The 136,558-nt window shown below is 44.7% G+C and overlaps 1 protein-coding gene across 1 annotated transcript; it reads right to left on the reverse strand.

The window, feature by feature from the left end:
* Window positions 1-51,580: 51,580 nt before the first annotated feature.
* LRRC28 (leucine rich repeat containing 28) lies at window positions 51,581-120,550 on the reverse strand. Its single transcript, XM_044279432.1, has 10 exons — window positions 120,427-120,550; window positions 84,576-84,797; window positions 79,897-79,937; window positions 73,262-73,299; window positions 66,043-66,180; window positions 63,786-63,992; window positions 58,983-59,085; window positions 56,781-56,956; window positions 52,794-52,953; window positions 51,581-51,826 (listed from the first exon to the last, which is right to left on the reverse strand). Exons 2-10 carry the CDS (start codon window positions 84,777-84,779, stop codon window positions 51,754-51,756), a joined length of 1,140 nt encoding a protein of 379 aa, XP_044135367.1. The 5' UTR covers window positions 84,780-84,797; window positions 120,427-120,550; the 3' UTR covers window positions 51,581-51,753.
* Between the last annotated feature and the right edge of the window lie 16,008 nt (window positions 120,551-136,558).

The following is a 136,558-nucleotide window of genomic DNA, read 5'->3' on the forward strand; positions in this document are numbered from 1 at the left end:
AGGCAACAACCCAATAAAACACACAGGTAGACTTATGGCATAATTCTGTTTCAAGACAGTTCTGTAGAGATACATGAAATATCACAATGATAGACTACGTTGCACATTGGTGGAGTAGGCCGAGGTAATCCAAGGCTCCCACAACTTCTCAAAAGCTTCGAAAGAATCCGCCCTAATTGCTGAGAGTCTTTCATAGAGTAAAATCCTATTGACTCTGTCTAAGACTGCCTGGTAGCTTAACGTACTCGACTTCCATTTAAACGCTACATGAATTCTGGCAGCCATTAGGATGTATTGCGATAGTTTAAATTTAGCGAAGGGGAGTTCAGAAGGTTTGTCTCCCAGGAGGCATGAGGTGGGCGTAATTTGGTAAGGGCATCCCAAAATTGTAGTGAGTAGTCTACCAATTTTAGACCAGAACTGCTGAACAAGTGGACATGTCCACCAAATGTGGTATACTGTACCATCCTCGGTACACCCTCTAAAGCAGAGTGGCGACACATCCGGATATATACGGTGTAATCGATAAGGAACTAGATGGGTTCTATGGAGAATCTTCACAGAGGTCTCCGCTAATGTGGTCTGCCAAGAAGTCTTTGTCAGCGTCTGGGAGCGAGAGAACCATCTGGATAATGAACAGTCTAACTGTGTATCTCTATCCCATTCTGACATATATGGGAGTCGAACCCCTTCAGGTGAAAGGTCCAGCATGCTGTATAGTCTAGACAATAATCCCTGCCTATATAGAGAGAAGTTCACAAATCGCTCAAAGGGGGTAAAATCTAAAACCTGGTCAGCAGTCTGTAGTGAATGAAGAAATGAAAAGACCTGATTAGCCCTGAACGATTCACTACCAGGGAGGTCAAATTTGTCTCTAAAATCATTCATGGCAATCAGTCTTCCCCTGACCAAGAATCTGTGTAGACTTGTGCATTTATTATCAATCCACCACTTAAAATTAGAGGACTTCAGTCCTGGGGGGGAGGCAGGATTACCAATCAGGTGTAAAAGAGTTTAGATTGCAATGAATACTTAAATCTGACTGATCTCCATAATAGGAGGGCTTGATACGATAATGGCGAGTCAGAGCGAACCTTCTTCGGAATGGGAAGTGTAGACCAGAGTAGGGCTCTCTACGACCAAGGAGAGAAGAGCGACTGTTCCATCGAGACCCATATTGGGTGAGTCTCAGGTTTTGCATGTGTCAGAAAAAGCTGGGCTAATCTAGCGGCTTTGTAGTATTTTAAAAAATCAGGAACTGAAAGGCCTCCCTGTGTTTTGTGTCGACACATTGTAGCCCGAGCTATACGAGCACGCTTGTTACCCCATATGAATTTCAGCACATCTCTCTGTAAGCCGTGGAGATCCCCACCCGGGACCGGTAACGGTATTGTCCGGAATAAATATAAAAGCCTGGGTAAAACCACCATCCGAACTATATGTATCCTGCCTATCCAGGATATCGGCAATGTGCTCCAGGTCTTAAGGTCCGCTCTAATAGCCCGGTACATAGGGATATAGTTCATTTTATACATCAGGTGCGGAAGAGTGGGGACAATTGTGCCTAAATATGGTATATGGCTCGGTTGGTAGTGGAATTGAAAGTTTTTTAAGAGAGTTGATTTTAGGGGGTACGGAGTATTGCATAACATAAGTTCGGATTTTTGATGATTTATCCGGAGTCCGGAGGCCCTAGAGAAGTTGTCTAAAATTCGTAGTAGGTTTGGTAGGGAGACAAGGGGGTTAGTTATAGAAAGGAGGAGGTCATCGGCGAATAGGCTCAGTTTGTATTCCTTATCTCCAACCTTAACACCCGTCACATTTTGGTCCTCTCTAATAGAGATGGCTAGGGGTTCCATAGCCAAGGCAAAAAGTGCTGGAGACAAGGGACACCCCTGGCGTGTACCTCTAAGAATCTGGATAGGGGCAGGATTTAGGGACGGGAGTTTAAGATATGCTACTGGATTCGAATATAGAGCCCTAACCGCTTGTACAAATGGGCCCATAATACCCATAGACTGGAGAACTGAGTGCAAGTAATCCCACGTGACGGAATCAAAGGCCTTCTCTATATCAAGGGCCAGAACAGCCAATGGTGTATTACCTTTGTTTGCTACTTGAATCAGGTTGAGGATTTTACGAATATTATCGGGGGCTTCCCTACCTGGGATAAACCCTACCTGGTCTATACCAATAAGATTCGGAAGTAAACAATTGAGCCTACGTGCAAGTATAGACGTGAGAATTTTAGTATCTAAGTTCAGCAAGGAAATTGGTCTATAGTTGGAGGGAGATAAGTGATCTTTTTTGGGTTTTGGGATTACCGTTATGTTAGCAGCCAAAAAGTCAGGGTGCGGAGTATTACCTTGCATTATATGGTTGCAATATTTGGTGATATGCGGCGTTAGGATGGGAGTGAATTTTTTATAATAAAGGGCAGATAGCCCATCCGGTCCTGGGGCTTTGCCTAGTTTCAAAAATTTGATGGAGAACTCTACCTCCTCATTTACTACCCTCTGTTTAGGTTACCCACCGCCTCTGGAGAGACCCGTGGTAAACCAACAGAGGCTAAGAAGTCACTAAGGTTCTGGTTCTGGGTACCGCTAGGTTTAGCATACAATTTTTGGTAAAATGCATGAAAGGTCTGATAGATGTTCTTGGGGTTGGAGGATATTTGGCCTGCCTTTGACCGAATCTGAAATACCTGATTAATGGTTTGCTTAGCTTTAAGTTGGCAGGCCAGCATTTTGTCAGGTTTGTTGGCGAACCTATAGTAGTAGGATTCAGTCCATCTTAGTGCCTTCTCCGTTCGATCCGTGAGGATCATGTTTATTTGGAGCTTGGTACTTTTAATTTCTCTAAGTAAATATAACGAGGGCACTCTCTGGTGTGCTCTTACCAATCTGCTAAGCTTGGATTCAAGCTTCAACAACGTCGCTTGCCTCTCTTTTTTCAAACGCGAAGCCTCCTTGATGAATTGGCCCCTTATAAAGGCCTTGTGGGAGAGCCATGTTATTACAGGGTCCATGTCGGGGTCAGAATTGTCTAAAAAGAATTGTCTCAACTCATCTTGGATCCTATCCCTTATAGCAGGTCTGGTCAATAGCGACTCATTAAGCCTCCACATAAACAATCTGCTGGTAGGGGTAGATGGGGTGACATCTGCTACAACCATATCATGGTCTGACCATGACATCACCTGATGCCTGCAGTAGGCTAATTGCGGCAAGAGGGAGGAGGAAATCAGAATCATGTCAATGCGTGTATAAAGATGATGGGCGGGAGAATAGTAAGTATATCCTCTCTGAGTACCATTATACTCCCTCCAGGAATCTGCTAATGTAAGAGACATCATGACATTCGTAATCTGGCGTCCCAACGCAGCTGATCGTGGGGTGTTAAGCTGGGAGGATCGGTCAATTGAAGGGTTCATTACAAAATTGAAATCCCCCGCCCAGATTATCTCATCATACCGTAGTGCTTCTATTAGCTGATGCATATGGCCAAAGAAGGCAATTGGATCCTCAGTTGGAGCATATACATTAATTAAACATATAGCTTTCCCTTTGTATTCTCCTAACAGAATAACATATCGTCCCTCCTGGTCTATAAACTGGTCAGTAACCTGGAGCAGAAATGAATTATGCAGCAAGGTAATCACTCCCCTACTTTTGGTACAGAAAGTGGAGGAGAAAAATCTTGAGTATTGAGGGTGAAAGTATTTGGGATGCGAAGAAGGGGTAAAATGTGTCTCTTGTATACATATGACATCAGGTTTATGTCTATGGTATATTGAGAGAGCCATTTTACGTTTACCTGGGGAGTTCAAGCCTCGAACATTATGTGACAATAGTTTACACATTATCCCAACAATATATAGAGTAGCTCAACATAGCTGGCCGCCTGTGCTGTAGTAGGCCATCAGATATATGATATAGAATCTCCAAGTGTACTTTAAAACTGAACAACAAAAACATATATAACAGTATTGTAAAGCAACAAAAATGGCTAGGCCTAATGTGGCCTGCAATAACTCGTGAGCCTACTGCGAATGTCAGGGGAACAATATCCATCCCTGACTCCACACGATAAGGCTCAATGTCGGAGGTCAGCATGAACTTCCAAATCGCTGGGACCCAAGCAGATGTCCTGAGTCTTATTCAAGCAATGGGCCATGAGCGATACATCTCAGTATCGAGACATACATAGAATGCAGCAAGTGGCCCTGCCGACATAAGAGACATAACTACACCTTCAATGGGCCGGCGACTTGGCACTGGTGGGCACCTGAGTCCAGACTCTGGCTGGGCGCTGCGGTTTCGGGGGCACCGTTGATCTCTCCAGAGTGTCCACCTTTAATCCAGCTTGACGTAGCTTCTCAATCCCCTCGTCAGGGGTATGAATCGTGTGCATACGCGAGTTAAGCTGAAAAGATAGGGCAAACGGGAACCCCCACCTGTAGCGTATTTGCGCCTGTTGTAGTGCCTGTGTAACCGGCTTCATCTCTCTGCGCTTCCGGAGCGTTGTGGGGGCTAGGTCCGCGTAGATGTGGACCTCTGGCGGGAGGTCAGGTAAAGCCGCCATATTGCGCGTTGCAGCCAAGATCATGTCCCTCACCTCTGGATAGTGCAATTTTAAAACAACGTCCCGAGGTGTATCGGGAGTGCGCGGCTTCCCCAGGGCTCTATGGATCCTATCCATACGCAGTTGGTTTGGCTGGGACTGAGCGAGTAGGGACGAGAATAGCGCTCCTACCGTGCTCGATAGGTCCTGGAAGGACTCCGGTAAGCCCCTGATGCGCAAGTTCCCTCTCCTAGACCTGTTTTCTAGATCTTCTATCTTCGCTTCAAGAGCTTGCAGCTGGAGCGAGTGTGCATCAATGTCTTTTCTGTCGGAGCCCATGGCGTCTGACAGCTCGTCTGTTCTGGACTCTAGGTCCGAGACCCTATTGCCCAGGTCACCAATCTAGCGGGAAAATTCGGCAACCGCCTGAGACAGTTCAGTCTTAAATAGCGCAGCAATGTTAGCATAGAGCTCCGCCTGACCTACTTGTGAGGAGTCCGCATCCACAGGTGCTTCGTTTTCAATTGACTCGCCGGGGAGGCTGCGCCGTCGGCCATGATGGATTGCCTCGTGGTCCTGAAAATTTCCGGTATGGTTTGTGATGCAGCCGGAGTTCCCGGTATTTTCGGTCCCCTCTTGCCTCGGCAGGTCTTCTGCGACCCTTGCATGTTCACTCAGGGCTTGTGGAGACGAATGAACGTCGCTAATGGCGGGTAAATGCCAGCGATCGGAGCGGAGCTCACAGAGACATGTCTGCTCCGTAAGCCTCGCGCATGCGCCTCTCCCACAAGAGTGTAATTATAACCACATAACAACATAAACAGTGGCAAACTAGTGGTCTGCAGACACTGGCCAGTCACTTCCATAGTAACTGGGAGACAGGACATTAGGATCTAGCTGGAGGTGCACTAGAACTTTTTAATAACATTTTATGGTTTTATTATCTCAATAAAAGTATGAATACGAAAACCAAAGGATAGGAATTTAGGGTAAATGTATTTCAGCCTTATGGTGTTTGGTAATTTATTTACCCTTAACCTGCTATAGGTCTTGTTTTCTTTTGATACTGGATTGCACAATTCAGTTTGTTTTTTCTGTGACTTTTTCATACTGCTGACCCCACGTGACATTGGTGTAATATGGCTATGGTTTCTAGGATTAGAAAAATGTCTGGTTTTCACAAAACAGTGCCATGTCTGTCCATGGGTTATGTCTGATATTGCAGTTCCATATCAACATACACATGGATACCAGATACAATGGGCCACCTCTTTAAAAAAGGACCTTTCATGGTTTTATATTAATTGTGATAAATACTGCGACCCTGCCTGATTTTTTTAAATATGTATTTTTCCCGCTCAGTATGCTAATACTGAGCATCGATACAGGGAGGAGGTGACGTAAGGGTTTCTCAATGGGCATCTCTCTCTTCAATCGCAGTGCAGAGCGTCACAGCCAGGGAGAAAAAAAAACTCACCTTCTCCCAGGCGGTGACGCTCTCCGCTGTGATTGGACAGCACTACAGCCAGGGAGAAGGAGACGCCCATTGAGAAACCCTGGCATCTCCTCCTCCCTGTACCGATGCTCAGTATTAGCATACTAAGCGCGAAAACTACAAGGGGGCACAGCGGGGCACAGGAGCGATGTTTTAAAAAATCAGGCAGGGTGGCAGCATCAGCAGGGGGTACCCCGCAAGGAATGGTATTTGACTCAATTAATACAAAACCATGAAAGGTCCTCTTTAATTCTCGTGGTAAAGAAACTGAACTAATGGACTCAAGGTGGCAATGAAAAATTTGTAGCTATCTACCCAGGGTGTTAACAATCAAAGTGATCAGTAATGGAGTACCAAGGGGTCACACAAGAAAAGATGGTCAGGCCATTCCAAGTTAGAATCCTTAGAGAAGTTGTCCAGGTTCAGAGCTGATCCCGGACATATCCCCTTTTTCACTCAGGCAGCCCCTCTGAGATTAGCATTTCATGCTCCGATGGTCTCCCTTGACCTGTGCTAAATCGCGCATGGCAAGGTCTTTTTCATTAGATCCGGTGACATACCAGGTCTCTGCTAGGCGGAGGCTTCCGCCTAGCAGTGTTCCAAGTGACGTCACCGACACTAATAGGTGGGCTTTAGCACTGCCCTAGCCTGTAAGACAGCTAGGGCAGCACTAAAGCCCACCCATTAGTGCTGGTGAAGTCACTGGCAAGACTGCTAGGCGGAAGCAGTGTAAAAAAAATAAAAGTTAACAAAGAAGCGCTTGCCCTGCACGATACATTTCATGCTCCGATGCTCATCTCAGAGGGCTGAGTGGCGGAAGAAGGGGTTATGTCCGGGTTCAGCTCTGGACCCGGACCACCTCTTTAAACTTACAAGGTAGTTAGCAGACAAATGCCAGTAACAACTTTAATTAGTATGGGCTATTTTTGGATCTTTGCATTGATATTGCCTGGCATTCTGGTCGTCTTAATCCTTGGTATAAAAAACTGTGGCAGTCAGGCTTGTAGCATAGCACAGAAGAGGGGCCAGGTACAGTATGCTATATTTAGTATGCCATATGGCATAGTACTGAACAATCATGTGGTTAGGGGTTTATGGTATGAACATTATGGCTCATTTTTAGACGTTTGAAGAACAGAATAAAATAAGCTACAATCCAGTCTAATAACAGCCACATAAAGACACTAAAACCGGCCAATGTATATTATAATAAATGCAACATTTTAAAGATATTGAGGTCTATTTTTTTCCAGTGCAGATTGTAAGATTTAAACCGGAATATAGGGGCCAATAGGTTGCACTTTAATGCATGCCACAGAACAGTGCACTGTATGTGTTTTTCAGAAACTTTTTCTTTTAAAGACTAAACTGGTGTGAAAAGGGGGTTTACAGATCAGTTTCCTGTTTTGTTGAGTTCAGCCACTTCCATATTTCACCGCCACACTGCAGCTGGGTGAATGCTGGTTGCTTATTCATTGTGCCGGAAGCTGTAGTGGACATGCTGTGGTCTGTACTTCCTCTGTAGGATTTAGATCACTGTGAAGGGAGTGAGGTCTGCGGGCACAGTGAACGCAGTGCAGAAAGTAGAGTATCTCTTCATCTGCTTCACTTACTGTTGCCTGACTGCATTGATCCACATTTTAGTATTAATCAGGGTATAGAGCACAATAATTTTTTTTTGCACCGTGTGTAAGGTCTGGGCTTGGATCTAGTATTTTTTCTATGCAGAAAGCTCATCTGTGTAAAAAAAAAATATGTTGCCATAAGTACTTGCTTGACCTATGTGCTCGGGTGCCAGATGTTGCTAAGAGCCAGTAAATGTGTGTGCCATGGGACATGCGCCACACTTTATCCTCTCTCCCAACGCCCACCTTTTATCTCATTGTGCATGTATAGTCATAGCACTTGTGAATATGAAGCATTCATGTACACACATCTGTATTGCATTAAGACGCTCACACCGCACTATTCGCATTGAAAGCTGGGCACTGGGAAACAGTTTCCTACAGTAGTAGGACTAGAATAAGGCAGGAGGTGCCGCCATGAGGCAGGTGTTGATTCTTCTGAGGAAGCTGGCCAATTCCTCTCTCATGTGTTCCACACCCATCTCTTACCACAGGGAACACGCCAACTTTGTAGATTCTGGAGTCAAGCCCTCAATAACAGCTGAAGAAGCACATTTTGCACTGGAATTGAACAAGAGTTAAAATATAGGACCAAGGCTTCTAAATTTAAGCATTAAAGGGTTATTTCCATCACAGAAAGTAAAGGCATAACACTAGGAAGTGCCATCACTTTACTGATCGGTGGAGGTGCTACTGGACCCCCAGGTTCTTAAGTTTAAAGGGGCTGTACAGGGAACTATAGCACAGACCCATTTACTATGCTTACCTAGGAAAAAGCTGGGTCTCCTTTCTTCTGTAAAGTGGGCAGACACTGGTCGGTCAGCATACTGCCCTTCCACTGCACAGAGGAGGCTATTTCAATAATTAATATTATTCTTTATTAATATCCAATTATAAAATCATTATACAAAATATGTATGTCAACACAAAAAAGCACTTTCCATCCGCTCCATCCTAACCCAGCCCATAGGTTCCAGTACTCTAAAACTTTCCGCTTTTTCATAGCGCATGATGTTATCTACAGCCAATGACCACTCCCTGACTGTAGGTGTCTCCTTGGCTGCCCATTTGCTTGCTATTATTAATCTGTCTGGGAACAGTATTATATATATCACTGGATCAAATGGTCCTTTAGCCATGCAGATGGCCTTATATTGCACTCAAAAACCTCTCCTTTCTATCCCAACCATACACTATATTGATGCGCGAGCCCTCCAGTACCCATATGTGAATTTTTCGACAACCCCACCAAATAAGCTCCAGGTCTGCTCCTATTGCCTCACATCTATTACATTTGGCATTATCCAGTAAACCCATTGGAATTTATCAAGCCAAAACTTTGGATTAAAAAGAGTCACAAAGTAGGGCTTTTGTGACTTTTTGGCTTATCTGCACAAACTTTTGCAACTTTTTGCATTTTTTACACCACTCACTCGAGTTTTGAAAAGTGGGTGGGAAATTGGGTGTGGTTAGCTATGTTAATTAGGGATGAGCGAACCCAAACTTCAGCGGGTTCAGTGTTTGGGTGGGTTGGCAGAACAAAATATAACGGAATTCGTAGACGGAATGCAAAACCAAAGGCTTTAAGAGGCATTCCACTTTGATTCGTCATAATAGAAGTCTATGGGCAAGGACTTTGAATACAAAGTCCTGCATAACAGAAACCAGACGGATCCATTATGCTTGCCCATAGACTTCTATTATGACGGATCAAAACGGAATGCCTCTTAAAGCCCTCGGTTTTGCATTCCGTCTACAAATTCCGTTATATTTTGTTCTGCCAACCCACCCAAACACCGAACCTGGTGAAGTTTGGGTTCGCTCATCCCTAATTAACATAGCTTGCCACACCCAATTTCCCACCCAATTTTCAAAACTCGAGTGTAAAAAATGCTAAAAGTTGCAAAATTTTGTGCAAATAAGCCAAAAAGTCACAAAAGCCCTAATGTTAATTAGTTTCACTCCAGATTTATCACTGAATCTATTTTAAAAAGTTGCAAAAAAATTTAAACTCACTCCAGTATGTTATGTTATGTTATGTTACTAAGTCCTTGTATAGCGCTCTAGAGGAACTCAATCCGATCAGTAGGAGGTGGAGTATCATTCCTAGATAAAAGTGTTCAGTTTAAGAGTCCATTCACACGTCCGCAATTTCGTTCCGCATTTTGCGGAACGGAATTGCGGACCCATTCATTTCTATGGGGAAGCACGATGTGCTGCCCGGACACAGAATTGCGGACCCGCACTTCCGGGTCCGCAATTCCGTTCCAGAAAAAAATAGAACATGTCCTATTCTTGTCCGCATTTGCAGACAAGAATAGGCATATTCTATTAGTGCCGGCAATGTGGGGTCCGCAAAATGCGAAACGCACATTGCCGGTGTCTGTGTTTTGCAGATCCGTAGATCCGCAAAACACGTTGCGGACGTGTGAATGGACCCTAAAGATGAATCAATTTAACAAACATTGAGGGATATTTATTCTGGAGTTCCCATACACCAGTCTTGATCCCTTTGCTATAACTTATTCCAGTTTCTGGAACATGTTATAGAAAACCCAGCAGACCGTGCTAAGCCTTGCCTCCTTTGCTAAGTCCTGCCCCTTTTCGTGCTACTTTGGAAAACGGGTGAGACTCTTAAATAGTCGCAAATCATTACACACACATGACATGAGCCATAATTAGTGACTTTTTACACCACTGTTGTGCTCTAAAAGCATTAGTAAATAGTCCCTCAATGTTCGACATTTCAAATATTTGGTGCAAAGTATGCCGACGCAGACTCAAGCAAAACTGACTTCAGTAAATTCTCCCCATTCTACTTAACCTATTAGATGTATTATATAATTAGGGTTGAGCAAATCGAGCTTCGGATCATAGATCCAAAGTCGAATAGTTAAGAAACTTAATTTGTAATTCCGTCTACAGCATTAAAATGTATGGGCTCCATGTAGTAAAACTTCGTCTCAGCCAAAGTTGCGTGAGACTTCGGTAAATGACTTCGGTATACCTATCAGCGTATTTAAAAACATTTGGGTGACCCTGAAAACCACCATATTCGAAACATACAATGTATCTATTGTCGATTCTTTTTTCAGGACTAACATTAAAAGAGTTTTCGGAGATTTTTTTTACTGATGACCTATCCTCAAGATTGGTCGTTAGTATCTGATTAGACCCCCGTCAATCAGCCGTTTTGAGAAGGCAGCAGTGCTCACAGCTAGCGAGTGCTCCGTACAGTATTAGAATGTATTGGCTCCAATGAACCGAAGTTATTACTTTGCGAAGTCTCTGATGATGTTTCATCCGAAGTCGATTTGCATATCCCTACTCAAAGTTCACCAAGCACAGTGCTGTACATTGTATAGTGGTTGTGCTTGGTATCGCAGCTCAGCCCTATTCATTTGAATGGGGCTAAGCTGCGTCTAGGTCATGTGACACAGGAATATGTCGTCACATGGCCTAGGAAAAGCTGTGAGAAGGCTGTGGTGCTCACAGAAGCGCCGCTGCCTTCTCAAATAGCTGATCGGCGGGGCTCCTGGGTGTTGGACCCCCACTGATCAGATACTGATGACCTATCTAGAGGATAGGTCATCAGTTGTAAATTCTCAGAAAACCCCTTTAAAGGAGTTATCCACTCTTCTACATTTCCATGTCAGTCTTATCCAGTGTTCTATTGATTAATATGTAATTATGACATTTTTCATCTTGTTCTAAGTGATCAACTTTAGGGCTCATGCACACGACCGTATTTTCTTTCCATGTCCGTTCCGTTTTCAATGGGTCCGCAAAAAAAACAGAAGTTACTCCATGTGCATTCCGTTTTCGTATGTCCGTATTTTCGTTCCACAAAAAAAAAAAAATAGAACATGCCCTATTATTGTCCGCATGACGGACAAGGATAGTACTGTTCTATTAGGGGCCAGCTGTTCCGTTCCGCAAAATGTGGAATGCACACAGACGTCATCCGTATTTTTTGCGGACCGCAAAATACATACAGTCGTGTGCATGAGCCCTTACACTTATCTACTTTAAACTTTAAGGGGTTTTCCAGGCTACAGATACCGAAGACTTATCCTACACTGCATTGTTTCCGGCTCAAAACAGCTGATTTCTAGTACTGATATTGATTCTGAGGACAACCCCTTTAATCTGCAATTTCTTTCACTGACTTCACAAAATCTCTCTGTAATATACCATCCTGTGTGTTATTGCAAAACAGAGCCTGCTATCAGCAAAAACTGTTCTGCGAGCCTCCCCCAAGGTCATTACTATGAAATAACAGAGCCCAATACTTACCCTTGTGGTACCCCATTAGTTATGCCTCATTAATAATCACCTTATGTTTTCTATTCATCAGCCAGATATTAACCCAGTTACACCTTGTTCCCCCGGGTTCCATCATTCTTATTTTACGTGGAACAGTATGAGATGATTTTAACAATTAACTCGAAATACACTTCAAAGAGGACCTTTCATGGATGTATGTGTTACAAACTGCCATGCTTACCAGATAGTGCGGCCCCTACAAATGCAAGCTTTTTAAAAAAAAAAAACAATTTGAAATACCCCCCCTTTCCGCCCACAGTGGTGTTTTTGGCGCCTGATATATTAATTTAGACCATCGGTACAAGGAGGAGGAGACTGGTGGTTTTATAAATGGGCGTCTCCATCTTCCTGGTTGTGATGCTGTCAAATTGCAGCAGAGAGCGTGACAGCTCACCTTCTCCGTGGCTGTGACGCAGTCCGCTGCGATTTGACAGTATCACAACCAGGGAGAAGGAGACACCTATTAAGAAAGCCAAGTGTCTCCTCCTCCCTGTACCGATGGTCTAAATGAACATATCATGTGCTAAAAACAGCGCACAGCGGCAAAACGGAGGGGTATTTTTGAAAGGAAAAGTCCTTGCATTTGTAGGGGCCGCATCTGGTAAGCATAGCAGTTTGTAACACATCCCCATGAAAGGTCCTCTTTAAAGGGGTATTCCAATCAACCAATGTTATGCATATTATAAAATACGCCATACCGTTCTCTCAGTCAAGGTTTCCACTAACTATATACTATTTTCATTGGCAAGAAGCCTTAAAAAAGCATCTCCAAAATAAAAAAAATAAAAAGTAGAATGTTTTTTGGGTGTAGTGCAGTGAGTATAAGAATGAAGTATTAGTCATTTCCTAAATCCTGATTCTCTGTGATAATGGCTTTTTTGTTGAGTGACTTTAAAAGGAGAGCAACAATTAAATAGAGAAACACAATAACGGTTTGGACAATATTAACCAGCTTATAAACGGAATATAGCACCATAGCCACAATATGACAACATGGGAAATGTCCGACAACATGTGAAAAATGAAAGGTTGAATCTTATTGGTTGCTATGGGCAACTCAGCCAGTTCTACTTTACACCAGTTTTGATAAGTCTACCTCTAAGTGTTTCCTATACAGTGAACAAACTGGTATACTAATGCTATAGGGCACTAATTTGGCATACTACATGTGAATGGTGGCAGTGTTTTACTGGCACAGACGTTGGAAATAAAGCCCAAATTACTATGGTTCCTATTATTTGTTGCAGACAGAGGCAATTAAAGAGGACCTGTCATCTCTCCTGATGTGTCTGTTTGAGTATCTACTTGCATTTCCCATATAATAGGTTGTGCAGTTCCTTTATTATTACTGTGGGAATGTATTATTGAATTGCTAGCAGTTTGCAATAAAGGTCCAGATGGGGTCCCTGCATAGTCTGAATGTGGCAGGACTGATTGGATAGCGACAGACTGTGCAGTGCTTTTTCTGGACAACTTATCCCAAAATCACGAACAGCCAACACTTTTTTAAAGACAAATTAGAGAACCATAATGAATGATAAAAAATTATATGTAATATATGTCTATAGCTCAATGTACTGACAATAACTCATCACCAGCATTTACTGAGAGCTGTAAAATGATGAAAATTACCAGCAAAATAATCCAGTCAAGTACCAACAACCTTAAAAAAAACTCACCTATTTTTACAGACTGTCCAGAAATTTCTGGACGGTTGGCAACCCTGGGCCTACAGCAATGGACACGAGAACCAGATTATAGCAGGGGCATGCACAACAATGAAAATTATAGAATAGCTCACAAAACCACTGGACACTGCCTGAAAAAATAGCATACGGGTGAGGATTTGCTCGGGAGTCATGCAGATTTAGACAATGACCACCTACAAACAAGGGGCCCACATATTTGTACCCACCGGGGCCCTCTGCTATATAAATATTAGACTATACAGAAATGGAGTGATTGAAAGTCTTGTTGCATAGTTCTATATTACTGCAGTGATTAATTAAGATTATTTTTTTTTTTTTGCATTGTGGCACTTTTAGTGGCTGTATTAGGTAGATGTGTCTAAGCATCCCAGAATCTACAGGGGGTCAAAGGGCTTCTGACCCCACACATGGTCAGTGATGGAAGGTCATGGGACAAGTATAGGGTAAGAGGGCATTGCACTTCTTGAAGGATGTTAGAGCCTTGACTCATGTTAACCCCATAAGCTTCTTAGGATTCTCTCAATCACAAAATAGTATTACACTACAAAGAGCTTACATAGGCGGTACTTGTACTTACTGCAGGTTACATGGATGGATCACTGGATATGATTACAGATGCACCATTGTTACCCATCCCCCAGAGGCATGGCGATGTAAAGGTCAAACACTGGAGGCTCTATCAGGCACAGTGTGCAACTGGGCCTAACGCCACCTCTGCTCATCTTGCCTTTCTTCGATGACCTATCGGACCTATCTCTCTTTGCAGTGGCAGATATACAGACGTGGACAAAATTGTTGGTACCCTTTGGTCAATGAAAGAAAAAGTCACAATGGTCACAGAAATAACTTTAATCTGACAAAAGTAATAATAAATTAAAATTCTATAAATGTTAACCAATGAAAGTCAGACATTGTTTTTCAACCATGCTTCAACAGAATTATGTAAAAAAATAAACTCATGAAACAGGCATGGACAAAAATGATGGTACCCCTAGAAAACACAGAACATAATGTGACCAAAGGGACATGTTAATTCAAGGTGTGTCCACTAATTAGCATCACAGGTGTCTACAACCTTGTAATCAGCCATTGGGCCTATATATATGGCTCCAGGTAATCACTGTGTTGTTTGGTGATATGGTGTGTACCACACTCGACATGGACCAGAGGAAGCAAAGGAAAGAGCTGTCTCAAGAGATCAGAAAGAAAATTATAGACAAGCATGTTAAAGGTAAAGGCTATAAGACCATCTCCAAGCAACTAGATGTTCCTGTGAGTACAGTTGCACATATTATTCATAAGTTTAAGATCCATGGGACTGTAGCCAACCTCCCTGGACGTGGCCGCAGGAGGAAAATTGATGACAAATCTAAGAGACGGATAATCCGAATGGTAACAAAAGAGCCTAGAAAGACTTCTAAAGAGATTCAAGGTGAACTTCATGCTCAAGGAACATCAGTGTCAGATCGCACCATCCGTCGTTGTTTGAGCCAAAGTGGACTACATGGGAGACGACCAAGGAGGACACCATTGTTGAAAACGAATCATAAAAAAGCAAGACTGGAATATGCCAAACTACATGTTGACAAGCCACAAAGCTTCTGGGAGAATGTCCTGTGGACAGATGAGACAAAAATCGAAGTTTTTGCCAAGGCACATCAGCTGTATGTTCACAGACGAAAAAATGAAGCATATCAAGAAAAGAACACTGTCCCTACTGTGAAACATGGAGGAGGCTCTGTTATGTTCTGGGGCTGCTTTGCTGCGTCTGGCACAGGGTGTCTTGAATCTGTGCAGGGTACAATGAAATCTCAAGACTATCAAGGAATTCTAGAGAGAAATGTACTAGCCAGTGTCAGAAAGCTTGGTCTCAGTCGCAGGTCATGGGTCTTGCAACAGGACAATGACCCAAAACACACCGCTAAAAACACCCAAGAATGGCTAAGAGGAAAAAATTGGACTATTCTAAAGTGGCCTTCTATGAGCCCTGACCTCAATCCTATTGAGCATCTTTGGAAGGAGCTGAAACATGCAGTCTGGAAAAGGCACCCTTCAAACCGGACACAACTGGAGCAGTTTGCTCATGAGGAGTGGGCCAAAATACCTGCTGAGAGGTGCAGATGTCTCATTGACAGTTACAGGAAGCGTTTGATTGCAGTGATTGCCTCAAAAGGTTGCGCAACAAAATATTAAGTTAGGGGTACCATCATTTTTGTCCATGCCTGTTTCATGAGTTTATTTTTTTACATAATTCTGTTGAAGCATGGTTGAAAAACAATGTCTGACTTTCATTGGTTAACATTTATAGAATTTTAATTTATTATTACTTTTGTCAGATTAAAGTTATTTCTGTGACCATTGTGACTTTTTCTTTCATTGACCAAAGGGTACCAACAATTTTGTCCACGTCTGTATTAGAAACACAACGGTGCCTATAGGCATAGACATTTTTTGCCATCTGGCAGAGAACCATGCAGTTGACACGGTTTTACAATGCTGTCTTCTGAATTTACCTTGAGGTCCCTGTAGAGAACTAGCTGAGGATTTGTAATACAATCACATTAGTGAGTGGCGTCACTTTAAAAATACTATACAGTCGTATATATGCACGCCGCATCGCAGTGCGGACCCATTGACTTCAATAGGTGTGGCCAAAGATAGCACACCTCCTATCTTTTGCCATGTGGCTGCATGGAACCTGGATGCCCTTCTGTGCACTTCCAGTTCCGTGCAATCATGCCGCAAAAGATAGGTCATGTCCTAACTTTGGCCGCAAAATGCAGATTGCAGACTTATTGAAGTCAAAGGGTCCACACCGCCATGTGGCATGTACACGGCCAAGGAGAGCTGTTGACCTTTAAAAAGCTGATTGGTAGGGGTGCCAGGAGTCCGACCCCCACCGATCTGATATTGGTGACCTATTCTGAAGGTAGGTCATCAGTACCATGAAACCAGACAACCCATTTAATTTGACCAACTACACTACTATGAAACTGTTTAAATTAACTGCACATGACCATAATGACCAGGCATACTTACCAAAATTTCTGTTGGTAAGTTAAAAACATTTTTAGTTTTTCCCATCCGTTTAACGTATACAAAAACCATATATGTTAAACGGATGCCTCAGATTGATGCCATACAGCGGCATCTGTTCACCATAGAGTTCCATGAAAAATAAATAAAAAAAGATACCTCTTTTTACTGGACTTGCAGGATACAAGGACGTTTACGTCAAACAGAGGCATAAAACGTGATGTGAACCCACCCTAAGTCCTGCCCATCCACATTCATCTGTGAATGCCTACCTATGGGTAGCGTTTAAACAAGCCCCAGCCACTGTTGTATCGAGACAAGCAAAATTTGCTGGTATTGTCTCTAAAATTCGGTACAATCCTGGCAAATGTGGGACTATTGGCACCTATGCAAAGCTCACTGGCCTGATCTGTAACATAGTAACATAGCACATAAGGCTGAAAAAAGACATCTGTCCATCCAGTTCGGCCTGTTATCCTGCAAGTTGATCCAGAGGAAGGCAAAAAAACTAACAAAAAAAAACTGTGAGGTAGAAGACAATTTTCCTCACTTTAGGGGAATAAAAAATTCCTTCCCGACTCCAATCAGGCAATCAGACTAACTCCCTGGATCAACGACCCCTCTCTAGTAGCTATAGCCTGTAATATTACACTCCAGAAATACATCCAGGCCCCTCTTGAACTCTTTTAGTGAACTCACCATCACCACCTCCTCAGGCAGAGAGTTCCATAGTCTCACTGCTCTTACCGTAAAGAATCCTTTTCTATGTTTGTGTACAAACCTTCTTTCCTCCAGACGCAGAGGATGTCCCCTCGTCACAGTCACAGTCCTGGGGATAAATAGATGATGGGAGAGATCTCTGTACTGACCCCTGATATATTTATACATATTAATTAGATCTCCCCTCAGTTGTCTTTTTTCTAAAGTGAATAACCCTAATTTTGATAATCTTTCAGGGTACTGTAGTTGCCCCATTCCAGTTATTACTTTAGTTGCTCTCCTCTGGACCCTCTCCAGCTCTGCTATGTCTGCCCTGTTTACAGGAGCCCAGAACTGTACACAGTACTCCATGTGTGGTCTGACTAGCGATTTGTAAAGTGGTAGGACTATGTTCTCATCACGGGCATCTATGCCCCTTTTGATGCAACCCATTATCTTATTAGCCTTGGCAGCAGCTGCCTGACACTGGTTTTTGCAGCTTAGTTTGCTGTTTATTAAAATTCCTAGATCCTTTTCCATGTCAGTGTTACCGAGTGTTTTACCATTTAGTATATACGGGTGACTTGCATTATTCCTTCCCATGTGCATAACTTTACATTTGTCAGTGTTAAACCTCATCTGCCACTTATCTGCCCAAGCCTCCAATCTGTCCAGATCCCTCTGTAGTAGTATACTGTCCTCTTCAGTGTTAATTACGTTACATAGTTTAGTGTCATCTGCGAAAATTGATACTTTACTATGCAAGCCTTCTACAAGATCATTATGTCACGGATGGTGTAACAGAAAACAAGAAGTTACAAATAAGGATCCGACTGGCTTGATCCAAAACAAAGGAACAAAAGCCCTGAAGCTCTCCCTGACTTCTCAGCCCATGCAAAGATCTCTATGATAGATAATTGCATGCCCTCATGCCTCGACTGTATGACACCTGAACACCCTATAATAGTGAGGGGACACGACCACCGGCTCCCTACACTTATTACGGAGGGAGTCAGGGTCACCTAGGATCAAGCCAACAGGAAAACACAAATAAAGGAACAGACTTATCTGTAGACGCAGCAGTTGCAAACTCTAGCATGAGCACAATCTAGGAAGTTGTATAAACCGCAAAGTGAGGCAGTATGGGAGGAGATATATAGGGAGGCAATCACTGCTAATAGATGACCGCTGGGAGAGGGAGGAGAGATGTCAAAGCGAAAGCAAAACAAAAGAAGATCATGCAGGAGGTACTAAAGAACGTCTTTCAGAACTTCTCAGAGATCTGGCGGTGACACATTAATAAATATATTGAAGAGAATAGGGCCCAATACTGACCCCTGAGGTACCCCACTAGTGACAGTGACCCAATCTGAGTGTGTACCGTTAATAACCACCCTCTGTTTTCTATCACTGAGCCAGTTACTTACCCACATACAGACATTTTCTCCCAATCCGAGCATTCTCATTTTATATACTAACCTTTTATGTAGTGTCAAATGCTTTGGAGAAGTCCAGATATACGACATCCATTGATTCGCCGCTGTCAAGTCTAGAACTTACCTCCTCATAGAAACTGATTAAATTAGTTTGGCATGACCGATCCCTCATGAAGCCATGCTGATATGGCGTTATTTGCTTATTTCCGTTGAGATGCTCTAAGATAGCATCTCTCAGAAAACCTTCAAACAGTTTACCCACAACAGATGTTAAACTTACCGGCCTATAGTTTCCAGGCTCTGTTTTTGGACCCTTTTTTGAATATTGGCACCACATTTGCCATGTGCAAATCCTTTGGGACATTCCCTGTCAGTATAAAGTCTGCAAATTTCAGAAATAAGGGTCTGGCTATGACATTACTTTATTCCCTTGGTCCTGGCGATTTGTCTATTTTAATCTGTTTAAGTCTCTGATGTACTTCTTCCTGGCTCAGACAGGACACTTTTAATGGGGAATTTATTTTACATTCTGCATGTCATCTGTAATATTGAAGGACTGGTCTTGTTGCCCATAGCAACCAGTCTTTTTCACAGTAATAGCTAAAGAAATGCTGAGCCGAGCTCTGATTGTTTGCTACCAGCAACAAGACCTTTCTTTTTTGTTGAACGATTTGGATAACTTAGGTTCCTCACAATTTGGTTGCTTTCTTTTTATTAGCAAGCCAGTAGGTTTTATCTTAACAACCTGTACAGTCCTAGTTTGGTAGATTTGGGGTCTTTGTGCTGGTTGAGTAGGCTGTATTTCTAATATGAGACATATAACAAGTACAGCCAGAAGGGGGCACTAGCATAAAGTCTCCTCTCAATTGCCGAATTTGCCTCCTGTTCAGACAGCCATCACTCTATAGGAAAAGGAGGCGAATAACCCTGGTGCATAAATCCCAACTTTTGAAAATTGCAAAGAGGGACAATATGTGCGGAGCACATTTTTACATACCAGGCAACGCCTCTAACTCCCCCTAAAGCATAATTACTGACTCTGTCAGAACTGCAGTAGCTGGGGATTGGTTAGATTAGTGTCAGTTCCTTTATTTTTTTACAGTTTGTGGAGCCCGTAGGACAATTTTCTTCTTGAGCTTCATAACCATTTAAATATTAGCACATAAATCATCAGATTGTAGATATCTAAGGTCCAAATTGCACCAAATAATGGAGTTCTAGTCTGATATACAGGTAGAAACCATACAGATAGTAAAAAAGGGACAGAGGGACTTGGGTCAAAAAGAGGGACTGTCCCTCCAAAAGAAGGACACTTGGGAGGCATGCTGGTATAGTAGATGCCATTATATCTGGATGGAATATGACTGTTAATATTTGAGGGATAATATCACTTTGGCTATTACTGTACTGTATTTGCAGGTAGTGTGGCTGTCACTATAACTGGGTGCACTCTCTAGGCAAAAAAACATCTATCCTCAACCCCTTCACAGTAGTAATGCCCACATTGTTCCCCTCACTGTGATTATGCCAAGATATGTGCCCTCTCACAATAATTATTCCAGATCTGTGCCCTCTTACAGTAATTATGCCCAGATATGTGCCTCATCACAGTGGTTATGCCAGATATGTGCCGCCCACAGTAATTATTCCAGATATGTGCACTCTTACAATAATTATGCCCAGATACTGTATGTGCCCCCTCAAAGTGGTTACATCACATATGTGCCCCCTTCAGAGGAAGTAAAAAAAAAAAAAAATGCAAATACTTACCTAGTTCCTCCGATGCTCACAGCTCACTCCCCAGGAGGAAACTTTCAGACATCGCACTGCTGGTTTGTGTAGGAGGAGTCTATAGGCTGATTCCTGGCTCCTCCTACATAGACCAGCAGCGCGAAGTGTACATTTTCCTGCTGCTGTGGAGCGCCGGCAGCTGAATGGGGAAGCGGAAGGCTCTCTGCTTCACCATTACAATCAACTGTTTCTGTGTCCTATGGATGCAGAGACAGCTGAGAGCGGGACATACCTCAGCCCTTCCAGGAACGAAGGACAATCACTGAAATCCGGGACTATCCCGCTGGATCTAAAACAGTTGGGAGGTATGTATCCTGCATAATGTACTAAAATCAAGCCTTGGGACTATATAGGGTGTCCACATCCAAGTACCCTAATGAGCACAAAAATAAATGTGAAGCGGTCCTGTAAGGCATGGGATTCAGCCAGTTCCCTCCAGGTCTCCAGATCCGGTTGTTAAATTTACCACTGGATCGGAGAACCGTGTTGACGGCTGAGTCCCAATCTGGTGATCTGGCGGCAGCAGGGCAGCTGGAGATGTTCACTTCCATTGGTTTGTGCGCCACTGATAGTTTAGCTCCTTAGTTGGGTGGTATGTGTGTGTGGTGTATATATGGTGTATTTATGTATGTGTACCATGTATATGGTGTATTTGTGTTGCATATATATGGTGTATGTACAGTGAGAAACAGAAATATTTGAACACCCTGTGATTTTGCAAGTTCTCCCACTTAGAAACCATGGAGGGGTCTGAAATTCACATTGTAGGTGCATTCCCACCAGTGGCGGATGCAGGGGGGGGGGCAACGGGGCAATTGCCCCCCGCCGAGCTGGTGGCGGGCGGCGGCGGCGGGGCAAAGGGAGATGAGCGCTTCCATTGTGGAAGCGCTCATCTCCAGTCATCTGTATCGCCGTCCTCAGGACAGCGATACAGATGCCTGCCTGTGCTGCGGTAGGGGAGGGAGAGGCGTGTCCCTTTCCCTTTCCCTTCCTCTGATAGGCTGCCGGCACTAGGCCGGCAGCCTATCAGAGGCCGGCGCAGGGGCGCGATGACGTCATCGCGCCGCCTGAGCCATACAGCGTGGGACACAGGCCAGAAGAGGCCTGCATCGCATCGCTGACATGGAGGTAAGTATGTGTTTTTTTTTATTTTATTATATACAATACTTTTACTGGCGGTGGGCTGTTATTACTGGCACCTGGGGGCTGTTATTACTGGCAAAGGGGGGCTATTACTGGCAAAGGGGGGCTATTACTGGCAAAGGGGGATGTTATTACTTGCGGGGGACTGTTATTACCGGCAAAGGGGGGGCTGTTATTACTGGCGGGGGGCTGTTATTACTGGCGGCAGGGGGCTGTTATTACTGGCAGCGGGGGGCTGTTATTACTGGCAGCGGGGGGCTGTTATTACTGGCGGGGGCTGTTATTACTGGCAAAGGGGGGCTTTTATTACTGGGGCTGTTATTACTGGCGGCGGGGGGCTGTTATTACTGGCGGGGGGCTGTTATTACTGGCGGGTGCTGTTATTACTGGCAAAGGGGGGCTTTTATTACTGGGGCTGTTATTACTGGCAAAGGTGGGCTTTTATTACTGGGGCTGTTATTACTGGCAAAGGGAGGCTGTTATTACTGGGGGCTGCTATTACTGGCATAGGGGGCTATTATTACTGGCAGGGGGGGCTGTTAATACTGGCACATGATTGGGGGCACTATAGGGGGCATCTACTGAGGCAACAAAGAAGGTATTTTATATGGGCTCTCTGTACAGTACCATTTTATACTGGGACACATTATGGTGGGTACTATGGGGAAGGGGGAGAGGAGTACTATGGGGTCATCTACAGGGGGAACTAAGAAGGGGTATTTTAAAGTTGCAAATTATGGGGGACACTGAGGGCATATACTGGAGCATTTTATACTGGTACATTATGGGGGGCACTAGGAGGAAGGAGGGTGTGGAGTACTATGGGGTCATTTACTATGGGCACTATATAGGGGTATTTTATACTGGCACATTATGGGGGCACTATGGGGACATTAGCTCAACTGGGGGCATTACAAGGGGGTATTTTTTGCACTGTCCCATTAGAAGGAGAATTATTACTACTGGGGGGGCATTATGGTGGGCTTTATTACTCCCCCATGGTATGACCCCCTAGTAGCGGCACCAGCCTCTCCCTGCTCTGCTATCCCTCTGCCCCTTCTCCAAATCCTTATTATGAAATCTTTCTCATTAGGATAAAACAGAACATCAGCTCCGCCGAGCCCCCGGCCAAAGTGTGGAAGTGGCGTCCGAGATCCCCAAGGGCCAAGCCAAGTAGCTGTAAGTTTTCATGGGAAATATGTTTGTTATACACATATAGCCTACACTGTGGAGTCTGTTCTATAAGCACCATTGTTTTGTGGCGGCGGACAGAAAATAATCTGAAAGTGCCCCTCCCGAGACCAGGCTCTGGATCCGCCATTGATTCCCACTCTGAGAGACAGAATAAAAAAAATAAAAAATCAGGAAATCACATTGTATGATTTTTAAAGAGTTTATTTGTCTTGCACTGCTGAACATAAGTATTTGAACACCTGAAAAACAGCAAGAATTCTGGCTCTCAAAGACCTGTTACTGTGCCTTTAAAAAGTCCACCTCTACTCCACTCATTAATATACCGTAACTTAGTAGCACCTGTCTGAGCTCTTTAAAGACCCCTGTCCACCCCACAGTCAGTCAGATGCCAACTACAACCATGGGCAAGACCAAAGAGCTGTCAAAAGACACCAGAGACAAAATTGTGGACCTCCACAAGGCTGGAAAGGGCTATGGGGCAATTGCCAAGCAGCTTGGTGAAAATAGATCATCTGTTGGAGCAATTATTAGAAAGTGGAACAGGCTAAAGACGACTGTCAGTCTCCCTCGGACTGGGGCTCCATGCAAGATCTCACCTCGTGGGGTATCACTGATGATAAGAAAGGTAAGGAATCAGCCCAGAACTACAAGGGAGGGGGCTGGTCAATGACCTGAAGAGAGCTGGGACCACAGTTTCAAAGGTCACTGTCGGTAGAACCCTACGCTATCATGGTTTCAAATTATGCATTGCACGGAAGGTTCCCCTGCTCAAGTCATCACATGTCCAGGCCCATGTGAAGTTTGCTAATGACCATCTGGAGACAAAATAAAATAAAATAAAATTCAAGAAATCACATTGCATGATTTTTAAAGAATTTATTTGTCTTGCACTACTGAACATAAGTATTTAAACACCTGAGAAAATCAGTGTTAATATTTGCTACAGAAACCTTTGTTTGCAATTACAGAGGTCAAAAGTTTCCTGTAGTTCTTGACCAGGTTTGCAACAGTGATTTTGACCCACTCCTCCACACAGATCTCCTCTAGATCTATCAGGTTTCGAGGCTGTCGCTGAGCAACGCAGAGTTTCAGCTCCCTCTAAAGATGTTCTATTGGATTTAAGTCTGAAGACTGGCTAGGCCACTCTAGAACCTTGATATGCTTCTTACGGAGCCACTCATTGGTTATCCTGGCTGTGTGATTCGGGTCGTTGTCATGTTGGAAGACCCAGCCACGACCCATCTTCAATGCTCTGACTGAGGGAAGGAGGTTGTTGCTCAAAATATCACAATAAATGGCCCCATTCATCCTCTCCTTAATACAGTGCAGTCGCCTTGTCCCCTTCGCAGAAAATCACCCCCAAAGCATGATGTTACCACCCCCATGCTTCACAGTAGGGATGGTGTTCTTGGGATGCAACTCATCCTTCTTTTTCCTCCAAACACGACAAGTGAAGTTTAGACCAAAAAGTTCTACTTTGGTCTCATCTGACCACATGACTTTCTCCCATGCCTCCTCTGGATCATCCAGATGGTCATTGGCAAACTTTAGACGGGCCTGGACATGTGATCACTTGAGCAGGGGAACCTCCTGTGCAATGCATGATGTGAAACCATGACCTTTTCTTGGACCGGGCGGGCCGGGCGCAGGCAGGGTACAGCAGGAGATGAGCGCTGCTCTTCCATTGTGGAAGCGCTCACTCATCTCTATAGTCATCTGTGTGTCCCCTCCCTATTCCTCTGATAGGCTGCCAGCACTAGGCCGGCAGCCATCAGAGGCCGGTGCAGGCGGCGCGATGACATCGCACTGCCTGAGCCAGCAAGGGACACAGCCCGGAAGAGGCCTGCATCGCATCCTGGAGCAGGTAAGTATACGTTTTTTTTTTATATATATGTACAAATTATAATAACGGCACATAAGGGGGTCTGCTGGCACATAAGGGGGGCGACTAGGCTGGCACAGACATAAGGGGGACTACTAGCACATAAGGGGGGCTGCTGGCACATAAAAGGGGGCTACTGGCACATAAGGGGAGCTACTGGCACATAAGGGGGGCTACTGGCACATAAGTGGGACTACTGGCACATAAACGGGGCTACTGGCACATAAGCGGGGCTGATGGCACATAAGGGGGGGCTGCTGGCACATGATAGGGGGGACTACTGGCACATAAGGGGGACTACTGGCACATAAGGGGGGCTACAGGCACATAAGGGGGGCTACAGGCACATAAGGGGGCTACTGGCACATAAGGTGGGCTACTGGCACATAAGGGGAGCTAGTGGCACATAAGGAGGACTACTGGCACATAAGGTGGGCTACTGGCACATGATAGGAGGCTACTGGCACATAAGAGGGGCTACTGGCACTTGATAGGGGGGGCGACTGGCACATAAGGGGGCTACTGGCACATGATAGGGGGGCACTCTGGCTACTAGCACATTATGTTGGGGGCTCTTATTACTGGCACATGATTGGGGGCATCTATGGGGGCACATCTTACTGGCACATGATTAGGGGCCATCTATGGGGGCACATCTTACTGGCACATTATTGGGTGGCACTATAGGGGCACCTACTGAGGCTAAAAAGAAGGGATATTTTATATGGGGGGCTCTGTATAGGGGCATTTTATACTAGGACACAGTATGGTGGGTACTATGGGGAAGGGGGGAGAGGAGCACTATGGGGTCATTTACAGGGGCACTAAGAAGGGGTATTTTATATTGGCACATTATGGGAACATTAGCTCAACTGGGGGCATTACAAGGGGGTATGCTTTGCACATTATAGGGAGAATTATTTTTACTGAGGGGGCATTATGGTGGGCTTTATTACTCCCCCATGGTTTGACCCCCTAGTAGCAGCACCAGCCTCTCCCTGCTCTGCTACCCCACTGCCCCTTCTACAAATCCTTATTATGAAATCTTTCTTATTCGGATAAAGCACAACATCAGCTCCACCGAGCCCCCGGCCAAAGTGTTGAAGTGGCGTCCGAGATCCCCAAGGGCCAAGCCAAGTAACTGTAAGTTTTCATGTGGAATATGTTTATGTTATACACATATAGCCTACACTGTGCCACACAATATACAGTATACCTCTACACTGTGCCACACAATATACAGTATACCGCTACACTGTGCCACATAATATACAGTATACCTCTACACTAGGGCTGCACGATATATTGAAAAAATAATCGAATCGCGATAATCGCCAAATGCGATATGGCGATTTGGCCGACCGCGATTATATATAAAGGGGCCCCGCGCACATAACTGGCTTTGTGTAAAGTATTTTACTACTGTGTGAAACAAGCTCTTTCCTATTGATAAAATGGCCAGCCTCTGTACTCACTTTCACGATGAATGCACTGCAGCGAGTGGACCGGCCGGCGCGTGACTGACATCACTTAGTAATGCTCCTGCTTCCTGAAGTGGGAGGAGCGTTACTAAGTAACGTCAGTCACGCGCCAGCCAGCTCGCTGCCGCTCGCTGCAGTGCATTCATAGTACTGTGAAAGTGAGTACAGAGGCTGGCCATTTTATCAATAGGAGAGAGATTGTTTCACACAGTAGTAAAATACTTTACACACAAAACCAGCTATATGCGCAGTTTAGGACACATGAGGGGACACATAGGGCCATGGCCGTGTCTTATGCTGGCCCCCCTCATGGCCCTATGTGTCATAGCTCACATCCCCTATAACAGTGCCATCCACAGATCCCCCTTCCTATAACAGTGCCATCCACAGATCCACCCCATAACAGTGTCACCTACAGATCCTCCATAACAATGTCACCCACAGATCCCCCATAACAGCATCCTCCACAGATCCCCCATAACAGCATCCTCCACAGATCCCCCATAACAGTGTCCTCCACAGATCCCCATAACAGTGTCCTCCACAGATCCCCCATAACAGCGTCCTCCACAGATCCCCCATAACAGCGTCCTCCACAGATCCCCCACATAACAGCGTCCTCCACAGATCCCCCACATAACAGCGTCCTCCACAGATCCCCCACATAACAGCGTCCTCCACAGATCCCCCACATAACGGCGTCCTCCACAGATCCCCCACATAACGGCGTCCTCCACAGATCCCCCACATAACAGCGCCATCCACAGATCCCCCACATAACAGCGTCATCCACAGATCCCCCACATAACAGCGTCATCCACAGATCCCCCACATAACAGCGTCATCCACAGATCCCCCACATAACAGCGTCATCCACAGATCCCCCACATAACAGCGTCATCCACAGATCCACCCCATAACAGTGTCCTCCACAGATCCCCTATAACAGCGTCCTCCACAGATCCCCCATAATACCGTCAACCACAGATCCCCCACATAACAGCGTCCTCCACAGATCCCCCACATAACAGTGTCACCCACAGATCCCCCATAACAGTGTCCTCCACAGATCCCCCACATAATGGCGTCCTCCACAGATCCCCCATAACAGCGTCCTCCACAGATCCCCCATAACAGCGTCCTCCACAGATCCCCCATAACAGCGTCCTCCACAGATCCCCCACATAACAGCGTCCTCCACAGATCCCCCACATAACAGCGTCCTCCACAGATCCCCCACATAACAGTGTCCTCCACAGATCCCCCACATAACGGCGTCCTCCACAGATCCCCCACATAACGGCGTCCTCCACAGATCCCCCACATAACGGCGTCCTCCACAGATCCCCCACATAACAGCGCCATCCACAGATCCCCCACATAACAGCGTCATCCACAGATCCCCCACATAACAGGGTCATCCACAGATCCCCCACATAACAGCGTCATCCACAGATCCCCCACATAACAGCGTCATCCACAGATCCCCCACATAACAGCGTCATCCACAGATCCCCCATAACAGTGTCCTCCACAGATCCCCCATAACAGCGTCCTTCACAGATCCCCCATAACAGTGTCCTCCACAGATCCCCCACATACCAGCGTCATCCACAGATCCCCCACATAACAGCGTCATCCACAGATCCCCCACATAACAGCGTCCTCCACAGATCCCCCACATAACAGCGCCATCCACAGATCCCCCACATAACAGCGTCATCCACAGATCCCCCACATAACAGCGTCCTCCACAGATCCCCCACATAACGGCGTCCTCCACAGATCCCTAACATAACGGTGTCCTCCACAGATCCCCCACATAACGGCGTCCTCCACAGATCCCCCACATAACGGCGTCCTCCACAGATCCACCCCATAACAGTGTCCTCCACAGATCCCCTATAACAGCGTCCTCCACAGATCCCCCATAATAGCCGTCAACCACAGATCCCCCACATAACAGCGTCCTCCACAGATCCCCCACATAACAGTGTCACCCACAGATCCCCCATAACAGTGTCCTCCACAGATCCCCCACATAATGGCGTCCTCCACAGATCCCCCATAACAGCGTCCTCCACAGATCCCCCATAACAGCGTCCTCCACAGATCCCCCATAACAGCGTCCTCCACAGATCCCCCACATAACAGCGTCCTCCACAGATCCCCCACATAACAGCGTCCTCCACAGATCCCCCACATAACAGTGTCCTCCACAGATCCCCCACATAACGGCGTCCTCCACAGATCCCCCACATAACGGCGTCCTCCACAGATCCCCCACATAACGGCGTCCTCCACAGATCCCCCACATAACAGCGCCATCCACAGATCCCCCACATAACAGCGTCATCCACAGATCCCCCACATAACAGGGTCATCCACAGATCCCCCACATAACAGCGTCATCCACAGATCCCCCACATAACAGCGTCATCCACAGATCCCCCACATAACAGCGTCATCCACAGATCCCCCATAACAGTGTCCTCCACAGATCCCCCATAACAGCGTCCTTCACAGATCCCCCATAACAGTGTCCTCCACAGATCCCCCACATACCAGCGTCATCCACAGATCCCCCACATAACAGCGTCATCCACAGATCCCCCACATAACAGCGTCCTCCACAGATCCCCCACATAACAGCGCCATCCACAGATCCCCCACATAACAGCGTCATCCACAGATCCCCCACATAACAGCGTCCTCCACAGATCCCCCACATAACGGCGTCCTCCACAGATCCCTAACATAACGGTGTCCTCCACAGATCCCCCACATAACGGCGTCCTCCACAGATCCCCCACATAACGGCGTCCTCCACAGATCCCCCACATAACAGCGCCATCCACAGATCCCCCACATAACAGCGTCATCCACAGATCCCCCACATAACAGCGTCATCCACAGATCCCCCACATAACAGCGTCATCCACAGATCCCCCACATAACAGCGTCATCCACAGATCCCCCACATAACAGCGTCATCCACAGATCCCCCATAACAGTGTCCTTCACAGATCCCCCATAACAGTGTCCTCCACAGATCCCCCACATAACAGCGTCATCCACAGATCCCCCACATAACAGCGTCATCCACAGATCCCCCACATAACAGCGTCCTCCACATGTCCCCCACATAACAGCGCCATCCACAGATCCCCCACATAACAGCGTCATCCACAGATCCCCCACATAACAGCGTCCTCCACAGATCCCCCACATAACGGCGTCCTCCACAGATCCCTAACATAACGGTGTCATCCACAGATCCCCCACATAACAGCGCCATCCACAGATCCCCCATATAACAGCGTCATCCGCAGATCCCCCACATAACAGCGTCATCCACAGATCACCCACATAACAGCGTCATCCACAGATCCACCACAACAGTGCGTCATCCACAGATCCACCACAACAGTGCGTCATCCACAGATCTACTACATCAGTGCGTCATCCACAGATCCCCCACAACAGTGCGTCATCCACAGATCCCCCATAACTATGTCATACCCAGCCGCGTCAGCGGTTCATATGGGAAAATCCAAGCAAATAGACCTCTAGCACAATTTCCTTAAAATATTGCATTGCATATCATCGCAATTTTTAGGGCCCTAATCGCAATCGCACAAAATTCCCATATTGTGCAGCCCTACTCTACACTGTGCCACACAATATACAGTATACCTCTACACTGTGTAGGGGTTATACTGTTTATTGTACAGCATGGCACAGAGGTTATATTGTTCGGCATCGTGTAACCTCCATACATTTATGTACAGTATACAGTAATCCGCCTTGCCATCTATGCTTTGAATCTGGTTTTATATGTTACTTGGTTTTTGTACATTTACTTGCGTGTGCTAGTTGAGACCTGCTGTGATTGGGTTTTAGTTAGTTATTAAATGCTAACATGACAGTTTTATAGTTTTGCACATTATTGATGATTGTATTTCATGACTACTCTTCTAAGGCTACTTTCACACTAGCGTTCTGAACGGATCCGCTCATATAATGCAAACTTTGGCTCCGTTCAGAACGGATCCGTCTGCATTATATTGTCAAAAAATGCCTAAGTGTGAAATTAACCTGAACGGATCCGTCCAGACTTTAACATTGAAAGTCAATGGGGGACGGATCCGTTTGAAGATTGAGCCATATTGTGTCATCTTCAAACGGATCCGTCCCCATTGACTTACATTGTAAGTCTGGACGGATCCGCTTGCCTCCGCGCGGCCAGGCGGGCACCCGAACGCCTGCTGAGCGGAGGCTGAACGCCACCAGACTGATGCATTCTGAGCGGATCCGCGTCCACTCAGAATGCATTAGGGCTGGACGGATCCGTTCGGGTCTGCTTGTGAGCCCCTTCAAACGGAGCTCACAAGCGGACAGCCGAACGCTAGTGTGAAAGTAGCCTTAGGCCTCTTTCACACGGGCGAGTATTCCGCGCGGGTGCAATGCGTGATGTGAATGCATTGCACCCGCACTGAATCTGAACCCATTCATTTCTATGGGGCTGTGCACATGAGCTGTGATTTTCACGCATCACTTGTGCGTTGCGTGAAAATCGCAGCATGCTCTATATTCTGCGTTTTTCACGCAACGCAGGTACCATAGAAGTGAATGGGGCCACGTGAAAATCGCAAGCATCCGCAAGCAAGTGCGGATGCGGTGCGATTTTCACGCACGGTTGATAGATGACGATCGGGCTGGGGAACCGATCTGTATTATTTTCCCTTATAACATGGTTATAAGGGAAAATAATAGCATTCTGTATGCAGAATGCAAAGTAAAATAGTGATGGAGGGGTTAAAAATAAAACTTGATCACGTAGTTGTGGATCTTTGTCTTCTTCTGTAATGTTGAGCTGCCGGCTAAGGACCTGTGGTGACGTCACATCACATGGTCCAATCCCATGGTCCCTCACCATGATGATGAACCATGTGATTGGACCTTGTGATGAGCACAGTGACGTCACCACAGGTCTTTTGCCAGGTCCTGAAGAAAGAACAGAGATCGGCAGCTATGGAGCAGGTAAGTTAACTTTATTTTTTTTAACCCCTCCATCCCTAATTTACTTTGCATTCTGTATTAAGAATGCTATTATCTTCCCTTATAACCATGTTATAAGGTAACATAATAAAATCTACACAACACCTAACCCAGACCTGAACTTCAGTGATGAAGTCCGGGTTTGGGTCTGGGTACCAAACATGCCGATTTCTCTCACGCGGGTGCAAGATGCATTAAAATGCTTTGCACTTGCACGGAGTGTGGGTGTGGGTGCGGTCTTATCTCAGGGTCTCTCTCCTGCCAAATGGCGACCGTGTGCCTTTTTCTCAAGGAAACTCTCCTCTGCAGAGAGAAATTACGATGTGGGAGACAGGGAGTTGTTGGCCATCAAATTAGCTTTTGAGGAATGGCGCCATTGGTTAGAGGGAGCCAGACACCTTATTACAGTGTTTACAGACCATAAGAATCTGGCCTACTTGGAATCGGCCAAGCGTCTGAACCCGAGACAGGCCAGATGGTTCTTTTCTAGGTTTAATTTTGTTGTTACGTTCCGCCCTGGGGTTAAAAATGTCAAGGCGGATGCCCTGTCACGTTGTTTTCCGGGAGGGGGGAACTTTGAAGACCCGGGTCCCATTTTGGCTGAAGGGGTGGTCGTCTCTGCTCTTTATCCTGATTTGGAGGCAGAGGTTCAGGCAGCCCAGGCACAGGCTCCTGATCTTTGACCTCCTGGGAGGTTGTTTGTGCCTCTCGCTTTACGACACAAGGTTTTTAAGGAGCACCGCGATACTGTCCTTGCTGGGCACCCAGGGAGTAGAGCCACAGTGGATCTCATTGCTCGGAGATTCTGGTGGCCGGCTCTTCGTAAGACGGTTGAGGGTTTTGTGGCAGCCTGCGAGACCTGCGCTCGTGCCAAGGTCCCTCATTCACGGCCATCGGGTTCTCTCCTCCCGTTACCCATTCCTTCCCGTCCTTGGACGCATCTGTCCATGGACTTCATTACGGACCTGCCTCTTTCCTTGGGGAAGACTGTGATTCTGGTAGTAGTGGACCGTTTTAGCAAAAGGGCGCATTTCATTCCCTTTCCTGGGTTACCCAATGCCAAGTCGGTGGCGCAAGCGTTTGTTGATCACATTGTTAAATTGCATGGCATTCCTTCAGACATCATTTCTGATAGGGGCACGCAATTTGTTTCCAGATTCTGGAAGGCCTTCTGTTCTCGCTTGGGGATTCAGTTATCATTTTCTTCTGCTTTTCACCCGCAGTCGATTGGTCAGACCGAACGCGTCAATCAGAATCTGGAGACATATCTGCGCTGTTTTGTGGCAGAGAATCAGGAGGATTGGTATTCTTTTTTGTCCCTTGCTGAGTTTGCTTTAAATAACCGTCGCCAGGAGTCCTCTGATAACAAATGTTTTAGGCTACTTTCACACTAGTGTTCAGAGCGGATCCGTTCTGAACCGATCCGCTCATATAATGCAGACGGTGGCTCCGTTCAGAACGGAGCCGTCTGCATTATATTGTATAAAATTTTCTAAGTGTGAAAGTAGCCTGAGCGGATCCGTCCAGACTTTTACATTGAAAGTCAATGGTGAACGGATCCGTTTGAAGATTGAGCCACAGTGTGTCATCTTCAAACGGATCCGTCCCCATTGACTTACATTGTAAGTCTGGACGGATCCGCACGCCTCCGCACGGCCAGGCGGACACCCGAACGCTGCAAGCAGCGTTCAGGTGTCCGCCTTCTGAGCGGAGCGGAGGCTGAACGCCACCAGACTGATGCATTCTGAGCGGATCCGCGTCCACTCAGAATGCATTAGGGCTGGACAGAAGCGTTCGGGTCCGCTTGTGAGCCCCTTCAAACGGAGCTCACAAGCGGACAGCCGAATGCTAGTGTGAAAGTAGCCTTAGACTTTGGATAACCCCTTTAATGGTCAGTTTTCACTGCGGATGCTGGCTGTTTTAAATACGCTTGCTTGTATGAGCCGTTAGACTACTTGCACACTAGCGTTAAGATCTTCCAGCAGGCTGTTCCAGCAGAGGAACAGCCTGCCAGAGTTCATTGTCTCCAGCATAGCTGAAAAGGGCCAGAGCACAGCCAAGCAGCATTTTTGGTCCGGCTTAATACCAGCAACAGGCCAGATTCCTGCCAGGTCCCATCATAGTCAGTGGGCTCTGGCAGTGCGGGCAGTATCTGGCTGTGCCGCATATGATGAACTCCAGAAGGCTGTTCCTCTGCTGGAAGATTTTAACACTAATCTGAAACTGGCCTTAGACAATGGACCAGTGCACAAAATACACAAGTTTGTCACCAATGGTGTTTGGATCAGGCACCATGTAACCTGAGACTAAATAATAACATATGAACACAGTAATCTACTGTAGCTCTTTTATTTCTGAACACATTTTCTGTGTCCTTTGTACATATTCTGCCCTCAGTAGAAAGAAATCAATAACCATTCTTTCTATGATTATTAATGCCCTTGAATCGTTATGCATTAATGACCTTCGAATTTTGCCTTTTTTTTCTTTTACGTAAAGCAGGTAGACAGCTTTTGTAGGCTGAGGGGCTCCACTGGCCTCCGGATGATTTCATTTTCTTGCACACAAATGTGTGAACTAATAATTTACAGCGCCCGTTAATGGAAATCTGCACGTGTGGACGTCAGCCACATCTGTATTATCTGGACATAATGAAATAGCCTACTTCCTATCTAGCACATTTTTTGGCTTAATGGAAGGAGGTGTTAAAAATGAAAGAAATTATAATTTTACAGCGTGAGGTAGACATATCTGTCATGATGTTAGCACCAATTGCACAAAAATTGCTTACCCTGGTTTAAGTTAAAAATACATGACAGGTATTAGTCTGTAAAGCAGCGATCTGTGGGGGCTGAGCCGTGCGGCGGCCATCATGGGTTGTACACAGGATCTGCAATGCTCATCAGAGCCCTGCAACATGTTTGATCTGGTGAATGGTGGGAGTCTCAGCGCCCGATCCCTGACATACAGTGACATGTCAGACTCTGCAACTTGTTATGTGGTGAGTTTGCAACTTGATGCAGGGTCCATCACGTGGCAGGGACAGAGAATGCACTAATACAAATTGTGGATCCACAAAACTGCTGGCCGAGTGCGTTCAGCAATTTGCGGAACGGGCCGCCTATCATAGAAATGCCTATTCTTGTCCGCAAAACTGACAAGGATAGGATGTTCTATTTTTTTTTTTGTGGGTCCACGTAACAGAGCAACATTTTTGCGGCCACATTGAAGTGGATGGGTCCGCATCCGAGCCGCTAAAAATTCAGCTCGGATAAAGACCCAAACATTAGTCATGTGCATGGGCCCTTAGAGGGATAGGAAGAGCACAGGCTGCCTAATATCTGCACGCTGAAACCCGGCATTTATGCAGAAAATTGGCTGAATTACTGCCGGACCTCATTGCAGTCAATGGGGATACGGAGCTGAAATAGAGCATCCAGCAACGCCAGATTCTGAGAGATCTGGCAGGCTGCTCTGTGTTGGAACAGCCTGCTGGATCTACTAACGGAGATGTGAACAAGGCCTTAGTCTCTTCATTACACACAGTTCAAGTCCATTTTGTACCCCGATACTCAACCTAGCTCTAACTGTTGCATGCACCCACTGCTTTTGCTATCATGCGGTTGCCCACAGCAGAATTGCATGAGCAATGCATGGTAGAAACTTCTCCCCATACACTGCATGGCTGATTAACCCCTAAGAGGCCATGCATGTTCCCCTTCCCTCCCCCCTAACACATTTTAAAAGCATAACATCCCATTGCTTGTTTAGCTTGCAAGTGCAAGATACAGTCAGGTCCATAAATATTGGGACATCAACGCAATTCTAACATTTTTGGCTCTATACACCACCACAATGGATTTGAAATGAAACTAACAAGATGTGCTTTACCTGCAGACTGTCAGCTCTAATTTGAGGGGATTTACATCCAAATCAGGTGAACGTTGTAGGAATTACAACAGTTTGCATATGTGCCTCCAACTTGTTAAGGAACCAAAAGTAATGGGACAATTGGCTTCTCAGCTGTTCCATGGCCGGGTGTGTGTTATTCCCTCATTATCCCAATTACACTCAGCAGATAAAAGGTCCAGAGTTCATTTCACGTGTGCTATTTGCATTTGGAATCTGTTGCTGTCAACTCTCAAGATGAGATCCAAAGAGCTGTCACTATCAGTGAAGCAAGCCATCATTAGGCGGAAAAAACAAAACAAACCCATCAGAGAGATAGCAAAAACATTAGGCATGGCTTAAACAACTGTTTGGAACATTCTTAAAAAGAAGGAACAGTGAGCTCAGCAACACCAAAAGACCCGGAAGACCACGGAAAACAACTGTAGTGGATGACCAAATAATTCTTTCCCTGGTGAAAAAAATACCCTTCACAACGGTTGGCCAGATTGAGAACACTCTCCAGGAGGTAGGTGTATGTGTTTAAGTCAACAATCCAGAGATGACTTCACTAGAGTGAATACAGAGGGTTCACCACAAGATGTAAACCATTGGTGAGCCTCAAAAACAGGAAGGCCAGATTAGAGTTTGCCAAATGACATCTAAAAAAGTCTTCACAGTTCTGGAACAACATCCTATGGACAGATGAGACCAAGATCAACTTGTACCAGAGTGATGGGAAGAGATAAGTATGGAGAAGGAAAGGAACTGCTCATGATCCTAAGCAAACCACCTCATCAGTGAAGCATGGTTGTGGTAGTGTCATGGCGTGGGCATGTATGGCTGCCAATGGAACTGGTTCTCTTGTATTTATTGTTGATGTGTCTGCTGACAAAAGCAGCAGGATGAATTCTGAAGTGTTTCAGGCAATATTGTCTTCTCATATTCAGCCAAATGTTTCAGAACTCATTGGACGGCGCTTCACAGTGCAGATGGACAATGACCCAAAGCATACTGCAAAAGCAACCAAAGAGTTTTTTCAAGGGAAAGAAGTGGAATGTTATGCAAAGTCAATCACCTGAGCTGAATCCGATTGAGCATGCATTTCACTTGCTGAAGACAAAACTGAAGGGAAAATGCCCCAAGAACAAGCAGGAACTGAAGACAGTTGCAGTAGAGGCCTGGCAGAGCATCACCAGGGATGAAACCCAGCGTCTGGTGATGTCTATGCGCTCCAGACTTCAGGCTGTAATTGATTGCAAAGGATTTGCAACCAAGTATTAAAAAGTGAAAGTTTGATTTATGATTATTATTCTGTCCCATTACTTTTGGTTCCCTAACAAGTGAGAGGCACATATGCAAACTGTTGTAATTCCTACACCGTTCACCTGATGTGGATGTAAATCCCCTCAAATGAAAGCACATTTTGTTTGTTTCATTTCAAATCCATTGTGGTGGTGTAAAGAGCCAAAAATTTTAGAATTGTGTCGATGTCCCAATATTTATGGACCTGACTGTATAACTAGCAGTATTTCCCAGATCCTGCGCTAGGTGGTAAGACATTACAGGCAGGTACAGACGGGGTTCATATGTGTGTTAAAGTCATCACCACTATAATTCTCAATGTGATATATACCTAGTAGTAGAATACTGTAATAATAGAGAATGAGATACGTGGGGGCGCTTGTGAGACCACTGAGCTCGGATCTCGTGGAGTACCATTCCAGAGAACAGTCAGTTCTGCAGGGATCCATATATCATGAATGCTATAGGCTGCCTAATAGCCATAAAAACATTGGTTGTGTTTTAACATGTTGCAATGATATAAAAAAAAATTGCCCCAAAAAATCATGCAAAAAACCACTATGCGGGAGATTTATCAAACTGGTGTAAAGTAGAACTGGCTTATTGCCCATAGCAACCAATCAGATTCCATCTTGCATTTTTCACAGGCCCTTTTGGAAAATGAATGGTGGAATCTGATTGGTTGCTATGGGCAATAAGCCAGTTCTACTTTACACCAGTTTGATCAATCGTACCTATGACCGCATTTACATGTGTTCAAATTTGCATTTTTTGCTAAATTGCTGCAGCTTTTACCATAATTTCATGTAATTCCCCTTATTCCCCCCCCCCCCCCCCCCCAAAAAAAAAAAGACAAAACCGAAGTGGGCTGAGCATATCCAAACAAAAGCTAGATATAATGATCTGTTATTATAGTACCTCTGAGAATGGAATCTACTTCATATATATGGAGAATCCAGCATGAAAACATCACACACTGAAGTACATGTCAAGGTTTTTGGACTAATACAACTTGTGTTATGGAGCCCCCAAGGTTCAAGCTGAATGTGATCAAAGAACATAACTATAATAATACACTGGAGCTCATGTATAATGCTTTCTCCCTGTTTGATATTGTATATCCGTTTTCATATTGCGAAGTACGACATTTATGTCTACTTTTTAGCATATTAAAATGGGCTTCATTTATCAAACCTGCATAATATTAAGACTGTCTTTGTCACTTACAGCAACCAATCCGAGCTCAGCTTTCATTTTTCCTGAGCAGATAAAAAAAATAAAAGCTGAGCCATGATTGGTTGCTGTGGGCAACAAAGACAGTCTTACTATTAGACAGTTTTGATGAATGAAGCCCATGTGGGGGACATTTATCATTGCCCTAGGCCAGTTTTCTGGCATCAAAAATTAGCAGAATTTGGGCCATATTTACGCAAAGATATCTGACTTTTTAGGGGATATGCACCTTGTCCACCACTTTTCAAAAAAGTGGGAGGAGTGTGCTTCTCAGAGCTGCCCATTTATTATAATTTATGCCATCAAACTTGTGTGACATCTATTGTAAAGTGCTGGTCTTATAAATGCCCCCAAGGTGTTTATAAATGTTTATCCCATTCTTCTTGAAGACATGTCTATCCCATGAATTTTTAAAGGGCATCTGTCAGCAGATTTGTACCTATGACACTGGCTGACCTGTTACATGTGCACTGGGCAGCTGGAGGCATCCGTTCATATGTGCCCGCATTGCTGAGAAAAATTGAGTTTTATTATATGCAAATGAGCCTCTAGGAGCAACGGGGGCACAGTTTTCTCTGCAGCTGCCACGCCCTCTGCACTTTGATTGACAAGGCCAGGCAGTGTCACGTTTTTATTGCCTGGGCCTGTCAATCAAAATGGAGAAAGCAGGGCAGTTGCAGAGAGTGCACAGCCTCTAGGTGTAATGACAACGCCCCCGTTGCTCCTAGAGGCTCATTTACATATATTAAAACATCACTTTTCTCAGCAATGCGGGCACATATGAACATGGTACCAACACAGATGTCTTCAGCTGCCAAGTGCACATACAACAGGTCAGCCAGTGTCATAGGTACAGAGATGCCCTTTAAGGCTAATAACTATGTATATGTACATATACTGTATATAGCTGAGCAGCTAAAGCAGATTGATGGCAGGAATTCAATCAATATTCACTTAAGGTAACCGCTTAGATCTGTCTCTGTGGATTTTTGGGCAGCTGCCCAGAGAGAAGTCATATTCACAACCTGCTCATAAGTAGCTGAGGTTTCTTCTATAAGGCTACTTTCACACTAGCGTTAATATTTTCCGGTATTTAGATCCGTCATAGGGTCTCAATACCGGAAAAAAATGCTTCCGTTGTGTCCCCATGGGGACAAAACGTAACTGAACAGAACGGAGTGCTCCAAAATGCATTCCTTTTCATTTGGTTGTGTTCTCATACCGAAGAGCAAGCTGCAGTTTTCTTTCTGTCATGGGATGCGGAGCAAGACAGATCCGTCATGACCCACAATGCAAGTCAATGGGGACGGATCCGTCCCCCATTGACTTTTAAAGGAGTTCATGACGGATCCGTCTTGGCAATGTTACAGATAATACAACAGGATCCGTTCATAACGGATGCAGGTGGTTGTATTATCAGTAACGGAAGCGTTTTTGCTGAACCCTGCCGGATCCAGTAAAAACGCTAGTGTGAAAGTAGCCTTAGACCAGTGTGGCCAGATAAAGTAAAATACTGGCTGGGAAAGTGGGTATGGCCTGGGACCTGTCATTTTGTGTCAAAATTGTGCCACAATTCTGGCGTCAAATCCTGTTGCAAAGTAAGCCAATAGTTGGTATAAACTTTGAAAAAAACTTAGCCAATAGAAGCTTGGTCACATGACCCTTATCAGCCAATAGAAGCTCGCAGGTCCTCCAGTCTCCACATACACAGTTTTACTCTAGGTTTCCATAACAACCCAGCCATTTATCTTCACTGCTGTAGAAGAGCTTTAAAGGAAATCTGTCACAAGGATAATCGCTATTGAAGTAAAGCCATGGCCTAATAGCACTTAGTACCTTATTTCAAGATGTGCCTTTGTTCCAGGAATAGATGTTTTTATCCTCTGAAAATCCAGTTTATTTGGTATGCAAATGAGCCAGTAAGGTGCCCAGAGGGACGTCAGTCTTGCAGGAAGGAGCCCAGACATGCCCCCTGCCACAATGTTTCCACCCTAAAAAGACTTTAAACCCTGCCCCCAGGCCTTGCTAAGCCACACCCTGATCTGGTTAGGCCACGCCCCCTCTCACTTCTGAGCCGACTGGTATTAAAAAAATGAAGGTAAAAATCAGATTCTGTCAGCTACAGGGGTGGGAGGGTGACTTTCTCCCTGCAGATTACACTCAGACAGCACAGCTGTTCAAAAGGACACGCCCTGATCTGGTTAAACCACGCCCTCTCCCACTTCTCAGCCAACTTGAGATTGAAAAATATGAAGTTAAAAATCAACTTCTAGGTCCCAATAAGCCACACACAGATCTGGTTAGGCCACGCCCCCTCCCACTCCTGAGCCGACGGGGATTTAAAAAAATGAAGGTAAAAATCAACTTCTGTCAGCTGCAGAGGTGGGAGGAAGGGTGACTTTCTCCCTGCAGCTCACACTCAGACAGCACAGTGCTGCTCTCTTAGAGTGAGCTGTTTAAAAGCAAATGCCCCCGATCCAGTAAATGGCACTGTTAAGGGGGTGGTATGCTGTGAAAGTCACTGTTAAAGGGGAAGGCTGCTATAAAAGGTCAAAGTTAAGGGGGTGGGCTCCTGTGGAGGTCCAATTTTTAAGAGATGGGGCACTGTGGGGGAGAGGTCAGTATTAAAGGGTGGGGGGCTGTGGAGGTCATTGTTTTGGGGGTGGGGTGCTGTAGATGTCACTGTTATAGTGGGTAGTGTTGATATCTATTAACGACACACACAAACATTAAATTAAATAGATTAAATATACCCGAGCGAAGCTGGGTTCTTCTGCTAGTCCTTAATATTTATGCTATATGCCCTAATTAGGGATGAGCGAATCGACTTTAGATGCTTCATCCGAAGTCAATTCGCATAAAACTTTGTTAGAATACTGTACGGAGCTAATCGGAGGCAATACATTCTAATACAGTGCAGAGTGCAGTACAGTACTCGCTCGGTACAGTATTCTAATGAAGTTTTATGTGAATGGACTTCGGATGAAGCATCCAAAGTCGATTCCCTAGCCCTAATGACTGATCCCCTGGCTTTTATCCTATCTGGCGAGACAGAGACTCTTCATTAAAGGGGTTGTCTCACTTCCTGCAAATGACATTTATGATGTAGAGAACGTTAATACAAGGCACCTACTAATGAATTGTGATTATCCATATTGCCTCCTTTGCTGGGTGGATTCATTTTTCCATCACATTATACACGGCTTGTTTCCATAGTTACGACCACCCTGCAGTCTATCAGCAGTGGTCGTGCTTGCACACTATAGTAAAAAGTGCCAGCCTCTCTGGTGGCCCAGACCATGGGAGTGCACATAGGCTGGTGCTTTTTTCTATAGTGTGCAAGCACGGCCACTGCTGATAGACTGCAGGGTGGCCGTAACTATGGAAACATTTTCCTTCCCAACCCCAACTGGCAACCGTACATTCAAAATAGGAATCCTATATATTTACATAAGTGTTAGGCCTCTTGCACATGGCCGTTGGGCGGCTGTTCCATGTATTGGGAACCGCGACGGATCCAGACCTATTCGACTTGAACAGGTCCATGATCCGTCCGCACCGCAGAAAAATAGAACATGTTCTATTTTTTAGCGGTGTGGAAGCACGGATAGAAACCCCATGGAAGCGCTCCATAGTGCTTCTGTGGGGTTCTGTGCCTCCTGTCTGGACTGCACCTTCCGGATTTCAGACCCCGCTGTTTGCCGGCCGCAATACAGGCCACGGCCAAGAGACCTTGATCTTATATCTGAGTCTTTTTTTAATCCATCAGCTGTTCCCATTGTAACCAGCTCCTGAGCAGATTATTGACAAATTCAGTTTCTATGGTAAAGAAGCCTTGTTGCTTTTGGAGATTGAATCTTTTTTCTGTAGGCACAAGCAGAATTTTACATGGAACAGCTTTTCACCATATTTTTGAATGAGCTATTTATATAGGTTAGGCTTCATGCACACGACCGTGGCCGTATTTTGGTTCGCAAAATAGAGATATCTTCCATTGGCACTTCCATTGTATTTTTCTCACACTAACCAATAAAAAGGACTATTCTCGTGTGCAATACGGACAAGAATAGGACATGTTCAATAATTTGCACAACGGCCACATAGGGCCGCAAAATATATAGATGGGTCAATGTGCTAGACTAAAAACAAACTGCAGATAGAACATGGCTGAAAAACTGTTTTCTGAACTAGGCCTAAATTATGTCTCCCCTTAGAAGGCTCTTCTCAAGACTAAATAAATGTCACTCTTTTCATGGCCCTTATCAGTTTAGTTGCTCGTCTTTGTACTTATTCCAGCTCCAGAGTGTCCTTTCTATGAACCGTTGCCCAATATTACATTCCGGACCTTCACATTCATGCCCAATACACAACAGTATCTTGCTGGCGTTAGAAGCAGCTGATTGATATTTCATGTTGTTAGTCTATGATATACAAGTACACCTAGATCCTTCTCAGCAAGTAACTCTCCCAGCTTTACTCCCCCTAGGCTGTACATTATGTTGCATGCAGATTACTAGTATCCAGAAGCATAAGCCTATAATTTATTGACATCATACATAAACAGCACATTACTACATAGCTTGGCGTCATCTGCAAAAATAGAAACAGTATGATTAATTTCTTCAATAAAAAATAAGCTAAATAATAGTGGACCCAGCATTGATCCTTGGGTACACCACTAATAACCGAGAACCATTCAGAGTAGGAATCATTGACCACAGCTCTCTGGACACAGTCCTCGAGACAGTTTTAATTGCAACTAAAATTATATTTCCTAAAGGGGTTTTCTTAGATTCAGACATTGATGTCAGATGGGTGGGGGTCTATGTAGGCCACATGACCAATGAACTTCTCCACAGCCATTATAAAAGGCACTAAATAAGTAGCATCAAATAAAAGATGTAACTTAATTTTATGGAGAAAAGAATGCATAGCGAATGCTTAAAGGGGTTGTCTGGTTTTAGGGCTTAACCCAGATCATAGGCGTGCGCACGGGGTGTGCCGGGTGTGCCTGGGCACACCCTAATCACACCCCTGTGCTCCGCCTCCTGCGCTGCTGCCTGTCGCAGTGCCGCTTGAGCCCCAGCTGCCAGCCCCGCACTGTCCGCACAGCTTCAATATGACATACATCGACTGACGACGAGTATAATACTGTAGTGTATCCACTGCTCCTGTGCTCCGTGACTCCGTCTCCCGGCGGCCGGCCGCGTGATGTCACTCACTCCGACGTCACGCGCCTGCTCCGCCTCCTTCATTAAGTGGGAGGAGCATGCGCGAGCGGCGTGACGGAGTGAGTGACGTCACGCTATGCTGCTGCCGGCCGCCTAGTATGAATGTTTGAAGAGCGGGAGCCCGCCCAGTGCCCAGTGAATGGATGGTGAAGGTCAGGTCTTTTGTGCACTGTGAAAAAGATAAACTGATGTGAATACTATCGGCAGTCCTGACTGTGCCAGTACGTCAGTGGTACTGTGGTAGATTATTAGATAGCAGCACAACTTGGCACAAGTTTAATTACAAGCTCACCTACATGAGGAACCGTGGGGTCGTACAATAGTTGCCGGCTTCCATCCCCTATTGGGGGTCAGTCACTGTCAGGGACACTGTTATGGGGGGTGGGGGGAGATATCTGTGGATGATGACACATATATCGCACAAGATGCTGCTATATATATGTGTCATCAACAGATCCCCCCGGCCCCCCATAATAGTGTCATTAACAGATCCCCCCGGCCCCCCATAACAGTGTCATTCACAAATCCCCCCCGCATCTGTGTCAGATTCCACACAGATGCCCCCATAACAGTGCCAGTCTATTAAGGTCTAACAGTCTATTAAGGGGATATCTGTGGAGGACACTGTTATGGGGGGGGGGGGTCTGTGGATGACGCACTGTTAATAACAGTGCGTCATCCACTGATGCGCATAACAGTGTCATCCACTGATGCCCATAACAGTGCGTCATCCACAGATCCCCCATACCAGTGTCATCCACTTATGCCCATAACAGTGCGTAATCCACAGATCCCCCATAACAGTGCGTCATCCACAGATCCCCCATAACAGTGCATCATCCACAGATCCCCCATAACAGTGCGTCATCCACAGATCCCCCATAACAGTGCGTCATCCACAGATCCCCCATAACAGTGCATCATCCACAGATCCCCCATAACAGTGTGTCATCCACAGATCCTCCATAACAGTGTGTCATCCACAGGTCCCCCATAACACTGCGCCTGCGCACTGAGGAGAGACAGAAAAGTGGGCAAAGAATCCGCGGAAGCAAGCAGAGGACGGCACAGCAGACGACTGAACATCTTCTTTTGTAAGTAAATTGTTTTATTTTTTGTCTTTTATTATATTCTGGCTTTTGCTAAAAGGGACAGTAAAAAATTGTTGTTGTTTTTTTAGTTATGTATGATGCTTTTTGATAATAAGTAAATGTAGTGGTGCTGTAATGTGGCCCCCAGGGCTCTCTGATGTCCTGCAGGCTGGGCTGTGGCAGCATACGGTCAGTCAGGCAGCAGAAAGGCTCTGGGGCGGTCATTGTGCTCTGGAACTTTTCCCTTCACAGCCACTGCTATCTCTCTCGTACAGCGCGGACTCTGCAGGAGGCTTTCCGTTTGCTCTCCGTCCTCATAAAAGTCTAAGGGAATCAAAACGGATCCATCTAGTTCCCGTTTTACAAGACGGAAAACAAAGTCCTGTCGACAGGATAACAGCATAAGGGGCCCAGACCGATCCGTTATGCTTTCTCATAAACTTCTATTAGGACAGAGCAAAACGGAATGCCTCTAAAAGGTTTCCGTTTTGCATTCCATCTGGCCATTCCGTTATATTCCGTTTGAAACGGAACCCATTCATTTTCAATGGGTCCTGAAAAAAAACGGACAGCACAATGTCAGATTTTTTTTTCAGGACCCATTGAAAATGAATGGGTCCAGATCTGGTCCAGATCTGTTCAGCAAAAAACGGAACAGATCAGGAAAGAAACAACGGACGTGTGAATGGACCCTTAGGAATAGATTGTTTCTGAATACTCCAGCGTACCGAGGAAGAAAGGAAAACTCTTGAAAGCTTGTCTTTTAAGTATTAGGTTAGTACAATAAAAACGGACACACTGTTATGGAGGATCTGTGGGTATAATATATATATATATACATACATGCGCGCGGATCTGTGGGTATAATATATATATATACATACATGCGCGCGGCGTGTGTATTTGTGCTTTAGGGTGCACGCCTATGACCCAGATATAAGGTCCCCTTCACTCCTTTACAATATACGAGCATCTGAGCATTTTCTTACACTGATGCTCCCTTTGCCTTTCGCTGCATTGCACAGGGCAAGGTTTGGGACCCGCACCTATCACGTAAACAGAGCCTTGAGAGTCATGGGGGGTGCCTACCCATGCGTGGCCACCCTCCATTTATTTCTATGGGGCCAGCAAAAAATAGCCAAGATCTTACTGTTTTTGAGTAATCATCTGACCATGTATAGTTTTTATCTCTGAATTCCTACAATTATTACTACTTGGGCCACAATGGGGTGCTTTATTGTGATTATTGGGGAAATGATTTCTGCTATGGGCACTATTAGGGAGGCATTATTAATTATAGGACACATTATGAGGTGCACTACTACTAAGCATGCACTTTTGGTGGTACTATTAGTAAAGAGGACACACTGGAAGAGAATTATTACTTTGGGGACACTTACTATGGGGGGGGGGGGGATCTATATCTTAATTCATTATTTCAGCAGTATAGTATTTGGGGGAACAACAGGCACAGTACAGGGTGTAGCATCATGATAACACTGTTGGAGCACCAGAATGGGGAGGATGAAGCAAAAGTGGTAAACGTAGTATGTCTGTGCGGCAAACTCTGTAGAGACTAGTTGTGACTGGAAAAAGTCATGGTGATCTTATGATGAAAGAGAACATTTACAATCAGAGATGTCAGCTGAGAGTCACTGGATGTAACATACAGTATACGTAGTGCCGTTTATTTCTGTAGGTTTGGTGGTGCTGAATGTAATGTCCGTCTAGTGAATAAAAAACATGGCTTTACTTCTAGGGTGTGGGAATTTGGCATATATGCATTGGGGTTTGGGTCCTTCTTTTGATACTGTAGAAAACCCCATGAAACACAGTACCACCTCTTGTCAGGTCTTCTACAAACTGGCCCATAAAGTGAAAGTAACTCAGGCCATGGCAGCATTAGGTAGGTTTGATGGACTTTGTAGCTACAGTATTTTGTTCTGGTGGAGAAAGAACGCTAGTCTGTAGGTTTATGTCAATAAACCTACAGACCGTCTAACGATAGACATTCATCAATGGCCATGAGCGAAATCAACTATCTATACAGAGTTTACAACTACTGTACTTTTTTATATTGCTGTTTATCTAGTCAGTAGTGTGCCTGATATGCAGCTCCTTAGACATTTGGTGGAAGGTACAGTACATATATACATGTACCTAAAAATAGTGACCAATATATCATTATGTGGAGAACGTAGTCAGCACTAACTGTACTGGTTGCAGATGCCTTATGGAATAAAAATAGTGCGGCCATTCATGGTTCTAACGTCACAGTGGTGCTGCTATCTCCATGCTTCCTCAAAGGCATCTGTTGAGCTACGATTTTACATTTTTCAGATTCATTAGCTTTCTGGTTATTTTAGCATAAACCATGCATATGTCACATACATCCTGCAAAGCCTTTCTATGGAAAGGGTTATAACATCTTTAATAAATATTGCAGTGAAGCAATTGAATTACAATCCTGGTGCAATGCTGAAATTGCGGTTTAGCATATTTTTCCGCAAAGTTCCTATTCAAACCTTCAGCATGGTCATGTCTTCACTATCAGCTAAGATAACTCCTCACCTTTTCTGCTGACAGTGGGATGGGTAGGGACAACTTTGCTGTAGTGAGTGCTATAAGATGAAACGATGGGAAAAATGTATTTACAATCAGAGTCCACCTCTCAGTTTTCTGAGACAGTTTGGAAAATAAAATCATTAACAGGATTGCTTGCCTTGGTGCTCTGGACAACTCCTCCACTTGTCCTTTCACAGATGTGATTAATTTCCCCCAAAACTCTGGATAGCATTAAGGTAGGGCCTGGAGAGAGCAGTGCCTATATGCTTTTTAGGGCAATTTTACATGAGTGTATTCAGTGTGGGAAATATGCTCCACGTGATTTATAATGCGGTGTTCCTGCCGGACCATGGCTGTGCTGAATTATACTGACTGCATTATGCAAGTACAATACAGCACAGCCAAAGTCATTACAATGCTGTGTGTTTGTGTCACAGGAGCAGTGTTCAGTCACGGAAACACTGCTGTCACATACTGGCAAGAAAGGGTATGAACAGAGAACAGTGCAGCCCTGTGTTCCACACGCAACATTGTCACTACCTACTTGCACAATCCGTTCTAAGTGACGGCCCACAACTGGACGACAGTCCCTTCTTAGGGTACTTTCATACTAGCGTTTAGGTTTTCCGGTATTGCGGTCTATCATAGGGGCTCAGTACTGGGGGAAAAAAAAAAACACTTCAGTTTTGTCCCCTTTCATTGTCAATGGGGACAAAACTGAACTGAGCAGAACGGAATGCTCCAAAATGCATTCCGTTCCGCTTAGTTGCGTTCCCAGACCAGAGAGCGAACCACAACATGTTGTATTTTGCTTTCCGTCCTGGGATGCGGCTTGACGCCCAATACAAATCAATGGGGATGGATCAGTTTTCTCTGCCACAACAGAAAACTGATCCGTCCCCCATTGACTTTTAATGGCGTTAATGACGGATCTGTCTTGGCAATGTAAAAGATAATACAACCGGATCCGTTATAACGAATGCAGATGGTTGTATTATCGGTAACGGAAGCGTTTTTTGCTGAACCCTGCCGAATCCAGCAAAAACGCTAGTTTGAAAAGTAGCCTTAGCTAAGTGCAGGGCCTAAACCAAAAAGGAAAAGCGTAGCCAGACAGAAAGAGGAGAAAAGCAGACTAGGACCAGATCAGAATTCAAAATCAGATACAAATACACAGCAAAGTGAAACCAGAAGAAAACAGAGACAAAGTCAGCAGGCAAAGGCAAGGTCACAAACTAGCAGAATCAAATAAGAAACAGTGTCCAAAATTAAGCAAGGTCAAATTACAGGCAGAGTCAAATACTAGGAGGTCACATCAAAGGCAAAATCAGTAGTCAGTGGCAATGTTAATTGATCCAGAGTAGTAAATACACAACTAGCTAGTGAGGCAGAATACCAATCACAGGCAATAGTGGCAAGCAGCTATCTGTTTAAATAGCCCACGTCAGGAAGCACGTGACGCTTGCAAAGGGCCCGATTGGTCCATTGTTTTTCGGCCCCCTGATAGGTTGACCACTGTCAGTGGGGCTGGATGCCATATTGCAGTAAGACTCGCCACAGGAGCGCAGACAGGTAAGTGCGTGACATGGAGAGTATTTTCCGCACTGAATACACTTGTGTGAAACTGCCCTTCTGGAGCTTCTATCATCACAAATTAGTGTCAATATGAAGTTTTATTCTTCTGCTCCAGCAAGTGCCCAAATCAGAGCTTCACTGTGAAGTGCTCTGTACCTTGAGCTGCCTCACAGCCCTTCTCCTCTGAGTGACTGCTGCAGTGGTCTCCTGGTTGGATGCTACAGCTGTCACTCAAAGGGGAGGGATTGTGAAGCAGATCAATGCAGAGAACACTTCACAGCTGGGCACTTGCAGGAACAGAATCTGGCAGAATAAAACTTCATATTCTGATTGCCCCTACTTAGTGAGTCAGCAGTTTAGCATAGGCATAACTGCCGACTCATTTTATGTGGAATTGTCCTGAGTCACTTTGTGAATAGCTTATTGTATACTACTTTTTATTGCATGTTTTACCACCACTTCGGATAGAAAAGTAAATTTTGAATTCTAATGAACTACTGCTACCAGAGAGCTCTGCATTCTGGGGGCCAAGGTCATGAGGAATATGAGCGAAAGCTGAAGACCTGCAGTTCTGCTCATAACTTCTACCACTGTAATTTAAACCAGGTTAAAGTGGTTGTTCAGCTAAAAAACAAAAGAAAAGAAAATGCCATGCGTGTCATCCGCAGCGTGAAAGACAACCAAGCCGCGCTCTGGCCAGCAGAGACACGGAGTATTTACATGACTGATAATGCTCTATGCATCTCTGATCTTTTTACTACAAAATCACAGTGAGAAAGTTGTCACTGTGGTTTTGTAGTAAAAAGGTCAGAGGCACGGAGCATTATCAGTCATGTTACTGCTCCGTGTCTATGCAGTCTAGAGCGCGGCTTGGCCTTCATTCACGCTGTGGATGACACACATGTGAAACAGCCCTTAGATATAAGGAAAAGGGAAGAAGAGAGAAGAAGAAAAAAAAAAAAAAAAAGGCCATATACATTTTAATTCCTCCCAGTGCCCGATCTTCAGTTATGCTGTTTGGTCCCAGCATTCATTTCCATTTAGCACTCTGTACAGGGCAGTGTTTCCTGTGTCAGGCTACTTTCACACTTGTGTTCGGGTGTCCGCTTGCGAGTCCCGTTTGAAGGATCTCACAAGCGGCCCTGAACGCATCCGTCCAGCCCTAATGCATTCTGAGTGGATGCGGATCCGCTCAGAATGCATTAGTCTGGCACAGTTTATCCTCCGCTTCGCTCAGCAGGCGGACACCCGAACGTTGCTTACAGCGTTCGGATGTCCGCCTGGCCGTGCGGAGGCAAACGGATCCGTCCAGACTTACGATGTAAGTCAATGGGGACGGATCCGTTTGAAGTTGACACAATATGGCTCAATTTTCAATGTAAAGTCTGGACGGATCAGTCTGAGCAACTTTCACACTTAGAATTTTTTCTAAACTATAATGCAGACGGATCCGTTCTGAACGGATCCCATCGTCTGCATTATAGGAGCGGATCCGTCTGTGCAGACACCAGACGGATCCGCTCCGAACGCAAGTGTGAAAGTAGCCTCAGACAGCACAGGGATTAGGCTTTGTCTGAAGGAGGCTGGATGGTGGGCTCATTTTTATAGGCAAGGCCTTCTCTGTTATGACTGATACATAGACAGAGAAGGGGAATTGGTTTACCTATTAAAATGAGCTCACCATTCAGTTCGTTCAGACAGCACAGGTCACGTGCCGACATAACAAATACTGTCCTGGGTCATATATACGTCTTCTAGTGGTGGTGCTGGGACATGGACCAGGGGGGGTCATACTTGAAGACCAGGCGAACACAAAATTGAAACAATAAATAAAATACATGTTCTGTTACTATTCTAATTATAACGGAGCAGATTGTTTTTTTTCTTACTGGAAAATCCTTTAATTCCAGACAAATGAGGCTCCAGAGCCAATTACTAGTTTTCCATAAAGTTATGGGCACAAGTTACAATGGTTGTCCTGGAATTAATGAACGACTGCACAGGTAGGATCGTGTTTTTTTTAATGCCGCAGAAAAGTGTGCCTACCCTTCAACTACAAGGCAGCTGAAGACTGAATTGTACAAAGAACAGGCGGGCGTTTCACAGAAAAAGCAGCTTTATTTCAGTCCATGTTTTGTTGAGACATTTCGGGGATGAGGTCATTAGAAATGATGAGCTATTCATATGCCTTTAATAAGATGTCTGGTCAGCAGCCATGGTGTTCTACTAACACGCCGTGTTGAGAGATCTGCTGTCAGCACATGTGATCCAGAAAACATCTGCAACCCTTTCGATCGCAGGTAAAAGCTACGGTGTGATGACTTACATCCATTTAGAAGATTTTCTTCTTTCCCAGTAGGATCACCAATAATGGACCTGCGCTCGTCAGTGGCAGTGAAACAGTTAAAAGGCAAGACTGTAAAATATTTTATCTTCATGAAGCACCATTATTACTGTCAAGATATGGAGAATTCAAAGGAAACTGGCAATGCCGTCAGAAGAACCTTTAATGACTATAGTCTACCTGCTGGATTTCTTAGTTTGTGTGTCTGATAATTCAGTAAAGACTTTCTTGCTCCTTGTGTTCTGGTCATGGACATACACTGCTGACTGGTGTCTCTGATACTGGACATACACTGCTGACTGGTGTCTCTGATACTGGACATACACTGCTGACTGGTGTCTCTGATACTGGACATACACTGCTGACTGGTGTCTCTGATACTGGACATACACTGCTGACTGGTGTCTCTGATACTGGACATACACTGCTGACTGGTGTCTCTGATACTGGACATACACTGCTGACTGGTGTCTCTGATACTGGACATACACTGCTGACTGGTGTCTCTGATACTGGACATACACTGCTGACTGGTGTCTCTGATACTGGACATACACTGCTGACTGGTGTCTCTGATACTGGACATACACTGCTGACTGGTGTCTCTGATACACAAGGAAACATGCCTGAAGAAGGCCACTGCAAACCACAGAACAGATGTTACTATGAATACTTCCATCAAAGCCATTCTACCTGCAGACTTTACATATTGTTGACAAACGGCAATCACGTTTTTAATTTTACATGACATGAATCCTTGCCTGAGCCTTCATCTTTTTATTATTTAAGGTGTCAGTTTTGAGTAATGGTTTAGGCTGGTGTGGGCCTGTTTGTTAAAGCACATCTTTTATAAGTGTTTTAGATGGCAGATCCACCTGCCTGTGGCATGTACGATTCATCCAAATACACACAAGGAGAAGAGAGCCTTTATTGAAGAATCTGCAGGAAAGCACATGAACATCGGCAGTCCCCTGTGCTCAAACTGATTTGCACATGTAAGACATATCACTGCTGGTTGTCGTTTCGTAGTTGAAGATGAAAGGGCAACGTTGGACAGTCCAATATTGCCGGCAAAAATAAATATCAACTCAGTAGATCGAATGTCTGGAGACAGTGGATGGAGCAGCAGTATGCCACAAAAGTGACAGCTGTTTTCCTGCAAGAAAAAAAACGAAACAATATATGTGTCGGGGGTCAATGCAGAATCCCACTCTGATATTTCACCCAAGTGCTATTATTCATAGACCTACTTTCTCCTTTTCTCAGAAAACATTATACAGCTACAAGCACCATCATATGATTTATTAAAATAAGTTCTTATAACTATACTACACTTTTGTGTGTTTCAGATAGGGGTTGTCCGACCCAAGAGGTGACGCCTACAGTGGTTGGAAGGTGTACCCCATTAAAAACCACAAACAAAAAACTTTCATCTGTCTACAGAGTCACTGCCCTGTTTCCAGCCAGACTGGAAGTAGCTTGGTCCTGTGAGCGCTGCGGCTCATCACTGGCCTCCATGGTCACATATGCCATGTCTAGCATGCCACTAGCACCAGCATGTGCCGTTCCAGCACTTGTGATGGCTGAGGCCAGTGACTGGCTGTCGCTCTGGGAGGTCACTGGAAGTGGCTGGGAATGGGACAGCAGCACTGGGACTGCGGGAAGGCACACCTTCTGACCAATGGCGTTGTTGGCTCCTAGGCAGGACAACCCCTTTAAATTCTTCACATGTTAAAGAACCCCTTTAACCTGGAGGTTCAATCTGAAAATGCTCTTAATAAAAATAAATAAATAAATACACTTTAGAGTCTTATCAGGTCCTGGCAGTGTAGACAGGACCACCCAATGGACCATCTGAGGTGTATCAGGGTGTCCTGACTCTCCCCTGACGGCAGATGTTGGGCATGTTGGATTTCAACATTCTTCTCACAGGAGATATGTTAAGCTACACTTTGAGTCCATGCAGTCATATTTTATTCTGACTGTACTGATTCTAATACAACCAAAAACCATTAGATAAAGAACTGCTTCTAATAATGCTGCGCAAAATCTACACGAAAATCTTATGGACTGCCCCTGCGCCATCATGGTCTAACTGACAGCATTACTAATGTATGGATTACCCTCGATGTATTTCAGCCATAGGGGTTTCCCTCAGAGGAAAGAGCTTTGGGTATACGATCGTAAACATGGACTGGCTGCAGCGATGGCAGTGCCCAAGAGGACACTGCAGTAGCTCCAAGATTCTTCTGGGCAATGAGATGTGGGAAAGGCAGCTTACATCTAATGAAAGAGAATCACAATGGTCAGTTTATATTACTCTTAAAAGGAACACTCCCGGACTGCTTGCATTCCCCACTTAACAATTCAGGAGCATCCTTTCTTAGAACTATGTTGTGCCAATACTCTTATTCCTGCTAGATCTTTATGAACAAATGTACAACTGGATGTCAACAGTTAGGGATGTGTTCCTACACCGATACTGTCAGAACCAACTGGACAACGTCAGGCTGTGCAGTGACCCCCCCAATTGGTAACACTGTTGGCAATTTATTCAAAAATTTCTAGTAGGAAAAGCAACATCATTCTAAGAAAAGATGTTCCAGAATTTTTATTTCATGGTAAATGCAAGTAACTACCTATGACCTGATCCTACAAAAAAAATAAGAATTTGCTAACCTAAAAGAAGTCTGGACGTCATGTCATTGCACAGCTCCGGGAACATGGTCAATGGTTTAATGTGACAGACAGTCTGTGTGTCAGAAGAGGAACGGTCAGCTCTCCTGACATTTTAAAGTAAATACTTGTATTCCCCACAAAACATCTATTGTGGGTCATCTTTTTTCTAGAAAGCCTATGTTCTTTTTATAAAATTACTCAGTTATTGCTCTTAAAAGTTATGTATTTGACAACTGGGCATCAGCATTCACCTTGTCAAATGGCTATGTCCATACACTGTCTGGCACTGGCAGTTCTGACTGAACAATGTCAAATGTCAAACAGTGACAATAATAATGGATAGAAGGCATACTGGTGACACTTTTGTGGCAACCTAATACATGCCTAAAAATGTGCCAAATAAACACAGAGGACACATGTACAGTGATATGTAACTGGGAAGACACGTTACGTAACTCCTGTGTGGGGTTTTTGTGTGAGCAGCCTTTTGTATTGCTGACATTGTGCATTAGATTATTGATGAGCGAATCTGGTTCATCCTGCTGTGGACGAACCCGATTTGTTCATCTGCATCAATCATATTCATCATTATCCCCATCTGCCTGTGTGCATTAAAATGTATTGTGTCAGATGAGGCTATTTCAAGATGGCTGCCGTTAATGCGAGACTTTACTAGTCTCGTGCATGCGCCGTTACAATAAGTAGTGATGCATACATTTATCAATGAATCCAAACCCTTATCTGTGGCGCGCGCCGCAATCATGACCGAATCGGGGTTTGGCTTTGTTATGGAATACATTTATGCATGTGCCACTACTTCCAGTAATGGCGCATGCACGAGACTAATGAAGTCTCTTTAACGGCAGCCTTCTTGCAAGAGCCTCATTGGAGGAAATACATTTTAATGCATATACGGAGATTGGGATAATAATGAATACGAGTACAGCAGGAGGAACCAGATTTACTCATCACTAGATTAAAGATATAACTTTTGTCTTTAAAGGGAACCTGTCACCTCCAAAAACTGTCTGAAGCCGCCAGGCAGCGTGTTTGACGATTGTTTTGTTTCTGAAGGCAGATGCGGCAAAAGCTCGGAAAGCGTTCCTTTATCCCCTGCCGGCGCGCTTCTCTAGACATGCTTGAAGTCAAGAGGGCAGCGGCCTCCTTGCTTCAAGTCACGGTAACCATGCCCCCTTCCCTGTGACTGACAGCCGGCAGTTCGACTGGCTTTGCCGAACTCTGCATAAGCGCTGTCAGTCACAGGGAAGGGGGCGCGGTTACCGTGACTTGAAGCAAGGAGGCCGCTGCCCTCTTGACTTCAAGCATGTCTAGAGAAGCGCGCCGGCAGGGGATAAAGGAACGTTTTCAAAGCTTTTGCCGCATCTGCCTTCGGGAACAAAACAATCTTCAGAAACACACTGAAGCCGCCAGCAGTTCCATGAAAGTAGCCAGCAGACGGTTTTTGGAGGCGACAGGTTTCCTTTAAAGTGTACGCCTATGTGACCTGTCTGCTCTTCTACTTTCTGGAGATGTCCTTTGTATTCCAAGAAAATGTCTCCTATTGCCAGATACACAGTTTAATGCCTGCTCAAAATGCATTCAGATTAGCGGTCAAGGAGGTGGAGATGATGAGCAGACAAGTTAACCTGTCTGTACCCAAATCCAGCCCCTCTGTCTCGATTGACATCTCTGAAGACAGGGGACCTCAAGCAGCCTTGCTAAACTCCCTCGTGATCTCCGTTGTAGTCTACTTCCATCGCATGCACTTTGATGTACTTACATGGAGGCTAGGAAAATGTCACAAGAGTATTTCGGCAAGACTTCTGATGGCGATCACGGCGACATCAAGCAAGACAGAGGAAGCAGAACATGGATGTGGACAGCTTGACTCTCATCTCCACCTCCTTGACTGCAAACAGCTAATTTGTATAGGATTCAAAATAGGCATTAAACTTATGTGACAAAACAAAATATCTGCTTGGGATACAAAGAACACCTCCAGAGAGTAGAGGAGCAGAACTGTCAGGTATCCTCTCACTAGGACAATCATATTTTAAAGGGGTTTTCCGTGATTTTTTATTTATTGATTATCTATCCTCTGATCGGTGGGAGTCTGACACCCGGGACCCCCGCCAATCACCTGTTTTAGAAGGCACCGGCACACAAAGAAGCACTGTGACCTTCTCTCTGCTCACCAAGCACAGCGCCATACATTTGATAGTGGCTGTGCTTGGTAATGCAGGTCAGCCCCATTTACTGCAATGGGGTTGAGCTGCTCCTAGGCCATGTGACTGATGAATGTGACATCACATGGCCTAGGCCAGGGGTAGGCAACCTCCGGCTTCCCAGCTGTTGTGAAACTACAACTCCCAGTATGCATACTTGCTCTGCTCTTCTAAGAACCCTCATAGAAATGAATGGAGCATGCTGGGAATTGTAGTTTCACAACAGCTGGGAGCCGGAGGTTGCCTACCCCTGACCTAGGCAAAGCTTCGAGAGGACCTCGGCTCTACAGCGAAGACTGTTGTATTCTCAAACAGATGATCGGCGAGGATCTGGGTGTCAGACCTCCAATCAGATACTCACCCAGAGGATAAGTCATCAGTTAAAAAAAAATCCCTTTAAGTAACAAGAGTAACATGATGCCCTAATGGAGTTATACTAATTGGTACAACTGCACACATGAAGGTGTCAAATGGATGTGTTGGTGGACTGACAAGAAGCACTTTTTATCCATTTTAGTGTCCCATGATCAGTGCTGATCTGGACGATGTGGTACCACACCTCTCAGTAGTAGTGATCCCACTCAGCACTGGCAAACATTTATGTCATAACACTGTTTCTTTGGAGTCAAAGAAAGGCAAGTTCTTCTTTTTAAACTTCACATCTGGGACCTTTTAGGTCTAATAAGTGGACACGCTTACAACTGCTCTTCTACTCTATTAGGGAATCCATAACCTTATTTATACAGAACTGTAGTAATACGTTTTCATTAAAAGGGTTCTCTGGCCTTTTAATATTGATGCCCTATCCTCAGGATAGGTCATCGGCAGCGGTCCGACACAGAGGACCCCCGCCAATCAGCTGTATGAAGGGAAGGCGCACAGTGTGCATAAGACTTCTCCCTTATAGCTTACTGCCTACATGTCAGTTTTATTCTGCATGTTTGCCATGCTCCGGCCCACCCCCATTATAGTCAATGGGGCCGCAGCAGACTTCCAGCAGCACGCGTGCACTAGCGGCAGCACGGATCCGGCAGGCTGTTCACCCGCTGGAACAGCCTGCTGGAGAAGGCTGCCCCTAATGTGAAATTAACCTTAATTTAAATTTGTCTAAACGAGTTGTAGGCAGCCATTTTGTAGGCTGTAATGATATCTAAGAAATGGTTTCCCTGCTTTGCTAGTAACAATATGCAAAAAGGTCAGCGTCACCTGGTAAAAACGAGCAGAGCGCAGAATGGAGAGAGCGCAGCGACAGTTCTTGCAGAGACAACACTGAGTCAGTGGACAGACCAATGGACTTCACCTCGGCCGGAAGGAGGACACTCAGGGGCCCAGAGGTGAAAGAAAGCAGCTTTGTTTCAGCTATGGGAGAAGACGAGCCGCAGCTGTGAGGATGGAAGGAAGGAAACTGTTAACATCACAAGGTGTATTTCTTTCCTGGAATTCTCTGACAAAGACAGCTACGCGTCTAGAACAGCTAACCCTAGAAAAAACAAAATTAAACTAAACTCTTAGCAGGCAGCCATTTTCAATCACTTAAGAGTGGAAAATAGTGATCACAGCCTGGCCTGCCTCCAGACGGACTTGGTGAGGAGCGTTAAACAAGACAAGATACATCACATAATTATTCTACACTCCCGACTCTGCTTTATCTAGTGTACTTTTTATTCCTTCCAAGTATATTTGAGTTATGTGCCCCTAGGGGACGTCAGGTGTGGGCAACATTTGATCCAGATTTATCTTATGAAGACCTTTGAACTCTGTTGAAAGCAAACAAAATGAAGCTATTTTATATGACCGGAGAGTAGAAAGAAGGATGCCAGGAAGATAGCTGTGCCCTCCAGATTAGACCTACCTCAAACAATGACTATAGCAATCTGCATTAAAATGCATAATAAAATCACCTATAAATAAAAGTCCTAGATTAAAATGTGTTTCTTCTTTATATCTGTTTCTATGGAAGCTGAGTGAGAATCAATCCAGGCACCCTGAAGCTCCTGGGGGCAAATGCTACTTTTGTGCTATTTCTTAGGAGGCATTATGGTCTTAGAGTCCCTTCAGGAATCAGGGCCTGGTTGCGACTGCTAACCTCTGCCCCTACCGAGCCCTGCAAGCACCATTAGAGATTCCACAGGGATTGTCACCCAGCTTTACCAGACTCCTGAACGGCGATGGGCTACTTTCACACTAGGACTGGAGCCATCGACTATTTTTAATTGAGTATCTAACAATTAATCGAGTACTCTAATAACAAAAAACTTAATTTTTACAAAAAACTAATTTCATTTATAAAAAGTCATCAGGCTCCCCCCCTTCCCCCAGTGCCATCAGCTGCCCACCCATGCCATCAGGTTTCCCCATGCCATTAGCTTGCCCCCCCAGTGCCACAAGCTTGCACCCCCCCCCCAGTGCCACCAGCTTGGTCCCCAGTGCCACCATCTCCCACTCCTAGCCATGTCCCTATCGCCAGTGAAATAAAATACTTACATCTCCTGTAGGGGCGCCGCTCCACAGCGCCTCCATCTTCTTCCTGACGTCACACAGTGTCGGGTCATAGTGCCCACTTACGTGCGCTATGACCAGCGCGGTACGGGCCGGCGGGTGACCATATAGCGGTGAGTAATAGCAAGCGCTTCACTCCCTCTGTGGTCACATGACGCAAACTAATCCTCTATGCAAAAAATTTGCATCAAGGATTTTTTTGGTCTCGAATTACTCAATTAAATTGAGTAATCGTTTCAGCCCCATTTCACACTAGCGTTAATATTTTCTGGTATTGAGATAGTCATAAAAAAAACGCTTATGTTTTGTCCCCATTCATTGTCAATGGAGACAAAACGTAACTGAACAGAACGGAGTGCACCAAAATACCAGAGAGAAAACTGCAGCATGCTGTGGCTTGCTTTTTGTCATGGGATGCGGAGCAAGACGGATCAGTCATGACCCACAAGGCAAGTAAATGGGGACGGATCCGTCCCCCATTGACTTTCAATGGAGTTCATGACGGATCCGTCTTGGCCATGTTAAAGATAATACAATCGGATCCGTTTTTGCCGCTCCCTGCCCTGTGAAAATAGCCTAAGCTAAGTTAATAAAGTGACACAGCCCCCTCATATGGCTGCAAAAGGAGTAGTCATTGCCGTTCAGAGCACTAAGAAAAGTAGTTAAATATCCCTTCAAAAACCGTAATGGCAGCTATGGCATGCATGTAACCTCTTTCCCTGTATCATATATTTAAAGGGGTTCTCCAGGCTTCTAAAATGGATGACCTATCCTCAGGATATGAGAGATCTAGCCGAGCACAGCACCCCTATAGATTTACCATTTATCACCTATCTAGTGTGATAACTTCAGGCTATGATAACCCTTTAAATCAGCAAGATTATGCTTTAGAAATAGGGATGGACTTACCCACTGCAGCCAATCACCTTGTTGTAGAGATAGGAGGGAAGACCCTTCAGCTGAATGTTGTTGTCCACAAAAACATACTGAAGCTCCCGAGATCTTCCCAAGTCTGTCAAATATGGAAAAAAAAAAAAATATAAAAAAATAAATCTATTCACTCACAAATGAAATTGCAATAAAACAAATTACGCCACACTTTTTTTTTTTTTCTTGCAAACTCCAACGCATGAAAAATGGAAGACCAAATCTTATCTAAAGGGGTACTTCAGGATTTTAATATTGATGGCCTATCCGCAGGATCTGACTACTTTGTTGATAAGCTACACAGCTCCATCCACGGTGTAGTGATTCAGCGTTGCAGGATTCTCTACTTTAATGGAGTCAATGGAGATCCGGCGGTGATCTGGCAGATTTCCAGCATGTTTCTGCTGGACAAAGAAAACTGTTGCATGCAATGGTTTTCTGTCCAGCCGACATTAGCGCCGGATCTCCTAAATGGAGAAGTGAACGCAGCCTTACTGGTGTAAAATGTTTGCGCCTTTGTGCATTTTTACATTACTCACTCCAGTTTTGACATATGGTTGGAGAGTGTCATGTAGACAAATGTGTACAAGGCACTTACTAATGTATTTTGATTGTCCATATTGCCTCCTTTGCTGGCTGGATTCATTTTTGCTATCACATACACTGCTTGTATTCAAGGGTTACGGCCACCCTGAAATCCAGCAGCGCTTCAAGCACTTTTTCCTATAGTACGCACGGCCACCACTGCTGGATTACAAGGGTGGTCGTAACCTCTGGATATAAGCAGTGTATAATGTGATAGAAAAATGAATCCTGCCAGCAAAGGAGGCAATATGGACAGTCACAATACATTAGTAAGTGCCTGGTAGTAACTTTCTCTACAGGATAAATGCCATTTGCTGAAGTGAGACGACCCCTTTAAGGATAAGACAGATGTATGAAACATGAGACATCTGATAAATGTGACAAAGTACACCAACTCAGACTCAAGCAAAACTGACTTCAAATATTCCCCTCATGATTAATTCCCTCCAAACTGTTCTCCTTTAATATAGTGGGGCATTAATAGAGGTTGTGACCTGCCCTAATAATTAAAGGTTGAAGACAGGTGAATTTTTAACATTCCTGGTTTACATGTCTGCCTGTTGCTGTTCCACGAGTTTACCGAATCTTAGCCAAGCAGAAACATTACTGTCACTCTACTGCATACCTTGCCCTGCAGGACATGGGCTCGGGGCATCTCCCACCTTCAGGCTGGAGGGCAAAGGGTTCCTCCGCAGGCTGCCTGAAGGCACAGTACAGACCCTGTCACCTGGTGTCCTGTCAGGGATGACATAACGCAGCGTTAACCAGCCCATCCTGTACGGAGAAGCCTCGCTTGCTCTCGCAGTATGCTGTCACTCGGCTGGCCCCTTGGCCGCGGCCCAACACATTACTTTTTATCACCGCAGCTCAGATGTTGGCAGCTGCAGCACTATTGTCTGGACAGTAATGCTTGCGATTTACATTGAGCTATGGACCGGACGAGTGGTGATAGCCAAACTCACACAAAGTCCAAATATGGGAACTTCTGCTAACTGTGCAGAAGGGACCAAAGCAAACGATGTTTGTACAGAGGCAGCACCTTGCCAAGAGCACACTGATGTGGTAGAATAGACATCTCAGGGAGGAGAAGGTAGCGATAAATGACTCACTCATTAAAGCTGCAAGCTGAATTAACCCCATCAAGACCCACTTACAATTAGGGGGCCACATTATATCGCAATATTCTTTTTTTTTTATCAGAATATAATCCATTTTTAATTACCATACTATTTCTTCCTTTGGTTCTAGTCTCGCAGATGAGGATTTCAGCAGATTATGCATAATCCTAGAAACCTTCGCATAAGGCATTTTGCACGCGAGTCCACAGTACAGACCTACAGTATGGTATGGAGATATTCTCACTCAAAAGCAATGCTACCTCCATAATACGGCATCTAAGGGAACATGCCACACATTTTTGTTGTCAGATTAATACAGGGTCCAAAAAAAAAAAAATTATTGCTCTGTTACATGGAGAGACTGAACGGTATAAGGCTACTTTCACACTCGTGTTTGGTGCGGATCCGTCTTGTATCTGTACAGATAGATCCGCACCAATAATGCAAACGCTTGTATCCGTTCATAACGGATCAGTTTGCATTATTCATAAAAAATAAATAAAAAAAAAGTCCAAGTCAAAACTGACTTACATTGAAAGTCAATGGGGGATGGATCAGTTTTTAATTGCACCATATTGTGTCAGTGAAAAACAGATCCGTCCCCATTGACTTACATTGCAAGTCAGGATGGATCTGTTTGGCTCCGTATCATCAGACGGTCACCAAAACGCTGCAAGCTACATTTTAGTGACCGTCTAAAAAAATGCAACGGAGACCAAAAGCAGCCAAATTGATGCATTCTGAACGGATCCTTATCCATTCAGAATGCATTGGGGCTGAACTGAATGTTTTGGCCCGCTTGTGAGAGCCTTGAAATGGATCTCACAAGCGGACCCAGAAACGCCAGTGTGAAAGTAGCCCTACCCCATAGATTCAGAAGTACGGAGCCATAACCTGGAAGAACAACCATGTACTGTACCATGGATAACAATCCAGACAGCACAGGACAAGGGGCTTTACTAGCAACATACAAGATGGCACCTCTTCCACATAAAGGTGGATTTACACGCACAGAGGAGCAGACTTATCAGGAAGGAAGCCCTGAAAACTGGCTGCTCGTCAGTGGAGGTGAAGAGCAGCCTTTACATGCAGCGATCACCTCCACAGTAGGACGACAAGCGATGGCTACTGCGATCACTTGTCCTCATACAGCTGCATTGTTTCTGGGCAGGAGATTGGTGTTTAGACCATAAGACCGCTGCCCAGAAACTATACTTTAGGTGCCTGCAATAAGGACTTTTTCACCAGATGAACGAGCGTTTCACTTGTTCATTGGGTGATCTGTGGCATCTTTAGACCGGCAGATTGTCAGGAACAAGTGTTCACCCTCAATCTGCACATGTAAATCTACCATAATTCTAATAAGACAGAGATGGCCATTACCTTTACATTAGGTTGATCTGGTCTGAATACCAACTACCTCGGCCAGGAGGCGATAGGTGAATGTCCTTGACACTCAGTGTATGAATGGCATAGTTCACGAGTACATAAACACGATCATTAATGGCGGTTTATAGACGTCTAAAGGAAGAGGTGTCACAATGTCGACATTTACAAGCATACAATTGGCAGACGAGTTTAAAAAGGACAGTAGATTGTACAGGCAGAGCTTAGGGTGTCTTACTATTCCCGTTCATACACATTTGCATGATGCAACTGACCAACCAAGGACATTCACATTCCAATTATTTCTACCCAAAACTTCACTTTTTCTCTCCAAGCATACGCAATGGTACGCCTGTAAATTAGTACCGAAAAGCATAAACAGGCTACTCAGTGGACAGATTGGGAGCACTTCACATCCTACTTGGGCTATAAACCCCCAGTGTATATTAGGGAACAGTTTTTATTATGAAGTGAAAAGCGAGAACCAGTATGGCTGGGCTTCAGGTTGTCAACGTTTCAAAGATGTGCAACTCAACACAATAACTTGAGTAACTAATATACACGCCAAGACCCTTTAAAGAGGTACTCCGGTTTTTATGATTACATTTATTTCCTTAGACAATCAGATGTCTAACAATTTTCTAATTTACATCTATTTAAAATTTTTGCTCACAGACCTTTATTATATCCGCGCATTTGCCTCTCCCTAAAGAAGAAAAAAAAAAAAATGAAATATGATAAAGCCCATTTCCTGTAAAATGCATCCGTAGGAGAGCTAGAGAGGCCTAACCATAGTGTCAGTCACGTGAGCCGTCATGTGACCCTCAAAAGTATCACGCGACCTGGTTTTCCGTTAACTGCCCAGATATCTAACCTGTGACTAGTAGTGTACTGAGGAGCAGAACTGTGTGTGCAGTTTTATTTTTATTTTTTTACACTAAAGCTTTATTAACAACATGACATCACTTAGAGACAGGCAGCCATTTAACCAATCCCTACAGACAGGCACAGTGATGTAGTTACTGTAATAACCACAATAAAAAATAAAATCATGATTCCACCACTACTCCAATTTACTTATCACATGAATGTGTCCTGCATGATGACCCAGTACATTAATGCCGTGACTGTATGAAATCTCTGCATTTCTGATCTCATCAATATCTAATAATGTCTGCACAGATAAAACACGTATAAATACTGTAGTTCAGTATAGGGTTTTTGGCTAAATCTCTTTCGGTTTAGTTTATCAGTCACTTCTAGAACTCATCTTGTATGGTGATTTCAGAGAAGACAGGATGCTTAGCAAAAATTCTCATCGACTTAGTATTCTTGTAAGTCTGTCTGTATTTATTAAAATCTAAACACTCCAGAATTCTGGCGTCAAAAAGTCTCAAAAATAAGGCTTTGATGACTTTTTGCGCTCACTTGGGCCAAATTTTGCGACGTCTTGCATTTTTACACCACTGGCTCCAGTTTTGTTCCGTGGGTGTGGTTAGCTATGTTAATGAGTGTCACTCCAGATTTATCATTCAGATTTTTTATTTTTTTTTTAAACATCAGAAAAACAAAATCGAAAACAAAATGTATCAAGTAACATGAGACATCTGATAAATGTGGCATAAAGTACTCCAACGCAGACTCCCCTCATGATAAGTCTCCCCCTATGGCTTTTGTCTTTCTCCGCTGTACTCACCCAAAGGCAGAGATACCAGGCAATTCCCAGCCATGGAGAGATCGTTCAGACTAGCTAATTGGCAGAGGTGGCGTGGAATACTGCACAGGAAGTTCCGATCCACCATCAGGTAACGCAATGACTGGCAAAGGTGCAGCTTTTCTGGTAGACTGGCCAAGTGATTGATGGAAAGGTCTAAAGTCTGCAGTTCTTTCAGGTTTCCAATTTCTACAAACATGAGCACAAGGAGTATATGTCGCATTACACAACTAAGAAGCCTGCAGATGAAGACATCACTGATGTAAAGAGCTTGCAATGGACCTGCTTTCAAATGCCATTTGGGCTGTCTGCCCAATGTATGTCCAGATCTACTACACAGCATCATCAACTGTGTAGTGGAGGGAGCTCATTACTACAGCGCCGATACCAGTGATGAGCTCTGTTCACTACACAGTTGACAGAGCTATGTAGTTCCGGCACCGATGCTACATTAGAACAGCGAATGGTGGTCCATTCTGACGCCATCACTTAGTAAAATCTGGATAACTTATTTTAGGCTCATGCACATGACCATTGTTCTTTTGCGGTCCGCAAAACACGGATACCAGTCACGTGATTTATGTATTTTGCAGAAAGGAACAGCTGGCCTCTAATAGAACAGTCCTATACTTTTTTGGGGGAACGGCCATGCAGACATACTAAAACGGAATGCACATGGAGTAATTTCAGGTTTTTTTTCAAGGACCCACTGAAGTGAATGGTTCCGGGCCTGCAAAAAATACGGAATGGACATTGAAAAAAAAATAAAATAAATAAAAATATGTTCATGTGCATGAGCCCTAAGGGCCATCTGTCAACAGATTTGTACCTATGACACTGGCTGACCTGTTACATGTGCGCTTGGCAGCTGAAGACATCTGTGTTGGTCCCATGTTCATATGTGCCCGCATTGCTGAGAAAAATTAGGTTTTAATATATGCAAATGAAACTCTAGGCGCAACGGGGGCGTTGTCACCACACCGAGAGTCTCTGCCTTCTCTGCAGCTGCTGCGCCCTCTCCGTTTTGATTGACAGGGCCAGGCAGGGAAAATGTCATCATGTCTGGCCCTGTCAATCAAAGTTTAGAGGGTGCGGCAGTTGCAGAGAGAGCTGAGCCTCTAGGAGTAATGGTAACACCCCCATTGCTCCTAGAGGCTCATATTCATATACTTAAACCTCATTTTTCTCATGAATGCGGGCACATATGAACATGGGACCCACACAGATGCCTTCAGCTGCCAAGTGCACATGTAACAGGTCAGCCAGTGTCATAGGTACAAATCTGCTGACAGATGTCCTTTAATTTATTCTGATAGATCACGCAAAACAAAAAGTTTTCATTTAGAATCATGTTATTTACTTGATATTCATGTTATATACTTGTTACGCTGCCCCTTGATGTTCTTTTGATTCCCTCTTTGAATGCCCACTTAGTGTGCCCAGTTCTGGTGGTCACACATTCTGAGTTGCGCAGTCCTACTGTTTGGATCCTCTTGTACATGGGTGCTGGAGTGATTCCTGGGCAGTATAAACCCCGAGCAAAATTCTGGGTAACTTACTGAAACTGAGCCAGCTAAATACACTATTGGACAGCTCTATGGAAGGCTGAGGGGGGAGCTGTTCAATACACAGTGTACACCAGGGTGCCCTCATAATCACAACTCCTGGCTCTCTCTGCCCCCGGGCCCCAAAAAGATTCCAAATCAATGGAGGGTTGGGGGGGGGGGGGGGTCAGGCAGAGCTGAGGGCAAAACACATGGGTCAATTCAATTAGGTATCACTATGGGCATCAGTCACCAATTTATGATGTGCTCAGACAGATTCCCTTTAAATAAATGGATTTAATGAGGCCGAGGTTCATTTCAATACCTTAAAATGTAATCTGTTAATTCCTGGTAAATGGCTTCATTTTACAATATGCTGCTACTGTTCAGTCATTTTACACAAAATGCATCTGTTATGTGGTTACAAACCAAAATGTTCAGAAAATGGCATGTAAATTTTTGTACAAAGACATTACTTTATCACTCTTCTTCCCTCCTGCCACAATGAACAACATATGAGGGTTAAAAGAACTTCCAGGAAGTCAGACTGTACCTGGACAGTTGCAGTATTAATCACACAGCATTTCCTTTCACTAGCTCTTCTCCATTACAAGACAAGGTTCAGGCGGCAAGATCTGAGTGGTCCCAGACACCTGCTGCGGCTGGCACAGATGTTCATGTAGGTCACAACTTACCTGGAGGAAGGTATTGCAGGCGGTTGTTCGTTAGCCGTAAATGACGCAGAGATTTAAGTCGTCCAATGTCAGGGCAAAGGATTTCAAGTGCATTATCACTGAGGTCCAAGGACTGCAGTTTCACCAGGGAACCAATAGCTGCAGCAAACACAGATCAGTCACAACATGTCCTATAGTTATACCTATACGTGCAGTTACACTAGTAATTTACCATAAAAATGGACTGGAAATGGGGGCAACTTTGTTACAGAATAGATACTTAAAGGGGATGTGTCACAAAACATTCTACATTTTTTAAACCAGCATCTGGATCTGAATGCTTTTCTAATTGCATGTAATTGAAAATTTTATCCCAGGACACGGAGGCTCATATTGCTGTCTCTCTCTTTACTGAATTTCCATAGCAGCAAAGAAAAAACTTTAAACATGCAGTAACCATGGCAACAAGCCCCACCCTGTCACTCCCAGTGTCCATATAACCCCTGGTCACACTGGAGCAGTCCTCTTTCTTTGCTGCTCCAGTTAAGTATACACTCCATAGCAGTTGTTATGCCCTGAGGGGTTCCCACTTGGCATCCCTTAGGGCATCATATCATATCGTATTATATATATATATATATATATATATATATTGTTATAGTATATTCTGTGAGACCTACAGTTTAATTTCTGGGTTTTTCGCCCGTATTAGTGCGTTTTCGCTTATTTGTAGGGTATTATTATATCCATTTACCCTTCCGTCGCCGCTCCCCGCCGTTGCGGCGTTCTCTGCTGCGGCTGGGGAGGAGCGGGCACTCCGTTCTGCCTATTTTCAAATGCTGGGGTATTACCCTCTTACCCCTCATCTTCCAGGCCTGCGCTGCTAGTCCGCACTTCAGGGGGAGGCGGCGCCATTTCGCGCGCTTCTTCTCTTCTTCTCCCTCCTCCTCAGTCTCGCGAGATCTCGGGTGCTAGCTGCGGCCGAGGTCTCGCGGGATTTCGTGCGGTGTGCTGTCCGGAGCGGTTCTTCTGCCTCAACGGAGCCTCCTGCAGCGCCGGTCCTGTTATTGTACGGTCTGGCTGTTTTCTGTCCGCCTATTTTCCTTCCTTTTTTCTCCTTCTGCCTTTACAGGGTGACTAACCCTAGTTATGTCGCGCCATTCCCGCTCCCGCTCCCCCAATGTCGGCCCCTCTCAGGACCTGGAGTCCAGGGCCCACGTTTCTCCCTCATCTAGGAGGTCTAGTCTCCCTACCAGGGAACCCCTTATTGTGGATGCCCAGAGCTTGGTCATTCAGCGCTCGATTTCAAGCGCCATTATGTCTGCCATGGGGTCAATGTCCACGGCAATTTCACAATCTGTGACTCAAGCCCTAGCTGTTCAGCCCCCTCATGCCTCCAGAACAACGGAGAATGATGGCAATGTTCCATCCACTGACAACGCGCTAAGGTCGCGTAAAAGAGCCTGTCCGCGCCAGGCAGAACGTGCGCGAGGTTGGAAGTCGGCGCGGTCACAGCCCGAACATGTTTCTGACTCTGATAGAGAGTCTGATGAGGAGGCACAGCGCTACTCCCTGCATGGCTCAGAGGAGGATTTGACCGGGGTCGCGGTTGACCCTGTGGATGTAGATTTGCCGCCACCCCCTACTGCGGCATTCCCGGACGCCCCGTCTGGGTCCGCGGATCCTCTTTTGGATCCGTTGGGGGATCCTATGTTTGATCCCAATGCTTTACACCACCCGCGGTCTTCTGAGTGGCTTCCTGCCACGCACGTGGCCCAATACATTGAATCAATGGCCCGTAAGCCTCTCACAAAGGAGGCACGTACGAAGCTGCGGGCTGAATGCCCTAGACCCCTGATCCCGCATAAGGTTTGCGAGACGCCGGTGGTGGACCCGAAGATGGTCCAGTTTTTGACTAAAACAGGGTTTAATCCCCGCAAAGGCCTGGATTCCGCCCTTAGGGCATGCCAGGATAAAGTGCTGGACATTATGGGGCCACTGGCCAAAATTCTGGATATGGCCGAAGCGGCCAGGGCGGCTGGTAGTCAGGTCGACCCTGAAGAGTTAACTGGATGGGCTCAGAGGGCGGTTTGCCTTACGGGCAACGCTAACACTTCGTTAGCAATAGAACGGCGCAAAGCGCTTCTTATGAAAATTGAGCCGAAACTGGCTAATTTGGCCATTTCTGAGGCGGGCAAGGATGCCCAGGGGCTCCTCTTTGGAGAGCCTTTTATTAAGGAGCTTGGGAAATACGTTGGGGCTTTTACTGCCCTTGATAAGGCGCAAGCGTCCATGCGTAAGGTTTTCCCAAACCGTTTTTCAGCCAGGGCCGGCAGTTTCAGGGGCCGTCTGCCCGGCCGCTCCTCCTCCTATGCCCGTGGTTCGGGCAGAGGCTCCTTTGGCCACAGATCCTCGTTGCAGGACCAGCAACATCAGCCTTCCTTTTTTCCTACCCGGGGAGGCTATAACCGCGGCAGAGGATTCCGTGGACACCCTGGATCCAGGAAACCATACGGTGAGTCAACTGTTCAATGTTCCTCCGATTTCCAATTGTCCGGTGGGGGGAAGACTCCGGTTCTTTTCCCATGCGTGGAGAAAAGTTTCTTCCGACCCGTGGATTCTTTCTACGGTCAGGGGTTTTGTGATCGAGTTAGTGTCAAACCCCGTGGGGCTTGCCCCCCCTTGTGCCCGCATGCCGTCCGGGCCCGCCCGCTCCCTCATAGAGTCGGAGCTCTCGGCTCTTTGGGACAAGGGGGCGATAGAGTTGGCTCCCGGAAACACCTTGGGGGTCTTGAGCAGCATCTTTTTAGTGCAGAAAAAAGGGGGTCAGCTGCGCCCCGTCATCAATCTGAAGGCTCTGAACAGTTTTGTCAGGTACCGCCATTTCAAGATGGAAGGGATTCATCTTTTGAGGGACATGCTCCTTCCAGGAGATTGGATGGCGAAGGTAGATTTGAAAGACGCCTACCTCACGGTGCCGGTGGCACCGGAGTCGAGGGATTTGTTACGCTTTGCCTGGAGAGATCAGGTGTGGCGCTTTACGTGCCTTCCCTTTGGCCTCTCCTCCGCCCCCTGGTGCTTCACCAAGCTATTACGTCCTGTGGTAGCCTGGTTGCGCAGTCGGGGGGTGCGTCTGATAGTTTACCTGGACGACATTTTGTTCATGGCGTCCAGTCCGGCCTCGCTTCTGTCGCACCTTCAGTTGGCCACCTCCCTCATCTCCGGACTGGGGTTCGTCATCAATCAGGAGAAATCTTGTCTGATACCGTCCACCACTATGGAGTTTCTGGGCTTCCAGATCGACTCGGTAGCACAATCCCTCAGTCTACCGCAGTCGAAGGTTCTGAGTATTCGGAAGGAGTTGAGGCACGCTCTGTCGTTACCTCATTTATCCCTGAGACATCTGGCCCGGATAATCGGGCTGCTGGCTTCTTCCATCCAGGCTATCTTTCCGGCGCCCCTCCATTACAGGGCGCTGCAGCGCCTCAAAATTGCTCACCTTCGGGAGGGTGCATCTTATGCCGATACCATCGTGCTGGATACGGAGACCAGGCACGAGTTGAGCTGGTGGATCCACAACCTCTCAATGTGGAACGGCAGAGCCATTTTTGGCCCTCAGCCGGACCTTGTCATCGAGTCGGACGCCAGTCTCCACGGGTGGGGCGCTCATTGCAACGGCGTCTCCACCGGAGGTCCTTGGTCCCGGAGCGAATCCCGGCTCCACATCAATTCCTTGGAACTGCTGGCGGGATCTCTGGCGATCCGCAGCTTTGTCAACAACACGGTCAAGGTTTGTGTCCGACTCCGCATGGACAACGTGTCGGCGGTCCGGTACATCAACTTTATGGGTGGAACGCGCTCGTCAGTGCTCACTCATTTGGCCATGGATTTTTGGGACCAATGTTTCTCCAGGGGGATCATGGTTGTCGCGGAATACCTTCCGGGTCTCCACAATGTGAGAGCAGATTGGAGTTCGCGGTATCTTTCGGATGCCAGCGACTGGAGATTGGATTCAGGGGTTTTCGATGCCGTGTCATCTATATGGGGTCCATTCTCCATCGACCTCTTTGCATCGCGCCTCAACGCTCAGCTGCCCAGATTCTTCAGCTGGCGGCCGGATCCGGAGGCGGAAGCGGTGGACGCTTTCCTCCAGGAGTGGTCGACTCCGGTCCTATACGCGTTCCCTCCTTTTGCTCTAATCCCGAGGGTTCTTCTCCAGATCCGCCGCCAGTCGGCGGAGCTGGTCCTCGTTTTGCCCCTGTGGAAGTCCCAGTCGTGGTTTCCCCACCTTCTGGATCTTCTCATCGCCGAGCCAGTCTTGCTCCCCGCGTTTCCCCACCTGCTCCAGGATCCGGCGGGTCGGTTTCACCCTCTACTCGTCGACGGCACTCTACACCTCCTCGCGTGCCGAGTGTCGGGGGTCCCTGGGAGGTCTCAGGGGTTTCGGAGACGGCTCGCTTCTTGCTGGCAAGCGCTTGGGCACCCGGAACCAGACGAGCTTATCGCTCGGCTTGGGATTCCTGGGCTCGTTGGTGCCTCTCAGGGAATCTGGATCCCACTGAAGCTCCTGTAACGGCTATCTTATCTTTCTTGTCGGCCTTGTTTGATGAGGGCAAGGCATATCGGACTATCAATCTGTATAGGTCTGCCATCTCGTCTAGGCACTTGGGGTTTGACGGTCGTCCGGCGGGCCAGCATCCCCTGGTCTGTAGATTGTTGCGCGGTTCTCGCCTTTCTCGTCCTCCGAGGCCGCGGTTTTCCGCTACTTGGGATGTTTCCATCGTTTTGTCTTTCCTGCAGGATTGGCCCTCTAATGACGTCCTGTCGTTAAGGCAGCTCTCGGCGAAGCTGGTCACCCTCTTGTGCTTGATCTCCTGCAAGAGGGTTTCTGACGTCCGGGCGTTGGACCATGACGCCCGCTCTTTCTCGCCGGTGGGCGTGACGTTCAACATCTCACGGCGTACGAAGACAAACATTCGCTCGGTTTCCTATCCATATTTTCCGGAGTCTCCGCAGCTTTGTCCTGGCACTTGTCTGCAGGAATACGAACGTCGTACCGGTCGGTTGCGTGTTCCTGAGTTCCCTCATCTTTTTATCTCCTTCCGTAGACCTTTTCACCCGGTGACCAGTGTTACCCTTTCGCGTTGGGTCAAATGGGTCCTATCTCTGGCGGGTATTGACACCTCCATATTTACGGCTCATTCGGTTCGCAGTGCCTCGGCCACCTCTATGACGGTTTCTGGTGCCCGTTTAGAGGATGTTATGAGGTTAGCAGATTGGTCTAGGGCTTCTACCTTTCGTGAATTTTACTTTAGGCCACCATCTCATGCTTTCTCGTCTGTGGTGGCCCAGCTTTAAACTTGCAATATGAGCCTCCGTGTCCTGGGATAAAATTTCATGATTTTACTATTTCATGACGTAAAGTCATGATTTTATAAAGGACACGGAGGCGAGTATTGCCCTCCCGTTTTTTCCCCTCCCTGGAATATCATTTGTTTTATCTGTCATAAGGATGTGTTGATTTGGTTCAGTTATATGAATCGCTTGATATGTGTCTTCCTGAGTCGGAATTGTATACTACCATATGTGTTTGCTTGGTTTTTTCCTAGGTTAATGTTCCAGCCAAGATGTCCGGAATTTTCGCGGCTTCGTTGCTCAAGGTTCCTGTCGGGTTGTCCGGAGTGTGCACAGTTTCGTGGGCATGTCGGATCCGAGCCTTCGTTCCAGTTGGTCTGTTCTAGTTCAAGAGACCTGAAGTCTGTTCGTCAGGCGTCCATCAGTTTGCAGTGGGTGGACCATCAAAGAAAGAGGACTGCTCCAGTGTGACCAGGGGTTATATGGACACTGGGAGTGACAGGGTGGGGCTTGTTGCCATGGTTACTGCATGTTTAAAGTTTTTTCTTTGCTGCTATGGAAATTCAGTAAAGAGAGAGACAGCAATACTCGCCTCCGTGTCCTTTATAAAATCATGACTTTACGTCATGAAATAGTAAAATCATGAAATTTTGTATAGCCGCTGAGTTATTCAATAAAATGTATTTGTACAGCGCCACCTGCTGTTTGTTATTTTCCTTATTTTTTTTTTCTGTCTCACTGAGCTGGTCGAATGTGCTTAGTTTAAGGGCTCATTCAGACGACTGTATGAATGAGTCCGCATCCATTCTGTAATTTTGCCGAACGAGTGCGGACCCATTTATTTCAATGGGGCTGCAAAAGATGCAAACAGCATCTGTCCGTGTCCGCCAGTCCGTATCCATAGTTCTGTTCCGCCCCGCAAGAAAGGCAGAGCAAGTCCTATTCTTGTCCGAAATCATGGACAAGAATAGTCATTTCTATCATAGTGCTGGCCATGAGCGGTCCGCAAAAAGCGGAACGCACACGGCCGGTATCCATGTTTTACAGATCCGCAATACACTATGGCCGTCTGAATGAGCCCTAAATCTTCAACTGCCACCAGCCATATGTTCTATTAGAAGAACAGCAGTAGAAAGGACACACCCCTGAGCTGCCAGGGTGAAGATAATCTAGCAGAGCCATTGGAGCAGTGACTCTCTGGATCCATGTGCAGTACAGGGCTGGTTCTAACCTGGTTAGGAAGGGATTGTCATGTACTATATGATGTCTGATTTTAAGGTTTTACATCAATCATGGCATAACCCCTTTAATTGAGGAGGACGTTTCCTGGAGTAGTATGCCCACGGTGTGTTCTTACACAGCACTGCCACCACCATTAGTGTAGAATGGAGATGGGGTGTAATAAAGACTTAACAGCAAACCTTTTACAGTGGTTTTACAGTCATTTTACATAGATGGCTTATCTTCAGGATTGGTCATCAAAATCTTATCTGTGGGGGTGCAACACCCCGCACCTCTGCCGATCAGCTGTCTTGTAGCAGCTCCAGCGATGAAGCCAGTACTGGTACTACAGCTTGGTATAGTGGATGGAGGTGGTTATCACAGCGCTGCACTCACCAGCTCCGTCCACTACAAACATCGTTCAGACGATGGAGCTACAGCGGAACAACTGATCTACAGAAGTATAGGGTGCTGGACCCCAGCCAGTCAGAAACTGATGGCCTATTCTAAGGAATCATGCTCACCGCCGGGATCCGCAATTTGTGGACCGCAAAACACTTACGGCTGTGTGCATGCAGCCTTATCCAGGAGAAGACGACTCATTTATAGGTGATCATAGTTTTAAGTAGGTCATCCAAGCATTAGGCCAAATAGAGACACTTACCTTCTGGGACAAACACAATGTTATTGGAGTGGAGACACCTTAAGAAACAAGAAAAAAAAAAATATACCGAACAGCTGTTATCCTGAAGGACTTTGGCTAGGACACACATCCAGACATGTTAATACACTAGAATCATCAAGGGCAAAGAAGAGATACTGTTCCTGTATACTACTGAGATGCAGGCAAGAGGAATTAAATGCTGTCCCCCTCGCTTAACTCATTTATGCTCATTTCTCACTTTTTGAAATCTAAAGTAACAAAAAGCTCCTCGTCGACTCTGTGGTGATGTCACTAAGGCTACTTTCACACTTGCATTCAGAGCGGATTCGTCTGCATTATATTGTAAAAAAAATTCTAAGTGTGAAAGTAGCCTGAACGGATCCGTCCAGACTTTTACATTGAAAGTCAATGGGGGACGGATCCGTTTGAACATTGAGCCATATTGTCATCTTCAAACACATCCGTCCCCATTGACTTACAAGCAGTGTTCAGGTGTCCGCCGGCTGAGCGGAGCGGGAGGCTGAGCGCTGCCGGACTGATGCATTCTGAGCGGATACGCGTCCACTCAGAATGCATTAGTGCTGGACGGATGCGTTTCAAACGGAGCTCACAAGCGGACACCCGAACGCTAGTGTGAAAGTAGCCTTACCTGTACTACAGTATAAACTGCATACGGTATATCTTGGCCAGAAAAGGTTTACAACCAGCATTCAGGCTTCTGGTGATGGCTCAGTCGGGTCTCTCCTCTGACATCTCTATATCGTCATGTCTATAACATGACCGGTCATTCTCCAGCCAGGCACTGGGCTCTGATGTGGTCAGAAAAGTTTAGTGGTAGATCTTTCTAAAGGTCCCATGCACACGACCATAGGCTGCTCGTATTGCGGCCCGTAGTGTGCACACCGCATCACGGATGTGGACCCATTCACTTTACATCAATGGGTCCGCAATCCTGGAGATACAGTGCAGGACAGAGGCATGGATCAGAAGCCCTACTGAGTGCTTCTGTGGGGTTTCTGTCCGTGCCTCCGCACCGCAAAAAAGTAGTGAATGCACTACTTTTTTGCTGTGTGGACAGTCTGATGTGGATCGCAGACCCCATTCAAGTGAATGGGTCCGTGCCCGCAGATGGGAGCCACACTGTTGGTGCCCATGTGTTGTGGACTGTGGCACAGGCAAAGCCGGGACAAGGTTGTGTCTATGAGGCCTAAGGTGTATACTGGTCAGTGGATTCAGTCACAGCCACAGAAAACAAATACATCATAGAAGACTGATGGTGGAAAAACACATGATCCAACTAGTCTGCCTTACTAATTCCCTTCAAGTGGTACTCTGGTAATAAAAATACATTATTTATCCACTGGATAGGTGGCAACTGCTAAATAAGAGGAGGTCTGACTGCTGGGACACCCATTGATCACTAGAATGGTAGTCCAGTTTGAATGAAGCGGCAGTATAGGATGGGCCGTACCTTATAAGAATCTATGGAACTGATGAAGATAGCCAAGCACTGCACTCGGCCCTGTCCATCAGTCGTGCAGACTTTGAACGGGGCAGCAGCCGTCCTGCTTGACCGCTGCTCCATTTAAATGGGGGATGATGCATGTGCATACGCATACATCTCTGTATGAATTTCCCCCAGCAGAGGCTGCAGGAAACCAAATGCTTACGAGTTCAATCCATGGTCGGTGAAGGGAAGCAGGGAATTTGAGCTTGGTATTACACAATCCAGATCTGACAGCATTATTAATGGAAGCACTCTGCTGCGGGGACTGTGGGTGGAATTTACATGCAAGCTTGTTGTGCCTCAAGTCTTCCTGAAAATTAATTTTAAAGAAAATTAGGGAAGCACAGTTTATGATCTAGCAGGTGTCGGACAAGCCCTTGGAAACAAATATTTCCAATCGATATGTATAATCTACACTACAGGGGACCATCGCTCATGCTGTATTCACAGAGCCAAATCATTCTGCACAGAGCTCGTCGACTATAGATGGCGACTGTCTATAATAAACCAGGAATGGTCCTGGTTTAGTCAGAAGGGTTTAAACTTCAGATCAGCCATTATGTGGACGGAGCTAGAAAGTGACATGGCACAGCCAGATAACGTAGAGAGCGAATTCACAGCAGCATTTGCACTCATGCCAGAGGCATGTCATGGTTACTTTTCTGCTCTGCTTAATGCTGGAGAGGGTGTTCAGACCCTGTCCTCTTATGTCTGTCTGCGTTCAGAGACTGTGCCCAACAAGATACCCAGGGAGCCTCTCACCCTGCTGAAGGGCACATTGAAAACCTAGTGTCTGGGATCTGGCTGGCTTCCTGCTGGCGACAGTGCCATGTTCAGATACTCGATCTTGCCTGCCCTTCACTTGTCTTCAGATGGGACAAAGCTGACAGCTGTTTGTCCCACCAGTCTGAAGGGCGGTCTACCATCCTCAATCCTCCTGGTCTAGTGCAGATTGTGATTTTAACTCTTCGCAAGTCAATGCCAGTGCACCGGCGTTACATTGTCTAGACAGTCCAGATTTAATTCCCAGCAAGTTTTTCATTAGCTGCAGTCCACGCTTTAGTTAGACCTTGAAATCTTACCAGATCCACAGCTCATTAATAAGATGTGTGTCAGGGTAAATATCCGATCTAAAGGGTCCAAGGTTATAGCAATGACTGACAAACAGTGTAGTAAAGGGGGTTTTATATGCAAGACACAAAGTCCTTTATGCTTATGACAGGTGAGTCAGGTACAATTTTGGGCCGTGTAAAATACTACAAGTGCAAATAAAGTGATGTTAAACTTTGCCAAGACAAAGTGCCCCTTAAAGATGAACGTTTCACCTATATAATATAAAGTACTGGCCCACAAATTATTTTTTTGCACTCCATACAAAGTAAGGCACAAAAAACATAACTTAGCAACCCAAAGGAAATTGTGAATTTCAGACTGAATTACAGATTTTCCATTACACAGGAGATCTGCAAATGCCCCTACCCTCTGGCAGCCATTATTATAGCAGTGGGCTATGCCTGCCACAGTTCTGCTTCCTGGCATGGCCGCTGCTCTGCTTAGGCCACTTTGACATCTTTGATCTCAATATCTGAATTGAAAACGGTCATGAGTTCTCAATAGCGGAAGAAAACACTTCAGTTTTGCCCCCATTCATTGTCAATTGGAAAAATAAATGAACAAAACGGAATGCACCAAAATGCATTCCGTTCGGTTGAGTCCCCATCGCGGACATGTCCGCGTTGTGGTGTGGAGAGAGACTGATCCGTCCTGACACACAAATGGGGACAGATCAGTTTTCTCTGACAATAGAAAACGAATCCATTTCCGATTGACTTTTAATGGTGTTCAAGGTGGATCCGTCATGGCTATAGAAGACATAAAAGCAAATAAATACTGTCACAGATCAATAACCAGACCAACAAATGATAGGAAATAGCCAGCTCCCATACAGCATAGCATGTAACTGCAGACCGCACACCATCCTGTCATTCCTACAACTACTGCTCTCAGCATGTAAGTACTACAGCCAGAACGTCAGAAACCAGAAGGCCAATTAGTCAGTGGTCACGTGACTCGGCAGCTCTACAAGCAAGAGCTTTGCTTTCCTAATTATTATTGTAATTGGCAGTGTTTAGGTCCCATAAAAAACCCCAAAAAAAAAACCAATCAATTATAAGCAAAACACCTGGCTAGTACTGGCAACCTGTAATCTGTCCCCATTGACTTACATTGTGTGCCAGGACGGATTCGTTTTCTCTGACAATAGAAAACGGATCCGTCCCTAATTGACTTTCAATAGTGTTCATGACGTCATAGCTATAGAAGACATAATACAACCGGATCCGTTCATGACTGATGCATGCGGTTATATTATTGTAACGGAAACGTTTTTTGCTGATCCCCGACGGATCCGCAAAAAAAAAATGCTAATGTGAAAGTAGCCTTACCCGTTTCCTTGTGGACATGACCCGCCAGTGCGTCTCCCCTCATTCTTGGCAGGCCCGGCTGCCAGAAGCGCTCCACTTCTCCCAGCAGGCTGTGGTGAGTAATAGGTTCTAGTTTACTAATGTGCCATTTCTATCTTTGTCTGCCTGTATTCCAACTTCAACTTCTGCCTGTTTCCCGAATATGAACCTTCACTGTCTAACCTGATCTATGCCTGATCTCTTTTCTGACCCTGAGCTGCCTACACCAACCTTGAACTGTGTCAAATGGCATGTACTCTGCCTGCCCTGACCTCAGCGTCTTCCTGACTAAGGTTGTGCCTTATCTCTTGTGCGTTGGACCGGTGTGTCTTGAACCCTGTCGCCTGAACAGGGACTACTAGTGGCCTGGTGGTTCCCTGCAGTGGAGTTCAAATCCCTGTATAATGGTTGAAAGGTGAAGACTGTGGGGGGGGGGCACTTAGAGGAGTAGCCCCAAGCCATATCTATTCAGTGACACAGTAGATCCACATCTGCTTCATAACGTCATATTTGCAGAACAGCATAATTGGCTGTTATGTCCAGGGCCTGGTCTCATTCATGGCCCAAGAAGAGTCCAAAAAAATAAATAAAATAAAAAAATGCAAAAAAAAATAAAATAGGATTGTCTATGTCTCAGTCCTGCTCTCTATCACAGACTAAAAATCCAGAACCCAGACCGCACGGTGAAAAGGTGAATGGGAATATGGCATTTAGAGGTTTAAGGAGGACCTTTCATGGGATTATGTGTTACAAACTGCTATGCTTACCAGATGGGGCGGCTCCTACAGATGCCAGCACTTTTTTCTTTATAATACCTCATCCGTTCCGGCGCTGTGTCTCCTGCTGTTTTTGGCCCCTGATATGTTAATTTAGAATAATCGGTACAGGGATATATCGGTACTGCTGCGACTGGACCGCACTACAGCCAGGGAGAAGGAGTCTCCAATTTGTGAGACCCAGCAGTATCCTCCCTGTACCGATGGTCTAAATTAACATATCTAGCGCCAAAAACAGAAGGGGACACAGCGCTGGAATGGAGGGGCATTTTTTTTTTTTTCTAAAAAGCTTGCATCTGTAGGGGCCACCCCATCTGGTAAGCATATCCATTTCTAACACATAAATCCATGAAAGGTCGTCTTTAAGATGCTCCTGCTGATTTCTAAAGTGGCTTTGATGCTGCAGCTCGTGTGGGCACTGAGACCCAGTATCTTTCACTAAAGCACATAATTGAGTAATGGTTACATAATTGTCCCATTGCACTATGGATTCTATACTGCATCTGAATATGGAAAATTGTGGCTTCCAGGGATATGTGGAATATCAATGATCATCCCAAAAAAAATCAAAATGGAAAAATCATTATGTAACTGAAGTTTTCTAGTGATCTTACAAAAAGATACAATCATTGATTTGTGCATAAATGTACTCCCATATTATATTAGAGAGATCCTTGGAGAATGCAATATATTTTAAAAATAACCTACAGGACATTGGGCATGTCTCAGCTAACGCATAAATGTATTTACAAGAAAAAGAAACCTGTTCCTCTAGCGCCACTTGCTGGAATGACAGCTGTCCTGCAAGTTAATGTCCTTCAAACAGGCCTTGAAACATAACTTTGGATGTAAACCAAACTAGATATCCATCTGCAGACAGCTGTTCCAGCCAGACCGGTACTCTGCACTAAGGAGGCTGTCTGCAGATCAGTGTAATATTAAAATAAAAATTAATTTTATAACAAAGGCATTACATAAGATAATGTGGTTAAACGGGTTGTCCCATGATCAACACTTACCACCTACACACAGGATAGTAGAGTGTCTGATCACTGGGGTTGGAACCGTTGGCAACCTCGCTTTTCATAAGAACAGGTCCCCCCCCCCCATTTGAATAGAGCAGCAGTCGCACATGAGCACTGTCACTTCATTCGAAGTCTGACAGATAAAAGAGTACAGTGCTTGGCTACCTAGTCAGTCCCACAAACACTGAAGCAGCAATGTGCATGTGCAAGCGCAGCTCCATTCAAACATGGGACAGGGGAGCCCTGTTCTCATGAATAGTGAAGGTCCATGCATCACTTATTACCTATTCAGATCAGTGATGATTACAGGACTACCCTTTAACTTTATTATGTCATTTTTACTTCTAAGGAACCCCCCTACTTGTTCCACGACCTGAGGCTTCTACAGAAACACAAGGCAGGCAGGTATCAGTGGTATCTTCAATAACAATGTAGGACCAGCAGAGAAAGCCCAGCAGTAGCAGACGATACTGCAGTGATTTTATCATGCAAAAAATATTTCTCAGACCTGTAATCTCTTCTCCCAATGTATCAGTGCCGCATTCAAGACTGGAACAGCAAGCATGTTACCATGGGTTATAGTTTGGTTTATTTCAGTAAAAGCTTAAAGTATGTGCATAGAAGCCATCTTCTAGAGTTACAACTAGTTGGATACAAGTGAGAATTCAGACTTTTGCACCATGACTTTATTCTTTATAGAGGGTAATAACTATAAAGCCAACATAGTGTGCTACTGCTAGATTCCAACATTTAACCAATAATGCTGCCTGTGAATGTAGTCCTTAGTTTTCTTGAGAGACTTTACCACCCACTAGTGGCCAAAATTCAATATAACCGCTAACATAAAAAGGAGATAGTTACTTACAACTCAACAAGATTTGGTAGCTTCTGGGCAAGATTTTCCGGCTGCAAAATATAGGAAACACATTATATAATTTGCATTGAATGTTGATTTTTTTTAGTCCTGGAAATACTGAATTCAAAAGACTCTTCTACTAGGACCTACAGCTATATATCTACAACAATTCTTTGTAATTTTCTACAATTAACACTTTACAATTGTGGTTGCCCTTAGTGCAGTCTGTTGTGCTCCCCTATGTATCTGAAAAAGCAGTATGTTCAGACATAGCAGCCAGATGGAGGCCAAAAGGACAGTCTTTTGGCCGCCATCTGGTGAATTTAGACATTAATACATACACAGAGCTAAGTGTACAGATGTAGTGGGTGTTTTGCCAAACTGCTGCAAAAAAAGAATGAATAACTGGTACGCTAGAAAGAAAACATGTGTTTTTCTGTTCCCCACTCTCCTTTTTAAATGGTAATATACTTAATATTTATTATGCAACAATAAAGTATTTTTTCTTAATTGGTTGTTTATGAGCTCAAGTTCTTCTAGTTTTTGTCATAGAAAGAACATGAGAGCACCCCTTGAAAGAGAACCCACTGTGGTACAGAAATAAATAAATTAAGCTACTCACCTATAAGCAAGAGTGTGTAGTACATCATGAAAAATAAAGTATCGTCCACTATCTGGTGCAGCACAAAACAACGTCCGGTCCTCAGCTACTATGCCAAACTTAAAGGGGTTGTGTCACCTCAGACATTGGTGGTATATCGCTAGGATACACCACCAATGTCAGATATGTGTGGGTGCCAGGGTGGGAGGGTACCTGCGCCTCTCTCTAGAACAGGGTCCCCAAAGTGAACAAGAACACACTGCGCATACTCAGCGTGCTCCCCATTCACTGAGCGTGACTTAGCAGGTGCAGCTGTTCTCCATTCAGTTTGGGGTCCTGTTCCAGAGATCGGTGCGAGTCCCAAATGTGGGACCTGCACCTATCTGATAATAGTGGCATACCACCCATGTCTGAGGTGAGACAACTCATACTTAAGCGTATAATGAACTTTGGATTTTCTGAAACTATTCCATATTATTTTGTACTATGCCATTCATAGAGAAAAGAATAGAGTGTCAGACTTTAAGAGTTCACTGTATTACCCACTTCACATCTGGGCCATTTGCCCCCTTCCTGACCAGGCCTAATTTTGCAAATCTGACATATCTCACTTTATGTGGTAATAACTTTGGAACGCTTTTACTTATCCAAGTCCTTCAGAGATTGTTTTCTTGTGGCACATTGTACTTCATGCTAGTCATAAATGAGTCAATATATTTCACCTTTATTTATGAAAAAAATCCCAAATTTACCAACAATTTTGAAAAATTCTAGTTTAAAAAGTGATACCTCTAAATATTTATTACTTAACATTCCCCATATGTCTACTTTATGTTGGCATCATTTTGGAAATGTCATTTATATAATTTTTAGGATGTTCGAAGGCTTAGAAGCAATTAAAATTTTCAAGAAAATTGCCAAACCCCACTTTTAAAAAAAGGACCAGTTCAGGTCTGCAGTCACTTTGTGGGGCCTACATAGTGGATACCCCCCATTGTAGAAACTACACCCCTCAAGTTACTTAAAACAGATTTTACAAACTTTGTTAACCCTTTAGGCGTTCCACAAGAATGAAAGGAAAATGGAGATCAAATTTTTAAATTTCACTTTTTTGGCAGATTTTCCAATTTAATCTAATTTTTTCTTTAACACATCGATGGTTAACAGCCAAACAAAACTCAATATTTATTACCCAGATTCTGCGGTTTACAGAAATACCCCACATGTGGTCATAAACTGCTGTATGGGCACACGGCAGGGCGCAGAAGAAAATTTGAAGCCCCCCTGATGCACCCTTACAGTAGAAACTCCCAAGAAGTGATCCCATTTTGGAAACTAGGTGATAAGGTGCCAGTTTTATTGGTACTATTTTTGGGTACATATTTTTTTTTTTGATCATTCATTATAACACTTTATGAGGCAAGGTGACAAAAAATTAGTTGTTTTAGCAGTTTTTATTTGTTTATTTTTACAGCGTTCATCTGAGGGGTTCGGTCAAGTGACATTTTTATAGAGCAGATTGTTGCGGATGTGGAGATACCCAATATGTATACTTTTTTCTTATTTAAGTTTTACCCAATAATAGCATTGTTGAAACAAAAAAAAAATGTTTTAATGTGTCCATGTTCTGAGAGCTATAGTTTTTATTTTTTTAGCGATTCTTATGTAGGGGCTCATTTTTTCTGGCATGAGGTGACAGTTTTATTGGTACTATTTTGTGGGACATACGCCTTTTTGATCACTTGGTGTTGCACTTTTTGTAACAAAAATTGCTTTTTTGGACAGTTTTTTTATGGTGTTTATCGGACTGGATCGATTATGTGATATATTTATAGAGCTGACTGTCACGGACGCGGCAATACCAAATATGTCTATTTTATTTTTTCTATTTTAAATTTTTTTTTTATTCCTTACATGGGGAATATTTTTTTTTATTTTTTACACGTGAAGCTTTTTTTTTCTTAACACTTTATTTTTTTATTTTACACTTTACGTCCCCCATAAGGTCATACAAGATCTCTGGGGGACAATTAACTTCACTCTTTTTTCCACTCTTGATTTCTTTTGTAACTGGGGCTGACATAGCAGCCCCAGTTACAGGAGAAATGCACCCCCAGAGGCTGTACAGCGCAATACAGTGCTGTACAGCCTCAGTGCAGGGCTGATCTAGGTCTCTGAAAGACCTCACAGCTCCTGCACTCTCCCAGCCCCGGCGATCACATGACCGCCGGGCCGGAAAACAGGAAGCGCATAGCTGTGTATACAGCGATCTAGAAGGCAGGGACACCTGGGCACTGTCCCTGCCTTCTCTTAGGGTTGCCCTGCTGTCACTGACAGTGGGCAACCAGATCAGCAGCTGCACAATTAGCGTGCAGCTGTGATCTCTGAATGGACGTTTTAAAAAGTCCATTCAGAGATACATAACGTCTGGGAGGTGGTTCTCTTCAATGGGCGGACGGGAGGTGGTTAAAGAAGAGAGGTACAGGCAAATAAATCTGCAGCAGTCACTCGGAAGAAGGTGGCGGGAGAGCTGTGGATTTAGTTGACTCATGTCTATACAGTGCCTTGAAAACTTATTCATACCCCTTGAACTTTTCCAAATTTTTTATGTTACATCCCCAACCTACCGTATTTTTCGCTTTATAAGACGCACCCGATGATAAGACGCACCCCAGATTTTAGAGTAGAAAATTAGCCCACCCAGAGCCTTCCAAGACCTCAGAATAGCCCATCAGACTAAAATAACTCTCGCATCTTCGCTGCACTGTCACATGACTGCGTCAGGTCAGAGTGCGCGCACTACGTCCTGATGCTGTATGGGGTTTAGGACAGTGCAGCGCAGGCAAGGAAGATGGGAGCGCGACAGCTGAAGAGGAGCCGTGGCACAGACCAGGGAGGGTAAATATTACTCTTCGCTCCCCACTCCTAATACATACTAGTGAGCGCTTCCATAAAGTAGCAAGTCTGTGTGAAGTGAAAAGAAAATTACGCGTTCTTCAAAATTTTGAATAAATAAAAATCTGGAAAGTGTGACGTGCATTTGTATTCAGTCCCCCTTAGCCACTACTTTGTAGGACCACCTTTTGCTGCAATTACAGCTGCAAGTCTTTTAGGGTGTGTTTCTACTAGCTTTGCACATCTAGAGGGTGAAATTTTTGCCCATTCTTTTTCGCAAAATAGCTCAAGCTCAGTCAGATTGGATGGAAAGCACAGATTCTCAATGCGATTTAAATCTGGACTTTGGCCGTTTCTGTAATTAGTGCTCTCCTTGCCTGAGCCATGAGTTTAGGTGGACAGCCATGTCTTGGTAGGTTTGTAGTTGTGCCATGCTCCTACCATTTTCAGATGATGGACTGAACAGTACTCCGTGAGAGGGTCAGAGCCTGGGGATTTTTTTTATATAACCTAACCCTGCTATACACTTCTCCACAACATTATCCCTGACCTGTCTGGTGTGTTCCTTGGTTTTCATGATGCTGTTTGAACACTCATGTTCTCTAACAAACCTCAGAGACCTTCAAAGAACAGCTATACTAGGAATAAATTACACACAGGTGGACTCTTTACTAACTAGGTGACCTGAAGGCAATTGGTCACACTGAATTTTATTTAGGGGTATCAGAGTTCCGGGGGCTGAAAAACAAATGCACGCCACACTTTTCAGATTATTTATTAAGAATTTTGAAAACCATGTCTTTTCTTTTCACTGCACACAGACTTGTTACTTTGTGTTGGTCTATCACATGAAATACAATTAAGTTTGTGGGTGTAACGTGAAATAATGTTAAATAAACATTATTAAATAAAAGTTCAAGGGGTATGTATACTTTTTCAAAGCACAAGATGCACAAAATTCCAGTACAGTGACATTGTACTGAAGACCAGAATTTGTCCCCCTGTACTAGAGATGTCAAAATCTTGAGATGTTATCCTAGGCCTAGTAATTATTTACAGGTGCCAGCTCATCTGACTTTGTTGGTATGTGGATGGCATCCCAAAAATTGCTGCTCTGACCTGACCCTACAGAACTGTGGTTCAACTTAGAAAATGAGGGCAAAATACAATTCTAAGCACTATTTGTACTCACCAGTGAGGTCAGAGAGTTGCGCTTCATGTAAAGTCTCTCAAGATACTTAAGTCCTTCACCTTTTAGCAGTTCTAGAGGAAAGTGGTTTAGATTGCGGTAATTCAAGAAGAGATTCTTGTGCCTTTCCAGCTTGGCCACAGAGATGGTCTGGCAGAGTTCAGATGCCATGTTTGGCTGGGGTCCATACAACTGGACAAAGTGCATGTCAACATCTCAAATCATCTATAAAACAGGACACAAAATAAATAAAAAATTAACATATAACACAAAATTTTTGTCAGGTAAACAAAGTCACAGATGTCCTTTGACCATTAGAAAAAAAGTCAAACCAGGCAGGATATATTGCAATGGTTTAATGTTGTTTCTGACCTTGTTCTCTATAAGTAAAATACTGAAGTTGTATTGCAGTAACCTAAATGTTTCCATGTAGCCATAGGGTGAGAAAAAAAAAAAAAAAAAAAAAAAAAAAAAAGAAGGGTGAAGGAAAACTTTTTGGGCAATCTTAAAGGGGGTCATCCAACAATTTGTAATTGATGACCTATCAAAAAGTATGAGGTTGAGCTGCGCCGGCCCTAGACCACATGACCGATGGTTGTGATGTCATTAGCCTAGGGTAAGCAGTCAGAAACGCTGATAGTCGGGGATCCTGAGTGTTTGACCCCCACCGATCAGATGCTGAACCTCTGGAGGTGGCTTATCACCTGTGAAAAAGGAATGGGGTAAGTTGAAAACCAACTAGCTAGTCCTTCTTTCCCCAGGATCTGCCATCTAAAAAGAGTTGCCATCCTCATAACCACAGATAGTCGACCGATCCAGGGGGGGGGGGGGGGTTATAATGGGTATGAGGAACTTTAGGTAATATTTTCTAACAGCCCAGTCTAAAGTCTGATAAAGGATGAGTAATAGCTCGAAGATGCTGGCTGTGAATATGTGAACAAAAGAACAACTTTAACATGTCATTAAAGAAACATTACATATAGAAAAGCGTTTTATTTTTTTTCTTAAAACATCAAGCTTTTCATAGTTAACCACCTCAGCTCCCCTAGCTTAAACCCCCTTAATGACCAGGCCACTTTTTACAATTCTGCACTACACTACTTTCACCGTTTATCGCTCGGTCATGCAACTTACCACCCAAATGAATTTTACCTCCTTTTCTCACTAAAAGAGCTTTCATTTGGTGTTTTTTTTATTGCTGCTGACATTAACTTTTTTGTTATTAATCGAAATTTACTGATTTTTTTTTTTGCAAAAAAAAAAGACATTTTTCACTTTTGTTTGTAAAATTTTTCAAATAAAACTACATTTCTATATAAAATTCTCTCTAAATTTATTGTTCTACATGTCTTTGATTAAAAAAATATGCAATCAGTGTATATTTATTGGTTTGCGCAAAAGTTATAGCGTTTACAAACTATGGTACAAAAATGTGAATTTCCGCATTTTGAAGCAGCTCTGACTTTCTGAGCACCTGTCATGTTTCCTGAGGCTCTACAATGCCCAGACAGTACAAACACCCCACAAATGACCCCATTTCGGAAAGTAGACACCCTAACGTATTTGCTGATGGGCATAGTGAGTTCATAGAACTTTTTATTTTTTGTCACAAGTTAGCGGAAAATGTGTTTGTTTTTTTCTTACAAAGTCTCATATTCCACTAACTTGTGACAAAAATAAAAAAACTTCCATGAACTCACTATGCCCATCACGAAATACCTTGGGGTGTCTTCGTTCCAAAATGGGGGTCACATGTGGGGTATTTATACTGCCCTGGAATTTTAGGGGGCCTAATGCGCGAGAAGTAGTTTGAAATCCAAATGTGTAAAAAAAAAAAAAAAAAAAAATGCCCTGTGAAATACTAAAAGGTGCTCTTTAGAATTTAGGCCCCTTTAACCACCTAGGCTGCAAAAAAAGGTCACGTGGTATCGCCGTACTCCGAAGTAGGGCAATGTGTTTTGGGTTGTCTTTACCTATACCCATGCTGGGTGAGAGAAATCTCTCTAAAAAAAGTCAACTTTTCCCTTTTTTTTTAATACAAAGTTGTCATTTTAGAGAGATATTTCTCTCACCCAGCAAGACACCCCAAAACACATTGCCCAACTTCTCCTGAGTACGGCGATATCACACGTGTGACACCTTTTTGCAGCCTAGGCGGGCAATGGGGCCCAGATTACTTTTAGGAGGGCATTTTTAGACATTTGGATTCTAGACTTCTTCTCACGCTTTAGGGCCCCTAAAATGCCAGGGCAGTATAAATACCCCACATGTGACCCCATTTTGGAACGAAGACACCCCAAGGTATTTTGTGATGGGCATAGTGAGTTCATGGAAGTTTTTTATTTTTGTCACAAGTTAGTGGAATATGAGACTTTGTAAGAAAAAACAAACAAACACATTTTCCGCTAACCTGTGACAAAAAATAAAAAGTTCTATGAACTCACTATGCCCATCAGCGTATACCTTAGGGCAGGGCTGGCCAACCTGTGGCTCTCCAGATGTTGTAAAACTACAACTCCCACCATGCCGTGCTGTAGACTTATAGCTGTAGGAAGACTGGGCATGCTGGGAGTTGTAGTTTTGCAACAGCTGGAGAGCCTCAGGTTGGCCAGCCCTGCCTTAGGGTGTCTACTTTCCAAAATGGGGTGTTTGTACTGCCCTGGCATTTGAGAGAGTCTCCGCAATCATTACATGTATGGCCAGCATTAGGAGTTTCTGCTATTCTCTTTAGGCCTCCTGCACACGACCGTTGTGTGCACCCGTGGCCGTTGTGCCGTTTTCCGTTTTTTTTTCGCGGACCCATTGACTTTCAATGGGTCCGTGGAAAAATCGGAAAATGCACCGTTTTGCAGCCGAGGCCGTGATCCGTGTATCCTGTCCGTCAAAAAAATATGACCTGTCCTATTTTTTTGACGGACAACGGTTCACGGACCCATTCAAGTAAATGGGTCCGTGAAAGAACACGGATGCACACAAGATTGGCATCCGTGTCCGTGATCCGTAGGTTGCTTTCATACAGACGGATCCGAAGATCCGTCTGCATAAAAGCTTTTTCTGATCTAAGTTTTCACTTCGTGAAAACTCATTTCCGACAGTATATTCTAACACAGAAGTGTTCCCATGGTGATGGGGACGCTTCTAGTTAGAATACACTGCAAACTTTGTACAAGACTGCCCCCTGCTGCCTGGCAGCACCCGATCTCTTACAGGGGGATATGATAGCACAATTAACCCCTTCAGGTGCGGCACCTAAAGGGGTTAGTTGTACTATCATATTCCCCTGTAAGAGATCAGGGCTGCCCGGCAGCAGGGGGCAGACCCCCCCCCCCCCTCCCCAGTTTGAATATCGTTGGTGGCACAGTGTGCGCCCACCATTCCCCCCTTTCCTCCCTCTATAGTTAAAAATCGTTGGTGGCACAGTGTGCGCCCACCATCGGCCCCCCTCTCTCTATAGTAGTAACAACCATTGGTGGCAGTGTGCGGCCTCCCATTCCCCCCCCCCCACCACCGTAGAAGATTCATACTTACCTGCTTGCTGCTGCGATGTCTGTGACCGGCCGGGAGCTCCTCCTACTGGTAAGTGACAGTTCTTTAGCAATGCGCCGCACAGACCTTTCACTTACCAGTAGGTGGAGCTCCCGGCCGGTCACAGACATCGCAGCAGCAAGCAGGTAAGTATGAATCTTCTACAATTGTACTATTGCTAAGTAACCATGGCAACCAGGGATGCAGTAGCTTCCTGGTTGCCATGGTTACCGGTTGGAGCCCCAGCGATTATACTGGGACTCCGATCGGAACTCCGCTGCCACCAATGATGGGGACGGGGGGACGGGGGGGAAATGGGAGGCCGCACACTGCCACCAATGGTTGTTACTACTATAGGGAGAGGGGGGGCCGATGGTGGGCGCACACTGTGCCACCAACGATTTTTAACTATAGAGGGAGGATATTCAAACGATATTCAAACTGGGGAGGGGGGGGGGCTGCCCCCTGCTGCCTGATCTCTTACAGGGGGATATGATAGTACAATTAACCCCTTCAGGTGCGGCACCTGAGGAGTTAATTGTGCTGATCACGGCCCCCTGTAAGAGTTTGGGTGCTGCCAGGCAGCAGGGGGCAGTCATGTACACAGTTTTTCAGTGTATTCTAACCTGAAGCGTCCCCATCACCATGGGAACGCCTCTGTGTTAGAATATACTGTCGGAAATGAGTTTTACGATGTAGCTCATATCCGACAGTATATTCTAACATAGAGGAGTTCCCATGGTGATGGGGACGCTTCAAGTTATGTTCGGGTGTCCGCCTGGCCGTGCGGAGGCAAGCGGATCCGTCCAGACTTACAATGTAAGTCAATGGGGACGGATCCGTTTGAAGATGACACACTGTGGCTCAATTTTCAAACGGATCCGTCCCCCATTGACTTTCAATGTAAAGTCTGGACAGATCCGTCTGAGGCTATTTTCACACTTTAGAAATGTTTTAACAATATAATGCAGACGGATCCGCTCTGAACGGAGCCACCGTCTGCATTATGAACACAAGTGTGAAAGTAAAGGGACTCCTGACTTTACATTGAAAGTCAATGAGGACGGATCAGTTTGCAATTGCACCATATTGTGTCAACGTCAAACGGATCCGTCTCCATTGACTTCATTGTAATTCAGGACGGATCCGTTTGGCTCCGCACGGCCAGGCGGACGCCAAAACGACTTTTTTCTCATGTCCGTGGATCCTCCAAAAATCAAGGAAGACCCACGGACGAAAAAACGGCCATGGATCACGGACCCACGGACCCCGTTTTTGCGGACCGTGAAAAAAAACTGTCGTGTGCAGGAGGCCTTATATTGAGCATACAGGTAATGAGAATTATTTTTTTTCTGTTCAGCCTCTGGGCTGAAAAAAAAAAAAAAAAAAAAATTAAACGGCACAGATTTCTTCATTCGCATCGATCAATGTGGATGAAAAAAAAATCTCTGCCAAAAAAAAACGGCATCTGCCAGGACATAGGAGCTCCGCCCAACATCCAAACCCACTCAGCCTGTATGCCCTGGCAAACCTGATTTCTCCATTCACATCAATCGATGTGGACGAATAAATCATTGCCTTTTTGTTTATACATACAAAAGTGTTTGCCAAAGCATATGAACACTGCCCCTCAGCTCATAAGCCTCGGCAAACGTATCTTTTTACTGCAGAGGAGAAATCTCGTCTTGCAGCGCCGCATACACCGACTTTTGTCGCAATGCTTCTGTCAGAATGCACATCAGTGCTGCAGCTGGTTCATCAGTTGGTCCAAAAAAAAAAAAAAAAAAAAAAAAAAAAAAAAAAAAAACACACAGTCCGCAGCGCAATAACTTTATTAACATGCACTTTATAATAACAGTTGAACAGAACATTAACTTTTTTGCTTACCGGTGATTTTTTTTGGGTTTTGCTTTTTTTACTTTTATAGGACAAACCTCTCCTTCCCCATGGGACAATGTGATGTGGCGAAGTACATTATGCACTTTGTCCCAGGTGAAAGGAGAGGTTTGCAGCAGCTCTGTGTGAAAGGGCCCCAACGCTGGGTTCAGACCTGAGCGTTTGGGATGGAGCGCGATTGTATGCTCGTTTACAATCGCGGCTCTGGAACAAGCGAACGCCCATTGTCGTGCGTTCCCGCTGAAGTCTATGTACGGGAATGCGCGACAAGACGCCCCAAAGAAGCTCCTGTACTTCTTGGGGCGTCTGGCGTTTTACAGCGCGAAAAAGTCAGACATGAAAAGTCAGACATGAAAAAAGTCGTTTTGGTGTCCGCCTGGCCGTGTGGAGCCAAATGGATCCGTCCCGAATTACAATGCAAGTCAATGGGGATGGATCCGTTTGACGTTGACACAATATGGTTCAATGGGGACGGATCCGTTTGCAATTGCCTTTCAATGTAAAGTCTGGAGTCCCTTTTATACAATAGGGGGAGGGGGGGCACGCACTGGCCACCAATGATATTAATACAATAGAGGGAGGGAGGGGGGGGGGCATTGGGCGGGCCGCACTGGCCACCAATGAAATTAAAACTGGGGAGGGAGGGGGGGGGGGCTGCCCCCTGCTGCCTGGCAGCCCCTGATCTCTTACAGGGGGCTATGATCAGCACAATTAACCCCTCAGGTGCAGCACCTGAGGGGTTAATTGTGCTGATCACAGCCCCCTGTAAGAGATCGGGTGCTGCCAGGCAGCAGGGGGCAGTCATATACACAGTTCGTAGTATATTCTAACTAGAAGCGTCCCCATCACTATGGGAACGCCTCTGTGTTAGAATATACTGGTCGGATCTGAGTTTTCACAAAGTGAAAATTCAGCTGTGAAAAAGCTTTTATGCAGACGGATCTTCGGATCCGTCTGTATGAAAGTAACCTACGGCCACGGATCACGGACGCCAATCTTGTGTGCATCCATGTTCTTTCACGGACCCATTGACTTGAATGGGTCAGTGAACCGTTGTCAGTCAAAAAAAAATAAAAAAAATTTTGACGGACAGGATACACGGATTACGGAGGTGGATGACAAACTGTGCATTTTCCGAGTTTTCAACGGACCCATTGAAAGTCAATGGGTCCGCAGAAAATCACGGAAAACGGAACAACGGCCACGGGTGCACACAACGGTCGTGTGCATGAGGCCTTAGGCCCAGAAAAGTTTTAAATTCGGAAACTTGGACGGGTTTCCACCAGAAAGACTGGGCATAAAAGCTTCCCGAGTTGGCGGCTATAAATTGAGTGGCATACCGATTTGTTTCTGCCACGACTAAGTCCAAGAGCTCCGCAGTCAAGAACAGCTCAAAAAACCCCAGTGCCGATCCAATCTGAGCTGTCTCAACACGAACTCCAGACTGGGCGGTGAAAGGGGGAACTACCGGTGTGGATGAAGTTGGGGACTGCTAATCAGGGTTTGCCAGCACCTCAGGGACTCTATGGGCCTGTCTGTGCGGTGGCTGTGACGGGGGAACTACTGCACGTGCCACCGTACCAGCTTCAACTGCCCTTCTGGTGCTCGCCACTTCACTATGTTGTACGGCAGTGCTGGTACTAGTTCCAGGATGGGCTGCGCTGCTGGTGTATGCCTCACCACGTAATCTGACAGCGCCAGCCCCACTCCGCTGCCCTTGAAGCGGATCCTGCGCAATCTGTGGTCTATCAACACGGGCTGGGTACGCCTGGTTGTATCAGGGACCTCAACCTCATCGTCCGATCTTTGGGTCAGACTGCCACTGCTTTCTACAAGTTAATATTCTGACCCGCTTCGGCAGATGAGGGTTCCCATTACTCATCCGACTGGGTCAGAAGCCTGTAGGCCTCTTCAGAAGAATACCCCTTATTTGCCATTTGGTCAACTAAATTTAGGGGGTATTCCCTGAGACTACCCAAGAAAAAAAACAAAAAAAAACAAAAAACAAACGCAAGACCGTCTTAGGCTACTTTCACACTAGCGTTCGGGCGGATCCGTTCTGAACGGATCCGCTCATAATAATGCAGACGGAGGCTCCGTTCAGTACGGATCCGTCTGCATTAAAATGGCAAAAAAAAAGTGTGAAAATAGCCTCGTACGGATCCGTCCAGACTTTCAATGTAAAGTCAATGGGGGACGGATCCGCCTGAAGATTGAGCCACATTGTGGCATCTTCAAACGGATCCGTCCCCATTGACTTACATTGTAAGTCTGGACGGATCCGCACGGATCCGCACGGCCAGGCGGACACCCGAACGCTGCAAGCAGCGTTCAGCTGTCCGCCTGTCCGTGCGGAGGCGAGCGGAGCGGAGGCTGAACGCCGCCAGACTGATGCAGTCTGAGCGGATCCGCTCCATTCAGACTGCATCAGGGCTGGACGGCTGCGTTCGGGTCCGCTCGTGAGCTCCTTCAAACGGAGCTCACGAGCGGACCGACGAACGCTAGTGTGAAAGTAGCCTTACAAATGGGAGGCTAGCGAAATACTGGAAGCCACTGAGATTGATTAAAAAAGAAAAATTCACTTTTTTTATCGCTGCAGCGCTTGTAAAGTGATTGTGCAGTGATCGAAATAAATAAAATAATAATAATATGTTGTCACTGCGGCGGGGCAGGCGTGGGTGAACGGCATCCACGTGGCCATTATGCAAATTATGGAACATGTCCCGTTTTGTAGGGGAAAAATAGCCATTTCTAGAAAAAAATAAAATAAAGAGCTACATAAGCTAAAACCTGCAAAGGGCATGCAGGTTTGGTGTCCTACATGCAATTTTAGTTAATGAGCTCTTTTTTTTTTTAACTTGTTTGCGAGTATATGAAATAAAAAACAATTGCACTTTATATATTTACTGGATGGCGCTATGTTTTCTCTCTTCATTCATTCTTTGATGTAAGAGTAAATGCATCCATGAATTAGGTTTACCGCTGGCAAGTGGAAGGGACGCTGATATTAAAGATTGCTCAAGACATTGGAGACTAAACAAGGGTGGTCCTAGGGACAGGGTTTTTTTTTTGTTTGTTTGTTTTTTTGAGGTTGTGAATTGAGTCCTGTGTACATTTTAGATTTTTAGTGTGGATAGGTCAAGAGTCTTTTTAATTAGAAGTTTTCCAAGACTGTGGTAAAGGTCAATTTACGCTGCGGCTTTTTTCAGTGTGTAGATAAGATTTAGCAAAATCCCATCCACTCGGCTGCTAACTTGAAACTGCAGATTTGTCATATGTTAATCCACATGGCAAATGTGCAGCACATGCTTTCATTAGGTAAATCGGACAACCTCCTTATCTGATTATCTAGGGTCCAAAATTTGGACCCTAAATCACATTTCCTGACCGTCTGAAAATGGCATGTTGAGGGGAGGGGGACACACACACCAAATCATAGAAACCCCCAACATACAATTTTCAGATATCTCATTCATGTCAGGAAATGTCTAATGCTGATCCGTAAATGTAAATATAGGAGTGCCAAGAAGTTTAGCAATTTCAGGATGATGAACTTCTAGATCAAGCAATGTCTGCCTGTAGTGAGGGACGGCTTTTATCCACACCCTCCATACAGAAAAACAGCCATGTAAATTATCTTATATTTGCCCACGATCAAGCAAGCAAGAAAAGCATGCTCATCGTGTAGACTGTCTACTGTGAACACATCGGCACGTCATTCCTGATGGTCCAAAATGTTTTGCTCATAGCGACTTACAGACACTAGTATCAGATGTTGAAATCGGATCACAGAGAAAACAGGCGCTGGTTACAATATTGTGACAGTCAGTCGACATCAATGCAATAGCGGAAGAGAGCAGCCGCTGTTCTCCTGCTTCCAAAAAATATGGAAGTTATGGACAATCCATACGCTTCCAGAGAAAAAGGCCCTTGTAGAAAACTGCTCTGAAGCGCAGATCACAAAATGATCCGTATATTCATACACTTCTGTCATAAAAATCTGCTCCCTCGAGCTCATGCTCAGGATACACACCAGTGTCATGTGTATAGGTCCTGCATACACTGCTAGAGATATCCTGTAAAGCTAGGCATACCAAAAGGGGTTTTCTGGGACTTAAGGGGTTGTCCCATGAAAAATATTCTACAGTTTTCAAACCAACACCTGGATCTGAATACTTTTGTAACTGAACGTAATTGAAAATGTATCATAGCTACCAAGTTATTCACTGAAATATATCTGAATAGCGCAACCAGCTGTTTGCGCTTTTTCTAATTTCTATGTCCTGCTCACTGAACCTAAGTGTGCACGGCAAAATCCATGGCAGAAATATCAGGAGCAGATTACTAGCTGAAAATGGGTCGTTTTTGGTGGAGTAGTTCCAATTTGGTGGAGGTTTTAGAGGAGTATTTGGAAGAGTGTTTAGAAGAGGTTTTGCCAGCGGTTTTCTTATTTGGTGGTGGAAACGCCACTAAAAACACTCCTAAAACTGCTAGTTTTTTTTTTTTTTTTTGTTGCTGCTTCCTCATTGACTTCAATACAAAATCCTCTATCAATCAGATTCTAAGGATCTTAACCTCCTCTGGACCACCTAACGCACAGATGCGTCCTGGAGGCGGTCGATTCATTCCTCCTGGACACATCCGTGCGTCATCTCGCGAGACGCGAGATTTCGGTCTGAGCCGGCCCGCGCATCACAGGCCAGCAAAAGTTCAAGCACCATTTCGTCACCAGCCTGCCAGCCAATGATCATTGCTGGCAGGCTGGCGATTTTTAAAGTCTCCATTCAGAAGCCATCTAAAGGCTCTTTCACACTTGCGTTCTTTTCTTCCGGCATAGAGTTCCGTCGTCGGGGCTCTATGCCGGAAGAATACTGATCAGTTTTATCCTAATGCATTCTGAATGGAGTGAAATCCGTTCAGGATGCATCAGGATGTCTTCAGTTCCGGACCGGAACGTTTTTTGGCCGGAGAAAATACTGCAGCATGCTGCGCTTTTTGCTCCGGCCAAAAATCCCGAAGACTTGCCGCAAGGCCGGATCCGGAATTAATGCCCATTGAAAGGCATTGATCTGGATCCGGCCTTAAGCTAAACGTCGTTTCGGCGCATTGCCGGATCCGACGTTTAGCTTTTTCTGAATGGTTACCATGGCTGCCGGGACGCTAAAGTCCTGGCAGCCATGGTAAAGTGTAGCGGGGGGAGCAGCATACTTACCGTCCGTGCGGCTCCCGGGGCGCTCCAGAGTGACGTCAGGGCGCCCCAAGCGCATGGATGACGTGATCGCATGGCACGTCATCCATGCGCATGGGGCGCTCTGACGTCACTCTGGAGCGCCCCGGGAGCCGCACGGACGGTAAGTATACCGCTCCCCCGCTCCTACTATGGCATGCTACTACGGATCCGTCTTCAAATGCTTTCAGTACACTTGCGTTTTTTCCGGATCCGGCGTGTAATTGAAGTGGAGTACACGCCGGATCCGGAGAATGCAAGTGTGAAAGAGGCCTAACACATTATGTTTGCAAATATAATGTGTTAAATGGCTTCCCTGCTCCTCTTCTGGTCCTTTTGGTCGGTTGGTCTCAGCAGAGGAGCAGGCATCACAGTGAGTAGCACCAAACACTACACCTTAGCCCCAGATCACCCCCCAATTAACCCGTTGATCACCCCTTCTTGCCCCTGTCAATCACTAGTGAAAGGGAAAAAAAAAAAAAGTGATCAGTGTAAACTGCCACTTTTTTCACTGGTATTGACTGTTAGGTTTTAGGGATAGTTTAGGCCCCTTGGTTAGGTAGTTTAGCGATCGTTTAGCGCCCAGCCCACTGGACCGCAGTCACTTATTTGCTGATTAGCGTATCGCTAATCAGCCTTTGGACTTTTATAGTATCTGTAAATGATCAAAGCTGATCACAGTCAGATCTATAATAGTATTAGTGTCACCTTAGTTCGCCCTCCACCCAAAACGCAGTGTTTGCCCGATCGGTCGCCCACATGTGCGTTCACCCACGCCCGCCCCAGTGACAAAAAAAATAATAATAATATTTTTTTGATCACTGCATAATCACTTTACAAGCGCTGCGGCGATAAAAAAAAAAAAAAAAAGTTTTGATTTTTTTTATCGCCGCAGCGGCCTCCGGTACTTCACTAGCCTTCCATTTGTAAGACAGGCTTGCTTTTTTTAGTCTCAGGAAATACCCCTAAATTTAGTAGCCCAAATGTCAAACAGGGGGTATTCCTCTGAAGAGGCCTACAGGCTTCTGACCCAGTCGGATGAGGAATGGGAACCCTCATCTAATGAATCTAGCGGGTCAGAATATAAACCTGTAGAAAGCAGTGGCTCTCTGACCCAAAGTTCGGACGAGGAGGCTGAGGTCCCTGATAGCACCAGGCGTACCCGGCACCGTGTCGCTAGACCACAGGTTGCGCAGGATCCGCTTCAAGGGTAGCAGAGTGGGGCTGGCGGATTACGTGGCGAGGCATACACCAGCAGCGCAGCCCATCCTGGACCTAGTACCAGCACTGCCGTACAACATGGTGAAGTGGCGAGCACCAGGAGGGCAGTTGAAGCTGGTACGGTGGCACATGCAGTAGTTACCCCGTCACAGCCACCGCACAGACAGGTCTGTAGAGCCCCTTGAATCCCTGAGGTGCTGGCAAACCCTGATTGGCAGTCCCCAACTTCAGCTGCACCATTAGTTCCCCCTTTCACCGCCCAGTCTGGAGTTCTGGTTGAGACAGCTCAGATCAGTTCGGCACTGGGATTTTTTTGATCTGTTCTTGACTGCGGAGCTCTTGGACTTAGTTGTGGTAGAAACAAATCAGTATGCCACTCATTTTATATCCGCCAACCCAGGAAGCTTTTATGCCCAGCCTTTCCGGTGGAAACCAGTCCAAGTTTCCGAAATTAAATTTTTTCTGGGCCTTCTACTCAACATGGGTCTAACCAAAAAGCATGAATTGCGGTCATATTGGTCAACGAACCCAATTCATCACATGCCCATGTTCTCTGCTGCCATGTCCAAGACACGATTTGAGACCATCCTGCGTTTCCTGCACTTTAGCAACAACACCCCCTCCCGTCCCAGAGGCCACCCAGCTTTTGACCGGCTCCACAAAATTCAGCCCCTCAGACCACTTCAAAGCAGATTTGTATACCCCTGAGCAAAACATCTGCGTAGACGAGTCCCTAATACATTTTACCGGGCGCCTTGGCTTCAAACAATACATCCCAAGCAAGCGCGCCCGGTATGGGCTCATATTGTATAAGCTCTGTGAAAGGGCCACAGGCTATACCCACAAATTTCGGATCTATGAGGGTAAAGATCAGACCCTGGAGCCGGTCGGTTGCCCCGACTACCTGGGGAGCAGTGGGAAGACAGTCTGGGACTTGGTGTCACTCTTATTTGGCAAGGGGTACCATCTTTATGTGGACAATTTCTACCCAAGTGTGGCCCTCTTTAGGCATTTGTTCCTAGAACAGATTGGCTGCTGCCGCGCGGGCTTCCCCCAACGGCTCGTTACCACCCGTCTTGCAAGGGCTGCCTTGTGTAACCAAGAACTGCTCGTGGTGAAATGGAGAGACAAGCGTGACGTTTACATGCTCTCCTCCATTCACGCAGACACGACAATCCAAATTGAGCAAGCAACCAGTCATTGAAAAGCCCCTCTCAGTCCACGACTATAACCTTCACATGGGAGGGGTGGACTTCAATGATCAGATGTTGGCTCCGTATTTAGTTTCCCGACGCACCAGACGCTGGTATAAGAAGGTGTCTGTATATTTGATTCAATTGGCTGCATATAATCATTTTGTTCTCTACAGTAAGAACAGGATCCTTCCTCAAATTTCAGGAAGAGATCGAGAACCTCCTGTATCCAGGAGGTTCCGTAGCCCCATCCACCAGTGTAGTTAGCCGTCTACACGAGCGACATTTCCCCAATGTCGTTGCTGGTACCTCAACCCAAGCGTCACCCTGAAAAAGATGTTGTGTCTGTAGCAGGAGTGGAATAAGGCGTGACACCCGCCATTTCTGTCCTGACCACCCTGCCCTATGCTTAGGGGAGTGGTTCCAGAAGTACCACACACACACAGGTACACTGGGCTATTAGGGCCCATTCACACATCTGCTGCAAACCTCTCCTTTCCTTTCACATGGGACAAAGTTCATAATGCACTTCGCCACATCTTTGAGCGATTTGCGCTTTGCACATTGTCCCATGGGGAAGGAGAGGTTTTTCCTATAAAAAGGTAAAAAAAAAAAAAAAAAAAAAAAAAAAAAAAAAAAAAACCACACAACACCAGTAAGCAAAAAAGTTAACGTTCAGTTCCAAAAGTTAAATAAAGTTTATATGTTCTGTTCAAAGGTTATTATAAAGTTAATAAAATTTATTGCGTTGCGGCCTGGTTTTTTCTTTGTTTTGTTTTTTTTACCTTCCAGGTGGACCAACCGATCGACTAGCTGCAGCACTGATGTGCATTCTGACAGAAGCATTGCGCTGCTGTCAGATTACACAAAAGTCAGTGTATGCGGCGCTGCAAGACGAGATTTCTCCTCTGCAGTAAAAGATACGTTTGCCGAGGCATACGAGCTGAGGAGGCGGTGGTGTTCATATGCTTTGGCTAATATATTATATCATCCACATCGATTGATGTGAATGGAGCAATCGGGTTTGCCAGGGCATACGAGCTAACTGGGTATGGATGTCCTGGCAGACTCCTTTCCCCTCTTTTTGGCAGAGATTTTTTTTTTAATCCACATTGAGCGATGTGAATGAAGAAATCTGCCGTTTATTTTTTTTCTTTCAGCCCGGAGGCTGAACGGAAAAATAAAATCTCATTACCTGTATGCTCAATATAAGGAGAATAGCAGAAACTTCTAATGCTGGCCATACATGTAATGGATTGCGGAGACCCTCAAATGCCAGGGCAGTAAAAACACCCCACAAATGACCCCATTTAGGAAAGCAGACACCCCAAGGTATTCGCTGAGGGGCATATCAAGTCCATGAAAGACTTAAATTTTTGTCCCAAGTTAGCAGAAAGAGACTTTGTGAGAAAAAAAATAAAAAAAATAAATAAAAAAAAAACACCACACACAATTTCCGCTAACTAATGCCAAAACAAAAAAATTTCTATGAACTCGCCAGGCCCCTGAATACCTTGGGGTGTCTTCTTTCCAAAATGGGGTCACATGTGGGGTATTTTTGCTGCCCTGGCTTTTTAGGAGGCCCTAAAACACGAGTAGAAGTCTGGGATCCAAATGTCTAAAAATGCGCTCCTAAAAAGGAATTTGGGCACCTTTGCGCATCTAGGCTGCAAAAAAAGTGTCACATGTGGTATCGCCGTACTCAGGAGAAGTTGGGTAATGTGTTTTTGGGGTGTCTTTTACATATACCCATGCTGGGTAAGAGAAATATCTCGGCAAAAGACAACTTTTTTTTTTTTTTTATATATACAAAGTTGTCTTTTGCCGAGATATTTCTCTTACCCAGCATGGGTATATGTAAAAAGACACCCCAAAACACATTTCCCAACTTCTCCCGAGTACGGCGATACCACATGTGTGACACTTTTTCCAAAGAGCACCTTTCGGATTTCACAGGCCATTTTTTTTTTTTTTACAGATTTTGATTGCAGACTACTTCGCATGCATTTGGGCCCCTAAAATGCCAGGGCAGTACAACTACCCCACAAGTGACCCCATTTTGGAAAGAAGACACCCCAAGGTATTCCATGAGGGGCATGGCAAGTTCCTATAATTTTTTTTTTTGTCACAAGTTAGCGGAAAATGATGATTTTTTTTTATTACAAAGTCTCATATTCCACTAACTTGTGGCAAAAAATAAAAAACTTCCATGAACTCACTATGCCCATCATGAAATACCTTGGGGTGTCTTTCCAAAAATGGGATTTTTAATTGCTCTATATAACGTTTCTATAATGGCTGTTTTGGCACAGTTTCTATTTTTTACAGCGTTTACCTGAGGGATTAGGTCATGTGAGTTTTTTTTTATAGAGCAGATTGTTACGCACGTGGCAATACCCAATATGTCTAATTTTTTGTATTTAAGTTTCACACCAATAGCATTTTTGAAAACGAAATAATGATATTTTAGTGTCTCCATAGTCTGAGAGCCAAAGCTTTTTTTATTTTTTGACCGATTCTCTTATGTAGTGTCTCGTTTTTTGCAGGATGTGGTGACAGTCTGATTGGTACTATTTTGGGGGGCATACGCCTTTTTGATCGCTTGCAGCTGCAATTTTTGTGATCAATATGACAAAAATTGCTTTTTTTACAGTTATTAATTTTACGGTGCTCACTTGAGGGGTTAGGTCATGTGATATTTTTAATAGAGCTGGTTGTTACGGATGTGGCGATACCCAATATGTATATATTTTTTATGTACTTCACTTTAGCACAATAGTTTTGAAACAAAAAAATAAAACAAATAAATGGTTTTAGCATATCCATGTTCTGAGGCTATAGTTATTTTTTGGGCGACTGTCTTAGGTAGGGGCTAATTTTTTGAGGGATTAGGTGACGTTTTATTGATATCATTGTGGGACATGTGCCTTTTTGATCGCTTGTTGTTGCACTTTGTGATGCAAGGTGACAAAAATGGCTCTTTTTTACACAGTTTTTTTTTTTATGGTGTTTATCGGACAAGGTGGATCATGTGATCCATTTATAGAGCTGGTCATTATGGACACGGCGATACCTCATGTGTGTTTTTTTATTTATTATAAAATAAGGGGAAAGGGGGAGTTTCTTTTTTAATTTTATTTAAAAAAACACTTTATGATGTTCACTTTTGGGGGTCTGATCCCCTCTGCAATGCATTACAATACATCTGTATTGTATTGCATTGCCTGTTAGTGAATGACTCAGTGCCCAAGACTGATTCTCCTTGGCACCCGTAGAAGGCAGTTTCCGATGCAGTGCAAGGCATTGGGCAGCCTCTGCATGGCATCGTGCTGCCTTGTGTCGCATCGGGTCCCCGCCACAGCAGCACGGGGACTCGAGGCAATTACTCACCCAACACAAGTTTCACTTCTATGTAGCAGTATCATAGGTATAACAGTCACCAGTTAATACATTAAGGCAGAATGCACACGGCCGTGTTCCACGGTATGCCGGGCTGGATTCCTGTTCAGAGCAGGAGCGCACGGAGTCATTGGTTGCTACGACACCGTGCGCTTCATGTCGCCGCTGCACTACAGTAATACACTATATGAGTGTATTACTGTAGTGCAGCGGCGGCACAAAGCGCACGGCGTCATAGCAACCAATGACCGTGCGCTCCTGCTCTGAACAGGAATCCAGCCCGGCATACCACGGCCCGCTCTCGGCGAGGCTAGAGAGTCTATAGAAAAAAAGGAAGCAAAATCAGGAAAAAGGAGGATCATTTATAAGCGCATTATTTCATAATCCCTATTCAAGCCTCTGGGATGTAATGTATCTAGTGTGTGGCTCCAATAAGCCTCCCTGCGCAATAGAAGCTTTTTTATATGACAATCCCTTCTTGGTCTCTTTATTTGTTCCAACACTTGGAATTTTAACTGTGCTATGGAATGTTTGTTTGTCAAAATGACAAGGATGAGGTAACAGCAAGTTCTTTGTTCTTATTGTCAACTTGTATTTGCATATTCGATCTCTAATCATTTGCATGGTCTCCCCAATATATAATAAGCCACACGGACATTTTATTACATAGATTACATTGGTCGATTCACAAGTGAAAAAAAACTTCCACTTTAAAAGGGCTGTGCGAGGATGATAAATATAGGGCCTTTTATTATGTGAGAACATTAAAGACAATGGAGGCACAGAAACAAGCCTCTCTTCTGTGTAGCAAGTATACTCTGTCTCAATGTCTCTTTATTACTGCCCAGATCGGCATGCACCAACTTATCCCTATAACTTTTTTTTTTATTACATATTAATAGTGGATTTTTTAGTTCCTCCACTCCAGGGTAAGCTTTTCTCAACCGGTACCAATACTTTCGCACCATATTATCAAAACCTGAGTTATAGGGATAAAATTTGTGTATAAATGTCAACCTCTTTTTTCCCCTGAAAAGGGGGGTGTGATAAAAGTATCCAAATCTCATTTCGTCCCCGTCAAGGATAGATCTAGGATATCCCCTCTTGGCAAATCTCTTGGTCATTTCTTCCAATCTGAAATCTTGTCTCAGGATCGGTGACAATGCGCCGAACCCTTTGAAATGGAGCTTTCGGTATAGTTTTTTTTTTGGACAGACAACATTTTTCAAATTTTTGTTCTGTACATTACCACAATGGATTTTGAACAAAACAATTCAGATGCAGTTGATGTTCAGACTTTCAGCTTTATTTCAATGGGTTAAACAAAATGATTGCATAAAAGTGTGAGGAACTAAAGCATTGCTGAAACTCAATCCCTTCATTTCAGGGGTTCAAAAGTAATCGGACAAATTAAACAATTGTAAATAAAGTGTTCATTTATAATACTTGCTTGAAAACCTTTGTTGGCCATGACTGCCTGATGTCTTAAACTCATGGACATTTTCTTCCTTTTTAATGCTCTGCCAGGCCTTTACTGCAGCAGTTTTCAGTTGATGTTTGTTTGTGGGCCTTTCTGTCTTAGGTTCACAAAAATTCTGAAAAATTTGCAAATTTCAAAGTTTGTTTCTCTACTTCTGTAATACCCCCAAAAATTGTGATGACTTTACATTCCCCATATGTCTACTTCATGTTTGAATTATTTTGGGAATTATATTTTATTTTTTGGGGATGTTACAAGGCTTAGAAGCAAATCTTGAAATTTTTCAGAAATTTACAAAAACCCAATTTTTAGGGACCACTACAGCTCTGAAGTCACTTTGCGATGCTTACATAATAGAAACCACCCAAAAATGACCCCATTCTATACACTACACCCCTCAAGGTATTCAAAACTGATTTTACAAACTTTGTTAACCCTTTAGGTGTTGCACAAGAGTTATTGGCAAATGAGGATAAAATTTGAGAATTTCATTTTTTACCCAATATCCATTTTAACCCATTTTTTCCCACTAACAAAGCAAGGGTTAACAGCCAAACAAGACTCTTTATTGCCCTGACTCTGCCGTTTACAGAAACACCCCATATGTGGCCGTAAACTACTGTACAGCCACACAGCGGGGTGTAGAGTGAGAGGTGAAAGGTGAGTGAGAGTGAAAAGGTGCGCCGTTTGGTTTGGTTTTTGGAAGGCAGATTTTGCTGGACTGTTTGTTTTTTACACCATGTCCCATTTGAAGCCCCCCTGATGCACCCCTAGAGTAGAAACTCCATAAAAGTGACCCCATCTAAGAAACTACATCCCTCAAGATATTCAAAACCGATTTTACAAACGTTGTTAACCCTTTAGGTGTTGCACAAGATTTAATGGAAAATAGAGTTCCTATTTCACTTTTTTGGCAGATTTTCCATTTTAATATTTTTTTCCAGTTACAAAGCAAGGGTTAACAGCCAAACAAAACTCATTTATGGCCCAGATTCTGTAGTTTACAGAAACACCCCATATGTGGTGGTAAACAGCTGTACGGGCACACGGCAGGGCGCAGAAGGAAAGGAATGCCGTACAGTTTTTGGAAGGCAGGTTTTGCTGGACTTTTTTTTAAACCATGTACCATTTGAAGCACCCCTGATGCACCCCTAGAGTAGAAACTCCAAAAAAAGTGACCCCATTTTAGAAACTACGGGATAGGGTGGCAGTTTTGTTGGTACTAGTTTAGGGTACATATGATTTTTGGTTGCTCTATATTACACTTTGTGCGGCAAGGTAACAAGAAATTGCTTTTTTGGCAGTTTTTTTTGTTATTTACAACATTCATCTGACAGGTTAGATCATGTGGTAATTTTATAGAGCAGGTTGTCACGGACACGGCGATACCTAATATGTATACAATTTTTTTTATTTATGCAAGTTTCACACAATGATTTCATTTTTAAAACAAAAAAAAAAAAAGTTTTAGTGTCTCCATAGTCTAAGAGCCATAGTTTCTTCAGTTTTTGGGCGATTATCTTAAGTAGGGTATGATTTTTGCGGGATGAGATGACCGATTGTCACTTTTTTTTGTCATCTGTGTTTTTATTGTTTTGGATAGCTAAAAGTTATCCAATATTGTCATGACAAGATACAAACACACCCCATTTGGGGCCATGAATAACAATGAACAACATGACACATTAAAGATACAGTACATGACTAGTATTACAGCATACCGAGTTGCATATCCTGATAACATCATATAATGAGAAAAGGGGAGGGGGGGGGGGGGGTGGAGGGGTAGTAAGTATACTTCAGGAAACTATTTCTTCAGGTATTAGGGGGGGGGGGGGGGGGGGGGATTGGTACGTGTTTCTCCGCAGTATGATGATTTCAACCACGCATCCCAAGTTTTGAGAAACTTATGATGGGTGTGACATGATCTACTGGACAGCTCTTCAAACCTGCATATTTGATGTACTTTTTCGAGCCATTCGTTAGTGGAAGGGGGAACAGTATTTAGCCATTTCAAGGGGATTAGAGATTTGGCTGCTGCCAAAAAATGATCAATCAAGGCTAATGGATATTGACGTGCTTCCGACAGAGGAGACCCAAGTAAAACCAGGGCCGGAGTCAACGTTAGTTGTGTACCCAATTTTTTTTATTATACGTTCAATTTCAGACCAAAAGGAGCGTATGATCGTGCATTCCCACCATATATGGGTATGCGTACCAACCTGAGAGTTACACCTCCAACACTGATTAGTGGGAGATAGGCCATGTGCATAAAGAAACTCAGGTGTTTTATACCAGAGAGCTAAAATCTTGTAGTGCGTTTCTTGCAAGCGTACACACCTAGAGTAACCATGGGAGTTCTGACCGATTGTCACTTTTTGTGTGACGCAAGATGACAAAAAAAAAAAAAAAAAAAAAAAAAAAAGTTTGTGTTTTCATAGTCTGAGAGCCATACTTTTTTCCATTTTTTGGGCGATTAACTTGGGTAGGGTATGATTTTTGCAGGATGAGATGACGGTTTTATTGGCACCATTTTGGGGTGCATGTGACCTTTTGATCGCTTGCCATTACACTTTTTGTGATGTAAGGTGACAAAAAAAAAAAAAAAAAAAGTTTATTTAGCAGAGTTCTTATTTTTAATTTTTTATGGTGTTCATCTGAGGGGTTAGGTCATGTGATATTTTTATAGAGCCGGTCGATCCGGATGCAGCGATACCCAATATGTATACTTATTTCCCCCCCCCCCCTATTTTTTTTTTTTTTTTTTACTTTATTTGGGGAAAATGACGTTTTTTGTTTATTTTTTTACTTGAAACTTAGTTTCCCCCTCAAGAAAATTATTTTTTTGTCCCACTTTGGGACTTGAACTTTTGGGGGTATATTCCTTTACAATGCATTCCAATACTTCTGTATTGGAATGCATTGGTTGTATGAGTAATACTGTGTATTACTCATACAGCTTCCGGGGCCTGTGAGATCCAGGGGGCTGGATCTCACAGGCTCTTCACCGCAAGGCAGCGCAGATGCCTCAGGAAGGCATCGCGCTGCCTTCCATGCCATCGCCCGTGCATTTAGCCGAGGTGCCCGCTCAACGATTTGAGCAGGCACCTTGTCCCGATCACTGCCCACGGTGATCGGACCACCACATGACGTACCGGTACGTCATGTGTCCTTAAGGGGGTTAAAGCAGCCCTCCACTTCAAGAAACATTCACTTAATTAACTGGGGAATGAACAGAACACTTACATGCTGACCTCCTCTTTATCTTTCAGCTACAGATCTGGCAATTTCCTGGCTCCACCACTTCTCACACTATCTGATGCACACTGTATTGGTAGTCAAAGACACTTCCTACCAGCCCTGCTCTTGGATTGGTCAGCACTGTTCATGTGATCAATGCTGGCTAATCCGAGGGCAGCAGGACGTGTTCTAGACTACCAAATATACAGTATGCATCAGGTAGTCTGAGAATAAGCGGAAGACAAGGAAGGTCACCAGGTAAGTGTTGTGTACGTTCCCCAGCTAAGGGTGGGCTCACACTAGCATTATGCCATTCCATTATAGGTTCCATTTATAACAGAATGCAAAACAGAAGCCTTTAAGAGGCATTCCATTTATTCTGTCCTAATAGAAGTCTATGGGCAAGCATAACGGATCCAGTCTGGTTTCTGTTATGCAGGACGAAAAAAATATATAAAAAAAAATAATAATATCCTGTCGACAGGTCCAGACGGATCCGTTATGCTTGCCCATAGACTCCGACTTCTGGTACCCCACAGATCATTAGAAAGGACTCCATTGCATCTGTATGAATTGAGTTGCATGTGTGCCTTTATGGGACTACAGCCGATTGGACACTCTGTGGATGGGTGATAAATGTATACCTTCACGACCCCTTATACCTTCACAGCCATAAGTGAACAAATCTGCAAGAAGTGCACATCAAGCTGAGTTCTAGGACTATAAACTCAATGCACAAGGTATGTTATGACCAAGAAACTAAGTTTTTGAGGATTTTAAAATTGATGGTCTATCCTTTAGGGACCCCTCACATGTACTCCTTTACAGCAATAAATAACAATGCCATCAATTTGCATGTGGTTGTGTCTGGTTGTATAGGATGCATGGTTGTCGGCCATAGGTTATGGTACTTTGGTTACCTACCATGTGTATGACCTTACCCCTGAGCAGGCCATATACATTCAGTAGAGGCCAGCTGAATGACTGTCCAGCCCTCTTCCCCAACTCCTATACACACACAGTTAGCTGGGCTTGTATGCATTATCAATGGGGTAAGGGGAAAGTGTCACTGCCAGAAAAGGATAGGGCAGAAATATTCAGTTCAGCACAGCATATTCTCACCCCCGACATCATCCTTTAGGGATAATCCAGAGCGCCATCTCAGCCGAATTCTCACGCCTGCGCTTCTGTATTCAGCGCAGACGCAGTGACCGTTGGACCTCTCCCTGCGCTAAAGATGCCGGCGCATAGAGAGGTCTGACAGTCACTGTGTCTGCGCTGAATACAGAAGCGCACGGCACAGACGCGAGAATTCAGCCGAGATGGAGCGAAGTAGGCTGTCAATCTAGACGAGAGGGGGCGAGAAGGGCGGCAGACATGGTGAGTAGACAGAGCCTCTAGATGCTGAAAAGACGCCCACATAGCACCTAGAGGCTCATTTGCATATCAATAAAAGTACGTTTCTTTAAGGTTAACCGCAGCAAGAACACAGGTCTAGCAGATCGCTAGTGTCAGACAGCTAAATAGGTCACAATCTGGTGGTAGAAACCCTTTAAGCCAAATAGCATTCCTGGCAGAATTAGAACAGCTGACCTTGCATTTAATTTTAACGCATCCGCAGAAACATCAGAGATGAAGTTTACCGCTTTAAGGACGGTGGGGAACACTACTAGTAATTGGTCTCTGGAGGTTTTATTCTGGATATGGGACTCCAGTTCTTGTAGCCATAACTTTAACGATCTGGCAGTAGAAGAAGTAGTGCCAATATTCAGTTTAAATGCCTGGGTAGAGGCCTCCCATACTTTTGTAAGGCTACTTTCACACTAGCGTTCTGCTGTCCGCTCATGAGCTCCGTTTAAAGGAGCTCACGAGCGGAGCAGAAAGCTTCCGTCCAGCCCTGATGCAGTCTGAATGGATGCGGATCCGCTCAGACTGCATCAGACTGGCGGCGTTCAGCCTCCGCTCTGCTCGCCTCCGCACGGCCAGGCGGACAGCTGAACGCTGCTTGCAGCGTTCAGCTGTCCGCGCGGATCCGTCCAGACTTACAATGTAAGTCAATGGGAACGGATCCGCTTGAAGATGACACCATATGGCTCAATCTTCAAGCGGATCCGACCCCCATTGACGTTACATTGAAAGTCTGAACGGATCCGCTCAGGCTACTTGCGCACTTAGAAATTTTTCTAAGTTATTAATGCAGACGGATCCGTACTGAACGGAGCCTCCGTCTGCATTAATATGATCGGATCCGTTCAGAACGGATCCGATCAAGCGCAAGTGTGAAAGTAGCCTAAGGTAAACTTCTGCTCGTCTAGCCAAAGGATCTTAAGGTGCAAAGATCTTCAAATAAAGCAATTGGGGCATCCAATTTAGGAGGCCTATCCCAGCAGGAGGACTCAGTCTAATCAAAAAGGAGTATTTTGTTTTTACATTTCTGGGAATAAAAAAATAAATTTGTCAGGTTTTTTCTATTCTTTCTGAATTAAAAATGTTATGTTTTCATTTAAATGGAAAAACTCTTGATCTTTTGTGCCCCAAACAGGGTGGATTTGATTTAAATCACTAGTCAGCAAGGCTTGATTTAAATCATTGTTTTTTACATAAAGACAAATTCTTGCTGGTATAACTTAATATGCAAGTAGATGAAGATTTTCATATTAGTTTGATTAGGTTTATTCTGTATTCATAGGTTTGTAGAAGTTAGGACTGTTTTCGATAATTTATCCACATTTTTCCTATAAACGGTCCCTGCAGCGAATTCTCACATCTGTGCTGCAATAGCGTCTGTGTCAGGACAAGAGATAGTAAAAATATAAGTGAAATCTATTTTCCTTATACTGTGCTTGCTGTGAACTGTGACATCCATGCCACATCTTGTGTGTCAAGCGTGCATAACATTTAATATGAAGAAGGCGAGCATTAAGGGACGGGGAAGTGGCAGAGATGCTGATGGTGCATGCAGAGACAGTGGCCCTGAGCACGTTGAAACTGTGCCTGCTGCCAGAGCACAAGGAATACAAATCATCCAAGATACCTAGTTTCATGTCCCAGTTTGCAGGGCGGCGCAGGACACCACTCTTGAAGTCAGCCCAATGCGAGCAGGTGGTCTGTTGGATTGCAGCAGATAGTGCTTCCAGTCGGTTAAGCACCACCCAGTCTTCCACCAAGTCCAGTCTCAATAGCCAGAAGTCTGGTCCACACAATTTTCACCCTGATCCTCCTTCCTCCCACCATTTACAGTCTGGCCAAACAAGTGATCCCACACTCGGATATTCCGAGGACCTCTTTTCATCGCCATTAAATTGATTTGGCCCTCTCACCAAGCACGCTTGAAGAGGGACCCGAGATTCCCAACCTATTGAGCATACAGAGTCACAAGAACATGACGCTGGGGAACAGCAATTAGTGTTTAATGAGGTGGATGATGACGAGACACACAGTTGCCAATGACTCAACCGCAATACTGTCTCAAGAGGTTGAGGAAGAGAATGAGACAGTTGTCAATCACTGAGGTTGTGGTTAGGTCAGCAAATCAGGAGGATGATCAGAGTGAGGAAGTGCTGGATGACGAGGTCACTGACCCAACCTAGGAAGGTGGCAATAAGATGAGTGAGGAGAGCAGTACAGAGGGGGAGGGATCTGCACCACTGCAACAGGCACTGGGGTGGCAAAAGGTAGAAGGCAGGCACCAAACAGGCCCGCAACTGTTCCACGGAACACCCCCTTGCGTAAATCTCCTTTGCCAAGGGGTAGGTGTTCGGCAGTATGGCGCTTTTTTTAATAAAGCGTAGATGACAAAAGTAGTAGTTTGCAACCTGTGCCACACCAAAATGAGCCGGGGCGTGAACACTAGCAACCTCCCCTTCACCAGCATGATCCGCCACATGGCATCAAAGCACCCCAATAGGTGGGCTGAACGCTTGGGTCCACAATCTGTCTGCGGGTCACACCACTGCCTCCTCTTCCCCAGTGTTATGTGCTGGCCAATCCCCTGTCCAAGATGCAGGCCCGGATGCCTCCTGCCCTGCACTTTGACCTTTGCAAGCACCATCAGCAACCACATCCACTTCCCTGTCCCAGCGCAGCATCCAAATGACATTACTTCAGGCATTTGAATGAAAGTGCAAATACCCAGCCACCCACAGGCCATAACCCTAAATGTGCAGCTTTCCAAATTACTGGCCTTGGAAATGTTGCCATTTAGGCTTGTGGACACTGAGGCCTGATGTCAGTGGCCGTCCCTCGTTATGCAGTCCCCAGCTGCCACTATTTTTCAAGGTGTGCCGTGCCAGCCTTACACCAACACGAGTCCCTTAACATCACACTTGCCCTGACCAACAGTTACTGGGAAGGTCCACTTAACCACGGACGAGTGCTTTCGGCCAGGGACACTACATTCCCCTGACTGCACACTGGGTGAATATTGTGGAGGCTGGGAGCGACTTGTACCCTGGGATGGCACAGGTGCTACCGATGCCAAGGATTGCGGGCCAACCCCCACTTCTCCTCCTCCACTTCCACCTACGAATTATCCGCATGCAGCCCAGTCAGTCATCAGATGGTAGCTGGAAGCAGTGTAGCACTGCATTGGGGAAGTGGCAAAAGGCTGTGCTGAAGCTGATCTGCCTAGGTGACAAACAGCACACCGCCACAGAGCTGTGGCAGGGGATAAAAGACCAGACTGAGCTGTGGCTCTTGCCACTCCTACCTAGAACCAGGCATGGTTGTGTCCGATAATGGCTGTAACTTGGTGGCGGCTTTGGAGCTAGGCAACCTTAGACACATCCGATGCTTTGCCCACGTATTCAACCTTGTGGTTCAGTTTCCGCAAGTCACCGACAGCTTCAGCTGGTCTGTCAACGCAGCAGCAGCGCTTGAAATTGCCAGATCACCGGCTGTTGTGCAACATGAGCACATGCCGGAACTCCACGTTCCACATGTTGACCAGGCTTTGTGAGCAGCAGAGGGCAGTTGTGGAATACCAGCTGCAACATGGACGTCGTCTTTCCAGTCAGCTTCCGCTATTCACAAGTGAGGAGTGGGCATGGATGTCTGACCTCTGAGGTTTTACGCAACTTTGAGGAATCAACACAGATGGTGAGCGGCAATAACGCTATTATGAGTGTCACCATTCAGGGCCAGATGAAGCGCCGACGAGCGAAATGGCCATCGCCAAACTTCACTCACTGCATGTATGCAAGTCTGTCCCATGCCACATCCTATTTGTACTCAGCTTTTGTATCCAGTGATTGATGTACTCCGCATTATATGTATCTAGCTTTCCGAAGTATTCAGCTATTGATGCATCCAGCGACCAATCCTGGAGGAATAAAAAGCTTGCTGCACCGAATGGTGAGTGCCGCCTCAATATTTTCCTATTCTTTGAAATTACATTGTTATGGGAAGAGCACCATTAGGTAGCATATCAGCACATCCAGTATGCAAAAAGTTACATTTTTTTCCAGCTTTGAAGAAAAGGGGGAAGGTTAGCAGTGCCACTCAAAACTGTTTTCTTACAAAATTGTCACCATTCACTTCTGTGTCTTCTCAAACGCTCGCTGCTCACAATTAAGGATGACACTTTGCATGTGGAAGGAGTGGAAATTACATTACACAGGTTGAGGATAGCCAGACCACCCTCAGTCTTCTCAGCGCGAATTGGAGGCTGACGAGGAGGAGCAGGAGACTGTTGCCTCAGCTACAGAGGGTAGTACCCATGGAAGTTTCATTCCATCTGTTCTGCGTGGGTGGGCAGAAGAGGAGGAAGAGGATGAGAAGATTGGGAGTGATCCTCCTGATGACGACAGCGAAGTTTCGCCTGTTGGTACTCTGGCACACATGGCTGACTTCGTGTTAGGCTGCCTTTCCCGTGACCCAAGTGTTATACGCATTTTAAACACAGATTACTAGTTGTTCATTCTTCTCAACTCCCGCTACAAAGATAACTTTTCATCTCTTATTCCTCTGGTGGAAAGAATGAACAAAATGGTGCAATACCAGAAGATCCTTATTGAAAAATTGCTCCAAAATTTTCCATCTGAGAACGCTGGCTGTAGAGTTCATACTTTTTTGGCCAACCAAGGAGGGGAGACAAGGGGAACACAGCAGTTCCAACAAAGGCAGGGCAACATTCTCCGAAGCCTGGGACAGTTTCACGACACCCTGCCAGCACCCTCACCCTGATGTGCGGCCTACTGCCACAAGGAGAGAAAAAAAAATTGGAAGTGTGGAGGAGTACATAGCAGACCGTGTCAGCATCCTCAATGATCCCCTAGTGCCTTACAACTACTGGGTGTCCAAGCTGTACATGTGGCATGAACTGGCGCTCTACCCTTTACAGGTGCTGGCCTGCCCCGCCGCCAGCGTTTTGTCCAAGTGTGTATTTAGTGCTGCTGGTGGCATTATAACAGATAAGCATATCCGCCTGTCAACTGAAAATGCTGACAGGTTGACTCAAAAATGAACAAGGCCTGGATTGACCATGACTTCTTGACTCCAGAGGAATGCTGAACATAAAGGCACTTTACATGTGTTGTTTTTAATGTAGTTAATACACTATTCCCATGCACCCCTTCCACCACAAACAAGGATATATGGTTGAATCTCACTAGTCTTTTCTCATACTCCTCCTCCGTCATATCAGCATGCATTGCTTATTAGTCCCATGTCCTTCGAATTTTATTTTATTTTTTTATTTATTTTTTTTACAGGCTGCGCTCACCAGCAGACCCACAACTGAAATGTTTTACAGGGTCAGCTCACCTGCAGGACCGCAACTTCATGTAAAGGAGGCAATCCTTTATGTGACATACAGGTTGTATTGTAGTGCCTCTTCCTTGTAATTTTTGGAAGCACTTTCCTGTATATTTACTTATGTATATAAAGTGAAAGAAAACGTTTCCCATAAAATCGATTTTTTACTTTGGTTTTGTGCGTAAAACAGTCATTAGATTGTGGACCTCGTGATCAGTTTAAGGCCTTTTAAGCAGAATCAGCACGGCGATTTAAAAAAAAAAAAAAAAAAAAAAAAAGTGGCAAGGTGACATACTATGGAGATGGCAGCATGAGTCTGGATAAAAGACTGAGGCCACAGATTGTTGAGAAAGATGCATACGGAAACAAATCTGTGGAGCTGTATGACGGTCACCTGCAAATTAATGCAGACCAGGGGCGTAGCTATAGGGGAAGCTGCAGCTTTGGTGCCCTGACCCAGAAGGGGCCCATCCAGGAGGAGGACTAAAGGATTTGGTCAGGGCCCCCTCAACAATACACAATGAAATTATATACAGTGGCAGTATAGACAGTGTATAAAACAGATAGAACAGCTGATGGCCCTGGTCTGAGAGAGCAACCTTTACTAACTACAGGAATGGGGGCAGCAAGGAAAGGGGGGGGGGGGGGGGTCAAAAAGAAATAAAAAAAATACTGTGGGATGGAGCTTCATTGAAAAAAAAAATTCCGGTGGGGTCCTATCATTTCTAGCTACGCCACTGATGCAGCCCACAAAAGCAAGTTGGGTTTATAGATTCCGAAACCTTAATTAAATTGTGGTTGATCAGTTTAAAGGCCTTTTAAGCAGCATGGTGATCAGCATGAGGAGGCCACATAGTGGCACAATGACAATCTGGATAAAAGACTGAGGCCACAGATTGAGAAGGATGCAGTTGGAAACAAATCTGCAGAGCTGTATGACGGTCACCTGCAGATTATTGCAGCCATCAAAATCAAGTTGGGTTTGTCGGTTCCACCTCAGCTCACCAGCAGGCCCACAACTCAAATCTTTCAGGGTCAGCTCACCTCCAAGCCCGCAACTCATGCTGGATTGCTTTGAAGTAGTAGCCGTTTATCAGGCTCCCTCTCTGAATTCGAACAATGATTCCCTGTTACCGGTGGTCACTATGTTAAGCGCATAAAAGAACGTTAAGCGCATAAAAGAACAATCGAACGTTGATAGGGAAGATATCAAAATTAATCTTGGACATCACAGGGACGTGCGATCAGGTATACGTTATCTAGAGTCAAAGCGGCAGCAGGGCCTCGCCTGTATAACATTTCCTCATCCAAAATACCGCAGTGACATTCCCTGTAAAGGGCATCTTAAGAGTCCTGTATTGTTATTCATCGTCATTACCTCCATGAGTTGTGAGTGTGCGATTTGCGCGCCACCCGCTTGCCTTCCTTAGATGTGGTAGCTGTTTCTCAGGCTCCCTCTCCGGAATCAAACACCAATTACCCGTAGTCTACAATGGTTTTGAGCCGACTATTGCATCGAAAGTTGATAGGTCAGTCATCCAAATGGATTGTTGCTGTCACAGGGACATGCCATGGGCCCCAGGTTAACTAGAGTCACCAAAGCGGCAGCAGGCCACCGCCCATAATGTTTTAGATTGTCATAATCAGGCCCTTGCTCCTAATGTTTGAGGGTCACCAGCAGGCCAACAATCAATTTTTAAAGGGTGTGCATGATGCCTTCCTTTATGTGTAACTAAGGGTTTATCGGAGTGCCTCTTCCTTGTAATTTTTGGCAGCACTTGCACTTTATATACAAGTAAATATTCTGGAAAGAATGTTTTCTACCAATTTTTCCCCTAAAATCAATTTTTTCCTTGGTTTTGTGCGTTTTATTGTCATTATGTAAAATTGGCATACTATTCGGACAACATAGTTCCCAGCAGCGACCAGCAAGTCCAAGATACATCCATACATCCTCCCCATGCTGTTACAGAACCATTTCGGTGGCGTTACCAACAATTTCTGACATTTTCTTATTAACCAGGCACTCTTCAGAGCAGGGGGTAACTGGTTTAATACTCAGGTTCTCCCATTGACTTCGATTATAAATTGGGTGCTTGGTTGAGAACCCAAATATCACAATGCGTTCGGCCCAAGCCCTCGAGCACTACGGTGCTCGATCAATACTAATCACCACATCTGAAAATGCCCATGCTATTATAAAAAATATTTATCCCATGCAATAATGCATAATGGGTGGGAATCCAAATGGCAAAAAGCACCTTTTTTGTGGCTTCACCTCCCTAAAACCAAAACAAAAAACCCTTGAATAAAAAGTGATCAAATAGTCATACAAACTCCAATATAAACTACGGATTGTCCTTCAAAAAACGAGCCCTCAAACAGCTCTGTAGACAATTATAAAAAAAGTTTATAATTTTATAGTAATTCAGTAATACAACACTACAAAACAAAATAAAAATAAAAAAAGTGGTATAGTTGTAATCGTACTGACCCAGAGAATGAAGGTAACAGCTTAGTTTTACTGCATAGTGAACATCATAAAAACTAAACTTGTTCGGTCAGCGATTTCCATCGGCGATTTGGATCCAAAACCAGGTGCGGCTCTAAACACAGAACAGGCACAGATCTTTTCCACGGCCGTGTGCATTCAGCCTAAGGGACACGGCCGTGAGCGGTCCGTGGTATCCCAGCCTGGCATCCTGCCGCCAGCAGGAGCGCACGGCGTCATATATAGAAATACACTTATAGATCATACGAGTGTATTACTGCAGTGCAGCGGCGGCATGAAGCACACGGCGTCATAGCAACCAATGACGCCGTGCGCTCCTGCTGTCAGCAGAATGCCAGGCCGGGATACCACGGACCGCTCACGTCCATGTGCATTCGGCCTTAGGGCTCATGCACACGACCATATGTGTTTTTGACGTCCGTGTGCATTCTGTATTTTGTCCGTAATGTGGACAATAAGAGGAAATGTTCTATTCTTTTGCGGAACGGAAATACGGAGTTATTTCTTTTTTTTTTTTGCAGACCCACTGAAGTGAAAAAGACTGGAAACGGACACAGAAAGAAAATACGTTCGTGTGCATGAACCCTTTGGGTAATGGCACAGATTCAGGATGCATTCCGCTTTTTTTAAAAATGGCGAATCGCGCAGTTTTTTTATTTTTCTGTTTCGGGGTTCACCGCATAGATTTTTTTTATATTTTAATAGTTTGGACTCTTCGGACATGGCGATATGGGATGTTTATTTATTGTTTATATGTAAAATTGGGAAAGGGGGTGATTTATACTTGGTGTGTTTTTTTTTTTTTTTATACAGTTTAATAACTATTTTCCCCCTTCGGCCTCTTGCACACGCTGCCGTTTTGGCGGCTCGGATGCGGACCCATTCACTTCAATTGGGCTGCAAAAGATGCAGACAGCACTCCGTGTGCTGTCCGCATCCGTGGCTCTGTTCAAAAAAAAAAAAAAAAAAAACTATAACATGTCCTATTCTTGTCCGCGCTTTGCAGACAATAGGCAATTATATTGCCGGCGCCTGTTCCGTTAATTGCAGAAGGCAACACGGGCGGCTTCCGTTTTTTGCAGATCCTCAAAAAACAGCACTGTCGTGTGCATGAGGCCTTAGGGTACTTTCACACTAGTTATTCTTTTTCCGGCATGGTGCGGTGCTGAAAAAAAAAAAATAAAAAAAAAAAATAAAAGGATCAGGCATATCCCCATGCATTCTGAATGGATAGAAATCCGTTCAGTCACTGTCAGGCGTTTTGGCTGCGGTATTATGTCCGTCCAAAATGCCTGATCAGTCGCCGGAATGCCGGATCTGGCATTAATTCCCATTGACTTGCATTAGTGCCGGATCCGGCATTGCAAAACTGAAGGACGGACAAGCGGAGAGACAGATGCGTTCTTGCAATGCATTTGTAGTCGGATGCACACCGATCAGTGGATCCGACAGGCAGCTCCGACGACTGAACTGCCTGCCGGATCACACTAACGCTAGTGTGAAAGTACCCTTAGGGGCTAGAACCTGGGATCTTTTCATCCCTTGTCCTATTCACCCCAACCCTAGACTTTTGGGAACGCGCGACAACGGGCGTTCGCTTGTCTCTGTATGCGTGATTGCAAATGCCTGTACAATCGCGCATACAGAGCGCTCCTTTCGGAACGCTCAGGTGTGAACCCAGGGTTATAGATTTCTATCAGCGTGAATAGGACTTCACTCTCCCTGCTGCCCTCTGCATAGTACACACAAGCAGCAGGGAGATTACCATGGCAGCAAAGGCTTCAGTAGCGTCCTGGCTGCCATTGTAACCGATCGGAGCCCCGGGATTACACTGCTGGGGCTCCAATCAGAAGCTACCACTGCCACCAATGAGGAGGAGGGGAGAGGGGACCCTGTGGCCACTGCCACCAATTATTTTAATACTGGGGGGGGGGGTTGAGCGCATTGTGCCAGCAATGATAATTAACCTTTAGTACAGGAGGCTGGTACCGGAAGAAGATCAGCGGCAGTTAACTCCTCAGGTGCCGCACTTGAGGGGTTAACTGCCGCGGATCACAGCTCCCTGTCAGAAGCAGGGTGCCAGCTATGCGATTCTGCTGCCGGCACCCGCCTCCTGTATTAAAAGTTAAAGACTTCTCCCTGGCTGTGACGCTCTGAGCTGCGATTGGACAGCGCTACAGCCAGGGAGAAGGAGACGCCCAGGAGAGAAGCTGATGTCTCCTGCCCATTGCTCCGATAGTAGTAATTAGCATACGGAGGAGGAGACAGTAATGGGGGCACAGCGGGCGAACGGAGCAGCGCCCAGGGATAATCGTAAGTGCAGGGAGATCCCTGGGCGCCAGTCTATGTAGCCTGGTAACTTAATGTCCGGACCCATTTAAAAGTCCTGCTATCATTGGTGGCAGCAGCGGCACGGGGGAGGGAGAGACTGCTTCCTTCTCCCCTGTGCTGCTGAGGGAACATGAGCGCGCTCATGTTCTGTGATACTAGACTGTGCGGCAGCGCAGCCCAGTATCGAAAAAATTGAAGTCCCGGACAAAAGTATCGATTGGGTATCGAAATTTCGATATCCGCAACAACCCTAATCCTGAAAGCATGTCAGAACTGCACCGTGTGCCAGCACCCTTATATCTGTGTAGCTTCCACTCCTGGTATTGGCTCACAATCACTGATCATATCAGTGATGTGTGAATAAGGCTTTACACGCCATTCGGAATTTTTTTTTTTGTCCAGCTTCCCACTACATCATATGCAATATTAAAAGGATAGCTGTTATATTTTCACTCAAAATTAAATCTATGTTGCTGCTGCTGTGGTGATAATCCATAATCACTAATTATTGTGTTCACATACCACTTGTTCAATAAGATTCTGTCCATAGCAACTGCTCCTCATAAGACTTCTTTCGGACTATCTTCTCAAGATGGCCGCCGATGCCTTTACCCTGAGGCTAAGACCTCCCCTCCCTAACTACCCAGAATTAATTCGGCTCCTCTTGGGAACGCGCACCCCAACCAATCTGCTTTCTGCAGACTTAAAACACGCCCTCTTCCTCCTGAGTAGTTGATTGAGAATATTGGCCCTCCCGGTCCGACAGGAGCGCGCATGCAGCGTTTGGGACTGCGCACTACTACGTCCTCAGTCTTCTGTATATAGGAGACGGAGGACACCAAGCAGGGCTGTTTTAGCCGCACCACTGAAATGCCTGGGGGAGGAAAGAACATGCTGCAATTACTGGGTAATTCAACACCTATACAAAAGTATTAAATAGGGAACTAAGGTAAACTTAGTCAGACCAATCCAATAAAAAATAAAATAAAAAAAATAAATAAAAAATAAATCAATAAAAATAAAATCAAGCCCTCATATGGCTATGCAAATAAAAATAACAATTGCATGCCAATGCATACAGATCTGGTGGAGGCCAAAGGATAAACGCTTCACCCCTCTAGTAAGCGGGGGTCTGTGGAAACATTTATGTACACCCTGGAAATATGGTACAGACTGAAGAGCCTTGCATTAGGCCTCTTTCACATGAACAATATGGATCTCAGGGTGCGTTCAGTGAAACTCGCAAGTTCAGTCAGTTGAGAATGCAATTGCGTTCAGTGTTTATCTCTTCCGCATGGGAGCAATCAATTGCTATTTTTTTACGTGCGTGAAAAATGTAAGCCGTAAGCCTCTTGCACACAAACTTTTTTTGGTTCTGTTTACATTGGTTCCGTATACAGAGAGCGCAAAAAAACATTTCAAAGGGTTTGCATAAAAAAAAAAAATTAAAAATATGCTCATGTACACAGACCCACTGAAATAAATGGGTCAGGATTTAGTGTGGGTGCTGTGCGTTCACTTCACGCATTGCACCCGCGTGTAAAACTAGCCCGTGTGAAAGGGGCCTTACTGTCAGGGGCGTGGGCGGAGGGGCCGTTGCCCCGGGCGCCAAATTGCAGGGGGCGCCAGGCAGCTGAAATTTTAATGAGGGCTACGGTCCCCTACGTTATGCCCCATAGGCTTCAGGCCTAGTGGCCTGAAGCCTATAAGGCAGTAGAGCGATGCAGGACTTGGTCACGATAACCTTACTGTGACCTCCTGCGCCGGGTCTCGCGAGATGACGTGATGACGCGGCGCAGGAAGGCACAGTGAGGCGTTCGTGACGCCACAAGCGGGGAAGGAGATAGGCAAGTATTTTTTTTTTTATGTTACCTTACCTAATTGCAGAGGCTCTGGGGGCAGTATGGTGGGTGGGAGAGGACTGGAGCAGAAAGAAGCTATCCTATTCAATGGCATTGGCACAGTAATAAGAGGGGGCCATTATATTAATAATAACGAGGGGGACATTATATTAGCAAAGAGGGAGGTAAGAAAATTATTAATGTACTGCCCCCCCCTCCATTATTAGAGAGGGGGCCAGTACATTAATAATAAAGAGGGGGCCATTATAATATACAGGGGGAATAATATTATGGGGAATGAAAGCTATCTGTCTGGCTCTAGCTCAGTATTGGGGGGCAGCAGGATGACAGTGTTGAGACACCAGGAAGGAGAGCATGATAGTAAAATGAGGAACCTAAATTTTTTTCGGTGAAACTCTGCAGAGACGAGAAGCCGCTGAAAGAAGTTATCATGGCGGTCCTATCTCTGAATGAAGACGCCGAGGAGAGTCTACATCACAGGAGACGTCACTGGATGTAACAGGTATGGTGCGGTATTCTACTGTAATAAAAATGTCCATACACATATCTGTTTCATGGTAGGGTTGGGGGGAGAAGATTGAGAATTTGGCACATACTGCCACATTCTGGCCCCAGACTTCAGGTCACACTGTGTGTGTGTTCTGAATTCTGGGGGCTTACACCCATCTACTACATTATCTGTACTCAGAGAGTTATCTCTGTTATCTGAGGTGTTACATAGGACTGCTAGTGATCTACTACAGTATCTGTTAAAAGTGGCGTGTCTGGGGTAGGCACAAGGGGGGGGGGGGGCGCAATTTTTGGCTTGCCCCGGGTGCTGGCAACCCACGCTACACCACTGCTTACTGTATAATAAGCACTGCTGCTGTTGATGGATCCAGTTGCCATTCACAGCTTGTAGCACCCTGTCTCTCCCCGAGCCCTTATGGGCAGATGACTGCACCTATAGTACAGTGGATGACTGTCCGGTCTCATCACAGACCAGCCGGCCCTATCCCGTCTATCCACGCCTGGTCAGCTGATTCCAGAGCAGCAGATGACCGCAGTAACTGAATACATAGGAACACCGTGTAACCCTATGAGCGCTCCATCCCCTGCCACACTGGACACAGCTGAGGGAAGACGAGCACGCCCCTACGGTAGAAGCACGGTGCCAACCCCCGGCTGCTGCCATTCCTCACACTCGCTCGCTCAAGCCCTGACACCGCTACTTACCTTTTTATTGCTCTGAAGTCCTGACAGATACACAAGCACCAGCCATGAAACCTTTATCTTGATTGGCTTTGGGGGCAGGGCTGTATTTTAATTGGTTAGAGCACAGACTGGGCGGGTTTACGATGGCTCAATGGCGTTTAGGATAAAAAAATAGAATACTGATAACTGAACGCTGATTGGATGAGACTACCGGTCCCCTATTGGTTGCCAGTTCTAGCTAGGCATTTTGTTTAGCTGCTTATAATTGGTTGTTTTTTTGATTGGCAGTGTTTAGGTCCTATCACAAATTACAATAATAATTAGGAAAGCAAAGCTCTTGCTCCTACAGCTGCTGAGTCACGTGACCGCTGACTGGTTGGGTTGGCCTTCTGGTTTCTGACGTTCTGGCTGTAGTACTTGCATGCTGAGAGCAGTAGTTGTAGGAATGACAGGACGGTGCAGACACATGCTATGATGTATGGGAGCTGGCTATTTCCCATCATTTGTTGGTCTGTCATAGTATTTAGTTGCTTCACAGTGATTTGGCTAAATCCCCTTTTCTACTAGGACCTGGTCATTAAAGGGATTCTGTCACCTCGTTTTCGGTTATAGAGCTGCGGACATGCATGGGTAGATCGCCGCTAGCATGTCCGCAATATATACTGGTCCTATAGGGCTGTGTGCTTTTATAGGGCTCGAAAACGAGGTGACAGAATCCCTTTAACAATGTCCAGTAACACATCCTCTACATGGATACAGTGTTATAATAATATACAATAAAGTCATATAAGTGACTAGTCATGTGATGTTCATGGTAAACCGCTCCGCAGAAACGTCTGGTCATGTGATGTTCATGGTAAACCGCTCCGCAGAAACGTCTGGTCATGTGATGTTCATGGTAAACAGCTCCGAAGAAACGTCTGGTCATGTGATGGTCATGGTAAACCGCTCCGCAGAAACGTCTGGTCATGTGATGTTCATGGTAAACTGCTCCGCAGAAACGTCTGGTCATGTGATGGTCATGGTAAACCGCTCCGCAGAAACGTCTGGTCATGTGATGTTCATGGTAAACTGCTCCGCAGAAACGTCTGGTCATGTGATGTTCATGGTAAACTGCTCCGCAGAAACGTCTGGTCATGTGATGTTCATGGTAAACCGCTCCGCAGAAACGTCTGGTCATGTGATGTTCATGGTAAACCGCTCCGCAGAAACGTCTGGTCATGTGATGTTCATGGTAAACCGCTCCGCAGAAACGTCTGGTTGTGTGATGTTCATGGTAAACCGCTCCGAAGAAACGTCTGGTCGTGTGATGTTCATGGTAAACCGCTCCGCAGAAACGTCTGGTCATGTCGGGTTCAAAGAGCTTAAACTTTAAAAATTTTTCGTCTATATAGCTTTATAAGGGTTTTTTTTTTTTGGCGGGACAAGTTGTAGTTTTTAATGGCTCAATTTTTGGGGTACACATAACTTTCTGATTCATTTTTATTAACTCTGGGAGGGAGATGGGAAAAAAGCAGTACTGCCACTGCGTTTTTACGTTATAAGTTGTGCGGCGTTCATTTTTAAGTAGAAATAACATAATATCTTTATTCTCTAGGTCAGTATGATTACGGTGATACCAAATACATATAGTTTTTTGTACGTTTTACAACTTTTTTGCAAAAAAAATCTTTTTTTTTAAAGAAAAAAATGTTTTTGCATTGCCGCTTCCCAAGACCCATAACTGTAAAAAAAAAATTCTAGTTGTTGGGGGCTTGATTTTTTCGGGACAACTTGTATTTTTCATTTGTATCATTTTCGAGTAAATGTCGCTTTTTGATCGCTAATTATTAAATTTTTTCAGTGGTAACTAAGAATAAATTTGCAATTCTGTCTTTTTTTTTATTTTTTATTATCGTAGTGGATAATTGATGTGATATTTATGTAGTCCGGGTCGTTATGACGCGGCAATACCAAACATATGGGGGAGATAATTTTTTTTGGGCAATTTTTTTATTGAAAAGCGGATTTTCAATGGAAAAAAAAGGGTATTTTATTTATGGAATTTTTTTTATTTATGGAATTTTTTACCACTTAATAGTCCCGCAAGGGGACTATATCAGAAAGTATTTTGATTGCTTTTAAAATGCAGCGCATTATCCCGATAGTGCATTGCATTTTAATGGCAATGCTAGTCTAACATTGACCACCAGAGAGGAGCCCCAAATTTCTGAGTTTGTGGGCAACTCAGGAATTCAGATAGATTGTGCGGGCTTCACAGAAACTGATTTTTTTCAAAATCTTCTCTGAAGATTTTGTAAATTTAATGGTGGCCCAAACCAGTTCATACGCCCAACAATTCATTGATCAGAACCCTACATCGCCATACGTTAGACCCCTAGGTTGGACCCCAGTAAGTGCAGCAAAGACAATGAGGTTTGGGTGACTCGTCCTGCATATAGGCGTTGTAAAAAAAAACTAAGGTTGGACAATATTGACGTTCGAACATTTTCTACCAGACTCAAATTTACAGTAACGCCATGACCCGGAAGCGATTTGAGTAAATTAGGAAATTCCTACACTACAATGACAATTCACAGTACCTACTCCAAACACTTGATCGTCTGTTCAAAGTTAGGCCTGTCATTGACCACTTTAACACCAAGTTTGCAGAGGTGTACAACATAGATAAAAATGTCAGTGTAGATGAGTCCCTATTACTCTTCAAAGGGAGGATTAGATTCCGCCAGTACCTGCCTAACAAACGGGCAAGGTATGGCATAAAAATATACAAACTTTGTGAGAGTAGCTCCGGGTACACCCACAAGTTCCGAATTTACGAAGGGAAAGGTTCCTGCATAGAACCCACAGAAAGGCCTCCCATCCTAGTTGTTAGTGGGAAGATTGTGTGGGACTTACTGCACCCACTGCTGGATAAGAGTTACAACCTCTATGTGAATAACTTATACCAGCATACCCCTATTTATGTCCCTAACTGCCAGAGGTACTGTAGGTTGCGGCACGGTACGCAAAAATCAGAGAGGCCTCCCTAGATCCCTGGTAAGGCAACCACTGAGAATGGGTGGAAGGAGGGCTCGCCTCCATGATAACATGCTGGTGGTTAAGTACAAGGACAAGAGGGACGTCCTAGTACTGACCTCCATTCACACTAACGCCAGCTTCCCTGCTAATGGACGAGGTACCACAACCACTACCCTCAAACCAATTTGTATCCTGGACTACAACAGGCACATGGGAGGGGTGGATCTTTCAGATTAACATCTGAAGCCCTACAATGCCACAAGAAAAACAAAAGTGTGGTAAAAAAAAAAAGCTTGCCGTACACATTGTACAGATGGCAATGTGCAATGCGTATGTGCTATTTCAATCTGCAGGCCACACAGAAACTTTCCTTCAGTTCCAAGAGGTGGTTGTAAAGGCCCTAATTTTTCAAAGCCAGGCCGGGGAGGGTCCCAGTACTTCAGGAAATCATAGTGCCCATGTTGTATCAGGGCAACATTTTCCAGATCAGGTCCCCCAGACAGCAAGGAAGGGAAGGACCCAAAAAAGATGCAGGGTGTGTTACAAAAGGGCGATAAAGAAAGACACCATTTACCACTGCGAAACCTGCCCTGAAAAACCTGGTCTATGCATGGAGGAGTGTTTTAAAATCTACCCCTCATCCATGCAGTATTATATTAATTTAATTTCATCCATGATGTACCCTGTAGTTTTACCACCTTATATCTCTGATTTAGTCCACATAGCTTACAGATCCACTTTTCACCAACCACTACATATTCATTTCTGTGAAACACCTGTTAGATCAAAAGTACCCTTTCTACCATTTAAAATGTTCGTACGCGGGTGCTCTTTCCAAAATGGGGTCACTTCTTGGGGTTTTTTAACTTCTGGGGACCTCAGGAATTTTTTTAATGCGACTTGGCACCTAAAATCCATGTCTGCCACTTCAGGCCTGCCAAATTCACATTTATTTTGCCTGCTACAAGCAAATATGGGGTGTTTCCTGAATGGGGGGGAAATGGGGAACATATACAGGGGTGCATTTTTTCCTTTAACCCCTTGTGAAAGTGAAAAATTGGTGTCTGCTAGTAATTGTTTATTTTTAGAAATGTGTGCTTTGAAATGCTTGAACAAGTGTTTCTGCCTTCTGTGAGACACCTGTTTGCTGAAAAGTACCCTTTCCACCACTTAAAATGTTCATACGGGGGTGCTTTTTTCCAAAATGGGGTCACTTATTGGGGTTTTAAATTTCTGGGGACCTCGGGAATTTTTTAAATGCAACATTGTTTGCCAATTGAGGCCTGTCAGCAAAATCCATATTTTGCTGTTTGCCGGCTGTTCACCCATACAGCACATATGGGGTGTTTCCTGAATGGGGAGAAAATGGTGAACACATACTGGGTGCATTTTCATCTTTAACCCCTCGTGGAAAAAAAACGTGGTCTCTGCTAGTAATTTTTTTTGTTCACAAATGTGTTCTTTGAAACTTTAAGAAATGTTTCTGCCTTTTGTGAGACACCTGTTTCCTGAAAAGTACCCTTTCTACCATTTAAAATGTTTGTAGGGGGGTGCTCTTTCCAAAATTGGATAACTTCTTGGGGTCTTTAATTTCTGGGGACCCCAGGAATTATTTAAATGTGACATGGTACCCAAAATCCATGTCTGTTTATTCAATCCTGCAAAAAAAAATTGCACTTTGCCTCTAGAGCTTGCTGTGCGCCCATACAGCACGCTACAAGCACATATGGAGTGTTTCCTGAATGGGGAGAAAATGGGGAACATATACTGGGGTGAATTTTCTCCTTTAACCCCTTGTGAAAGTGAAAAATTGATGTCTACTAGTAATTTAACATTTTTTTTTTACAAATGTATGCTTTGAAATGCTTTAACAAGTGTTTCTGCCTTGTGTGAGACACCCGTTTGCTGAAAAGCACCCTTTCAATTTTATATGGGGGTTCTCTTTCCAAAATGGGGTAACTTCTTGGGGTTTTTAATTTCCGGGGCCCTCAGGAATCTTTTAAATGCAACATGGCACCTAAAATTCATGCCTTTTTATTAAAGTCTGCAAAAACAATATTTTGCACTTTGCCTCTAGAGCCCTGCTGTGAGCCCATACAGCACGCTACAAGCACATATGGGGAGAAAATGGGGAACATATACTGGTATACTGGGGTGAATTTTCTCCTTTTAACCCCTTGCGAAAAAGTGAAAAATTAGTTCCTGCTAGTAATTTTTTTCCCACAAATGTGTGCTTTGAAATCTTTTAACAAGTGTTTCTGCCTTCTGTGAGACACCTGTTTGCCGAAAAGTACCCTGTCTACCATTTAAATATTCGTACGGGAGTGATCTTTCCAAAATGGGGTCCATTCTTGGGGTTTTTAATTTCTGGGGACTTCAGGAATCTTTTAAATGCGACATAGTACCTAAAATCCATGTTGGTTTATTCAAGCCTGCAAAAAATTGGGTTCTGCTAGTAATTTTTCTTTCGCAAATGTGTGCTTTGAAATCTTTTAACAAGTGTTTCTGCCTTCTGTGAGACACCTGTTTTCTGAAAAGTACCCTTTCTACCACTTAAAATGTTCATACGGGGGTGATATTTCCAAAATGGGGTCACTTGGGGTTTTTCATTTCTGGGGACCTAAGGAAACTTTTAAATGCGACATGGTACCTAAAATCCTTGTCTGTTTATTCAAACCTGCAAAATACATATTTTGCAGTTTGCCTCTAGAGCTTGCTGTGCGCCCATACAGCAGGCTTCAAGTACATATGTGGTGTTTTCTGAATGGGGAGAAAATGGGGAACATATACTGGGGTGTATTTTCTCCTTTAATCCCTTGTGAAAGTGAAAAATTGGGGTCTACTAGTAATTTTGCATTTTTACAAATGTGTGCTTTGAAATACTTTCTCTAGTATTTCTGCCTTCTGTGAGACACCAGTTTGCTGAAAAGTACCCTTTCCACCACTTAAAATGATTGTACGGGGGTGCTCTTTCCAAAATAGGTTTACTTCTTGGGGTTTTTAATTTCCGGGGCCCTCAGGTATTTATTAAATGCGACATGGCACCTAAAATCCATGTCTGCCAATTCAGGCCTATCAGCAAAATCCATATTTTGCTGTTTGCCTGCTGTGCACTTATACAGCAGGCTACAAGCACATATAGGGTGTTTCCTGAATGGGAAGAAAATAGGGAACGCATACTGGGTGCATTTTCTCATTTAACCCCTTGTGGGAAAAAAAAAAATTGGGGTCTGCTAGTAATTTTTCTTTCACAAAAACAAGTGTTTCTGCCTTCTGTGAGACACCTGTTTTCTGAAAAGTACCCTTTCTACCACTTAAAATGTTCGTACGGGGGTGATATTTTCAAAATGGGGTCACTTCTTGGGGTTTTTCATTTCTGGGGACCTAAGGAAACTTAAATGTGACATGGCACCTAAAATCCATGTCGGTTTATTTAAGCCTGCAAAATCCATATTTTGCACTTTGCCTCTAGAGCCCTGCTATGCGCCCATACAGCACGCTTCAAGCACATATGGGGTGTTTCCTGAATGGGGAGAAAATAGGGAACATATACTGGGGTGAATTTTCTCCTTTAACCCATTGTGAAAGTGAAAAATTGGTGTCTGCTAGTAATTGTTTATTTTTACAAATATGTGCTTTGAAATGCTTTAACAAGTGTTTCTCCTTTCTGTGAGATGCTTGTTTGCTGAAAAGTACCCTTTCCACCACTTAAAATGTTCGTACGGGGGTGCTCTTTCCAAAATTGGGTAACTTCTTGGGGTTTTTGATTTCTGGGGACCTCAGGATTTTTTTAAATGCTACATGGCACCTAAAATCCATGTCTGCCAATTCAGTCCTGTCAGAAAAATCCATATTGCCGGCTGTTCACCCATACAGCTGGCTACAAGCACATATGGGGTGTTTACTGAATGGGGAGAAAAATGAGGAACGCATACTGGGTGCATTTTCTTCTTTAACCCTTTGTGGGGAAAAAAATTGAGGTCTGCTAGTATTTTTTTTTCACAAATGTGTGCTTTGAAATCTTTTAAAAAGTGTTTCTGCCTTCTGTGAGACACCTGTTTGCCGAAAAGTACCCTTTCTACCACTTAAAATGTTTGTACGGAGGTGATATTTCTAAAATGGGGTCACTTCTTGGGGTTTTTAATTTCTGGGGACCTCGGGAATTATTTAAATGCGACATGGCACTTAAAATCCATGTCTGCCAATTCAGGCCTATCTGCAAAATCCATATTTTGCTGTTTGCCTGCTGTGCGCTAATACAGCAGGCTACAAGCACATATAGCAGGGATCTCAACTCTCCCGGAGGTTCAGGGAGTCTCCCGCTATTAGATAGCGGCTCCCTGACACCCGCATGTGAAACAATATCTCCCGGAAAGGTTTATCTCAGTCAGATAGCAGAGCAGAGAGATAAGAGAAGTGACAGGACAGAGTTTAGATTACAGGTTGAATTAACCCTTTAGGGTCAAATTGGCTTCTCAAGGAGATATATATGTTAAAGGCATCCCTTCTGTCTCATTCAGTAGCTATATAACTATTGAGAGAGATGCATTTTTTTTTAACCCTCCATTTTAATTATATTATTTACCCCAGTGTTAAATTCACACCTCCTGGATGCTTTATTAATATATATAAATATGATAATTTGGGGCAGGGTAATGAGCCCGATCCTCCACACCATAGAGCAAAGTGTGCAGATACTTCATATGTTTGGAAAATGTAATAAAAAGTTCGTGAAAAAAAACAAAAAAAAACCTCCCTGAAATGAGAAGTGCACCTCCCTGAAATTAGTTTTTGCAGGTTGGGATGTCTGATATAGGGTGTTTCCTGAATGGGGAGAAAATAGGGAACGCATACTGTGTGCATTTTCTCATTTAACCCCTTGTGGAAAAAAATTGCTAGTAATTTCACAAATGTCTGCTTTGAAATCTTTTAACAAGTGTTTCTGCCTTCTGTGAGACACCTGTTTTCTGAAAAGTACCCTTTCCACCACTTAAAATGTTCGTATGGGGTGATGGGGTCACTTCTTGGGGTTTTTCATTTCTGGGTACCTAAGGAAACTTTTAAATGCGACATGGCACCTAAAATCCATGTCGGTTTATTCAAGCCTGCAAAATCCATATTTTGCAATTTGCCTCTAGAGCCCTGCTATGCGCCCATACAGCAGGCTTCAAGTACATATGGGGAGAAAATGGGGAACATATACTGGGGTGAATTTTCTCCTTTAACCCCTTGTGAAAGTGAGAAATTGGTGTCTGCTAGTAATTTTTTATTTTTACAAATGTGTGCTTTGAAATGCTTTATCAAGTGTTTCTGCCTTCTGTGAGACACATGTTTGCTGAAAAGTACCCTTTCCACCACTTAAAATGTTGGGGGTGCTCTTTCCAAAATGGGGTCACTTCTGGGGGTTTTTAATTTCGGTTGGACCTCAGGAATCTTTTAAATGCGACATGGCACCTAAAATCCATGTCTGTTTATTCAAGCCTGCAAATACCATATTTTGCACTTTGCCTCTAGAGCCCTGCTGTGAGCCCATACAGCACGCTACAAGCACATATGGAGTGTTTCCTGAATGGGGAGAAAATGGGGAACATATACTGTGGTGTACTTTCTCCTTTAACCCCTTGTGAAAGTGAAAAATGGGTGTCTGCTATTAATTCTTTACTTTTACAAATGTGTGCTTTGAAATGCTTTAACAAGTGTTTCTGCCTTCTGTGAGACACCTGTTTAGTGAAAAGTACCCTTTCCACCACTTAAAATGTTCGTACGGGGATGCTCTTTCCAAAATGGGATAACTTCTTCGGGTTTTTAATTTCTGGATACCTCAGAAATATTTTAAATGCGACATGGCACCTAAAATCCATGTCTGTTTATTCAAGCCTACAAAAAACATATTTTGCACTTTGCCTCTAGAGCTTGCTGTGAGCCCATATAGCACGCTACAAGCACATATGGAGTGTTTCCTGAATGGGGAGAAAATTGGGAACATATACTGGGGTGTATTTTCTCCTTTAACCCCTTGTGAAAGTGAAATATTGGGATCTGCTAGTAATTTTTCATTTTTACAAATGTGTGCTTTGAAATGCTTTAACAAGTGTTTCTGCCTTCTGTGAGACACCTGTTTGCTGAAAAGTACCCTTTCCACCACTTAAAATGTTCGTACGGGGGTGCTTTTTCCGAAATGGGTTTACTTCTTGGGGTTTTTGATTTCTGGGGACCTCAGGATTTTTTTTAAATGCGACATGGCACCTAAAATCCATGTCTGCCAATTCAAGCCTGTCAGAAAAATCCATATTGCCTGCTGTGCGCTCATACAGCAGGCTACAAGCACATATGGGGTGTTTCCTGAATGGGGAGAAAATGGGGGACGCATACTGGGTGCATTTTCTTCTTTAACCCCTTGTGGGGGGAAAATTGGGGTCTGCTAGTATTTTTTTTCCCACAAATGTGTGCTTTGAAATCTTTTAAAAAGTGTTTCTGCCTTCTGTGAGACACCTGTTTGCTGAAAAGTACCCTTTCTACCACTTAAAATGTTCGTACGGGGATGATATTTCTAAAATGGGGTCACTTCTTGGGGTTTTTAATTTCTGGGGACCTCAGGAAACTTTTAAATGCGACATGGTACCTAAAATCCATGTCGGTTTATTCAAGCCTGCAAAATCCATATTTTGCACTTTGCCTCTAGAGCCCTGCTGTGCGCCCATACAGCAGGCTTCAAGCATATATGGGTTGTTTCCTAGATGGGGAGAAAATGGGGAACATATACTGGGGTGAATTTTTTCCTTTAACCCCTTGTGAAAGTGAAAAAATGGGGTCTGCTAGTAATTTTCCATTTTTACAAATGTGTGCTTTGAAATGCTATAACAAGTGTTTCTGTCTTCTGAAAAGTACCCTTTCAACCACTTAAAATGTTCATACGGGGTGATATTTCCAAAATGGGGTCACTTCTTGGGGTTTTTCATTTCTGGGTACCTAAGGAAACTTTTAAATGCGACATGGCACCTAAAATCCATGTCGGTTTATTCAAGTCTGCAAAATCCATATTTTGCACTTTGCCTCTAGAGCCCTGCTATGCGCCCATACAGCAGGCTTCAAGTACATATGGGGAGAAAATGGGGAACATATACTGGGGTGAATTTTCTCCTTTAACCCCTTGTGAAAGGGAGAAATTGGTGTCTGCTAGTAATTTTTTTTACAAATGTGTGCTTTGAAATGCTTTATCAAGTGTTTCTGCCTTCTGTGAGACACATGTTTGCTGAAAAGTACCCTTTCCACCACTTAAAATGTTGGGGGTGTTGGGGGTGCTCTTTCCAAAATGGGGTCACTTCTTGGGGTATTTAATTTCGGTTGGACCTCAGGAATCTTTTAAATGCGACATGGCACCTAAAATCCATGTCTGTTTATTCAAGCCTGCAAATACCATATTTTGCACTTTGCCTCTAGAGCCCTTCTGTTTATAATAACATTTTATTGGTATTTTATCAAAGCATGTTGTTCCAATAATTTCTCAACCATCTTTCTTGTACAAATGCATTCATAGATGTACAAAATCCAGGTACATTTCCACTGTTATACAAGTGTAGCATATATGCAAGAGTAAAATGCATGCTACTAACATTTATTATCCCCCCCCCCCACCCTCAACTTTTCTCTGGCTGTGTCTCATTGCACCTTCCCTTCTAGTTTCCACTTGTTAAAGAAGTGTGTCGACGTGCTATTTTTGTGCGATTCTGCCTCTAGTTGGTCCATCAACAAGAAATGTTTCATCTGACCTACAAATTCAGTCATAGACTGAGTTTCCTGCTCTAGCCACTTATTGAGCAAGCACCTCAGCGCTACCAACAGCGTCCCGTCTACCAGTCTTGGGACCCTTAAATGCTCTTCGTACACATGAAAGAGCACCACTTGTGGTTCACAAACTAGATCAATATTCCATGTTCGCTTAATCCACGTGAGCACCTCCTTCCAATATGTTTGTGTCTTTTGACACTTCCACACACAATGATCTAAAGTAGCCTTTGGCTCTTTACACTTAGGGCACATCACCAATCTATTAGGGTAGGCACTATTCTGAGGTATATTAAAGGCGTATATGGCCCTATGGAGTAGCTTAAACTGGGTTTCCCTCCACCTTTCACACGACACCGCCTTGCGCACTCTCAACCATCCATCTACCATCTTGTCCTTCCATTCCGATGTACCTAGGAGTGGCTCCCATTGCTGGAACAACTTGACCTCCGTTCTCTTGTCTTCCCTTTCTCTAATCTCCCTATACACCTCAGATAGGGACATTTTGCGTTCCTTGTTCTTTAACAAGTTGTCAAACTGGTTCAAGGCCCCCTCATTTTTCAAATCTTTCAGCCTATTTTTGCAAAAATGCATTACCTGCAAATAGGGGAGGACCTGGCCTCCAGGGAGAGCATATTTTTCTTGCATCTCGCCGAAGGTCAAATATCTAGTCTCTTTGTCATGTATTACCTGTCGCATGGCAGTTATCCCCTTGTGTCTCCATATTTTAAACAATTTATTGGATCGCCCTGGTTCGAACTCAGGGTGTCCAAGTAACAGCATATGCTTAGAGCCCTTCTGTGAGCCCATACAAGCACATATGGAGTGTTTCCTGAATGGGGAGAAAATGGGGAACATATACTGTGGTGTACTTTCTCCTTTAACCCCTTGTGAAAGTGAAAAATGGGTGTCTGCTATTAACTTTTTATTTTTACAAATGTGTGCTTTGAAATGCTTTAACAAGTGTTTCTGCCTTCTGTGAGACACCTGTTTAGTGAAAAGTACCCTTTCCACCACTTAAAATGTTCGTACGGGGATGCTCTATCCAAAATGGGATAACTTCATCAAGTTTTTAATTTCTGGGTACCTCAGAAATATTTTAAATGCGACATGGCACCTAAAATCCATGTCTGTTTATTCAAGCCTGCAAAAAACATATTTTGCACTTTGCCTCTAGAGCTTGCTGTGAGCCCATATAGCATGCTACAAGCACATATGGAGTGTTTCCTGAATGGGGAGAAAATGGGGAACATATACTGGGGTGTATTTTCTCCTTTAACCCCTTGTGAAAGTGAAAAATTGGTGTCTGCTAGTAATTTTTCATTTTTACAAATGTGTGCTTTGAAATGCTTTAACAAGTGTTTCTGCCTTCTGTGAGACACCTGTTTGCTGAAAAGTACCCTTTCCACCACTTAAATGTTTGTATGGGGGTGCTCTTTCCAAAATGGGGTCACTACTTGGGGTTTAAAATTTCTGGGGACCTCAGGATTTTTTTAAATGCAACATTGTTTGCCAATTGAGGCCTGTCAGCAAAATCCATATTTTGCTGTTTGCTGGCTGTTCACCCATACAGCTGGCTACAAGCACATATGGGGTATTTCCTGAATGGGGAGAAAATGGGGAACACATACTGGGTGCATTTTCATCTTTAACCCCTCGTGAAAAAAAAAGTGGTCTCTGCTAGTCATTTTTTTTGTTCACAAATGTGTTCTTTGAAACTTTAAGAAATGTTTCTGCCTTTTGTGAGACACCTGTTTGCTGAAGAGTACCCTTTCTACCACTTAAAATGTTTGTACGGGGGTGATATTTCTAAAATGGGGTCACTTCTTGGGGTTTTTAATTTCTGGGGACCTCAGGAAACTTTTAAATGCGGCATGGCGCCTAAAATCCATGTCGGTTTATTCAAGCCTGCAAAATCCATATTTTGCACTTTGCCTCTAGAGCCCTGCTATGCGCCCATACAGCACGCTACAAGCACATATGGGGTGTTTCCTGAATTGGGAGAAAATGGGGAACATATAGGCTGGTTTCACACGGACGTTTCGGGAAAAGATGCGGGTGCATTGCGAGAACACGCACGATTTTTCTGCGCGAGCGCAAAACATTGTAATGCGTTTTACACGCGCGTGACAAAAATCGGCATGTTTGGTACCTAAACCCGAACTTCTTCACAGAAGTTCGGGTTTGGGTTAGGTGTTCTGTAGATTGTATTATTTTCCCTTATAACATGGTTATAAGAGAAAATAATAGCATTCTTAATACAGAATGTATAGTACAATAGGGCTGGAGGGGTTAAAAAAAAATAATAATATTTAACTCACCTTAATCCACTTGTTTGCGCAGCCTGGCTTCTCTTCTTTCTTCTTTCTTCAGGACCTGGGTAAAGGACCTGTGGTGACGTCACTGCGCTCATCACATGATCCAGCACCATGGTGATGGATCATGTGATGGACCATGTAATGAGCGCAGTGACATCACCACAGGTCCTTTTCGTCACAGATGAAGGCAGAAAAGAAGCCGGGCTGCGCGAACAATTGGATTAAGGTGAGTTAAATTATTATTATTATTTTTTTAACCCCTCCAGCCCTATTGTACTAAGCATTCTGTATTAAGAATGCTATTATTTTCCCTTATAACCATGTTATAAGGAAAAATAATAATGATCGGGTCCCCATCCCGATTGTCTCCTAGCAACCATGCTTGAAAATCCCACCTCCATCCACACTTGCTTGCGGATGCTTGCGATTTTTACGCAGCCCCATTCACTTCTATGGGGCCTGCGTTGCGTGAAAAACGCACAATATAGAGCATGCTGCGATTTTCACACAACGCACAAGAGATGAGTGAAAATCACTGCTCATGTGCACAGCCCCATTGAAGTGAATGGGTCCGGATTCAGTGCGGAAAACTCGCCCGTGTGAAAGGCTCCATACTGCGGTGTATTTTCTCCTTTAACCTCTTGTGAAAGTGAAAAATTGGTGTCTGCTAGTAATTTTTCATTTTTACAAATGTGTGCTTTGAAATGCTTTAACAAGTGTTTCTGCCTTCTGTGAGACACCTGTTTGTTGAAAAGTAGCCTTTCCACCACTTAAAATGTTCGTACAGGGGCGCTCTTTCCAAAATGGGGTTACTTTTTGGAGTTTTTAATTTCTGGGGACCTCAGGAATCTTTTAAATGCGACATGGCACCGAAAATGTCTGCCAATTCATGTCAGCAAAATCCATATTTTGCTGTTTGACTCTAGAGCCCTGCTGGGGTGCATTTTGTCCTGTTACCCCTTGTGAAAGTGAAAAATGTGGGTGTAAAGCAACTTTTTCTGGAAAAAATATAAATTTTTCTTTTTCACAGCCAAGTGTTTCCTAATTCTGTGAAACGCCTGATGGGTCAAAGTAGTCACTGCACACCTTGAAATATTCCTTGAGGGGTGAAGTTTCTGAAATGGGGTAACTTTTTGGGGGTTTCCACTGTAGGGCCACCTATGGTGCTCCTTCCACTCTGAAGCCTGCTGTGCACCCATACATAATTTTTGGAGCACATATGAAGTGTTGCCATATTTGGGTGGAAATGGGGAACAAAATTTGGGGTGCACTTCACCCCGGAGGATGATGAGGATTTCCCGATCCCTGCGCTCTAGTGCTCAGCAAGTGCCATGAAGTCATTTTATAGTGCCTGCTGCTGAGGAGAGCCTGTGTACTGTGTACACCGGGGAACAGGGCTAAGGTGTTATTTTTTTATTCTGTTAAAAATACAGGTGCCAACACTTCTCTGTGGGGGCACTAAAATAGACATTCTACTTTGTGGGGGCACTAAGGGAGCATCACTACTGTGTGAGGAAATTAATTGGCATAACTACTGTGAAGTGGGCACTAAGGCGGCATTATATTGTGTGGCAGCACAAAGAGCACTGGGCAGGATTTGGGCGTGGCTTATTGTAAAAAAAAAAAAATTGCCGCGGCGCACTATGCGCTTGGCTTATTATGTCCCTCCTTGTTTTTTTTTCAAAGTTGGGAGATATGGATACTCATTCATTTGTCCCATTCAGGACAGGGCCATTTTCTATTTAAGTTTTTTACTGTCAGCCTTTGTTTTTTTTTTTTTTTTTTTTTCATTCACATAGACGTAGGAAGGCTTGTTTTTTGCAGGACAAGTTGTACTTTCTAGTAATTTTATATTGCATATGATGTAGTGGGAAGCTAAAAAAAAAATCCAAATGGGGTGGAGTCCATCTTTAATTTTCCAAAGGAGCTGTAAAAAATAAAAGGTGGAATCTGATACTGGAATATGAACGCCAACCTGACTGCCCCGCTTTAGCCTTGGTTTGCGGCCTTGTATCAGTGATCGTCTCCTGCCGCCTTGCTGCTTGATGCTCCACCATGACTTCACCCCTGCTTCTTCTCCGACCTCGGTCGATGCCCCTCTCCGGTCCGGTGCACTCCATCCTCCAGCCCCGTTCTTGTGTCAGCGTCTCCCCCCTAGCTCGATTACAATGGACCGGTAAGAGGAAGTTATCTTGGGGGAGCGCTAGTGGTGACCCTCTAATAAAAAAGAAGAGGCTGGAGGTCCCAATGTATGGGGAAGCTGTGGATGGATGGGGGAATGGACTGAGAGACGTTTGTACATGAAGTCAGAGGTGTCAGAATTTTTCTGTATCCCAGTACACATTACTGCATGTTCTCGGGGGAGTCTGTTTCCTATCAGTATATTTCTGAACTGCTGCAGGTGCTGTTAGGGGGGCGCTGAAGCAATTAAGAGGCGCTGATTATAGTGCTTGATGGCACGACCGGAAGCATGCGAATGGGTTTTTGTGTTAATCCCATTAAAGGGATAGGAAGTGGTAAACGGAGATTATATGTGTTGGAGTCCGCTGTTATCTGGGGATAGCGGCTCCAACTTTCTCCTGGTGAACAAGACTTTCTTTGGTCTGGATAATACACTGGGGACAGGGGCGTAGCTAAAGGCTCATGGGCCCTGGTGCAAGAGTTAGACTTGGGCCCCCCTGCCCTCAGTGCTTTGTGTGTCTTCTTATGCAGCACAAGGGTCTTTGGGCCCCCTCAGGCTCCTGGGGATATACAAGTCAGTGGGACTGTTCCGAATGTAGCACCTGATCCATCTGTGGTGCTTAGTGTGGTTGTCATCTCTGTGTGCAACAACTTCCATGTTCGGTGGGCTGGTCACGTCTCCCTCTGTGCTCTCTCGGGGTTCAAATTGGGCTGTGGCCCTGCGGACAGTACCAGACTTGAGAGTGAGGGATATGAGGGATGGTTCTTAAGTACTAAGCACTAAAACACTGGGACCTTCCTGGAAAAGTAACACTCCTTCGGCCCTTTGTGGAACTTTTACCTATGGA

This window comes from Bufo gargarizans, chromosome 2 (assembly GCF_014858855.1).
Source record: "Bufo gargarizans isolate SCDJY-AF-19 chromosome 2, ASM1485885v1, whole genome shotgun sequence".
NCBI classification, from domain to species: Eukaryota; Metazoa; Chordata; class Amphibia; order Anura; family Bufonidae; genus Bufo; species Bufo gargarizans.

What these genes read in the sequence shown, in the direction of transcription:
- LRRC28 (XM_044279432.1), bottom strand. Translation starts at nt 84,779, where the DNA reads ATGCACTTTGTCCAGTTGTATGGACCCCAGCCAAACATGGCATCTGAA. An exon ending in CTACCAAATCTTGTTGAGTT is followed by an intron (nt 73,300 to 79,896) that starts GTAAGTAACTAT and finishes TTGTTTCTTAAG; the next exon opens with GTGTCTCCACTCCAATAACA. An exon ending in CATTGTGTTTGTCCCAGAAG is followed by an intron (nt 66,181 to 73,261) that starts GTAAGTGTCTCT and finishes TGTTTGCTGCAG; the next exon opens with CTATTGGTTCCCTGGTGAAA.